Raw genomic sequence first — 136,119 nt, forward strand, 5'->3', positions numbered from 1 at the left:
TCTCACTTTTGCTGCATTCATTCATATTGGGAAAAAATAGAATTTTTTTTGACGCACATAAACTACGCCTTGTAACCAAACACAAAAGGAGGCTTATTTGATTAAATATTCTGTAGACTTTTTGGTATGCTAAAAACCCATTTGTTTATGTTTTCTGCATAAACGTCATATCAAAATTCCAACCTGTATTTTATTAATCCCTTTGGTTAAATGTGGAGTAAAGCCACTTTTGCTATTTTACACCAGAATTCACTTCTATTGGAAAATTAACGTCTTTTGTTTAGTGCCCACATTTTTACACTTAAATTTAGTTTAGCTTCAATTCGGTATTTGCGGATTGGTCTACCGACGACCTGATTTCGATGGTTAAACTCCACTGGTGAAAGTTGAGAATCGTATATTCCCACGACCCGTGAACGCAGCAGCGGACTAGGGTGAGCTCGAGCCCTCCTCGCTGTCTGTATCGATGAAGTTGTTCCAAAGATGGCGGACTTCCTGCCGTCCCGCTCCGTGTTGTCAGTCTGTTTCCCCAACTGTCTGCTCACCAGCGGCGAGGCGGAGCAGCTGCGGATATCTAAAGAGATAGACAAGTGTATTCACCGAGATAAGACCTATGTAAAGAGGTTAGTAAAGATCTTATTGCTCGGGGCGGGCGAGAGCGGCAAGTCCACTTTCCTCAAGCAGATGCGCATCATCCACGGCCAGGACTTCGATCACAAGGCCAAGGAGGACTTCAGAGCCACCATATACAGCAATGTTATCAAAGGTGAGTCTGTACTGAGGCTATACTGTGTGTCATGTGTTGACGTGGGGCTTGTGTTAACCTCTGTATTGGTCTCCTACTGTAGAGAAGTAAAGGGTAGCAACAGAGGGAAGTTGGTAGCCATGCTAACTGCTAGTGATGGGGATTCCGGCTCTTTTTAGTGAGCCAGATCATTTGAGCTCAGCTCACCAAAAGAAGAGCCGGCTCTTTCGGCTCCCAAACGGCTCTTCGTTTTACCACTTCTGCCTTTTATATTTTAGCCAAATTTAGCGCTGTTTTGACCTATGATTAGTAATTGTGCACATATATCACTTAAATCATTAAATATAATTATACTAAACCTTAGAATTTCCAGAATACCATAATTTTACAGGCTGCTTCATTTCTGACTGTCACTCATCTTGTCTGCTATTCGTGCACCGCACCGCAACGCATCGCACCGCACTCCTCTCGCTTTCTCTCCTCTTATTCCTCCTGCTTTGTACCTGTAGGCCGTCAGCGTGCCACTCCCTACTTGATGGATTGATCCTTGTCTTAAATCACTTGATTGGTCGCACGGACGTCATTAAAACAACATTCAGTCACAGTCAGTGCATGGAGTGCCCATGGTGCGGAGAAGATCATTCTATCATTCTGCCTTGAATTAAGTAAAGGAAAAAAAAACGGCTCTCGGACTGGAGCCGGCTCTTATCGGTCACTTAAAAGAGCCGGCTCTTTGAACCGGCTCGTTCTTTACCGACACATCACTACTAGCTGCAGCTGAGCCGACCGGAGGGGCTCTTCTCTGTGCTCGGCAGAGCTAAGTGTGGTTAGCTGGTTTAAGCGACCAAGAAACGCCCATGTTATGTGTGTTGGTCCACACGGTGGGACTGAGGGAGACGGTGTGGTGGGGTCATTGTTTGTGTTTATTCAGAGCTTCCCACATATTCATTTTCTCAATGTTAAATCACACACACAATGGTTTGACATTGTCCTAGTGTCCCCCCCCCATGGCTGCTTTCATCATCACCGAAACACACCACTGCGTCCTCTATGGCGAGATCATAGCACTGATATCATCTGCAAAATGTGGCTGTTTACTGTAAACTTGCCTATCATCAGATAGGAGCATGGGCAGCCCTCTCTAATTGGACTACAACAGGACGGAAGCTTTTCTGAAAGCTGACACATTGATACATGAAACAGTCAGTCTGGTATCCTCCATATGCATCATCTGACAAGTAATCTCTCTCAATATGTAACTGTGTTTGCAGGTTGTTGGCTGTACAGTGCTGCTGCTGAAATGTTAAATGTTAAAGTTTTTGAATGGAGTCTGGTTTCTCTAAACAGTTAAAATCCACCTGAGTTTATGAAAAGTTTGACATTTTGTGATTGTTATGTTTCAGTACAGATGGACAGGTTGGTCAGTAGCTTCAGCTTGTCTTCTAAAAGTTACAGAATCACTTCACTAAACTGTGTAGCCTTGCTACAACTTTCCAGTCTGCATCAACACTTGGCGGTCTGCTGTGTCGTCTGCTAACAGACTTCATTATAATGAGGTTTTGCATTGCTTTGAGGTGTACCCATACAACGCACGTGTTGCATTATGGGACAGTTGACTTTTGGTGTTAAACCAGGTCATTGTGGAGGGGAAACCACAAACAGGCACTTGAGCCGCTGCCTTCAAGTGAGTCAGAGGCCCTCTTCAGACCTGGTATTAAGATGCTTTAAGTACGTCTGTTCACACCTGGCATTAGAATTGGCCACTTGTGATCCGATTTCACTTATATGCAAATAAACATGCCGTAAACACGTGGCTAATAGAGAAGACGTTGTGACGTGATATTACAGGAATGTCAGTAGTACTATCGTGAATTTGGGTACAACAGCGGAGTACAGAGCTTCAGAGAGCGGGGAGGAGAAAGAGTGAGCAGGCGGTCGGGCAGGGCGGGTGTCAGCTCCGCACAAAGCAGCGGAACAAAAACACAGACACATCTCCGACAATTCCCAGTCTGATAGTCTGTAGATTATGTAGCCTATAGATAAGGTGTATTTGAATAAAATACAGATGTACCGACAGAATACAGTAGAGCATATAGGCTGTTTCCATGCTGCGAGGCAGACGAGCGCTCGCCTGTCTATTCACATGAGGAGCGCAGTGAGACCCCCTCAGATCCCAGCGAGACATCAGATGAGTAGATGGTCCTTAATGTGGCCCAGGACACATTTGTGTACACACTGCTAAAAGAATGTGGTCATATGTGGCCCTGACCACCTCTGAATGTGGTCTGAAAGATCCGATGTCAATGCGTCTTGAGTGCGTTCACACCTTTACTTAGAACTGTCCACTTGTGATCCGATCACTGATGACGCATGTTAATACCAGGTCTGAACAGGGCCAGAGTAACCAAAGAATATATAAAGTAAACCTACGTGGTGAATCAGACCACTTAAAGTAGGTTGTCCTAGATCACCTGTGGTGTTTTTGCATATGAATTTGCTCTGCTGGGGAAATCTGGTGATTTCTAATCTGATTGTGTAGCCTGTGCAACATTGTTTTGGCTCGTTTGTTTTTCCGTTAGGCGCTGCCACTCAGTGCGCTCCACCCATGAATTTACAAGCACGACAGACTTTAACCATCTGAGACCCACAATAGACCCGTTTTTATCTTTCTTAGGGGGGTACGGGTGGTCTTTAGGGGGAGATAGATGTAGATGTAACATAGAAGTGGTGTACATCATCTGAAAGCTGGGAACATGAAGATTAATTTGATGCAGCTCAACACTGTGTGTCAAGTTGTTCTAGTCATAAATCAGAAATAAACATGAATTAAGTCATTAATTAATCGTGAAAGTGTATAAGGGTTTAGACCATTATGATGGAAGTATATGATGGTCATTCCTTGCTCTATTATGTCTCATAAGTTGTTGCAGCAATTTTGGGATTTATACCATTTGTTACACAGATTTGGTGCTAAATTTAACCATTTTTACCATGCGAGAATTTATCAAAATACCACATTAAGTCACCAAGACCTTGAGGAGCACCACAAAAAAAGCCATGCCGTGATTTGATATCAAAAACGTTTGACATTTTGAGATGTCTGCGATTTCAGCGATTGGATGGCGAGCACTTTGGTTCTTATTGTCAATCTAGCTAGTACCTGACCATTGCTATCAAAGTTGTCACCCATCTATCACTTCGGTTATTGAAAACTTGCATACACATGTGCTCTGGGTGGCACATGGGTTGGCATCATTCAGCCTTATGGGTTTTTTTCTGAGGGGAACTTGTTGGTGGCAGATTACTTATCATACGGTTGCTCATCTCGTTGATGTTGTAGTAGATGAATGTCTATATTTACATGGCATATTCATATTTAACATGATTCATTTCTAGGCGTGCATTGAGTCAGCTGCAAGTCTGCTGGTGGGAACATATTGAATCATCACCAAGAGTTTGATGCTCACGTGGAAACGGCGTCATCAATCACATGATCACAAAATCACGATCACAAAACTTGAAAATAAGTCAAATATGGTAGTCACTGATCACACAGGGCGATGGCACAGCGAGCCTTGAGCAGTCATGTCCCTTCCAGTCGCACTCTGGAGCCCCGGATTGTATGATGACTGGCAAAACTCTGGTAACTTGTGACCAGGCAAAAATATGAACATTACCAGGCCATTTAAATTATCTTGATTCGTTAAGATCAACAGATCATTGGTTTTATGCCCTGACAACTGTCATTTACATTTTCAAATTTAGAGGCATGGTATCAAGTGTGACATTCCGCACTAAGGCCATATGGCCATTTAAATATTTATTTAACATGCAATGTATAGTAATTTATTTCACCAGTCAATTGGGAACAAACTGTCAAACAACAAAAAAAAGATCTGCTGGATGAGTGGTTCTCAACCAGGGTTGGAAGTTAGAACCAGCCACCAGCCAAATGCTGGTAAAATATGCAAGTGGCTGCTAGATTTGTTTCACTTACCAGCCAAAAAAACATGATAATCTATGGAGTGGCATGTCCTTGACACTTAAAAAGGTTGAAAACCACTGCACTAGATGGCAGGAGGGAACTTTACAACAACAGCTAGAGTTTCTCAGAGTTTACGAGCAACACCTGAATGCACCATGATGTCCCTGTTGGTGCCCACATGCTTTACTGCCAAATGGTACACTGAGCGCTGTTTTCTGTGGTTGCTGCAGCCTCTAAATCTTCAGCAGCCTACAAACTGTAGTTTTTCTCGCAACGACACGTTTCTTGTTTGCATAACTCAAGGGGAAGGCAAAATGACGCCACACCGGTGACTTCAGGGAAGCAGGGGGGTATTCCAGTTCTGTTGTTTTTCTCTGTCATCTTCAGCAGTTGCTATGGTGTCTCAAAGTGCAGATGCAGGCTACCGCTAAGATACACTGTGTTATCTTTAGTGTTGCAAGGTATACCAATATTAGAAAGGTATCGCAATACCCTGCCGGTAAAAATGGTACCCCATTTTATTAGTACCGGTACTTTAAGAGCGTACTGTTAAACACTTTAACAGTGTTTTAAAAAGAGCCATGAGTTGTGTGTGTGTGTTTGTGTGGGTGGGTGGGGCGCTCTGCTTTAGAGGACGTTATTGAGATTGGGACCAGAATGATGGAGTCAACAAATGAAGTTGAAAGGAAGATTAGAGCCGGTCATGAACCGTTCACCAGCTGCACAGTCCCGCTCTGAGCTGGTTTCTGTATCAGCAGAACTCCGTTTAAAAAAACAGGGAAAATAACAACGCAGCTCTAATTACCGATCCAATATACCGATAACATTAGATTCACCATCTTTTCTGAATCTGTCCAAGCATCTCCGGTAATTCGGCAAACAGATAATCCACCAAAGAGCTATGTATTAATGATTTTACCGCGTGTCTCTGGAACGTGAACTGGACGGAGGGGAAAAGCAGTCCGACGGCGAGTGTCTCTTCACAGACACCCCGGTAGCGAGAGAGACACAAACACCACTTGTACACAACACAGCACTCTCTACAGTTACTGCGGTGTCTTTCTGATTTTAACAGCTTTTCGCTCATCAACTTCTCTCAGAATTTATTATCTTTTTGTGGGTTTTTTTTTTTTTGGAAGCTTCTCACTGTCTCTTTACCACTCTCCGCCTGAGCTGTTTTACAAAAAAGGTGATATCGGTTTAAAGTTAACCGTCAAAGAAATCACATAAACTCATGTATAGGGGACATCAGATTACTGCATACTATGTCATTTTTTTAATGAATACATTTTTACATTTTTACAACTCTAGTTGTCTTTGAGCTGCAGGCTACTGGTAAGATACGCTGTCTTTGAAGTGTTGTTGCTTTCTTTTCCTTCGGACGCATGTAAGTAAGAGAAGGCAATGGGCTGTCCCCTAAATTTTCATGATTCAGGTCATCAGTCGAGAGGCATTCATGTAGAACCTCATCTTGCCAGTAAAATCGTTGCACTTTTATTAGTTGTGTCATTGCCAAATGAAAAGAAAGGTATCCTGATCCTGTGATTGGGTCAATCAGAGCTTATCAGAGGTAATTGGCTCTGCACAGTGTGAAGTGAAAAACAGTACGCCAATGACTGTACCAGAGAGAGGAGCTTCTATTTGTACTTCCATGATGTCACAGGGGTTGTGGGGGGGCAGTTACACGTAAACTCCGTTTGAATGAGTGCAAACAGGGAAGTGGAAGGCTGGAAAGGCTTGCTCAGCTTCAGTCAGGGGGAAGTGACTGAGGCTTGACGTGGTTAAACTGAAAAGGAAACTGTCAGTGTCGGTGTCATTTCAGGATAATAGTTAGCCAAATCAGTTGGGGTTCGGGGGACTTTTGTCAACAGGCTGTGACGCATTATTGTTATACTGGTCACACTTGGGTTTTGTGTTGCAGAGTTAAAAAAGGTACAGGCTGTCATTAAATGAAACCCCTTTTTCTGTGGTGAGGTTATCCACCATGATAAGTGGATAAACGGAACTTTGTGTCAGTGACTACTAGGGATGTTAATAATTAACCGTTAACCGACATTAAGCATTTTAACCGATTAACGCTGTCGGTTAAAACGGTTAAAAGAAATGTAACTAGTCAATTAAAAAGCTCAGGAAAAAGTCGTCACTTTAAGGAGAAAAGCTGGTCCACCTTAAGAGCCCACCTTAAGAGAGTCTGAGCCGGTGTTACAGATACAGGAAGTTGTCTCCGGTCTTGAGCGGAGTTGTAGCATTTATTCGTCGACATAACTGTACACACACAGCACTGCTACGTTCACAGTTATAACGTTACTGCTGACTTCATACTCACCGTCAGTCACACACGCTCTTAAAAATACATAATTATTAGATGCGTAGGCCCAGCAGGGAGTCATTTTAGGGCCGGTGGGCCGCCAGGCTTGCAATACACTGGCGGAAATCCTGATGAACCCTGATTTGATGGTGTGTTCTGATCAGGTGAGAAGGGGGGGCTCCATGCGCTGCAGCATGGAGGGAGGCCGTGTGCCATCTGCATGTAGGCTACTAGAGTGCTGCAGTGACACAAAGCCAGCTGAAAATCTGCAAAAGTTTCCCTTCTAACACTTCAACAATTCAGTGAAATTTCTAAGGTAGCAGGCAGACAACTTTGAGTTTATGACTGACAATTATAAAAATTGCATTGATTTCAAATGTTGATGTCAGTGCATTTTCAGCGTTGATGTCATTCATTACGCCGACTAATCACGGCAGGCCTAAATCACAGTTTGTCATCTCAATGGTGCGATAAAATTTGGAGTTGGAGCCATCCTTTGATTCTGGCACCCAACAACACAGCAAGATGACATTTTTGATGTGTAACTTTAGCCTGCTAATCTGAGGTAATTCGTGTTTGCCTTCAGTCTTTCCTTTGTTTTGCCTCCAGCTATCACCGTGACGTAATCATGACTTTGGATGTAAAAGGGTCTATAGGATGATCCAAAAACATATACGGTGGCCTAATGTATCACGACTCGAGCTGCATAAAAATGCATAATAATCAATCACAGGGAGAGTTTAAGCAGGTGGATAATCGGCCAGAGGTCACCAGTCAATCACCGATCAAACTTCTTCAGGCAATTTAGAGTTTGAGGTTCACCTGACCTGCAGTTTTCAGTGTCTGTGTGTGTGAAGTAAGTGTTTAAGGTCTTTAATGAGGCAGAGATGGAGCAGAGTTTTTGGGTCAAGAAGACCGGAGTATTCACTTAAACAGTTCAGCACTCACTGATGTCAAATCAGCACTGTATGAAGAGGATGTGAATTGAGGTGCATAATAGAGCCAACTTCCTATTGTGCCTCCCCTATTGTAACCCACAGTTGTTTCATGTTGTTGGTGTGCAAGTGAAAATGACTGGGTGATGCGCATGTGAAATTTCTGCTGAAGCGAGGAAGTTTGACGTCATTGTTAAAAGGACACGGAGACACGATGTCTCCAGTGCGCCCTGCACAGTCATATCAACTTCAGTGATTTTACACACAAAAACCACATGAAAACTAAAATCGTACATGGTGATATATACACAGTATTAGAAGATGTGATTGAACTACTGACACTCTGTTCTACAATTCTTTTATGCTATTTGATGTTATCTTTGATTTCTACAACTGATAATGTCAACAGCTGCGGAGCGCTCCGAGGAGCGCACAGCCACTTCCCTAAACTTTTTCATCCACAGACCAGAGTCCCAGACTGAGTTCTTTGTCTGTCAGACAGTCTGAAGGGTATCAGCTGATCGATAACGTCATGCACACCAGACTATAGCCTACGGCAGGTTGATTTTTTTCTCAAAAGATTATGACTTTGTTCTCATTAAATTGGGACATTACTCTGGTAATATTACAACATTTCCCTCAAAATATTACAACTTTATTCTCGACTTCTCAGAGAACACGTGCACATCTGGGATTTGTTTTGAATGTACAGAAGGTTTTGAACATGAGCAGAAATCTTGCTGAAACATATGAACTATTAAAGTTCAGAGGTTAATAAATGATTAATGTATGCTACTGACTGTGAATATGGTGACACGTGCACAATTAAAGAGGCTACTTCCCCGAACAAAAGAGGACAGGAGCAAATCGTGTGTTGACAGAGATAACATTAAATGAGAAAAGTTGATCTATAGGAGAATACATTTTGGAAAGTAATACAGAATGCTTGAGCGCCTTGCAGAATTATATTCCATTATATTTTGAATTGTCACCTGCTCTCTTTTGTTTTCCTTTACATAAACAAGGACATTTCCACCATAAATTGGTGCATAATAAATCAGGAAAGGAAGTGGTTGAGGCTCAAAATCCCCCACACATACTGCGTCATCCCCACCTTTTTAAAAAGCAATTCTTCAGTTAAGAATAGGCAGGCATTAATTATATGATATATTCCATATTTCTAATGTCAGGTACTCAGTATTTATAATTCTAAAGCGCTCTACATAGATTTCAGAAATGGATGACAAAAAAATTGAGTGGCCAGTAGAGATGTTGAGTGACCTGCCACAGTGTGGCAGGTGAGGAAAAAACTTAAGGCGTTTTCACATTAGGTACGATTGATCCGTACTATGCCCGAGTACGATTGCCCCCCCTCTTTGGTCAGCTTTCACATTAGTAAAGTTGTTCCGTACCCGAGTACACATCATCATCCATGTGTATTTGTTTAAGTTGAGATCAGCTGTAGGAAGCGGAGCATCGGAAAACACTTCATTCAAACTGGACAGAAACAAAATAAAACTCACCAATATTGTCGTTGTTAGTCTTTCCAACAATCACCAACTCTGGTTTGGCCGAAATAAACTCTTATTTCACCGAGTTTAATGTGAAAATAGGCCGATTCTACACGTTGTCTCCCCCCCCACCCCGTCTCTCTGTCTCTGCTCGCTGAGCACCTGAGTGGCTCTCGTTCTTCGCAGACAGACCATTAAATCAGCTAAATAAAATAACAAACATCACTCCACCCCATCGCCTATTGTCTATATTATAAGGAACCTCTCGCTGGCCTTCCTGCTGTATCATCCACGGCTGTACAGCTCAGAGGATGAGATTGATGCATGCTGTGCGCAGATACAGAAATAGATATGAAACAGTTTTGTATGTATACAGATTTCGAAGGAGACCGGCGGCGTTGAAAAAAGCCTCCCCTTTCAGAACTAGTCGCTAACTGCTAACGTTACTCGCGTTAAATAGCGGTCCACTTCCGTGTTTCAGTACGGTTGGCTTTCACACCTGATGCGAACCGTACGCGAGTACACATGAACCATACTCCAGACCACCTTTTCAAGTGGACCCGGGTACGGATCGACGAACCGTGCCTGAGTACGGTATGGAGCGTTCACACTAATCAATTGAACTGGACTTTGGGGACAAGTGGACTCGGATCCCAGCCCGGGTCCCTAATGTGAAAGCGCCCTTAATTTCAGACCCTAGGTAGGCTGTGATGGAATCTGTAAAGAAATCATCTGACATGTTTCCCTCCTGCTTCAGGTATTCGAGTGTTGGTGGATGCTCGAGAGAAGCTACACATCCCATGGGGCAACATGTCCAACCAGCGCCACGGAGACACCATGATGGCGTTTGACACCCGGTCGGTGATGACCCATGGTCACGGCATGGTGGAGCCCAAAGTTTTCCAGCACTACCTGCCGTCCATCCGGGCCCTGTGGGCCGACCAGGGCATCCAGCACGCCTACGACCGCCGCCGAGAGTTTCAACTGGTGAGTCAGAGTGTTCACATGGCAAGCAACTTGGTTGGTGTATCACTCCGGACCAAATGTCTTTATTGCATTTCTGGTGCAGTGCTTTGATGCTATATACACGTTCAAAGGGTTGAGGGCGGTGGTGGGTCACATCAAATTTGGTTCTGGAGTTGTGTTTTGATTTAGCCGTATCTCTGACCCATGTCTAAAGTTGCCCTTCAACCCCTGCCTCAGTGTTTGCCCTGTGTTGCAAAGTTTTACTCTCACCTCTATTTGCTAGGGCTGGGAGAATCACAGTATAAATTGTCAAAACGATATAAAAATGTCTTATTGTTTTAATTTTTCTGTATCGTTTCTATCGTGATGTTGAAAAACCAGCGTCTGAACTGTGTTACGGCAATATTTACATCACTTGTCTACCGATACTAGAAAGGTATCACGATACCCTACCATTAAAAACTGTATGACACCTCATTTTATTAGTGCTGGTACTTAAGAATGACAGTGTTTTAATACGAGCCGTGAGTTGCGTCGATGTGCGACAGCGGTGCCGTGTGTGTGTGCAGCGCTTTGCTTTGGATTGGATCCTGCGAGAGCAGGCAGTTATAACTTTGCTGCTGGTGGGAGCAAGCGGTCAAAAAATAAACTGTGGTGATAACCAGAAGGATGGAGTCAACAAGTGAAGTTGAAAAGATGATTAGATCAGGTCATGAACCGCTCACCGGCTGCACAGTCTCACTCTGAGCTGGTGTCTCTATCAGCAGAACTACGTGTAAAAAAACAAGGAAATAACAGCGCGGCTCTAATTACCGATCAAGTGTACCAATACTATTAGATATACCATTTTCTCTGAATCTGTCCAAGCATCTCCTGTAATTCAGCAAAAACACATAATCCACCAAAGAGCACGTGTTTAGGTAGGGCTGCACGATTATGGCCAAAATAATAATCACAATTATTTTGATCAATATTGAGATCACGGTTATTTATCAAACTATTTTTAATGCAATTTCAATTCAATTTTAAATAAACAGAGTGCTGCTTTCACTTCCATGCCGTGCTTCCCTCCAACTGTCAAAAACTCTAAATGTTATCATTTTACTTTTTCATTGTCATCTATAGTGGTTATTTGCATAAAAACACACAATTCAAATGATTAGAAAATAAATGATTGTATTTTAGTATTTGCTTTTATTAAAAAACATCTTGGCGTTAGTAGTTCTAATTATATATTATAAGCTGCTAGTGTTAGGAAGTTAAACAGGTCATAATTCCCTCTCTATTATCTATTTTATATTGCAGTGAAAACATCTCCTTCAAACAACTGTAGTTATTCAAGTTTCTTGCCAAAAACTACATTTTACAAAATTACATTTGGACGCATCATGATAGCGTTATTAATTGTTAATTATTAATTACAATATAATAAGTGTCTGATTAAGTTAGTTGTTCCAAATGTTTAAAGGTCGTTCCTCAACGGCTTATTTTGGACTTGCAGTTGTGACAAATTGCAGATTCAATGTCACCTTATCTCACACTGAAGCACTTAAATAATACATGTGTATAGTAACATATGCTGTTTAATGAGTGACGTCAAAATCAGAATTACTTTATTGATCACCGGGGGAATTACGGTTGTTCCATTTTAGAATAAAAATATACATAAACATAGAGAATTTATAAAAAAAAAAAAAATAGAAATAAGAATACATATGAAATGTAAATGTGTGCATTATCAAAAATAAATGTAACTATAAAATTAACTATCAAATAAATCACATAAAGGAGACATCAGATTACTGCATGCCATTTAATTTTTTTAATGCATAAATTTTTACATTTTAACGTACGTAATGTAATCGGTGTGTTTCCGACCACCGTTGTAACACCGACTACCGAGGCAAGCCTACTAGAAAACATGCCATATTGTGATATATATTGTTTACCGAGATATGGAATGTCCTATACCGGGATAGAAGATTTTGGTCATATCGCCCACCCTCCACTATTTGCATGTCCAGTGATTACTTGTGAGTAAATTGAGGAGGCTTGAGTGTACAGACAAGCATTGACAGCAACAGATAAAGGCTCATCCTCACTGTTGATGGAGCAGAGCTGCAGCTGCTGAGCGCACACAGACAAGCTCATGAAGGGCTGCTTCTTTCTCTGCTCTCTGTCCCTCCGCCTCCCCCCCACGCCCTTCCTTCCTCCATCTCTCCCTCACTGCTCTCCACAAGTTTAGACTGGAGTCTTAACAGCGTCTTGCTCACAGGAGAATGATCTTTAACTGTCCCACAGGGAAATTAGCTTGCCAAGCATCTGTTTAGAGCTCGGCTCCTCTAAACATTCATCAAGAGCAGTTAGCTCACTGTGTGTTGGTCTTTTCTAATGTTATCCTGTTAATACAGGTATTATCATTCTGTGATGCATCTTCTTGCCACTTCACCTACTGATTTCCTGTAATGTTTTGCTTTCACACAACCAAAATTTTTTTTTTTTTTGGAAGAACTCCTCCAAAGTGGAGCCAGCAGCAGCGTTACTTTCGCTTTCAGCCATGAGTGTTACTGCTGAACAGCGTTGGGTACCCGGTGACTAACCGGTTAATAAACGGGAAATAACAGAGGTGCTTTTCTTTTACTCCGGCGCTTCATTGACTCAATGAGCTTTGTCACCACATTTCAAAGCGCTATATCCATCCAATTCTTTTTATGTTTTGTGTTGTAAATGTCTTTCCTTTAATTTTATTTCCTGTTGACTTTACCGAAGTTTATTGACGCATTTTAATCAAGTCATAAGGGTGCTCTGATCGAGTGGCCTACGAATGTTATCAGCTGATATCAGTTCCAAATAATTTGAACGTAGGTCTCTATAAAGGCCGATCAGAAGAGCCGATCAGATGATGCATCAGATGACTCCGAATTGAAACGTTTTCAATACTCATTTGCCTGCTTTTGCGCCTGCTCTTTAATGCGCTCTGAGGGTGTCACAGCTGGACACACACATATATACGCTCCGGGCACAGCGCCGTGGAGCTCGCCGCTGTGCGTCCTGTCTGAACAGCTCAATTGGTTAACACGGTAACACGGGTAATTTTCACTATTTGGCAAACGATTTTTAAAGATTAATCAAGAAAATAATTAGAAACTTGGTAGTTGTGGCCCCTGTCTACAGAGGTCTAATGAGGCAGCTATTGTTTATTGTAACATTCCTCACACACTCCCACCTGATTGTGACAGACTGGGTGCTTTCACATGAAATAGTGACGTTGAAGTAACTCACTTCCATGTAAAATGTGACATTGAAGTACATTAAGTCAGAATTCTCTCTCTCTCTCTCTCTCTCTCAGGGCGAGTCAGTCAAGTATTTCCTGGACAATTTGGAAAAGCTCGGACAGTCGGTAAGTCCCACCCACACCACAGAGGCTTCACTAATCACAGATCCCCCAGCAGACCAGGCGGCTGATGGAGCAGACGGGCGTGAGAGCCCTCGGCTAGTTCGTTGAAAAGAGAAGTGAAAGCGCTGTCTTCCTGTCCCCGTTCATGTCTCCGCACTGGCTTGTTCCAGTGTATACTCACTATTCCTCCATGTAGCTGCCTGCTAGCGCGGCTCACTTCCACTGACAGGCTGCCTTAAATACTGTAGGTAATGCTAAGAAAGAGTTGTAAGCAGATCAGTTATTTTTGGCTTTGTAGTTTTTACAAATTCAGGGTCTAGTGGTCCTGGTGTCCTGAATATATAAAATAATTGATCCAAAGGTCTGCTGAATAAGAGACAGGAAATGATACATAACCAACTGCTATTAGTTTCACTGAGCCATTTAGAAACTGATGAAGATGTGCTCATGTCACAGTCCAACAGTTTTACACTAGTCATCTATATGGGGATATATATAGTTAGAAGTGTAGGCAGTACTTTAATGAGTTGGCGGGGGGCGGTGCCTAAAAATTGGTGAAAAACTAAAAGTTTATTTGACATTATAAGGAGCTCATTAAATGACTCACAACTACAAAATGTCAAGGATGCTAAACGTCTACTTATTTCCATTGCGGTCCTTGATGGAAAGTCAATGTGACATCATACATACCAATAAAATATATATGCAAATTATGATCAATAAAATCTCCATGTAAAAGAGCAAAAACAAAATGAGCTGTTTTACATATAGAGATTTTATTGTTGATAATTTAGAAGTTATAACTAGAATGATGGGCTTAAAAAAAAAAGAGGAGAGAAACTAGTGCTACAGTAAATGACAACAACACTTGTAATGCACTGCAGGAAGATTTATATTTAGTTTTTGTAATGATGTTGATATACACAGATACAGGTATTGAAAAGATAACAGCTTTTTATATTGCATACTGTTGTAGTCTAGTTTTTGAAACACTTTCTAAATAAAATGGGAGTTCAGTTCTCTTTTTAAAGAAGAATTTGAAAGAGTAAATGACCGTTGTCAGGGCATAAAACCAATGATCTGTTGCTCTCTACGAATCAAGACTCCATAGTCCAACAATGGTGTGTTTAAATTGAAAATCAAATCTAATAATGACCTTAAAATCAAATAGTGTATTTGGAGGATCGTGACACCCCTAATACCGTTATTATACCCCAAAAAGTCAAATAGTTTTTTTTCATTATAATGTACTAACCCAATAGTCAGTCACCTGTAAGTTCCTTGATTGAGTAACCTGACCAAACTACAATTTCCACTGTCAACAATGAACCTTTAAACTCAATAATGTTTTATTTCCATCTTTTTGAAACAAAGAGCCCTGTGTGTTCACTGCATTATCTTTAAATGATGATCAGTTGGAGCATCTTTTAGGAGAATTATCTGTAAATAAAAACGTCTGAATGATTCTTGCTTAACCCCAAAAAATGTTGAGCAGTCTTCCTCACAAAGCTGCACACAGCCACAACAACCTCTACCAGCTTTCGGTCCAAAAAAAGTAAAAGCTTAAATGCTGTGAGGAAATGAACTACAGGTCTGAAAGCCCCGTGTGCTAACATGTACAGTAGGTCTTCTCTTGGATTGAAACCAAACACTATTCTGATGAACTCGCCATGAGAGATCTGTAATTTGTTTGTAGGTTTTTTCCCCAGACCGTTAAACCATATCCGTTATTTGTTGGTGTGTTTGTGTGTGGGCACGCACGCACGCACACCAGCATGCTCAGCGATGAGTCATCACCTCAGGAATGTTAGGAATTAGGATCTGGTGTAGCCAGCACACACACACACACACACACAGTCAAAACATCATTTGATCCCAAATAGTTAAAGATGCACTTGTTTTATTAGCCAGGGTTTGATTGGCTAAGCTGTGTGATCACCAAGCAGAATTACCAAGTCCTGCCTCCCCACCATTTGTTTATGCACTCTGGTATTTCAGGAATGCAGTGTTGAACAGGGATGTCCCCAAAGCAGCAGCATGAGAAGTGTGTGCACTGTTTTTATGTGGAACACAAAGAGCTCCATTTCTTTCCCTAACTCTCTTATTTTTGCTGATTGAGCTTCTGTGTGTGTGTGTGTGTGTGTGTGGGGGGGGGGGGGGGGGGGGGGGGTCAAAAATGATCTGTCAAAAATAATAATACTCAATGTGCTTGCAGGACTACCTCCCCAGCCAACAGGACATCCTCCTGGCCAGAAAGCCCACTAAGGGCATCCACGAGTACAACTTTGAGATTAAGAACGTGCCCTTCAAGATGGTGGACGTGGGCGGTCAGCGTTCCGAAAGGCGGCGCTGGTTCGAATGCTTTGACTCGGTCACTTCCATCCTCTTTCTCGTCTCCTCCTCTGAATACGACCAGGTGAGTCAGCGAGAAACCACACGAACACTGGGTGTAGGACTCCTGAATGTCGCAGAATTGGCGTAGTGACGTATTCCACTCATAGGGCTCCATAAAATCTGTTTTATTTACTTTTTTCAAGGTTACGTTTATTTTTTCCCAAAATTCCATGTTTTCCGTTTTAATTCTTCTCAATTCTGTGTTTTAGGATTGAAGCACATTTTGTCATCAGGAAAAGTGTTTTATCATGTGCTGGATGAATAAAGTATCAACAATTTATAAGAAAATATTCAAAATTTAACAAATATCAATGAATTAGATTTTTTTTTTATCAATGAAATTGCTTCAATAAAAAAAAGAATTCCACCCTTTTGGAAAATAAAGTGCTGTAAAGTTAGCCGTTTGTGTCGAATTCCTCAGGTTTTTGCATGACAAACAGTTGACCCCTTCCCCAGGTCTCCCCTAAACCCGTGTCTTGCGCTCTCATTGGCTGTAGCTCCTCGACAGGTCACACAATAAGCCTGCCAGGTGATGCATCGGCGAGCCTCTCGGCTCATGTCTTACCGCAACACCAAGCCAACGCCAATTAGCCCCTGATCTAGGGATTCGGTCCGTGGTTTCCACATCGCAGAAATCATAGGACCCTACACTCAAACAGACCAAAATGTAATTCAAGGGCATACCATCCCAGATGTAGAGATATTCAACATCATTTCAACTCTTTCGGATGAGATATGTCACATTACAGTGAGAAGAGGTGCAGGTACCAGATCTTCTTTTCCCTGCTATAAATGATAATTTTCTTAACCATGACCTCAGTGTTCCTCAACATACCAGCATGGGGGTTTCCCAGGTCATTTAACTAGAGTTAATAGGTCATATGGGCCACGGGGCAAAGCAGAGAAAAGTGTGGTTTTAGTTTTACCGAGTAGCTTAGAAATGAATATAATTCTGCATTAATGCATTACATAAAACATCCTTGGTTTCTGCTGAAGATAGAAGTTAGCATTTCCTTTAAAGAAGATAGTAACTGTGGTCACCGTGAACGAATTTGCGGAATTTGAAAGTCCAACAGCTGCAGGATATTGTTATAAACCAAACCGCTGGTGAAAATAATGGCAGATTTAAGGTGGAGTGGGAAAGAGACTTTTTTGCTTCCCGTGTGTGTTACTGGGAGGGGACGGCGACAGGCTTTCAGGATGTCCAGCATCCTTCAGAGATGATTACCAAACATGAAAGCAGCAGGACAACGCAGTAAAACTGGGCTTGCTCGGCAGAGCAAACATAGCTACCCAAATTGACAATTGAGCAGAACAACAGCATGTTGAGGAGAACAACAATGTGCTCAGTGGGATAATCACCTGTGTTACACTTTGTGGAAAATGTAAAATGGTGCATTATGTCACATTGTAAAGTTGTGTTATTTTCAGGTTTTGCATCTGTCCAAAGTAGTTGTTGCCCCACCGTTTTTTCCACTTAAAAACATCCCTGAATTTAAGAATACTATGTTATGACCATTAGTTATAAATATTTCAAACTTAATTTCTGAGACAGACAGACAGGCAGGTTTTTTTCTTGTGTCATACAGTAGCTCATCATGACTAAATCTTGAATAAATTTGTGTTATATAAACGTGAAGAAAGACACTTTTTGACAAAATTGTCCCAGGAACTGAGGAGCCCCCTGCACAAAGGGCCTAAGTTTCCTCTTCACTGCAGGAACTTAAAGGTTTGGTTCACAGTTTTCAAGTCAGTCAGTTGCCCATTAAATAAACCTGCTGATACCAGACACACACACTGTCACAACGACCTTTAACCCAGCACACGTATCTGCATTCTAACACCTCCAGGTGCTGATGGAGGACCGGCAGACCAACCGGCTGAGCGAGTCCCTCAACATCTTCGAGACCATTGTCAACAACCGGGTGTTCAGCAACGTCTCCATCATCCTGTTCCTGAACAAGACGGACCTGCTGGAGGAGAAGGTGAAGCAGGTGTCCATCAAAGACTACTTCCCCGAGTTCTCGGGCGACCCCACGAGCCTGGCGGACGTCCAGCGCTTCCTGGTAGAATGCTTTCGCAAAAAGCGCCGCGAACAGCAGCAGAAGCCGCTGTACCACCACTTCACCACGGCCATCAACACTGAGAACATCCGGCTGGTGTTCCGCGACGTCAAGGACACCATCCTGCACGACAACCTCAAACAGCTGATGCTGCAGTGAAGGGGACTGACCAGGAGGAGGAGGAGGAAGAGGAGGGATGGGTGGAGGCAGATGGAAAGTGGGTGTCAAGGTGCCTTTTTCCTTCCCCGTAATGGGAGCGGGCTGTGTCCCTCTACCCATTCATCCTCCCTCCTTGACTTTTGACCGTCTCCTCACTTTTGAACTTTGACTGTGTATTAAAGCCACCACTACTACCACCATTCCCCCCCCCCCACGCTTGCTCTCTGCCTTACTGAGCTTGTTCACTATGACTCATAACAGCCACCTTTGGCTCAGAGCCCCAACCACCTTCTGACCCTTTAAACCACTGTAAATGACCTCTAACCCCCCCCCACCCCCGTCCACACTCTGCAGTCCATCTCCCCGACATCTTTCATGGTATTTCCTCACTATGTGTTGCTCTAATTCACATCCACACACTCGTTTCTATGCTGCTCTGAAACTGTTGCTATGGAAGGAGAGAGGGGGAGTGGCTTGTTTTAAATCGGAGTTACTGAGCAGCCGTCACCAGCGACTGTTGCCAGGTGTTGCCTTTTCTTTTGTCTCTAGTGTTACATCTGCTCTCCACTGGCGCTTGTGTGGGGATTTCCTCCAAGGGCAGTGAAACTAACACACACACACACAGATAGGAATTTATGTTCCAAAGTCCACTTAATTCTAGTTTTCTAATCATTTTGTTTCTTTTCCTAATATATGAATTTACTGTATGTGTACCGAGGCATTTTTCATTAACTTATATTTTATAGGGGGTTTACACTTTGTGGATTTGCTGATGGACTCTGTTACAGTTAACTGGATACATACAGACCACTTGTAAACATTGATAACACCATGCTGTAAGGGTAGCCAGTGCAGGGGTTAATCTTGACACGTTGTATTTTGTTGTTTGTTTTGTTTATTTCTCAGGGCACATTGTGAACCCCACTTCTCTGTGATTTGAAGTCAACCAGAACTCTCACGCCTTATGTCAAATGACAGATTTCATGGTGTCTTTTTCTCTGTCTGTGTCACCAGAGAGGACTCCTTATGCCTTTAAAAACAGAACTTTGGCCATCTTCAACCAGGACCATATTTTCAGGGTCTGGACAACCCAACCAAATCATGACCCCCATTTCTGCCTTTTATTAACACGTGATCTGTATCTAGATGCGTAATCTGGATTATGACATCTGCATTTTACGTTTGGTATTAATAAGCCTTGTTGCTGCTATCTCAATTGTGCCCACATCATGATTGGATCTCAATATGCAAACTAAGCCTGCACACAGGTATTTAAGGATCAAAGCACCTGGTGCAACTCTAAACCAAATGCAGAGCATCTCGGCGGCCCGGAGCCCCCCTCCCCCTCGCGGCCAGCACTGTTGGTGCTCGGTTGCTCTATGGAGTCTACAGCTTTTAGTTTGTGGGAACAAAAGTCAACACCAGAATGCCTGTAATGGGACAGAAAGGAGGACACGAAGAGTACCCATTACATTTTGGCGGCCGACTGCAGCTGCTCGTCAGCACGCCCACTGTGTCAGTTGTGCAAACAAACAGTAAAAGCGGTGTCCGCGGTGCAGAGAAATCGTGGACATGTTCAGTGTCCGTTTGCATCACGGCTGCATTGCAAAGCTGCACACTGAGGCAAACAAGACGCTTAAATCTCTGCAATCCTGCTGAATCAATCATTGCCAAAAAATGAATGGAGATCCATACATTTTCTAAAACATCAGATGTGCCGGGCGGAATTTTAAGGTAATCAAAAAACTGCACAAGAAAAAACTGTGTCTTTTGGTTTGAAAAATGTGCTTCAGTGTTAACCATTATGCAGCTGTGTAACCATCATGCAGCTGCTCAGCTTTCACATTAGTAAAGTTGTTCCGTACCCGAGTACACTTGCGTCATCATCCACGTGTATTTGTTTATGTTGAGATCAGCTGTTCTAGTGGCGGAGCGTCATAAAACATTGGACAGAAACAAAACAAAGCTCACCAAAACCATCGTAATTAGACCTCCCAACAATCACCAGCTCTGGTTTGGTCGGAAAAAACTCTCGTTTCACAGAGTTTGATGTGAAAAGTCCCTGATGTAAAAGCACCCTAAGGAAAATAATTGAAAATTAAAATTGAAGTAGCCCTAGTAAAAGACTATGTATGTCGTGGTCCAGGTTGAAAATGGCCCAATTTCTCCTGAAGCCCTGTGGGATCTCACATCCAAACCTGTAGATGACTTCTTCCTCCCAGTAGGATTATACATACTAGTGGTGAGGTGGCTCAGTCTTTTCTCCTGTTGTCTCGGATCATTTTTTTTATTTTCTAAAAGGTACCCGTTACAGCTGTCTGTCTCTCTCTCCATGCCACGCGTCCTAAGTTAAAACTAAAGGGATAAAGCCAGCCTGTATGTCACTAATGAACCTGCTGGCTGGTCTCACTGGTGTGTGCTGGTTATGTACAGTTCACATTTTCCTCTTAACTCCTTTCCTCGTGTCTAAAGGAGCAGTATACAGCCGATGTAGCCTCCCACACAGACCTGTATGTGTGACCATGAGTGTTATTTTATTTTATTTGACCTTTTTTTGGGATGGTGTTTATTTAAAACAGCAGCAGGTGTCTGGTGGCCTGGCTTAAGGTGTTTTTAAAGTGAAAGTCCCATCACTCAGCTTCCTCCAGATGTGTTGAGACCATGACCACTAAAGTACTCCATGTGCCCCCCCCCCCACCCCCAGCAGATAACTGGCTCCACTGGTTCATGCTAACACTTTGAGTAATCATCGAGAGGATAAAAAATGTATAACTCAAGTTTCTAAAGTAATGGAAGTCGGCCTTTTTATTGAGCTGTTCCCCGACTTTAAACCAGATTTACAGAAAAGGTTTTATTGTTTTCAGTCTTAACAAAGAGGGCGTCGTGTTTCGGTTGGACTCACAGACATCCTACATACATCAGCATTATTCTGTACCCTGTCTTTGTCTTTATAGATGTGTTGTAATTGCCACTGGCAGCTAATCACTGAGAAGACTGAATAACACCCTGTTTTAGCTTGTTCAAGCCTCAGTTACCACACAACCACTGACACTCCGACCCCCACTCAGATCCTGGCTCCAGCATCCCTCCGTCTTACCCCCTAGTCTACACTGGAAGCATTTCAGCCTCGCTTTTTGGTCTTCTGTCTCAGTTTTTATGAGTACAGCTGTCTAACAGTTTGAGTTTCAGCCTCTAAGAGAACATCAGTGAAAACTAGAAACTATCTGGTGAAACATCAGAAACTTGTGAAAATGTTTTTTTTTTTGCTCAAGTCCCCCTTCAGTATTGACCCAACAACTGCCGGTCCCATGCTCTCGATCACTTTTCAAATTACAACTCTGAACAAGAGTTAGAAATGGTTCTGTAAAGAGACGGTATGTAATACCTGGAGCTCCAATTAAGTGACATATGATTTACTTACTCAGAAACGGTTGATTTAGTGTCCGTTACTCTCGAAGTATTTTAAAGAACATTCCTAATGTGGTTGCAAGTTTGAGCTCCTTAACTACAAATCATTTCTACTTTACGTGTTCGTCTTCCTTCATGTTCCACACATCCATGGTTTCCATCCAAATGAATTGGCTTGAGTGGTGTAATCCATCACACTTGTCATTGTTACATTACATGCAAAACTGACTTGAAAAGTCTGCATTGCATGGCCTCATAACTATAGTGTTACTTCGACAAAAAAACAATAATGCAGACTCACCTTGGTCACCTTAATGGATTACACAATTCATGCGATTTCCAATTATCCGTTTAAAAGGATTATCATATTGTGTGAAAATGAATGGAAGCCAATGGATGAAAAAAAACTTTTCCAAAACACAAACAGCATGTTTTGCAAAATGGTTATATTTGTAGTATATGGGCTAAAACATGCTAATCACGCATGCAGCTACTGAGTCAGCTGTTCTAGTGCTGCAACTAAAGGCCCAAAGCCAGATCACTGGTTCACTGTGCAACTGCTTCCTTCAGCTGGGCGTACACTGTACGATTTTAGCCAGTTTCTGAACCGAATTTTGAGCCGTACGACTCATTTTAGAGTCGGACTAAATTTCAGCTTCGTCGAGCGTCATTTGCTGTGCGGTGTACAGGGAGGACCGAGGACCAATTAGCTCTCGCACAGCCGAAGCAGAGCCACGAGCCGATTCTCCAACGTCAGCGCCTTTTTTTTCTCCTCTTTTCACAGTAATCGGTGCGTAGCTATCAAGATAACAACGTAGGTAACAATAGATATAGCTAGTAAAACGAAGCTAGTTTACCTCCAGTTCTCTCTGCTAAATGGACAAGCCATACTGTCCATGTCTTCCTATCCACCTGAGAGTCCATAACGTTACGCTGCTGCCTCTTTTTTTTTTTTTTTTTTTTCAGCAGAGAGGATGGCACAGATGATCAAGGCAGCGTGTTTCTGCCTTGTCAGCATTGTGACCATGAATGTATTAAGAGAACTGGATACAGCGTTGGAGGCGGGGCCCCGTTCATTCCTATGAAAGTTGCTCAGTGGCTGCATGAAGCCAAAATGGCTCGACTTCTGCCTGGAAAAGTACCTGGATCTTGGGCACATGAAACATGCGCGGTAGCGTCCGCTCGGTCTCATGACTCGGTAACGGGGTTCCAACGTCACGCCGTTGTCACGGCTTGCACTCCAGCCTCGGTCTGGTTCTCATTCACATAAATGGAGGAGGGGAAATAACTCTAGATTCAGCTATTAGTGCGTTTTACAACTTTTAGTACCTAATGATTTAAATAAGGGCTATTAGAGTGTTCATACTGGGAAGTTGATTCACCTAAAAAAAAATATTTTTCGCTGAGTTACAGACGTCTCTTTCCCATTGTAAGTCTATGGGAAAAAGTATTTTTGGGCCCAATGGCATCATGTGACGGACACGGAAGTTGCAGTATCGACGTTTGGCCACTACGAAAGTTGGGATCGACGACCGGCGGCGCTCTTCCTGGGGGCTTTGTACAGACCTCTGCCAGCAAACAAACTCTACCGGCCTCGGAGCTTACAAACAAATCTTTATTGACAACTGTCAACAGCCAGAATGGCTCGCAGGGACCGACCGGCTGTTTTTTTTTCTATTTTATACGTACAGTGTGAACACAAGCTTTGGCTTTACACCGCAAACGATCTACTCGTACAGTAGGAGTAGGAAGTACACAACAACAACATTTCTAAAGTCGTACGGTGTATGCCCAGCTTTAGACTATCTGATATTTGTTCAACATTTAGATTTAGTTTTGAATAAATGATTGCCTTAATGGGTGTGACGAAGGGGGTAGCGGACATCATGAGAGACCAATGAGATCATTTGTGTCCCCCGGGCTGTATCAGTGTAGTCCTTCCCGTCCCCCAGACTCACAAGGAGCCTACTGTCTCTCAACAAGTGTGTTAGCATGAAGCAGCAATGTCACATGGCTAAATTTGGTGTGTGTGTGTGGGTTCCCAACTCTAAAAGGAAGTTGAGCAACACAACCGTCAAGAGCTCAGTGAATTCCTCAAACTGCCGTGCCAGTCATCATCTGTCAGTCTGTCTGCGTCTGGATGAAGCTGTGTGAGTGAGCGAGACACAGACGTGTCCCTGTCTACTGCTGCTGCTGCTCAGACCACAGACAGCCTAAAGCTGTGCGACCAGCGGAAGGCCTGGTCTGGATCCAGACCGCTGTGTCATGTAATGACTTCAGGCCAGCAGAAAGCCTGTTGTTGCACTAACAAACAAGACAACCATGAAGTCATAGCAGAACAGGGCCGTACCCTGACATGGCCTGGCAACTCTCAACAAACGTGGTTTTGAATTATTTTAGCACAGACAGCATTATTGTCGCACAGGAAGCGGGGAGCACGAGCAGATGTCCCCGCGCCGTCCGTCTCGGCTCTTTAATGGAGCCCTCTGTGATGTCACGTTTCACCGTCATTCAAGAACAGGGCTCCACAGTGTCGCAGGCTTTCACGGTCAAGTTGTAGCCTGCAGCGAAGAGACAGAAAATGATAAAGAAGACATCAGTTCTGAGATTTATCCAAATTCTGAAGAGAACTTCTTTGAATTTGGAGATTAAAGTCAGAATTAAAACATTTTATCAGTACTCCAGGGAAAAAACAAAACATTGGATTAAAACAGAAGTAAATTTTAAACTTCTGGAACAGTATGTGTAACCAAATCTAAGCTCATTCTTCAGTGAATGGAGCTAACTCAGGTCTGACGCTAAAGTCCATCCTTTGACAGAGACCACCTGCTGTCATGGGGCCAAAGGGACACCTGAGCCAGCTCCGATCGCTGATGAAGAACCGGGAGATTTGCGTCCTACATGGCAATAAACCGGATTCTGATTCTGAAAGCTAGTTAAGTGTTCAATTGAGTGTAGATTTTCAGAACCTCAGACCCTTAGAGACTTCTTTTTTTATTTTCATGTAGCCCTAATTCTCTGTGATTGACTGTCCACTGCCACTTTTTCATCAGTATATATCGTCAGTATGCTTTAAACAAACAAGCTTGTACAACGTGTCGTTTGGCCACAAGCAGAAGTGTTGTGAAGTTCCCCACCGAGCGGCCGGGTGAAAATCCCGTCTCCGTGGCCCTCCTATAGGCTGCACCATGCTTCCTTCTCCAGCTTCCTTCTCTCGCGTGTCTTTGCTGTCTCAACGCCATGAATTATAGAAATGGGGGGGGGGGGTGAGAATGAAATAAGAGGCCCTGATTACTGTTACACCTCCACACACCTGACTAATTACTATGTAAAGGGGATTCCAGATGCTGTTGGATGATCTGACCGGCACCTGTATGTGTTCTCTGTCCCACTGGACTGTTGTCCAGGCTTGATGGGTGACACTTAGTGTTTTGTATCAGAGTCAGTGCAGTCACATGCTCACCATCTGCCTTCCAACACCCACATGGATTTGTCACCAAGTGCCATCACGCCCCGGGACCTGATGGTGGCGATCATGTTTTTTCTGATCTGGGAACCAGTTTTAATCTGAGAGGCCCTGTTTGATTATTGCTCCCAAAGCAGCCATGATGAACTAGACTTTGCCTTCTAACGTTTTCTGTGTTACTGGTTTTTGTACATCTTCTGTATGTTCTGTGACTCTGACGTTACCGTCACAAATGTCTTTTTTCTGGTCGAAAATTGAAGAGAAAAGACTTTTTTCTTTTGTTGTAAATACCTGTGAGAGGACACCGGTGTCACCTTACATAGTCCAAGCTATGCAACAGCACTGCTCCACAGCCGTGACTCAGTGTTATTGTTAAAAACAATAATCATAACCTGACTGACTGACTGACTGATTTCCCCCCTTAATGCCAGTGTCTTATAGAATATGTAATGTGTAATCACGTCAGGAAAGAAAAAAAATTCTGCAACTGATCTGCCAAATATGCTGATGTTTAGTGCCTCCTTTCTCCGAGCTCTGCCTCTATACTGTCCAATCATGTTAACAAAGGTTTTATACTGTGTTCTAGGTTGTTTTTTAAATAATAATAATGCCACATAAACAGTTTGATGTGCTCAACATCAGATAATTCAGATAAAACATTTCTCCCAGCGTTGCTATTTTCAGATAGACAAGCTTTCAATGTACAGTCTAACTTATGCTGTCTTACCTTCTACTCCTAAATAAATCAAACATAAATAAACTGTTTTTTAAAAAAATGTCAGTCAGTGTCTGGTTTATTGAATTTCTGCTATTTCTTACAAACTTGTTGAACTACTGTTTTGGTATATGATGCTGTTACTCAGCTTTACAGCTGCAATGATCAGTCAGTTGTCAGACTATTTCGAAACTATTTTGAAAAGTAATACTTTAAGTCATTTTTCATTCTTTGGCAAATTTTTGTTTTGGATAAAACAAGATTTTCCATCACGTCACCGATGACTCCTGGGGGGAGTTTCCAATATTTTCTGATATTTTACAGATGTAAGAAATGATACAGTAGGTGCTGCTGCTGCACAGCTGTGGGTTCGGGGCCTGGCACTATGAGGAGGAAGATGAAAAAAGGGAAGAGGAAGATAAATGAGAAGTACAGGACAGTCCACTATTATTAAGCCTTTGACGTATTAGCACTATCTTAGTGTGCCAACTGCTCGGGTGGGTGGAAACTACCTCTTCACACTTTGACTTCACACTATCGCTGACGCAATCGCCAGGGCTGCATCATGTAAAGGCACATTTCAAACTAGAGTCAAAAGTTCAGTCGTCAAGACAAAAGTCTGGGAATATGCGTACTTCATCTAGACAACACAGAGATGTCAGTCAGTTATTTTAATAAAGATTGATTGCTCCATAAGTGACAAACTGATGTTTAAAATGCTTGATACAATTCAAAATCCTGTCAAAAATACATTTTTTTAGGTCAAATTGATGAAATTTACCACGCTACTACCTACTATCTACTGTGACCTCAAAAAATTGCCATTAATTTTCATGTACGTTGGAGTTTTATTTAGCGACACTTTGCAGTAGCTGTGTACAGTAGTGTTTACACTGAAACCTTTTGATGCACTGTGGGCTCAATTTGTGATAATTCGAAAATCTGGCTGGATGGTTTGTGGAGGACAGTCTGAAGATTCAGCGCAGCAAGTCTGCTGTCAATTGAGCAAAAAATGTGAGATGGACAGTGATGGACTTCATAATTCCTGCCAGGTTGAAGCATCTGAACATTTTGGTGGAAGTTCCAAAGTTGTAACATGTACGGCTGATTTGTTATGAATTTGTAAAGTTTTAATCTTTAGACTTTTGCTGCAGCGCCACCATCAGGACTATTGGCCCATGAAGCCAGTTAAGGAAGTTTAGCATACGACTTGACCTATGTTATATTAGAAGAAGAAGAAGATGATGATGATGATGAAAAAAAAGGACCAACAGCATACATGACTGGCCCCTAAAAATAATAGCAGATTAGGTTAACTGGTAATGATGTAGTTGCAGCCCTGATTAGATTAGTGTGTATAGAGCAGAGATAAAGATAAGGGCAGATGTACTAGAATGCTGATCCAGCATCAGCCTGCTCGACTGCAAATGTAGAATGTGCTTAGTGTCCGTTCCTATGATGAAGCAGTTTTGGGTGCAGGTGGAGCGTACAGTACTACACCGTCATGTCTACTGTATACTCAGTGATGCTGCTCTCAGGGCAGGAAGTGTGCACTGGAGGCAGGGCTCATCTTGTATCCAGAGCAAAGCTGCTCTTTGGGGCAGCACTGGTGGTTGACATTAGGTTTTCGTGGTATCCAGATGTGTTGTTGCACATGTAAACAAACCTGGATATGCTAACTGGAGTTCCCCCATGATGGGAACCAGCATACTGTGGCCTGTAAACACCTTATCTCAGTCTCTGATCATTCTCTGCCTCTCCCAGGTGACTCAGCTTATGTTGTAGTTTGTCAGTTAAATAAAAACAAATGATGGTAAATGATGCAATGATGACTAACATGCTGAAATAAAGGGAAAGTCCTGACTTTAGTAACTCTGATTATAAATTGTGTCGTTCTTGTTTTCATCACCGGTGATCAGATGGAGAAACAAAGTCCAGCACAATGGTGAATGCAGCAGAGTTCAGAAACAAAGAAACTGTTGAGATCTATCTTTCTATCTATCTATCTATATATACGTATATATATAAATATATATATATATATACCTACCTACCATCCTACCTATCTACCTACACTCTCACACATACATATCTTCTTCTCACACATACATATATTCTTGTGCGAGTGAAAATATATGTATGTGAAAGGAGAATGCATGTGTGTGTGAGTGCAAGAATGAATTATGTCTTGTACGACCCCTAATACAAAGGTACATTTTCTCTTTACAGTATGTAACAGTTGTGACAGTTGCACTTAAAGTTTAGAGAATGTTAAGATTGTTTCGAAAAATGAGCCAAAGCGATTGAGAAAAGCTGTAATTCATGTTGTCATAATCGAGTATTTCCCGTTTATTGTTGAGCACAAAGAATTACAGTAATAAGAGCTCCACTGGGAGGAGAGATCATCTTGTGCGCGGGTGTATAAATTACAGTTTTTCTTAATCGCTTTGGCTCATTTTTCGAGACAGTCTTCACATTCTCTAAACTTTAAGTGCAACTGTCACAACTGTTTGATTTGACATCACAACTCTACTGCATGTCTGCAAAAGGTAGTAACTCACCCACAACACTTCATTCATGCTTCTAAACCCAGTTATTGTGTCAGTAAATTGGCCAAAGTCATCAAAATGATAACTTGTTTTGTCATAGTGTGGTGTCACATGTTGGTCACAGAGAGAAGGCCCTGTGTGTCAGAGACACAACTGCTGTTCAGCCAGTAGAGAGTGCTGTTTCAATACTTTTAATAGCATTGAATGAACGGCTGGGAGAGCTTCCATTTAGTCAGCAGGTGCAGTTCAGTACACTTAAAGGGTTACTCCAGTCATTTAGTATTGAACATCTTTAAAAGTATGGGAACTTGAGCAAGACATATTTAAAAAATATATATATATGCTGCGATATTCTGACTTTTAATCCCTTGACATAAACTTCAAAACCACTGAATCCTACATTTCCCATAATGCAATGTAATAGTCTCTTTCATCACACCTTCTCTACATGTTAAAGGTCCCATATCGTGCTCATTTTCAGGTTCATACATGTATTTTGGGTTTCTATTAGAACATGCTTACATGCTGTAATGTTCAAAAAAACCTTTATTTTCCTCATACTGTCAGCCTGAATATACCTGTATTTACCCTCTGTCTGAAACACCCCGTTTTAGCTCATTTCAACGGAATTGCAACAGAATTGTGTTGCTAGGCAACAGCTTGGGTCCATGTTTACTTCCTGTCAGCTGATGTTATTTACATACACTGCAACAGGAAATAAACTGGGACACATTTAGAATGTTTATGTTTAAAACCGTGTGATGATGTATATATATTGTATATTTGTGACATCACAAATGGACAGAAATCCTAACGGCTTGTTTCAAACGCACAATTTCTGAGTATGGGCTGTGTATATTTCTCTGTATATTGAGCGTTTTGATAGTTTAGCAGTATTTATATAGCACTTAAACCTGCTTTAAAATATAAAAGACATGAAAATCTCCCTTATTACAATATGGGACCTTTAAATGTCCTCATCTTTCAAACGGTTTCTGTCAAATAGTTGAAGTCTCGAGGCTAACTCCAGATAACCACGATGACATCATCCTGATTAGTGGAGTGTCCCTTTAAAGAACCAGACCTCATTTAGTTTGAGCTCCAGCTTATCCAACCACTGGACCCTGAATGTCAGGGATTTAATCCCAACATTTTTTATTTGTCATTTAGAAATAAACGTGTATGAAATGTTGAGTGTGAAACTTCATCCTGACCTTGGTAATAGATAGAGCAGTGGTTCTCAAACTATGGTACATGTACCACTGGTGGTACGCGTGCTCCCTCTAGTGGTATGCGGAGGAATCTCTGAAATATTTTTTTAAAAATGACATAAAATTTATTTAAAAACATATAATACTATCAAAATACTACTACAAATGAAAATACCCCTAACCATGAGATCATTGAAATGGGATTTAAAATAAGTTTTGGCTTTGCTGTAATATTTCTATTTTGAAACCAAAAAAAAACATATGCACGTGCTACTACCCCGCCACGTAGCAGCTACGCAGTTGGGTAGTAGTGCGTGCAAATCATCCACGATTAGTTACAAGCTAAACTGTGAGGACAAGATAGTAAGCAGTAGGAGGTAGCTAAAATGATGAAGGGTTCAAAAACACTTTGTACAGCGTGGCTGTCGCTGACAAAAGTCAACAATAAGTAATATCATTATTATGAATACATTTGTCTCCTGCGTGAACTGTGCATTGCTGACTAGGGTAGGCCTACGCAGCTGTATTTTAACATCGGTCATAATGGTGGTACTTGGAGAGACAATTATTTTCTGAGGTGGTACGTGATGTAAAAAGTTTGAGAACCACTGTTGTAGTGTATTTCAGATAACTTTATCCAAATCAATACCTCACCTGAATTTAAAGAAATATGTCAGCTGCATGAGAATTAATTTTATCTGCCTAATATCATATCACATATTAGTCTCAAGTGATAGATGAAGAAACTGTTTGAGGCTCCAAACATCACGTCAGCACCACACACCAGTTTAGCTCCGATACATTACATTTCTTTTTCTTTTATACAATGGGTGAGACACTGTCAAAAGGATTTGTTCCCAATTTATTTACAAGCATTGCTGACAAAACTCAAACTTAAACACTATGCCAGATACACAAAAAAAAACCAATCTGAGTTCGGATTTTATTAAAAGAAAAAAACATAATGAAAGCAGTACAGTACTTAGCAGGCAGGGACCCGCCTGGCACTCAATTCAATATAAAACTGAGAAAAAGTTATAATAAAAAAAATGAGCATCATATCATCATTAGTTGAAATGAAGGTTTAACAAAGGTTAAGGACAGGTTTGTGAAGTAAACTTCAAGTCGTTGTAGTGTTGGCCGTTGAGACGATCTGAGGCTGTTGGCAGCAGGAAAAGAAAGATGTGGTTTTAGTGGTACCACAGTTTAGTGGAGTAATTTAGAAATTATTATTACTTCGGATTCATCCATCCATCTGTTATCTGTAAACGCTTATCCTATTCGAGGTTGCGGGCGGGGGGGCGGGCTGGAGCCGATCCCATCTGACATTGGGCGATGGCGGAGTAAACCCTGGACAGGTCTCCAGACTATCACAGAGACAAACAACCATTCACGCTCACATTCACACCTACGGGACATTTAGAGTCAGTGATTAACCTAACCTGCATGTCTTTGGACTGTGGGAGGAAACCTGAGCGCCCGGAGAAAACCCACGCTAACACGACCCTCTTGCTGTGAGTCGACAGTGCTAACCACTGCACCACAGTGCCGCCGCAACTCTGGGCCCAATTCTACAGTTTAAAGGTCAGCGGCTGATAGAATAGTTTTAAAATGATGTTTTAATATCGCTTGGATCACACGGCCGCTATGTAGCCCCACAATCACAATGTCAGGTGACATGAGTGTGGGAAAAACAACAATACGCCCGAAGCCTTTTGGCAACGAAAGTGGATGTTAGGCCACAAATCTGATGCCAAGCGGAGCTGATCTAATCTCTATAAACAAGATTCTGCATTCACACGTAGAATCTGTAATCAACGGCACAAGATTTGGGCATCGGGAGCGTTCTGGTTTCCGTTTTTGTAGTCCGAGTAGTATTGACCAATCACGTTCTAGCAGGCTTTGGTTGAAGGTAGGTAAACAGTCCGTGTGGAGGGCAGAAGAGGCAGGACCCGTCGGCTATCGTCTGACGATGATTTAGCTTTTTAGTGGTTTCAAATTAGCTTGTAAACTGGCAACTTGTGAAATCTGGCCGTACACTCAAACTCCAGTCTCGCATCTCAAGTTACTAATCGGACTGCAAACAATTCGCCAGACTGATAGCTGACGGGTTCCGTGATTGAGAACAGGTTTTCAGGATGTCAAGTAATCCTTCTGAGAGGATTACTGAACATGAAAGCAGCAGGACAACGAGGTAAAACTGGGCTTGCTCGGCAGATTAAACATAGCTACCCAAATTGATATTTGATTTGATCTTGTTTAGATCTTAAAGGTCCCATATCATGCTAATTTTCAGGTTCATACTTGCATTTTGTATTTCTACTAGAACATGTTTACATTCTTTAATGTTCCAAATAATCTCTATTTTCCTCATACTGTCTGCCTGAATATACCTGTATTTACCCTCTGTCTGAAACACTCCGTTTTAGTGCATTTCAACGGAATGGCAACGGAATTGCGTTTCCTGGCAACAGCTTGGGTCCATGTTTACTTCCAGCACTTAAACCTGCTTTCTCATGTAAAAGACATACAAATCTCACTTTTAACCATATGGGACCTTTAAGTTCTGGATGTTTCATTACTTTTATCGTGCTTTTATTGTAAAGCACTTTGTAACTTTGTTTTCGAACGGTGCTAAATAAAGTTATTATTATTATTAAATTGACAGCACATACTGTATAAAGGATATTGAGCAGTTCACCAGCATGTTGAGGGAAACAAGTATGTGCTCAGTAAATAAATCGCCGTGAACTTTAGGTTCTTCTCTTGTAACGTGGATGCTTTTCAGTTTGTCTGCCGTTACTTGTAACAAGGTCATCGTATAGTACATCATGAGAACTTAAATAATAGATATTACAGTCAATGCTTTCACCCGAAGCAGTGCAAAATTAAGGATGTAAAGGTTCCTTAGACTCGTGCAAAATGAATCCAACACAACCTCCAGTATCATAGAATCATAGAATACAGGCTACAGAGACTAAGCTGAAGCTCAAGGATCAGTGAACACTGCTGCAATAATTAGGTTAGTTACCATAGTGGTAGAACTTAAAATATCGATTACATGAATGTGCATAAGGCTGACGGATAAGACACAAAACTGTATGCACAAATTGCTTTTCTTGTCCACCTTTAGCAGTACTGAAATCATTCTTCCATGCATCAAATGTGTACAGGTAGCTTATCCACGGTTCATTTTGCAAGAATTACATTTTAAAGCCGCGGCGTGTTCCGCTGTGTGTGAAGATGTGACTGTGTTCATGTGGTTGTCGAGCTTGCATCCATCATGTGTTGAACGACACGTCGTGCAGGTGTTGAAGCAGGGCTCTGATGAGGACGCACGCCTCGACATCAGCAGGAATCGATGAGCACAACTTCAGCTTCTGACAGATATCAACTCCTGCTCATGACGCGCTTCAGTATCCATGACGACAACACGTCTTTCCTGAGATAAAAGGTACTCAAACTAATGATAGTATATACGGAGGATTGTGAAAGTGAGGTTTTCCCTAAACAGCTGGAACAGGAATGTGTGTAAAGTAGTGAAATAGCTAAGGTGTGACCATGAGCTCCGCATGGATGTGTCTTTGGTATTAGAGGACAGACTTCCTGGGAAGGAGTGAACTTCAAGCTTTTGAGAATGTGAGAGAGATTGACACCTGAGATTTGGAACCAGCAGCATCTGGGATTAGTGTTAGTGACACTGCATCTGGACTGTATTTCTTGTTGGTCCTGGTGACGAGTCAGTGGTTATGAGGTGATGTCATGCTGTGGTAAGGTTCTTATTACAGAGGCGTTGTCCTGATCCGCAGCCTGTCTGACCGGACTGTCCTCCAGGGCCAAGCCCACATCCGAAATGTCTGCCTGGCCGCTATCCTGAGACATTTTCTCCTCTTCCTCTGTGCTCCTGCCTTCCTCTTTGTTTCCGCTCCGTCTTTTGCACATGCCGGACTTGGCCGGGCCGACCAGAGCCAGGCAAACGGCGCTGAGGCCCATGCCCGCCGCACAGGAGTAGAATGCAGCTCCGTAGTTCTGCGTGACATCCACCAACGCACCTGGAAGACAAAACAGCTGTTAGGAAAAAGTCCTACACTGATGAGTGCAATCAGAGAGAAGGTGAACAGTCTCTTGTACCTCCAAGCGGCGGCCCTGCCAGCCCAGCGAAGCTCTGGATGAAGACGTACACTCCCACAGACGACGCCATCTTCTGGATGCCCACCACGTCCTCCTCAGCCAGCAGCGGGATGTGAGTGGACCCGACGGTGCCCATGAAGTAGCCGTAGAGGGCGCAGCAGACCACTAGGCCCCAGAACTCCCACACGATAGTGAAGGCCACCAGCACCAGGCACAGCAGGACCACGCAGACCAGCAGCACCAGGGTCTTCCTGCAGCGGACCTTGTTCAACACCATCCCGATGGACAGGCGGCCGAAGATCTCGGCCACGGCCATCACGGAGAGCATGTAGGAGGCCATGCCGGGCTCCACGCCGCGGCTCTTGCTCAGCTCGATGATGTAGAGCTGCGGGGCGAAGAAGCCCAGCGTGGCGAACAAGCCAAAGAGGGAGTACCAGATGAAGGCGCCGTCTTTAAGCACAGAGAAGTCCAGAAGTTTGGGGCTGGGAGGATTGACTGGGGTGGGAGGTGTGGACAGCGATGGCTCCTTGGGCTCTTTGTCCTGCACCTCCTCCCACTCCATCAGAGCCTTGCTTTCAGCTCCTGCGGTCCTCAGGTCTCCGTTCGATGTGGAGAGGGAGGTGACACCAGAGTCCTCTGAACCCCGGGACGCTCCTGACCTGATGGAAGTCCCGGTTTGTTCGTTCTCCAACTCGTAAACAGTCTGCAGCTGCTTCAAAGAGAGAGGCTGTTTGTCTGATTCAGTGTCCTCCTTCACAGGCTCCGGCTCAATGATGATTGGACGAAGGAGAAGCCCACAGCCAATCACAGACGCCTGAAAGGTGCCGAGGACAACCAGACAGTAGCGCCAGCCAATGTGTTCCTTCAGTGTGGTGAAAGCTGTGGAGAGAGGACAGCATAGGTCATTATTACTATTACATTTAGAGAGAGAGATGTAGTATATGTGTATGTATGTTATAGTGTATTTCAGATAAGACCAGAAAATGAGAGCTGGCAACTTTTTAAAGGAGTAATAAATACATCCATTTGAACTAGTTATGATATCAAAACCAATATCGCATGCTATTTATGGTCTACATCTTTTCAGTAATAGCCATTTAGTGTATTTACATGATATAATTACCTCTCTCTTCCCATGCTGGATTCAACTTGCCTTCACATGTATCCAGTGTTACTGTTTGTAATTTGATCCCATTGATAGCATCAGCCTGACTGTTACCTGTTCACTGTCCTACAGACCATGGATGTATAAAGAGAACTGGATACAGTGTTGGAGGCTGGGCCCCGTTCACTCCTATGAAAGTTGCTCATCGGCGCATGAAGCCTAAATGGCTCGACTTCCGTCTGGAAAAGTACCCGGATCTTGGGCTACATGGAACATGCGCAGTAGCGTCCGCTCGGTCACATGATTCGGTCACGGGGTCCAACCGTCACGACGTCGTCACGGCTTGCGCTCCAGCCTCGGTCTGGGTCTCAGTCACATGAACGGAGGAAGGGAAATAACTCTGGATTCGGCTATTAGTGCTTTTTACAACTTTAAAAACTAAAAAGGGCTAGTAGAGTGTTCGTACGGGGAAGTTGATTCACCTCAAAAAAAAATTATCTGCTGAGTTACAGACGTCTCTTTCCCAATGTAAGTCTATGGGAAAAAGTATTTTTGGGCCCAATGGCATCACGTGACTGACACGGAAGTTGCAGTACCGACGTTTGGCCACTACGAAAGTTGGGATCAACGAGCGGCGCACTTCCTGGGGGCTTGTCTACAGCCCTATCAGAGCTGGATTTAACTGAAGTTACTGCTAATGCTAATGCTAAACCAACATTTCCTACCGCTGATGCTTCACATTTTCAACTGGCAAAACACGGGATGGCTTTTATTGTGAAGCACTCACAGGAAACCAATGTATTTGTAACATAGGTTAGTGCGATCACCACGGTAAGTTAACCACGACCGTTCACCGAAAATGTGTCTACAAAATAGTGTATAAGTTGTAAATACTGCAGGTAGTAAAGCTCCTCAGCAAGGTAAACAACTTACACACTCAATATTTAGTGCCCGAGCACCGGCAACGTCGGGCCAGCGAAGGCCCTATTGACACTGTAGGCATTATTCTTTTTTTTCTTTTTCTTTTTCATGCAAATGAATTGCTCTTTTCGAGGCCTTTGCCACGCTCAAAACGGTGCTAAACTTGGCACATTTATCAGACGCGGTGAAAAATTTTATATTTTAATGGTCTCGGGCTTGGCTATTGCAAATTGGCTCGCTAGCGCCCCCTAGAATGTTGGAAAAATGTAGCCCCTCGCTCCATCTTCACCTACATGTATGATATTTGGTAGACAGATGTAACATGTGGAGATGCACAAAAAAGCCTCTTGGAAGTATGCCCAAAACTCAACAGGAAGTCAGCCATTTTGAATTTAATGTGCGATTTTTGTTTCATAGGTCATGTACTTTCGTGTAACTCCTCCTACAGATTTAATCAGAACAACTTGAAATTTGGTCAGGACCATCTTAAGACCATAAGGATAAAAAGTTATTCAATGGTGAGTTTTCACTGACCGTGGCGTGGCGGCCATTTTGGGCCATTCGCCATGAAACAGGAAGTTTCTCCACTGTACGTAGTCTGATCCGCCCCGAATTTCTCAGGCATGATAAGGGTCCAGTCATGATGTCATTTACATGCAAAAATAGACTCATAGCCCCGCCCCAAGACGTTAGCCCCACCCCCTTCCATAACTCATGAACCGTTTGTCGTAGAGTCTTTTGGGAGGTGTCATATCACTCAGCAGAGGGTTCCTGTTTCATTCGTATGGTTTTCCCCGCCCCTTACGCATTAGCCACACCCCCTTTCATAACTCATTAACCGTTTGTCGTAGAGTCTTGTGGCAGGCGTCATTGCACTCATCAGAGTTCCGGTTTCATCGTGCCTGGCCACGTCGATCGACGTCCCGCCAGTACCCTCGACGCGCAAGGAGGTGCGAGGGCCCGTTCATCGCTGCTCGCAGCTTTAATATTATTATTATTATTATTATTATTATCAAAAATAGCTCCAGTTTATTAAGGTTGTATTTTAGCTAACTGCCCCCTCTGAGACTCGAACACTCACCCGGAGCAAATGCAAATATGGCGAAGGATTCTCCGGAGGAAGCGACGGAGGTGACGAGGGCCCGCCGTCTGGAGAAGTACTGGGCTAGGATGGTGACGGTGGGGAGGAAGGCGAAGGAGTAGCCGAGGCCTGTAAACAATGAAGAGAAGAGAAAAAGGGGAACGTGACAGCCACTGGCCCACATGGGAAGTGTCAGGTCACTCCTTTGTCAAAGGTGGCAGGCTGCGAGAGATGATTGAGCTTTGCTACAGCTGCTGCTGAAAGACAAAAAGCATGTAAAGACAAAGTAAGAGAAGCAGGGGAGAGAGGGGGTGGGGGGGGGAGGGATGTCAGGTTAGCTGTGGTCCATTTCAGATGCACAAACGTGGTAATCTAAAGCATCATCATCCAGTCAATTTATTCCTTCCTCCTCAGCCATTTCCTGCTCCCTAAATCCTGATCTGAAAGAGAATTTAGAGTTTTTTGGGGGGAATATTTGGCTGCTCCAGTTTTTCCTGCTCTGCTCTGTCACTCCTTCCTAGAAACTAAAGCTGCATGGTGTTTAGAAGAGGCTGATCACCTCTCAGTCATTGGACAGCTCTGGAAGAAACAGATTGGTTCAGATTTTGTTGTTGTTGTTGATGATGACGCTGCTTTAGTTCATTCATTACAGTCTGTTACTGTAAACAAGACAAACACATCTGCAAGATCAATACAGTCATTAATAATAATAATAATAATAAATGTTATTTGTATAGGACCTTTCCAAACATAGTTACAAAGTGCTTTACATAAGTTAAAATAGTGCAAACATCAAGATAAAAAACAATACAGAATAAAAACATAAAAACATTGGCCAAAATAAAATGTTGAACATGAGACTTTTGTACAAAAAGACAACAACAATGAAATTTAAAACAAGGGATTGCTATAAAAAGGCCTTCCTGTAAAGGTAGGTTTTGAGGCGTGATTTAAAAGAAGAAACATTACAATGAAAGACACACAAAGACAGATGGAGTTTGATAAGTACCTGAGACAACACCGATGGTGATGTACATCTCATTGATGGAGTTGGTGAAGGCCGAGGTGACGGTTCCCAGGCTGATGAGGAAGCCTCCCATCATCACTACTGGACGGCAGCCGAAGCGGTTGCTCAGCATCGTGGACAGGGGAGCTGGGGTGGGGGAGGGGGGGATGGAAGACATAACAAGCATTTCATTTAATCAGTTCAACTCAGTTAACCTATATATATTAGTTGTTGCACAATAACTTAGTATGGCCTGTTGAACAGATCATTAGTGTTATTGCTGCGCAGACATGACTGTACATGCATATGGGTGATGCACAGTTAGTATAATCATACTTAGGTTGAGGATTATTAGCTCAGCAGTAAATGGATATCACTATGTTAATGAGCAACAAAACAAACCCAGTTACTCTGAGAACTCAGGTTATACAGGTAACTGGGCGACATGTTTACGTGTACTGTAGTAACCTGGATACCGTAAATCCACATACGCATGCAGCAGATCAGTAATCAGTAGCAATTTCTCCCCTTTGCAGACCTTAATTTGGGAGCACGGCTGTCCTGTTAGAACTGAATTATTGATCGAGGATGTGTCTTCATGATTTTATGCAATACAAGTAGGGGTGTTCACAAAATTCATGGTTCGGTTCATATCACGGTTTTGAGGTCACGATTTTCGGTTCGGTTCGGTTCATTTATGTTACTGCAAGGAGGTCATGTTCTGATTTCAACATGCTTTTCATTTATTTGGCAAAAATAAGTGTTTGCCTTAATAAAAGTATGGCTTACATAAAGAACATAAACTCTTCTTCATTGTCAAATCTTAATTGAAAGAATAGGTCTTCTACAGTCATTAGTGCAAACAAAAAATGCAGCTTTGTTATTTTCATATAAATATGATGTGATTATAGACTAAGGCCTTTAACATAAATTGAAGCATAAGCTCAACCAGAACTATACTACCAAAAAAAAAAAAAATAACAGTTTAATATATGTCTCAATTCCCTGATTATCAGCTCTTAATTGAAAGATTAGTTTTTCCACTCAAAAAGTGCAGTATTTGGAGGAATACGGTTGGATTTCTGTGCCACTGTGTTATCTAAAAATAATAAACTATATATAAACTATAAAACACATTACAGGGATTGTGCTGCTGGAATTACTGTGTTGCTTAAGTGTATAGAGCGGCTAAGTAACGTGAGCCTAACTACATGAAAAAAACACACAATTGGCCTCATAACTTATTTCAAATGAACCGAACAATTCATAAACGTCCCGAACCGCGACAAGCGAACCGAATCTTTTACCTGAACCGTTCCCTCCCTAAATACAAGTGTTCAATACAAGGATGTAGAGCCGAAACAAAGATTTATTTCTTAGTTGATCGGCAGATAATTAATCTGCAACTACTTTGGTAAAAGTTATAAAAGTCATTTTTCCAGCAGAAATACTTCTCAAATGATGAATGTTTGCTGTTTCTTAGTTTAATGTTATAGTAAACCAGTCTTGCCTAGGCAGACCTATCTCCACAGCGCTGTGTCAGCGCTAAAGAAAGGTCTGGCTCCACACATTGTCATTCTGCCATAAAGGGGAACAGAAAATGCTCTGGCTAGTCGCTAAGCACAGGATGCAGACACAGTGGCCTTGCGGAAGAGGAAGAGGATGCTGTGGGAGATACGACTTTAACCCACAGTCTACATCCAGTGACTCAAACTCCAACCTATGTTTCTTCTGAGAGCTAATTTGACAACATGAAAGTGGCTGAGAGCTACTCACAGCAGATTGGCAATAGCAGACTTTCAGTCTTACTTTTATGATCCTTTAATAACATTCAGTCACTGCAATCATTGAGTCTATTACAATTCTGCCATAGGTGAAGGGCTTTTTGTTTTTAGTTAGAATGTGCGCCACTAAACGAAGCCTCTGTTGCTGTGTTGGCCTTCGTCAGCTTGGTAAACAGAGACTATCGTCTTCAGCTCTTTACCTTCTCTGTTCGTAGACTGATGTTACATCTTTTACCGACTGACACGCTCGCACCGCAAATGAGACACACACAATTGTCATTCACATTCGTGAAAAATACTCTGAAAAAGTATATATATATTTTTTCCTTTTATTGGCCTGGCTACACATATGAGTGACTGACCAGTGAAGGTAAAGATGAAGACACAGATGGAGATGACCCATGACACTCGGCTGTTGCTCTCTCCAAACTCTTCCATCAGATCCTGGAGGAAGACACCCAGGCTCTTGAGGCTCCCGTAAGTGCAGACCTCCACCAAGAAGAAGGCCACGGCCACAGCCCAGCCCCAGCCGCCGTCGGGCACCTCTGGGTAAACATTTGGACCCAAACAACGCTCGGAATTGGGCACCCTCATGGCTATACAGCAGGCCGCCTGGAGGAAGAAACAGAGATGACATCAGTGAGCTCATTTTGAAGTCCTAACTTCCACCACAAACTTACAGACACAGACTTTTCTTGGTGGAAACAACGACTGGCTGCTGCTCCTGGAGTCGTGACTGAAACTCTGACTGTCACGATTATGACATTTTAGTTGACAATTAATTGTCATACAAAATAATTGAGATTTAATCGTCTTGTTTTCTGTTCATTTTCAGTTCAGGTTGTGTTTGGTTTCGCAACTAGACCTAAATCTGTGTTGTCAATTTCAATTGCTGCTCATCGAAGTGATGCGATTGTTGGCAAAGGAGTGTCAATTCATGTTCAAATAGTTTGCTGAAACAATGTTTTACCACATGACAACTTTACTGCTAATTTATTCTCTGCTTCGATCACCAAAATCTGTCTGCTCCGAGCCACGGGTCACTCTCTCATCCAAACATTTTTATTAGGGCTGTCAAAGTTAATGCGATAATAACGCCATTTTCAAAGGGGTCCCTTGACCTTTGACCTCAAGATATGTGAATGAAAATGGGTTCTATGGGTACCCACGAGTCTCCCCTTTACAGACATGCCCACTTTATGATAATCACATGCAGTTTGGGGCAAGTCATAGTCAAGTCAGCACACTGACACACTGACAGCTGTTGTTGCCTGTTGGGCTGCAGTTTGCCATGTTATGATATGAGCATATTTTTAATGCTAAATGCAGTACCTGTGAGGGTTTCTGGACAATATCTGTCATTGTTTTGTGTTGTTAATTGAGTTCCAATAATATATATATACATAAAGCAGCATAAAGCAGCATATTTGTCCACTCCCATGTTGATAAGAGTATTAAAAACTTGACAAATCTCCCTTTAAAGTACATTTTGAACACAAACATTTTTTTTGATTCATTTGCAATTAATCGCGATTAACTATGGAAAATCATGCGATGAATTGCAATTAAATATTTTAATCGACTAATTACCTACCTAGCAACTACAACTACAGCATAACTTTCCCCAGAACTGTCGAACATACTGCTGCAGCCACGCTAACACCCGGGCAGAACATGCAAACTCCACACAGAACATTTGTAACATTGGCTTTAAAATTCCATTGATTGTGGATTCCAACAATTATGCTAAATCATCATGGTTACTATTTTCTGATTTTTTTATAGACTAAGCAATTTATTTAATTGGCTGAAAAAACAATTGATAGATTAACCTATAATGAAAATAAAAAAAATGGATTTATTATATTTCTCATATATACTATATTGCTTCTGGGGATTGATGTATTGGATTGCATCCTATTTGTTGATATGTAATGTAATTGATATCTAGGATTTTCATTGGTTTGTTCCGGGACCCACACCTGTGTGAAATCAGGTGAGGGTTCTTGGTCACATGCTGATAATGTACAGGCACCTTTATCTTGATAAAATGTGGACATGGAAATGTGATCAATATGTTGCAAGTTGGTCTAAAATCTCAGCGTCAGGCTTAGAAAAATGTTTTTTTAAGGCTGAGAAACGTTTGCAAAAATAGAAGAATCTGGCGATACGAAGATACGTATCATGATACAGGGGTTACGATTCAATATATTGTGATATATTGCGATACTGTAAGCAAGGTGATATATTTTCAATCTAATTTTCGGAAAACTGTCATTGCATAAAGAACACACCACCATATACATAAAATCTGAGTAAAAAAAGTTGACTTTTTCTGCAGTCAGAACAGTGGGATCTGCATTTATCACAGTCCCTGTATCATCCAACATCATAGCACTACTTTGAGAATGAAATAAAGTAATGACTTAGTTCATCTTTTCATGTAAGCTATTAATTTAAAATACAGTGTTTTTGAGAATTGATACAGTATCACAAAACATAATATTGCGATATTACATTTTTTCAATCTGTGAATGCATCTGAATTATGCACTTGTCTGTGATTGAATAAATGTTTTGAGGTTGTTTTTTTAACCTGCCTTGAACTGACTTGATTGACATGTTTTTAGACGCAGTATAGGAGGAAGAGGAGGAGGAGGAAGAGGATGAAGAGGAGGGGGAGGGAGAGGAGGAGGAGGAAGAGGATGAGGAGGAGGAGGGATGATGTCAATGTGCTGCATCCCAGCTGTTCCTCCAGCTCACTGATGGGTTAACACAGATATCAAGAGTATATTTACATAAAGGCCTATAGCCATTTTGTGTGTGCCAATAACATAATAACATCAATAAAGACTGTTGTGTCTCGTTATTGTCAGAGAGCAGACCACTATACCTCCTGTAGTGTCGGTTAGTCAACAGTAACACAGCGGATCAGCTGACTGCTGCCCGTGAACGTTAGACAGCATCATCTCACAGCTGCAGCTGACATGTGAACGCTACTCACCGCTACCGACGCTCAGAGAGGCTGGAGTCTTCTGCTGGTCTCTCTCCTCCTCATTTCACTGCATCTTTAATGTATTAGACTATTTACCTTTCAATCATTTACGTATTTCTTTTAAAATACAAATAAAAAATAAATAAAGACATAAGTAGTAGAGCCGATATTTTGGTCTATTTTGTCACTACCACAGAGAGCCGCATCTGTTGTCTCTCCTCGATGGTTTCCTGCTCTCTTCTCTCTTTATAGCAGCTCTTTACCGGCTCGAGCCGGTATTCAAACGCGGGCGCGCAAATCCCTCTCGGCCTCATGGACGCGCAGCGCGGGGCGGCCCTCGTGAGAGACGACACGAGACGAGGGAATCCGCTCTCTCTCTCTAAACACTCACACATAAACACACACACACACACACACACACGCATGCTGAAACACAGTTTATTTCTTAGACGTTACATAGAACTCACAGATAATTCACCTGCCGTGTGAACGTGAATGATAGTTACAGTGAATGATGTGAACACAAACCTAACATGGACAATATTTGTTCACATGGCAAGTCCACTTTTACGCATTTTATGGTCGGACGTGAATGCAGCTCCAGCACGGTCGCCGGCGGGCGCGCGGAGATGAAGAGTTTAAAGAGGCAGCATCCGGTCCCACCCTGGCGTGTTAGTGTGGAGGTCCATGCGTGAGTGTGTGTGTGTGTGTGTGTGTGTGTGTGTGTGTGTGTATGTATGTGCGTGTGTGTGGGTGTGTATGTATGTGTCAGTGTGTCAGTGTGTGTTGATTTCATTTTATAGGCTACTGGAATACAGATGAATAATGATGTGAAAATGTGGAGGGACTGAATTAAAGGTCCCATATTGTAAAAAGTGAGATTTTCATGTCTTATATATTATAAAGCAGGTTCAAGTTCTATATAAATACTGTGAAAGTATCGAAACGCTCAATATACGGAGAAATACACATTATTATTATTAGTATTCAGAAACTGTGCTTTTGAAACCAGCCGTCAGGATTTCTGTCCATTTGTGATGTCACAAATATACAATATTTAGACCATTACAAGGTTTTAAACATAAACATTCTAAATGTGTCCCAGTTTGTTTCCTGTTGCAGTGTATGTAAATGAAATCAGCTGACAGGAAGTACACATGGACCCAAGCTGTTGCCTAGCAACGCAATTCTGTTGCCATTCCATTGAAATTTACTAAAGCGGAGCGTTTCAGACAGAGCATGAATACAGGTATATTCAAGCAGACAGAATGAGGAAAATAATGTGTTTTTTAAACATTAAAGTATGTAAACATGTTCTAGTAGAAACCCAAAATACAAGTAAGAACCTTAAAATGAGCACGATATAGGACCTTTAAAGTGGCAGTAGGCAGTATATTTTTGGCATCATTGGGCAAAAATTCCATAATAACCTTTCAGCATATTGTAATTCAAGTGTTCTGAGAGAGACTTCTGCTCCTCCTCATGGCTCTGTTTTCAGGCTTTAAAAAATCTAGCCTCTGATGGGAGAATTTGACAGCAGATCTCAGATCAGCTCTTACTGCTTGTTTTTCCCCGGTCTTTGAAATCTTGCAGATGTCATAGGAGCACCGGAGGAGACAGAGGAGCATGATTTTTTTCATGAGCTACAGGAGAGGACAATGAAAAACGGGTGTCTTCAGGGAAAATGAGGAGGGTTGGAAAGTATGCCCCACATCTGCCACAGTACCACATCTGTTTGAAGGGTTGGGTTAAGAGTCACTAGACTTGTTAGGCTATACCTTTTGCCAGACTGACTCAGATGTTTTTGTACTACATGGCTGCCCTGTTAGTCACCACCATTAATTAAGCCAACAACATACTTTCATGGACACAGAAAAGCTCAGCTTAGCAGAAATGATCTTTCCCTGAACAGCCCCTAGAGTACAGATGGGATAAAAGTTCTTAACATCTGAAACCTATCCTAAATCGTATGTAATAGTCTTGTTCTTACATAAATAGAATTTGACCAAACAGATGCAACAATGTCATTATATAAAAATGCCTGACCCTTTAAGAATAAAATACTGGATTTTTATTGAAATAAATTAAATGCAATATTTTTACTTTGCTCATTTTTAAGAATATGGATGAATATCATGATGGATTTAGTCAATATTTACTTATATATACTTGTATAATTTATAAATGACTCACCTGTCTCTGCAGCTGTGACTGATCCTTTAAATGTTCAGAAGTGCTCTGAACTGGAATACTCTCAGTTTGAGACAGGGGTGTGTCTAAGAGGTGGCCAGACAAGTGCCAGCCCAGAAACCTGATTGGACCCCCCAGGTGCCACTTCAAAATCAAGTGTTTTTATTGGTTAAGAACCTTATTAAAGGTTGGCCTTCATCTCCATCAGTCCTGGAGACTGAGTTTCTAGCAAAATACTATCATTTCCAAATGGGTAGCTATCTACAACGGAGTATTAGGGCCAGATTGAGGGAAAAAAATAAATCTGAGATTCCGAGAATAAAGTCATAATATTACGAGAATAAAGTCATAAATTTACGAGAAAAAAAAGTTGTATTATGATAAAAAAGTCATACGTTTAAGAGGAAAAAGTCGTTATATTATGAGAATAAAGTCATAATAATATAAAGTAGTAATTTTACGTGTTATTTTAGAGGGGAAATAGTGTGAAAATGAGGAACGTGGAGCATCTTGTGAAGTTATACTTTAGTTTAGGTTTCACAAATAACCAAATACTTCATATTTTGGCACATCAGCATCACATTATCATCAGTATCAGGACCTTGAAAAGATTGTGCAAGAAGTTGCGTTTATTCCGAAGAAAGAACCACACAGACCTGATGGGGAAACTGCCTCTTTTGCGGAGGAGGAAAAGACTTCTTGTTTTTCTCGTAATATTACGACTTTTTTTCTCGTAAAGTTATGACTTTATTCTCATAATATTATGACTTTATTCTCGAAATCTCCGATTTTTTTTCCCTCAATGTGGCCCTAATACTCTGTCGTAGCTACCTAATGTATTTGGTGGTAAAATCTCAGAACTTTGCCCTTAAAATTCAAAATGTAACAATGTTTAATTAATTACCACTCAACACGGACACGCTGATGTTAAAACAAAATAATCATTTGTCATATCTAGGCAGCCGTTTTATGTGTGATGGTCATTGTAGAGAGAATTGTTGTGCATTGTGCATCTTTTTGCTATTCTTGATGAGGGAAGGATGCCAACTTTCATTGGTTGTTGCTGAAAGACTAAAATGTTTAAAAGAATTATTCCTGGTCTGCAGAAGTGGATTCACCTTTTGTCCTTTGCTATTTTTTTGTCCCTGTTCCTACACTTTTATTTCAGAAGCTGAACTATCAAGACAGTGCATTTTCTATGAAAAAGATGCTGTTTTCCTCTAAGTGAAGGATGTTCTTTCTTGTAGTGGCTCATTGCCACACCCCATCTTTGCCATCCTATTTAAGATGCCGCAGATATGCCACTGGTTTGCTGTGCACTCAGTGATGCAACACTGCTATGATGCAACACAAGTCCAACATAACCAGTGTGTATGATTAAAGAACAGATGTAATTTCAATGAAAGTTAGTTATTCAGTCAGACAGCAAAATTCTAAAGATGATTGAATGTTTGTCCAGACAGTTTCTCCTACATGTTACTATCAACTTCAAAATGAGATTTTGAGTATTTTCTCTAAACTTAGATCCTCTTGGCTCAGCCTTTGCTTTTGAGATTCCAATAAAATGAAAAAATAAAGAACAATATTGTCCTATGAATGTGATTTCACATTCACAAATGTTAGATATTTGTCTCAGTGATCAAATTGAATTGAAATCTGGTTTCTTAAACTTTCCCATCACTCCAGAGACCTGGGCTCTGTTCTTCTACCCTTTACTTTTGACTTAGATTGTTTTCTTGTCTTCTCCTCTTTACCCTGAAATCATTTATCCTCGTCTTCCCTCAACGGTACGTTGTCTCTCTGGGTGTGAGGTTACAGCTGGTTATAACGGTTTTCCTAACTCACGAGTTGCGTAATGTTAGACAACCACAAGGCTGCACTGATAGAGGAAATACACAATGAGGAGACTACAGAGCAACAACCTGCAATATTTGCTGAACACGTGTTTTTTTTTCGGGGTTAATTACACGAGTTCATCAGGATATTTGATGACGCAATAGTTCGTAGTTGAAGGCAGAAATGAAAACATAAAAGTAAGCCATAAAAGTGTTGGGCTGGTGGACTTTAGAGTGGTTGAAATACTGGTGAAAGGATAAGAAGCCTTTAATCTTCACACTACCAACAGATTTGGCCTCATTGTAAAAGTGCTTTGTGCAACGATTAAACACATGAACACATTAATGTATTCTCCATAAGCTGATGAGAGGAAGAATGTTGAAAATACAAACTCGTGGTATCCTGGTGGCTTAAGGGTTTTAAAGTTAAAGTCAAGTTTAATACAAATGTTCCCACGTTCCCTTATTTTCCCATGTTTTTGTGTTAAAGCAACAAATGGGGGCATACATTTTTGAAATAGGTCCAGTATTGAGGGAGAACGCTGTAACTGGCAGCTGCAAAACAAGCTGTGAAGGCATCAATGTAACGTTACATCCACTCAAAGTGCTTCTTTTTACCACTGACTGACAGGCTCCGATTGTTATTGGAAGTGTCTGACAACATTATAGAAAGGACCCTACAGAGAAATAAAACCTTTTTTTTTTTACCTTTCGCTTGATCCGGTGTGTTTGTTATTGTGTCCAGAGGCCTGTACTACGAAGTGAGTTCAACATACCCAGGGTATCTTCTCGTTATCTGGCTTAACTAACCCTAACAAACAAGATCACGCTAAGTGGTCCTACGACGCTGGTTATCAACTCGGTATATCAACTCAGGGTTTCTCAATCTGGCTGTGAGCGCGTTCACATGAACGGGGCGGTGTTTGCAGTATATGACCAATCACAGACATGGACAAGTCCACAGACTTGCAGACAGACAGGCAGAGCGGCACATTTTTACAAAGGAAGAAACTATATTAGACACATACGAAGAAGTTCAACACATAATCCAGACTATCCAGACTGCTATTATCGACCCAGTGGGTCGCTATTCTCTCTCTCTCATGATAAAAAGAAATGTTTAGGCTACTTCATAATATAAATCAACACCTGGAACACTACACTCTGCCACTGCTCCTCGCTGAGAGTCACTCGGCGTTGAGCGTCAGCCCCGTTGGAATAGGAGCAATAGTCTGGAAACAGAAATGTTTTACAGACTCTCTTTTCTTTATTCCATACTGCATAGGAACCCTGATAAGAGAGCTGTTCTTTTTTTTCTTGGTCTCTGTTTGCCCAGTCCTTGATGGAGGTGAGAGGGAACATATATCATGCACAAAGGGTGGGAGGTGGGGGTCCGTTTGTGTGGAGGGTCAGTAGTGGCCCAAGAAGCACATTTTGCACGGCAGCCACCTTAAAAATTAAAGGTCCCATATTGTAAAAAGTGAGATTTACATGTCTTTTATATTATAAAGCAGGTTTAAGTGCTATATAAATACTGTGAAAGTATCAAACACTCCATTGAGAAATACACACAGCCCGTATTCAGAAACGTTGCGTTTGAAACAAGCCGTCAGGATTTCTGTCCATTTGTGATGTCACAAATCTACAATATTTAGACCATTTCACAGTTTTAAATGTAAACATACTAAATGTGTCCCAGTTTTATTTCCTGTTGCAGTGTATGTGAATGACATCAGCTGACAGGAAGTAAACATGGACCCAAGCAGTTTCCTAGCAAAGCAATTCCGTTGCCATTCCGTTGAAATGCGCTAAAACGGAGCGTTTCAGACAGAGCATGAATACAGGTATATTCAGACAGACGGTATGAGAAAAAATAATGTGTTTTTTGAACATTAAAGTATGTAAACATGTTCTAGTAGAAACCCAAAATACAAGCATGAACCTGAAAATGAGCATGATATGGGACCTTTAAAGTCTGCTTTGGTGTTTGAGTGATGAATGGTAGAATACAGGCATTTAACTGTGACGGCATTCTTGTGTGAATGGGTCAAAATGTAGGCAGAACACAAGGTTTGCAATAGAAACGGTACCTATGCAAATATTCTGATTACCGTAACTGGGTGGCTTTTACCTACTCTTACATACTGGTAAATCAATTCTGCTTTTGCTTGAGTAGTTTTTTTTAAATATTTTAAATTTATGTAAACCCGCTCGGAATGTTTGGGTTCAAATGTTATAAAAGCAACAACAGAAGGCCAGTGTGCTGTGCTGTCGTATAATCACAGCCTATAGAATGATCAGAATACTGAATAGATCACTGTGTACTGCAGCTAAACACACTTACGCAACACCGCCTGTGAACAGTGGCTGTAAAATGTTGTGCAATGTTTGACCTGTGACCGACCTCACTCCTATAACCATTAACACCCGTAGCCATCACAATCTGATATATACACTCTTTTAACAAGCATGCATGAAATAAAATAAAATAAAATAAAATAAAATAAAATAAAATAAAATAAAATAAAATAAAATAAAATAAAATAAAATAAAATAAAACAAGCCAAATTCTTTGCTTTGCATAGGTTCATTCTTACTCCACTCTGTGTTTATTTCTTTGTTTCTTTCACTTGTTTTGGTCTTGTGCAATTAGCAAAATACTTTTGCTCTTTTACAAATGATAATAGGCACAAACAAACGTACAGTACATAAACACCTTCTGTATCCAGGAGGCGTACACAGAGAAACATCTAATACATGTCAATACAATACAGAATAAAAATGACAATTATTTATCATGAACGTGAACTAAAATATTATTAATGAGAAAAATAAAAATGTTGCTACAATAACGCAACTTCCTAAAATATTTGTCAAGTAAAAAAAGCTATGAAAATTGTGGTTATATTTCTTGCTCCAGCATGCACCTCATACTTTCATAAAACACTCCTTAAAGACAAAGTCCCTGATTTTTTTTTTTTTTTTTTTTTTTTTAAGTAGCCAACAGCATCTTACAAGTTCAGGAATTTCCTCTCAGCTCACCGTTGTTTTGAAAGTCAACGGTGAGCTGAAAGGAGGTTTAGAGGTGCTATTGGTGCTGTGACCAAATCAGAAGTGCATCTTTAACACAATCATTATGTAGTATGAGGACCAGGTACCATATGATATCTACTTCTTGGTCAGTGTTTTATTTCCCATGTCAACTTGAATGTTAATCAATATTATTTTCTCTCTAATGGAAAAAATAACTTGGCACCCTGAAAGACTTTTTTTTTTTTTTTTTTGCTGATCATCCCACTTGTCTGTCTGTTTGTCCATCTGTCCTTCTACCCATTCACGAGCGCCTGGCCTGGCCACCTCCAGTCCCGTCTCGGCACCAATTAATCTACCAAAACACATGAACACACCCGTTAGTTTGGTCTACAGGATTTGTCAAATGCAGCTCAAGGGAAATTCCGGTACAACACATACAAATCAATCCAAACTTTTCAGGGCTTTTTTTTTTTTTTGTAATATGTGTTTACATCTGCTGACATAGAATCATCCCATGTATGTGAAACAATGAGCAATACATGTTCTGTTATTACTGCAGAGAACTGGGAGGCTGGTTTGGTTCACTGGCAAGTTTCTTTGGTAGCAAATCCAAACACAGTTAGCTACAATTAACAGTAAATGAGCTAATTTCTGTGTCTACCTCAGTTGGACTCAGAGACAAGTTGTTAAAAATATTAATGTACACTTTAAATCAATTTAGAAAGCTTTAGGAGGCATGCGCTACTCTTCCCGATACACTTTCTTTCTTTTTTTTTGCCGGATTCAAGGAGATGTCGTTGAAGGATGAAAAATACCAGAATTTTCCTTTAATGCAGGGTACGCATGTAATATAATTTGGTCCTATAGCTTGGAGCCATAGGACCTGAATGGGGTACTTAAAACATCCATGCTGACACTAAACGGTAAAAGGCCACATCACTGTACACGCTGCACAGCATTCTCCAAATATGATTCACTGTTTCATCATTTATGGCATCATGGCATGTACTTAATCCCTATTTGCTCACATGCTGTATGTAAAATGTTTTGCTGTATATTGATGTATTTATCCATGAAGTTGGCCTGAAAGACATTTTTGTAACCTCCTTTTCTCTGCTGTATGTGTGGGGAGAAACATTTCTATAGACAAGAATCTTCTTTGCACATTAGAGATGATAATTAAAGGTGCAGTGTGTAGGATTTATTGCCGGTCACAGTGGCACGGCTTTACGGGAGAAATGTTATGTAACGCAACATTAATCTATATTGATATAAACGGCATTGTCTCATCCTACACCTCGTTGGAAAATATATCAATATACCATAAAAAGACGATATGCCGCTCAGCCCTCAGACCAACATGTTGATCTGCCATCAGATCAACATAAAGAGGTGAGCATATCTGAAAGGGGCTTTAGGGACTGATTATGAGGAAACCGGACAATAGGAAGTCAGTGATCACTTTGAGGATGACGTGGTTTTTGCATTTTTCGACTATTTCTACCTATGGTATTTGGAATGGTGCCAACTGGACTGAGTTAACAATTTATTGCTAATGTTGATTATGTTAAGACAACTTTGTCCTCGAGTTGAGTTAAGTCCAAAGTTCCTGACTCCTGATATTGTTGGTTTTAGATATTGGATAAAGTCATCTTTTCTGAACTGTGGCAGAGAGTCAGTTAGCTTGCGATCTCTGTCTCTCTGTGTGCATGAATGCTTTGGCATGTCTATAAAGTACACCTGTTGTAGGAGAGCTAGCTACAGCGGACAGTTAGCACTTCTGGATGCTCACAGGAGGAAACTCGTTCTCGTCATCCAGACACACAGGACCGGCAGCGAATTCATGCTCTGGAATGACTTCGCCTTTAATGGCCCCGCCGTCTTCAGAGTAGCCTGGGTAGAAACAGGTGAGGGAGGCAGACAAATCATTAGAGCGGCCCGGCCTTTATACTTGACACAGGCAGACCATGTTCTCCATATAAACTGAGTGAACATTTAATGTGTTCCCATCATATCTGCTCAGTTTCACCAACATTAAGGGCTTAAGTGTGCTAAGTATGCATCAAGCACTTATAGTTTGAAGCATACTAAGGCCACATTTGAACAAGCTGAAGTATATATAGAAGTATATGTGGGGGTGGCTGTGGCTCAGGAGGTAGAGCGGGTCGTCCATCAATAGGAAGATCAGCGGTTTGATCCCCGGTTCCTCCAGTCCACATGTTGAAGTGTCCTTGGAAAAGAGTCATAACCCCAAATTGCTTCCGAAGGCTGTGTCTTGTCTTACGAACATCAATACATAATTTACAGGTACATTTTGAGGTACAAACACTATTACCATTACTGACTACCGTTACCAACATAGACTGTATATAAGAAGTGACTGTGACGTCACCCATTGGTTTGTGGACTATGGTTTTGAAGCCACAAGTTCGGTAATTTGGCCGTCATCATCTTGGTTTTTGACTGTCGCCATCTTGGTTTTGTGAAACGAGAGGGTGGAGCTAAGTACCACTGAACGCTGAATAAGACATTTTTAGGCCGACCAAAATGCTACAATTAACTTTCATGAAGTGGAAACACACTGTTAAAGGGTTAAAGTTCTAAGATGAAAACATGGACAACTCCCAGACCGGACAACACCGTGGTAGCGACCTGTCAATCCCAAGGTAGCCTCGATCCTAAAGCATCCCCTCCCTTATGGTCTATTTGACTCTAAATGGGACCATAACTGACTAAATGAACATCATGCTGCATTGAAGAAGACTTGAAACTAGAGATTGAGACCATAAACTCATGTTTACAATGTTTACTGAGGTAATAAATCAAGTGAGAAGTAGGCTCATTTTCTCATAGACTTCTATACAATCAGACTTCTTTTTTTGCAACCAGAGGAGTCGCCCCCTGCTGGCTGTCAGAAAGAATGCAAGTTTAAGCCACTTCAGCATTGGCTTCACTTTTCAGACCCAGAGGTAATCCACTAGTTACCAAACAAGAACACCAGTCAACATTAGGGGTGTGTTTTACATTGAGATTTGCTGGGAAATCAATTGGATTGCTTCAAGGAACTAACTCTAAGCTAACTCTCACTGTTTCTGTCTTCAAAATACACATTGTCCAGCACAAACATCGCAGTCCTCCTGACTATCACAGTCATAGAACGTTGAATATACGTCTATAACGTCTATAACTTGGTCTTCACTTGTGAAGTCAAACCCTTCTTGTTACACACAGACGGAGTAAATGTGTGTGACTATACTAACCAGTGAGGGTTGCAGTGACGGGACCAGAGGGTGGTAAGGCAGCGGTCGCGGCGTAGGATGGAAAAGCCTGTGCTGGCCCTTTGACCTCTGACCCTTCCGACTCTGTTCCTTCACCCTGGTCAACACCAAAAACCCTGAGAGAGGAAGAGAGAGAGAAGGAAGTAAGAACACAGGAGTAGAAGCAGTAAAGCAACTTTAAATCAGATATTTTGTCAAGACTTTCAGACTCATTTAGCACTGTGAACGACGAAGCAACGTTTTGTGTTTTACAACCTTCCCATATCCTCTTATGACATCACAGTATGCGGCTGCCAACCACAAGTGTACAATGCAGAGGCAAAACACTGAGTTTTATTGGTTTCAGTGGCTCCCACGGGATCTGTACCGTAAATTGCAGCTTTTAGATTCAAGGACTTCAAAACCCACAAGCAACTGGTATTAACCTGCAATCTGTATCTGGATACTTAATCAGGATGATGACTCCGAACACAGGCCTTTGCATTTGCACCTGGTATCAGTAAGTGATGTTGTTATCGGATCTGAATATGAAAATTAGGTAAGTGGAGCTAGCAGACATGGTTTGTGTCCCTGGCTGCTGTGTGCTGTATTCCTGGGCCATTTGTAGCATTTTGCTGGGTTTGCTAGGGATAACAGGAAGTGGTAGAGTTAGGTGACCAGACTTCTTTGATTCAAAATGTGGCCAAGCTGTACAGATGTCATTTACACCCGGTTGAGATTCCATCGACAAGAGATGTGAGTCAGACCGGCTCCTGATGGGGCCTGGCCAATCCAATTGCAATGCATTCTGCATACATTTCCATGTGCATTAACATTCCTTATCCAGATAATAACAATGTACACAACCAGGCCTTCTCTCATTTGCAGCTACGTATATGCTGAATTGACACGGACCCACAGCCTCACACATAAAAAAAACAGCATTTGCAGATCATTGAGCAGCTGTTTGGTTAGCCAGAAAGATTCCTATAGGGACTCTTAGAAATAGGGTTTCCAAAAGGGTTCTTCATGAAAGGGGTTAGGTTCTACCCAGAACCATTTGCTTCTGAAGAAACCTTTTTTGGAAAAAAGGGGTTTTAAAGGGTTCTTTGTAAGGGTTGTGAAGGCCGACTGTTGCGTCACCTTTGTCTTGGCCGACAAGTTGCACTTGAACACACCACAAAGACTACAGCCATACACTGATTTATGAATTCTTGTTAAACCTAATGCTTAACGTCTATCTCCTGTTGTTTCACTCCTGTGAAATCAGTTATAGCCTCACCTGTGTTTGTGGGCTAACACGCACTCGCCTCCATCCAGTGGATCCACGTTGTAAATGAACAGCTGGCCGTCAGCTGTGGCCACCAGTAGCCGCGGAAGCTTCTGCATCCTGTAAACATCAGATTGAGCATCCGTTTAGGCATTCACTTAACGTTCAACCCAAACAGTGAGAGGAACGAGGAACTGATTCATTTACACTTTGTCACCACTAAAAATAGTTTGCAGTCAACCTAATTTCTGTGCCAGCCACATCTTAATCCTCAGATAGTGTTTTTAGGTTCAAAATCTTCCCTCTCAAGGTCGAAAAACACAACTAGTTCTGTCAAGAACACACACATAGAAAGAGCGAGTGTAATGAAAAGGCGCATGCCCTGAAGCTCACATAGCTAGGGTGCAGACGTTCTTCTGGCCGGATGTCACAAGGTGAACGGTGGCAAAGGCCCGGTCCTGGCTCATCATGCCGGATACCTGAGCAGGGAGGTAGCTGCTGGCTGCTGAGAACATCTTCCCCATGTAGGCTGTCCAGGTGGCAGCCTCGTCCCCTCCACTACATACGGGGTAACAATCGCCCTTTAGAATAACTTCATCCTACAACTTGATTTATACTTTTGGTGAGTACAATGTTATCAAAACTGACAGAAGAATACGTTTAAATAGCTTTAAATATAACACCCAATAGGGCACGGGTCTACGGTGCTACATGGTTGAATTAACTTGTTGTGTTAACAGTGTGTGTGTGTGTGTGTGTACCTTGGTCCCAGTTGCTCTAGTTTAAAGATATGCACCGTCTCCGTGTTGCTGGACGCGCAGAGGAACTGGCCATCGGGGCTGAAGGATAAAGAGCTTATATTGACGTACCTGCAGACACACAAAACAACCACAAAAACTTGGAATATTAACTTAACCCTCTGACCTCAGCAGTCTACTCAGCTCTTGAGGACGAAGATCTCAGCCAACACAGGTCATGTGCCATTTCATTAAAGGAGACATACTGTATTATAAAAAAGTGAGATTTTCATGTTTTTTTATTATAAAGCAGGCTTAAGTCCTATACAAATACTGTGAAAGTATCGAAACGCTCAATCCACAGGGAAATACACACAGCCCCTATTCAGAAACTCTGCATTTGAAAGAAGCTGTCAGGATTTCTGTCCATTTGTGATGTCACAAATATACAATATTTAGACCCTTTACGCAGTTTTAAACATAAACATTCTAAATGTGTCCCAGTTTATTCCTGGTTGCAGTGTATGTGGATGTCATCAACTGACAGGAAGTATACATGGACCCAAGCTGTTGCCTAGCAATTCGATCCTGTTGCAATTCCATCGAAATGCGCTAAAACGGAGCGTTTAAGACAGAGGGTAAATACAGGCATGTTCAGGCTGACAGTTTGAGGAAAAAAAAGGTTTTTTTTAACATTACAGCATGTAAACATGTTCTAGTAGAAACACAAAATACAAGTATGAACCTGAAAATGAGCATGATATGGGACCTTTAAATCAGTCATCAGCATGTAATATAGTCTCCAGGCATAAGTGCACTGCACGAATGACTGCATATGTATCTAGCTTATTTAGTGACTTTCTATCTTTAGCTGTTGCTCATACACTGGACAGAGTGCAGATCTTAAAGGATGTGTGTTTGAACTCTGACCTCTTCATGCCCCGGCGGAACTCAAACAGACGCAGGCCCTCAGGGATGGAGAACACTCGGATGACGGTGCCCTGCAAAGACAGACAATCATCAGTAAGGCGTCATCTTTACTACATGTTTTCTAGCAGATGCTTCCTTGACGAGCAAAAAAAAAAAATAGAGATTTCTGTTAGGAACTTGGTTCAGAAACCTGGCAGCTGTTCTTCCCCTTGTGTAATCTTCATTTATAATCTGATATGTAACTAGAGATGATGCTGGGTCATGTGAGGCAAAGTGGGGCAAAGCCGTAGAATTTAATATGATTCTGGATTAATGCATGACATAAAACACTTTAAGGTCAGTGGCTGGATAGAATAGTTTTAAAACATGTCAACATTTTATTAACATCTTAATAAAATGTTATTGTACCGGCGGTCCTAACCTAACCCTAACCCAGAATTTGACAGTCTGCCTCTCGAAGAAACTTGAGATTAAACACCTCGGTGCCCAGTACAAAAATAATGGCAGATTTCAGAGAGCTAGTGGAAAGTGTTCAAAATGGGGGAACATAAATGTGCAAACACATTTCATGGTAATCTGCCTTGTACAAGTGAATATTTAGGTCTGGTGGGGGCCCTGAAAAAAAAATCATGTTAGAATTCACCCTATGGGGACCTTGAGTATCCAAATTCAGCCTTAGCTTTTGAACTCCCATGGATGAAAGAAAAAGGAAAAGGAAAGGTCAGGAAGTCATTACAATAACAATGAGTCATCCTCTGGGGACCCTGAACATCCATAACAAGGACCAAAGTGTTGAATAGACAGAATGTCACTCTATAGGACTAACTCTTCTTTCATCTTTAGAGCTTTAGGTCTTTTTCTTACCCTCTCTGAGGCACTGGCGAGTTTGGTTGCCGAGGCGTTGAAGGTGAGAGCTGCCAGAGGACTGTCGTGAGCCGGGATCATGGTCAGTGTGTTCTGAAAGGACCAAGAGGACGATACAGGAGACAGAAAGAGAGACAGAAAGAGTGTTATTCCACATTGATGTAATGTTCATGTCACTAAGACTAGCTGTTGATGAAGAATTGATGCGACTTGACTAGTATAACTTTGCAATGTTTTTTATAGTTATTACTAATACTAATTTAATTTCCACTGCGGCAGACTGTTTAAAATGTACAAACCCTCTCGTCGGAGACGTGCAATAGATGTCGTGTGTACAGAGTAACGACATAATGAAAATACAACATAGACAATCCATATGACGAAATATAATACATATAACGTGAACATATTATGTGAGAAGGTGGATCCAGGAGGATGTCAAGCAGCTTCCCGGCATCGCCAAACAGATAGAGCCAGAGCAACACGACCTCCTCTCCACGCCAACCAGATAAAGCCAGAGCAACACAACCTCCTCTCCACGCCAGATAGATAGAGCCAGGGCAACACAACCTCCTCCCAACGCCAACCAGATAGAGCCAGAGCAACACAACCTCCTCTCCACACCAGATAGATAGAGCCAGAGTAACACAACCTCCTGTCCACGCCAACCAGATAGAGCCAGAGAAACACGACCTCCTCTCCACGCCTAACAGGTAGAGCCAGAGCAACACAACCACCTCTCCACACCGAATAGATAGATATGTAATTTTCTGCTTTATATGTTGTCTCTGTAAGTCTTATCTTAGCAGTAGCATGACACAATGTTAAAAACTGACAAACGACAAAGAGAAGTGAGATTAGTTTTGTTACCGTTGGCTCAAACTTGCTCTGCTGAATGAAGCAACACAAAGTGGAGGGAGGAGTTTTTTCTGTCTGGCTGAGTTCACATGAACAGCCAGCGTGTTGCACAGATCAGCTGACCTATTTCCAGGTAAGAAGAAACTTGACGCAAAGTTAAAAACATGACATGGTTTCACCTGGCAGTGGAGGAGCAATACGAGCTGGTTGCTGTGAGCAAGCAACACACATACACACGTAGGCAAAATTGTTGGTACCCTTCCGTTAAAGAAAGAAAAACCCACAATGGTCACTGAAATAACTTGAAACTGACAAAAGTAATAATAAATAAAAATTCACTGAAAATTAACTAATGAAAATCAGACATTGCTTTTGAATTATGGTTCAACAGAATCATTTTAAAAAACAAACTAATGAAACTGGCCTGGACAAAAATGATGGTACCCTTAACTTAATATTTTGTTGCACAACCTTTCGAGGCAATCACTGCAATCAAGTGATTTCTGTAACTCTCAATGAGACTTCTGCACCTGTCGACAGGTATTTTGGCCCACTCCTCGTGAGCAAACTGCTCTAGCTGTCTCAGGTTTGAAGGGTGCCTTCTCCAGACAGCATGTTTCAGCTCCTTCCACAGATGTTCAATAGGATTTAGATCAGGGCTCATAGAAGGCCACTTCAGAATAGTCCAATGTTTTGTTCTTAGCCATTCTTGGGTGTTTTTAGCTGTGTTTTGGGTCATTATCCTGTTTGAGGACCCATGACCTGCAACTGAGACCAAGCTTTCTGACACTGGGCAGCACATTTCGCTCCAGAATGCCTTGATAGTCTTGAGATTTCATTGCACCCTGCACAGATTCAAGACACCCTGTGCCAGATGCTACAAAGCAGCCCCATAACATAACTGAGCCTCCTCCATGTTTCACATTAGGTACAGTGTTCTTTTCTTTGGATGCTTCATTTTTGCGTCTGTGAACATAGAGCTGATGTGACTTGCCAAAAAGCTCCAGTTTTGTCTCATCTGTCCAAAGGACATTCTCCCAGAAGCTTTGTGGCTTGTCAATATGCATTTTGGCAAATTCCAGTCTCGCTTTTTTATGATTTGCGTCCTCCTCGGTTGTCTTCCATTAAGTCCACTTTGGCTCAAACAGTGACGGGTGGTGCAATCTGACACTGATGTACCTTGACCTTGGAGATCACCTCTAATCTCTTTGGAAGTTGTTCTGGGCTCTTTGGTTACCATTTGTATTATCCGTCTCTTCGATTTGTCATCAATTTTCCTCTTGCGGCCACGTCCAGGGAGGTTGGCTACAGTCCCATGGACCTTAAACTTCTGAATAATATGAGCAACTGTAGTCACAGGAACATCAGGCTGCTTGGAGATGGTCTTATAGCCTTTACCTTTAACATGAAGGTCTATAATGTTCTTTCTGATCTCCTGAGACAACTCTCTCCTTAGCTTTCTGTGGTCCATGTTCAGTGTGGTACACACCATGATACCAAACAGCACAGTGACTACTTTTCACCCTTTAAATAGGCAGACTGACTGATTACAAGTTTGAAGATACCTGTGATGCTAATTACAGGACACACCTTAGTTTAATATGTCCCTATGGTCACATTATTTTACATCTTTTCTAGGGCTACCATCATTTTTGTCTAGGCCAGTTTCATCAGTTTGTTTTTTAAAATGATTCTGTTGAACCACAATTCAAAAACAATGTCTGATTTTCATTAGTTAATTTTCAGTGAATTTTTATTTATTATTACTTTTGTCAGTTTCAAGTTATTTCAGTGACCATTGCGGGTTTTTCTTTCTTTAACGGAAGGGTACCAACAATTTTGCCTACGTGTGTACTGGAACAAACTTTGAGAAACTTAGAGATAAGTACAACTGATTATTTAAACATAAAGTGCTCTCCCTCCAAAGTGAACTGGGCTTTCTCAGCCTGGATTGTTATGAAAGAGGAACTTTTTCTGGTATCATATCACTAGCTCAGAGATACCACACCTAGTATGTGTTCCCAATAGTGCTCCCAAATTCAAAATGTTCCCCCTCCCAGGCTCACTGATACTGTATACTGTATATTTTAGGACACCCTGTAACCTCAGCATCAATCCTCGGACATCAAACAAAACGGCCCCATTCCCAAGACTAAAAGGAAAAACATCTGGAGGTCTAGGGTGTCGTACAGACAACCAGGGAAGGTGCCATCAGAGAGAACAGTTTCTCAGAACACAGAGAGGAGGAGATGACCTAAAGAAATAACAGTATCACTCATTTTACGTGTAAAATGAAAGAATCAAAACAAAACAAAACAAAACAGGGAAATGGAACAAGTCAGGAGCACCCAGTGTCCCAAATATCAGCATATATTTCACGCTTTTTAAAAAACTTTTTTAAAAACTTTTTTTAACAGCCTTCAAATTATGACTTATACTTATCTCATCCCAATAACGTAATACTGTGTCTCATCCTAAGACATTACTGGCCAATGTCTTCTCTTTTTCACATCGTAACAACGTATGGAAGTTCCTTGTTTTAACAACATACCAACTTATCGTTTTATAACGAAAAAAGTTTGTTTTAATGAGATGAGTTAACTTTTGTTAGTTAAAGGAGATATGTGTGATAGTTGTTATAACAAGGAAAGTTTTTTTTAATCGACATAAAAATGATATATATTGTTTTTCTTGTTTTAACGAGATATGGTAGTATACAGAGGACGCTTCTTGATATAACAGAGTCATACGTTTACTGTATATGAAATACAATTAACAATGCAACTGTAATAAATCAGATAACTGCATTATAAATCGCGGACGAAGACAGATAGTGGCATATTATTTGAGGTATTCTGTGATGAAATGTTTCTTACCAAATTGTTGGCATCGTACACTATGATCTCCCCGATGGTGGCACTGCCGGGGTACGCCAGGTAGGAGTTGGAATGGTTGATAGAAAGAGCACAGAGACCTGCGACAGGAGAGAACCAATCATTGTCAACTTCTATTGAAGAGTGGTTCAGGGCAAAATGTGGGTACGGTCAGTCAGGGAACACAACAAACAATGTAAAGTGGCCGCGCACATCCAAAACCACTGTAGGCAGGTGCTGGACCAACAGAAGACAGCAATGAAAATATAGATAAAGGTCTGCACACTGTAGCGCCCTTAAAGCTGCATTAGGTAGAAATGGAGCAAATGTTATTAAAAAAAGTTACTTTTATAAAACAGTAGTGCATGAGACATGTAATCTGAAAAACAATCATGTGCCTCTGTGTCCTCCGGTGCTCCTAACGGCATCTGCAAGATTTCACAGACCGGAGGAAAACAACCAATCAGAGCCGAGCTGGAGCCTTGCCGTCTCTGAGCAGCTGTCAATCCCTCGCCAACTCTGATCATATGGTCAAACTAGGCAGCGCTGATCAAATATGAATCAATATTCTGTTACTGTAATGTCTATTTCTCTCCTCAAATGTTCTCAGAATCATCTTGTAGTGCACTGTTTAGCTGTAAAATGAGAAAGTTTGTGACCCGTCAGCCATGTTGAGATCTGTTGAGGAAATAACAAGCACCGCCCACCAGCCGGAGCAAACCCAGCTATCACAGCACCACAGAAAGTGTGTGTGTTTGTGTGTGTGAACCACATACTATACTTGCAGTTCCCGTCTCTTGGTATCAACCTCTTACCTGAGGGGTTTGACGGAGTGTTGAGCAGAGTCTTGAGCAGCTTCATGTCTTTGATGTTGTGGATGTAAATGGACTCTTCAAGGCACACCACGAGCCTCTGCAAGACACAGCAGACCTCAGGTCATTACACTGCAATGTACTGCGGTGGGGTCGGCTTCTATCTCCACATCAGTGAAATGGGATGAATCATATGGATACGCTGTCATATTTGAGGGTTGTAGTGGGTGTGAAACTTGGTATAGCTCACCTGTCTGTTGAGCTTGACAGCCAGGATGTTGTTGGGATAGCTGTAGTTGCAGATCTCCGTCCCCTTCTTGAAATGGTAGATGTTCATGCGCTGCGGCATGGCGGTGCTTACTACGACGACCAGACTGCTAGAGAACAGACGCTCCACGATGTACACATCTGGGGTCTCTGCTGGGGGAGAACGGGGAGCAGACAGAGAGGCGGTGATGGGGACGCTGTCTTCATGTTGACTTAGACACACGAGGCAGATGATTAAAGACAAATACAGACATCTGTCCATCTGAGATCTGTCGAGGAAATACCGAGCACTGCCCACCAATCGGAGCACAGCCAATAGGAACGCTCTCTCTCTGAAATGACCTGTGATTGGCCAAAGTCTCCCGTCACAGGATTTTTTAAAGCCTGAAAACAGAGCCACGAGGAGGAGAAGAAGTCTAGTTTTCTCTCAGAACACTTGAATTACAATATGCTGAAAGGTTATTGTGGAATTTTGCCCAATGATGCCAAAATATTTCTGCCTACTGATGCTTTAATTTTAGGTCAGAAGAAACAATTTTCCACACTGTGACACTATACTTTATATAAAAAATATAAAAAATATAAAATTTCAATGTTTTTATAGTGGCACAGACCACAGTTCCTGTGTGACCAGTAAAGCTGCAGAGGTATGCTCAGGCTTCAGTATCTCTGAACATGTCTAAAGGCAAAGTGTACCTGTTCCGAATGGCAACACTCAAAGGCGAGGTGAAAAGCCTGACAAGAAACGTTAACACCAGACACTTGAAACAAGAAGCTCTGACCCAGGAGCCCCCCGGTGGGCCCGTTCACTAATCCATCCATGATGCTTCATTACAGCTTTAAATATTATCATGAAAAATGGCTTCCCCTTGAATTATAGTCTTGGAAAGGTAGAGACGACAGCTCTGAGACAGCTTGTAGACGACTGAAATGTCAACCAGTCCAGGTTAGCCGTTGTCTGATGTTCGTAGCAAATAAATTCAGTACAATATAAGTCAAATCAGCATTATATCTAGAGCCTGACCAATATCAACCGATCAACCGATTTTAGCTTATCACAGTTATATCTTTAAAGGTGTATATGCCGACCAATAAGCAGAAATGCAAAAACATATGATTTGTTTTTTTAACTCTCAAATATAGACATATAATCCAATATTTAATTGCTCTTCTAAGGTTTATTCAACTTCTTCTACTATTTCTTCCGTAAGTTTTTTGGCCTTTAACTAGTCCTGCATACTTTCAGCTACAGAAACCGTTCAACTATCAAAATATTCAGCTCTTTATGGACATTAGTGCTATGACTTGGCTTGTTTCAACTATTCATACTTTTTAAAATATTAAGCTTTTTCCACATTTTTTTTTACAATGTAACTCAATGGAGAAAATCTTCAAATCCTCTTAAACCTACTCCACTTTGAAATGCTACTGCTTCCGCATACATTCAGCTACAGACTTCATTTAAACTTTAAACAGGTTACAAGTCTTTGAACTATTAAGCTATGATTCAGCTTTTTGATAACTTTTACAGTTTTTCATTTATCGCAGTTTACGTTTTATTTCAGCAATGCTTTGCAATAAATTTCAGCTGTCAACATTCCCACGCATTTTCAGCAGGAAATGCATTTTCTAAATTTGTCCTGTGATCCTCTTAAATAAGGAACCATGCCCTGACACAAAGCTCCTCGAGGCAAATTTGTGATTTCTGATATTGGGTGATATAAATAAAAAGCTCTCAGTGATAATCTTCCCAACACGTCTGGTTGATATAAACCAGACTATTTCATACAGCACACCAGACTGGACCCGACACACTGGACACCAAACACACCCGTTCTGGGGGAAACTCTTGGGAGGCTGCTGCCAAAAGCCATGTGTAATTACAGCAAGCTCTGCCTTGTCTGAGCGTCAGCCACTAAAACCCCAAAAGGACCCAGCGAGCGCTGTGATGTGGAGAGGCAGACTTCTTGGAGATAATCACTGCTTCAGTTTACACGCGCACAGAGAATTCCCTCCTCAGCCAGTTATTTCTGTAGTCTGGTTTTGGGTCAACACACACGCATCATAATTATGGTGAGATCATACGCGGATTTAGCAGAAACCTGGTTAAGATGTTGGGCTTCCTCCCACATTAGACTGGTGACTGTGGCTGTGCTTCCATCCAAAATGTCGCGGGGATGTTAAGCACATTTGCAAAAGTTGGAAAAAAAAAAAGTGCTGATCAGTATTTCAGCTCTGAAGATGTGTGACAAACTGACAAGATTATTAAAGGTCCCATATTGTAAAAAAGTGAGATTTTCATTTCTTTTATATTATAAAGCAGGTTTAAGTGCTTTATAAATACTGTTAAACTATCAAAGCGCTCAATATACAGAGAAATACACACAGCCCGTATTCAGAAATTGTGCGTTTGAAACAAGCCGTTACGATTTCTGTCCATTTGTGATGTCACAAATATACAATATTTAGACCATTACACGGTTTTAAACATAAACATTCTAAATGTTTTTTTCCTGTTGCAGTGTATGTGAATAACATCAGCTGAAAGGAAGTAAACATGGACCCAAGCTGTTGCCTAGCAACGCAATTCCGTTGCTATTCCGTCGAAATGCACTAAAACAAGTGTTTCAGACAGCAGGTGAATACAGGTATATTCAGACAGACAGTATGAGGAAAATATTTTTTTTTTTTTCAACTTTACAGTATGTAAACATGTTCTAGTAGAAACACAAAATACAAGTATGAACCTGAAAATGAGCACGATATGGGACCTTTAAGAGAACTCCAGTCAGTCTTCTGTAACACTGGTGCATCATTGCATGTCATGAATAATGACAGATGAGTGAAACAGTTAGGAAAGATGTGTAATATGATGAAGGTTTACTGTTTGGCTGCTGCATTTCACTCATTTTTAATGAGGATCAGCCAAAACACACAACACCTAACTTCTTTTCACTTTCACATGCTGAAACACATATGCATTATTTACCATGGTTACCAAATTATCTTGCATAATTCTGCAGCCGGCGTCAATAGAAAACAGACAACTTTTTTAAAAACCTCTGTACCTTTAGATTACACTATAATATACATGTTGAAGCGGTACTTAGCATTACTATGGAGATGATGTATTTCCTTTGTATTACAAGGTAGCGGTAGCGGAGGGAATAAACACTTGAAAGGTTAACTAAAGGCCTTAAAACCTTAAACTCCCAGTGAAATGTAAATTAGAGCGTCTTTAGCTTCCGTACTGTGACGTATTTCTCAATGAAACAGAATATTTCAGCGGTGTACAGTTACGAAAGGGATTTAAATCAAATCCTCCGCATTTGATTGGACCGCTAAAAAGTGGACGGGCTAAGAATTTAGCGCGATACGGATGGATGTCATGATGTTAGTTTATGTAAGCAGCACACGTCATATTTTGTTTTACGGGCAGAAAAGATGATTGGATTCTGATATAAAAATAAAGAGAAATTGTTTTTTTTGTAATGTGTTGGCATATATTGCTAAATAGGTGCACAATATGACCGGGGAGGTGATCTTATTATCTTCATTTCATCTCAATTTTGATAAAAGCTCAACCAGATTATGAACAATATACAGATTATGCACTGTGTGGATGACCAACGTTTGGCATTCTTTCCCAAACTCAGTGTTCCTTTTAGGGAAACCTGAGGAAAGGTGACGTGGCCTGACGTGTTGTCAACAGCAGACGGGTCAGTCTGGCTACAATAGCTCAGTTTACACAAAGGCAGAATGTGTTTGTCCTGTTTTTATCACAGAAGCCATCATGAATGAAACTCAATGATGCACCAGGGATATAGTATACATGGACCATTCTTGTTGTGTTCATGCTGTCATCATTTAATGGCAAAGCTGACCGATTAGAAGAAAATGTCAACGTAAAAGTACTGGCTTTCGAATGGGCTGTGTTATATAATTGCAAATTTGCAGGAGAAATCCACAGCATGTGTTTAATAACTTTACACTGACTATGATGTAATTCTCAAATAAATGTGGATGGATGTTTGGCCCACACTGATGCAAAGAGCAGAGTCAGAGAAAGCATACTAACCACTCTCATGGATACAGTCCAGTTTGTCCACCATGGTCAGAGAGAACAGTTTGTAGCCGGTCTTTGTTCCCAAAGCCAGTGACCTGCAACACACACACACACACACATCAACCATCAGTACAACTAGAACATATATAAAGCCCTAATTTCTCTCACTATTTCAATTTCAGACATTCTTAGTATGTATGAAAGGAATTAATCTATGTCTAATTTTATTGCACTCCAACTGGACATACACTGGACTTCCCCATCATCACAATGTCTTCCCTCCTGGTCCTTACTATAGAGAGCCCCCTGGTGGTGAAATGTGTCATGCATAAGAAAAGAGCTCTTCTGGGAACAATGGGATCAGCTGAAGTTGTAATCAAACAACCCTCAAATGAAAGTGGTTTGACAAAAAAAAGATTAACTTGGACCACTCACTAGTTTTTTTTCTGGAGCTTTCAACTCCATCTAACAGTCTTCCTCAGCAGATGGAGTTTGCTCAGTTGTCATAGAGACAAAGTAGTTCAGTTGTGTTGAAGTTAAAGTGACCGAAGTATGGGATTTCAGTCATGTGATAACATCTCCAGGAGTATCACTCAGCCATAACCCCAATGACATCATCGGAGTAGGCATAGGCGGTATCAAATATTTTCATACCGTCATTCGTTCCTGACGACCTTTAAATGTCCCGTAGGTGTGAATGTGAGCGTGAATGGTTGTCTGTCTCTATGTGTCAGCCCTGTGATAGTCTGGCGACTTGTCCAGGGTGTATCCCGCCTTCACCCAGTGTGTCAGCCGGGATTGACTCAAGAATAGGATAAGTGGGTACAGATAATGGATGGAAGGATGGATATACCTTCCTGACATTCCACTGGGGTGGAGAGAGAGTGAGCCTGAGCCGGAGTTAAATTTCACTGCAACTTGTCGCAGTTAACTTCACATTCATCTCTTTCTCTCTCTCTGATTACCGCCCAAGTCTACGTCAAGGCTTTAAAGAAGTGGGTATTTAGGAGGCAGGGAGAGTTAAATGAAAGACACTATAGAGTTGCATTATTATATAATATATATATAATGTGGGATTGAGTGTTTTTAGACCTTAACCCCTACGAGGGACTGAGAGTCAGGATATCTCAGGCCCTGTTCAGACCTGGTATTAACATGCGTCCTCAGTGATCGGATCACAAGTGGACAGCTCTAAGTACAGGTGTGAACGCACTCAAGACGCATTGAGGACGCATTGAGATCGGATCTTTCAGACCACATTCAGAGGTGGTCTGGGCCACATATGACCACATTCTTTTAGCAGTGTGTACGCGAATGTGTCCCGGGCCACGTTAAGGACCTCCTACTCAACTGACGTCCCGCTGGGATCCGCAGGATCACTGCGCTCCTCAGGTGGACAGACAGGTAGATGACTTGGTCAAGGTGATTATATGTTCATGTCCTGTCAAACAAGCTCACTTATTTTTCCCATCTCTTGCCTGCTCGTATTTAGCCTTATACAGTTCATGGTGACTCAACCCTTTCGTCCAAACAGAACCTATTTGAGACATAAGTTCATTTTTACACCGGTCATTTTCTTAATGGGCACCTGCACCTTCACTTTCCACCGTGAGATCTGTACATTCCTGTCCTGTACCATCTTGTTTCTGAGCAGGAGGAAACCCGCAGCACATTTTTTTTACTGCCTGTGTAGAACATTATGCATCTTTTTCTCTGATCTCCTCTATAATAAGTAAAGAACTGATTGATATTTGGGAAAAGAATGAGTAATTAGATGCTGAGGACAAAGCGTGAAAAAGACTGCATTCTTCTGCTGTCTGATACTGCCACACGGACTGGGGATGAATATCTCAGCTGAGTGCAAGTCAGCACATATACCCAGACAGATAGAATACATTTGAATACACACACAACCCTTCCTTTCACAAGATCCCACACTCTTATCTTTGGATTACTCAGCACTTTAACAAAATTAACCACTTGACATAGGCAGGCCGGGTGAACTTCCTGTTTAATGTGCAATGAGTGGAGCTTACTAAACATATAGCAACTTTCTGTTAAGAAGGAGGCTTGTGTTGTCGTTTGGATCCTCAAGGAAGACTGGCACTTGCTCACAGTGTAAACTTCTATGCAATATGAGTTACACCCTTGTTGTTGCAGACACTGCCCTTGAGCAAAACATTGAAAACACCCTTCTGATCCAGTAGAGCTGCTATTACAGCCAACAGAGGTTACCGTGGTTACACTGGACATCCCCAACCTAATCCATAAGGGGAGCTCTGAGAGACAGATTCTGTGCAGCAGAGGCCTAAATAATCCTGACCCAGCTTGACCATAATTTAGGTAAAGTAAGCATGCACCGATAATGATACCGGATCAGATATCGGGCTGATGCTGACTCAAATAGCTGGATCGGGTGTCGGTGACGATGCGGCCGATCTATTCAGTTTCTTTTCTATGTTTGCATACAATACACATTATATACTGGATTTTTTAAAGTTTTGACCATTTTGTTGCTGCATTATTTTTTACCAAGTTGCAGGCGTACGATTTATTATTTTAATACAATTCAGTACAATTTTTTATCTATGTTTGTATTTGTTGCATTCAGTTTTACAAAGTTAGGAAAGCAATGTTGAAATTAAACCTGATCCCAGTTACTTCCACACAGTGAGGCATACAGCTTTTCAATTAAACACTGGTATCGGATTGGTACTCGGTATCGGCCAATACCCAAAGCCCAGGTATCTGGATCAACCGGAGGAAGGAAAATAACTCTGGATTCGGATATTAGTGCATTTTACAACTTTTAGGACCTAATGATTTAAATCAGGGTTATATAAGTGTTTGCACTGGGAAGTTAATTAACAAAAAATGATCTGCCGAGTTACAGACGTCTCCTTCCAAATGTACGTCTATGGGAAAAAGTATTTTTGGGCCCAATGGCATCACGTGACGGACACGGAAGTTGTAATTCCAGTTTGGCCGCTTTGCTTGAAAGCCTGCAGCGCTCTTCCTGGGGGCTTGAATTTAGGTGAATGAAAAATATTGAGCCTTGATAACTCCAAGGCCCCCTGATAGTAACGCAGGCTTGGTCAGAATCTGTGCATCTGAGGGGCCGAGAGACAGAGACCGAGACAGACAGACAGACAGACAGACAGACAGATAGATTGATAGATAGATAGATAGATGGATAAATGGATAGATGGATAGTTGAAATTTGTCTTTGGCTTCTCCAAATACAGCAATGTCACATACAATACGCATAAAACCACACACAATTAAAACATACAAATACACAGTATACAATATACACTAGTGCAGTGGGCAGGTAGCAGCAGCTTATATAAATATATAAATACAAGTGTTCCCTGTTGATATCCTGACTGTAATGCTGCATCCTACATTTCCCATAATGCAACTCCATGGACCCCAATTCCTTGTAATCACCCACCCAGCCAGCCAGCCACCCCCAGGTCTTCAGGCTGTCTGTTATTTGTAGTCTCCTAACCCAAGATAACCCTAACGCCATCCCTATGACATCATCCGGGTTATGTCCTCCCTGTCAGCTGTGGAGAAGGTAAACTGTAGCCTGAGGGAAGATGTAAGACAGGAAACCCTAGATCTAAACAGAGATAGATTTATAGATTCCAGGGAGTCGGTGACTCATCCTGCTTTGTTTATGTGTCTGCTTGCTTACGTGGAGTCCTGGTTGAAGGAAGCGCAGCCGAACTGCAGCCCCGGTCCGTCAGGTCCGTCCGGTCCGCCAGGCCCTCCGGCAGCCTCTCCGGTCTCCATCCCGATCCCCAGCGACCTCCTTCCCTCCCTCCGCCCTGGATTGGAGGCCTGGGATCGGCTGCACCTCTTCGCTCGATGTCGGCGGAAGACGGCTCCAATGTGGAAGAAATAATGACCGGGAGTTGTTTTATAGGTGAGCTCCTCGAGGCAGAGCTAGCGCGGTTCTCCGCTATAGATGAGCTGAATGTTCCGTTTCTCTGCTTGTTATTTACCGAGGTCGGTTCTCCAGACCCCGGAGGAAGAGAAGGGAGATTCAGGAGCAAAACAAGAACAGCTGACGGCGTTACGTCACAACTCCGCCTCTTACTGATTGGTCGGTAGTGAAACGGTGTTGTCGCTGGCTTCTATTCTGATTGGTCAGGTGTGCAACAGCGTGTTTTCATTGGCTGCTGCTGAGGAGCGTGCTTTGTTTGGGTCATGTGATGTAGTTATTATCCGGTCCCTCCACCCTCCCACTGACTCCACCCTCCCACTTAGTGATGGAGTTCCTCTCACAGCTGGATGAAGCACCCTTCTTTAAAGGTCCCATTTTATAAAAAAGTGCGATTTTCATGTTTTTGTTATTATAAAGCAGGCTTAAGTGCTATATAAATACTGTGAAAGTATCGAAACGCTCAATCCACAGGGAAATACACACAGCCCGTATTCAGGAACTCTGCATTTGAAACAAGCTGTCAGGATTTCTGTCCATTTGTGATGTCACAAACATACAATATTTAGACCCTTTACGCAGTTGTAAACGTAAACAATCTAAATGTGTCCCAGTTTATTCCTGTTGCAGTGTATGTGAATGTCATCAGCTGACAGGAAGTACACATGGACCCAAACTGTTGCCTAGCAACGCAATTCTGTTGCAATTTCGTTGCGATTCTGTCAAAATGCGCTAAAACGAAGCGTTTCAGACAGAGAGGGCAAATACAGGCATATTCAGGCCGACAATATGAGGAAAATAAAGGGGTTTTTTAACATTACAGCATGTAAACATGTTCTAGTAGAAACACAAAATACAAGTGAGAAACTGAAAATGAGCATGATATGGGACCTTTAAATATTATATACACAGCATATACACAGCACCCCAAATATTTACAGCGCACGCCATTTAAATCAAAATGTTGAATCTAAATCTAAATGTTGAGAAAATGTTGATTCACAAATACATTTTATAATAGTATTCAGACAGCTTCCATAGTGTCCATAAAATATGTTACAAATGTTCTTAAAGCTTCAGTAGTCAGTATATTTTTGGCATCATTGGGCAAAAATTCCATAACCTTTCAGCATATTGTAATTCAAGTGTTCTGAGAGAAAACTAGACTTCTGCACCTCCTCATGGCTCTGTTTTCAGGCTTTAAAAAAATCTAGCCCGTGACGGGAGACTTTGACCAATCACAGGTCAGTTAATTGAGAGAGCGTTCCTATTTGCTGTGCTCTGATAATGTGACCAGAACTTGGCGTTCCTTCACCAGATTTCAAAATAGCAGAATATTGATTCATATTTGATCAGCGCTGCCTAGTTTGACCGCTTGGTTGGAATTCGCGAGTGATTGACAGCCGGCACTCATAGACGGCAGATGGACAGCAGACCTCAGATCAGCTCTGACTGCTTGTTTTCCTCCGGTCTGTGAAATCTTGTAGATGCCGTTAGGAGCACCGGAGGACACAAAGGCACGTGATTTTTTTCAGATTACCTGTTTCATGTACTACTGTCAGGATATAGCGACCTTTTTATAAAAAATACTTTTTTTAATCATATTTGCTCCAATCTCGCCTACTGCTGCTTCGATGTTGTTAGGTGTTCAGAAAAGTAATACATTATGGTCAAAAATGTAAAAATCTATGTCAAAGTCCAAAGAAAAGCAGCAGGATTCAGTGTCTCTCCTTGAGGACTGTTAGTTGAGCTGCACTCTCACTCAGTAAGGGTTGACAGTAAGGAAATGTTCTCACATCGTGTTTATTTACTACATTGAAAACGGTGTTCCTGGCTGTTAAAACAAAAGATTCTAGCAAGATGTATCACAGATTTTCACACGTGGTCCCTGCTCTTTATGAAAAGTGTTTTCTATACAGATAATGACAAGGTGGGCGCATGATGCTCTCGTTCAGATGAGAAGGCCTGACCGATGCCTACTACTTAGTGTTTTTCCCTCTTCTATACCAGCACTGGTTCGACTAGCCAGTGACCTCTACTGGTTTGTGAGGGTATTGATCACCACTCCCTCAATAGGAGCACTGACTGTCATGAATTGCACATCCATAATCACTTTGCCCTTTTAAATTACAGCCCAATGTTGAATAAACATGTTAAATAGCAAAAGCCATCCTGAAATATTCCCAATGCAGATTGTTTTGTATAATCTATCTGAAGGCTAAATGTGAAAGTACTTTATCTTAGTCCCAGAGATAAATGAGAAATGAAATGGGAAGGGAACCCTCCTCATCATCATAGTCATCATAGTTGTGAGTTGTTTCAGGCTTTTGTTAAAAAGTAAATCGATTTGATCAATGATTTCTCTGGTTGTTGTTTTTCCAAATTAAAGTGGAGAAGAAACTAAAGCTGTGCGTTTTTAGGCCTCAATAAAAATCATTTGGACTGTGGTGTCATTAATGTGTAGGAAACTTAAATCAAATATAATCAACAAATATCATGGCACCTGGAAATTATTGACTATTTAACGTTATGGTAACCTAACATCACTGGAAGTCAAGGAAGTCACATAACACATCATAATTTTGGATGTCTGATGGTGTCTTTTATTGAAATCAACACCAAACCAGTCAAAAAATAAAAGAAATTGATCCGGTATAGTGTGAACATAAATATATAGAGGGATGGATCCAGAAGGATGTCAAGTAGCTTCCAGGTATCGCCAAACAGATAGAGCCTGAGTACCACGACCTCCTCTCCACCATGGTGTCGTAGCCGGAGTCGTCCAGAGTCTCTTCGTCCTCGTCATCAGAGGAGAGCGGGTAGACGTCACCGTCTTCAAACTGAAAGACACTCTCATCCTCATCATCAGAAGAAAGAGGAGGGATATACTCACCTTCTTCAACCTCAGGCGCCTCATCCTCAAATGTTTTCAGAATCATTTGAGGCGAGTGTACTGTTTAGCTGTGAGCTCAGATGGCTGGAGCACAACCAATAGGAACGCTCTCTCTCTCTGAAACGACCTGTGATTGGTCAAAGTCTCCCGTCACGGGCTAGATTTTCTAAACCCTGAAAACAGAGCCATGAGGAGGTGCAGAAGTCTAGTTTTCTCTCAGAACACTTGAATTACAATATGCTGGAAGGTTATTATGACATTTTTTGTCCAATGATGCCAAAGATATACTGCCTACTGAAGCTTTAAAGAAATCACCAAGATCGCCTTCTTTCACCTACGCAACATAGATAAAGCATTATACTGTATAACAGTTTTCATAGGCTGAGTAGCCCAGTACTCCTGATGACAAATAACGAGGTCAGTTCAGTGAAGTGCCCCCTTTAAGAGGAAGTGAAATAGCAGCAGTAACAAAAATAAAGTAATAACCTAAAGACCTAAATACATACATGCAATACACTGAATACACAACACGTAAATGTGAAGAACAAGTCATTACACCTCGTTGTCTGGCCTGTAAATATCCTTTTTTATTCATTCAAAACGTTTTTCATTGACAAATATCACAGAGCACATGTGCTCACATCGTTTTCCAGTCGCTCAAAAGCACATCAGCAGCTCCATGGCGGCAGTTTTTGAGTATTTGAAATAAAGGTGTGATGGTCGCTTCGGCCTCCGACACCTCGCGGACTGACAGTCTGTGGCGTCTCAATGCTGCACAATAAGAGTACAAACATGTTAGTGTTAATCTGCACAGTAGTTACCTATATTACAAGTGCTAAATTACCGTAAGCATATGTTTGTCGAAATAATCTTCTCACTTCCATCAAAGAAATCAAATAACTATATTTATGTGATTATTTGCAGACTATCCACCTTCAATTACTGTAAATAACCTCCTATCAAACAACGTTTAAGATGACTACATTAAAATACAATAATCCTGACAGTCAAGTCACTAAATCACAGTTGCACTGTTGTATCGAAGACAGAGTTTGACACATTTACCTTAAATTCCCAGATCACCATGGCTCCATCCAGACCCACACTGCTGTAATTGGTCACTTTGTCTTTCTCCCCAGACATAACACACAGTTGCCTGCAGGACACAACACAACACATGCACACAAGGCTTACAAAAGCTGAACTGTAGAGATTAAGCAAACCGTGATTAAGTAAAGCGTATGGCATATTTAAAAAATAAAAAACAAATGAACAACTTTTCCGGGCTCATCCAAATATGTAATATAAAGTTTGAGGAAGACTTGACATTTGTAGGAGTGGTGTTAACTATTCAGTACTATTTGGCTTTTTAACCGGATGGTTCAGGAGTTATGAACCAAACCCTAAAGTGACCACATGGTGGTGCTATTGGGTCCAGATCCACAAAAAGTTTCCACTTGTTCTTTAGTCCTCAACCTCCTTGGTTTGAGGGGATGATGCTATACTTTAAAGGGAAACAGCAGCGGCCCTTACGTGATGCTGTTCTGGTGACGGGTGCCCAGCTCGTTGTCATCGTCGTCAGTGGCCCTCTTGTCCAGGTTCTGGAAGTGTTGCATGGCTGACATGGTGCCCTTGGAGGTCTGCTTGGGGATGTCCAGCTTCTTCACAAACTCCAGAGCGCCGGGACCCTTATAGGTGAACTGGAAGGGGCAACAGTCATGACCCTGACAGAAAAGAGATTAAGGATATAAGTACAAAGAATCACATTAATATTAATATGATAATATAAATAATATAAAAAAAAGTTAATTATCACAAACTTCAGGTCAACAGTTAATTACAAAACAAAAACTAACATAACTAAACATATTTTTTCTAGGACTAAGTGGGAATACTTGGAGGACATATGAAGCATGTGGGCAGACAGTAGATTGTAATATTGGTAAACTTTTTCCTTTCGATAGATTTTCTCCTAAAAAATGTTATATTTATCATAATGAGGGGGAAAATATTGGATAAAGTTAATATTAGTCCGTCATGACTGTTGTTGCTGATGAATGTGGGTATTCAGCTTTAAAAATGTTCGTTGGACAGAGTGAGGTTTATGTAGTCTAGGTGGCAATGGATATTGCATTAATTGCATTAACAGAGAGGCAAATAAAGAAGCATTTTAAAGGTAAAGAGAACACACCCATAGCCTGTGCTTTGAGGCTAGTGTTGAGATATTTGTTCTTCCCAGTGGGGGAACTCCACTGCAAAAATGTCCATTATTTACATTGTGGTATTACTACTTTTACATAAAGCTGCATTAATAGAGCGGGAAAAGTTCAAAACACAACATTAATATATTATCGCCTCATAAATTTGATAAGGCTTACGCTTTAGCAAACGGTTGCCTATTTATTCATCCAGCAAACACAGAGCGAAATTAATATATCTGTCTCTTTAGCTGCTAAATTGCTCCACTATGTCCAACAGTGAGATTCTGACTCTGTCTGCTCTGCTGTTTGGTGCTGACCAGCAGTGGCGGTTCTAGGAATTTTTTACCTGGGGTGGCATAACCAAACCTGCTGACCAAACACCCCCCATAGAGAGGTGAAAGCCAATGACGTGGCAGAACTTTTAGGGTGGCATCTGGGGTGGCCAATCAGATTGTAGGGGTGACAGGTAGTGTACAGTGGGTTTATCAGAGCTTTTTTCACTGAAAACAGCTGCCTGCTGCTGCTGGAAAACAAGGTTTGTTGGCCAAAACCAAAACAATGTGAAAAGAATGCGAAGGGAAATGCAGATATGTGGTGATATTTCTTTCCAGGCTTCCTCATTATGAGGGACTCATATGTTCATATTGTGCATAGTCATTTGATCCATTGTTAATATAAAAATATTGATTATTGCTGCTTTAAATGAGCTGCATTAAGTACAGTAGTTGATCATCTCTTCCTCTTAAGAACTCATGCTTGGAGTTACTGGAAACACACACACACACACACACACACACACACAGAGAGAGAGAGAGCAGGTGATAATTACCGCAGCAACAAGCTCAGTGGGGCTGACATAGAGCACACTCAGAAGTGGCAGACGGTTGGTGGTCAGCTGGGTTACCCTGGAAGGACAGATGTCAGAAAGGTGGAGTGATAAAATGTCAAAAGACACCCATGACATTGAATTAATTACAGGATCATATATGGACCAAGAGTGTCGGTGCCAGTGAAAAACAAAGACAACAAAACAGAGGTCTGGCTGGAAAACTTCCAAGTTGTTCAGGACTTGGAGCCATGAAGTGCTGCTGGCCTGGTGAGTTTGCTAAAGAAGCTGATTTATGTTGTAAATGCTATCTAGTCTAGAGTTATCTAATCATCTCCATTTTAGCTGAATATTAATACAGATCATATATACTGATGGAATAAGCGGCTCGGTTGATGTACTCACTCCTTCCCCTGGGTGGCATCAGCCACACTGATGCTGCTGTTGTGGGCCACCCAGGCCAGCTGGTCTCCACTGGGGGAGAAGGAGACACTGTGCACCCAGCCTCCACACTCCTTATGGTCCAGCAGCACCTCCCCAAAAGGCATTTTGGCCCCCCAGGCGGTGGGTCCGGGCTTGTCCTCGATGTCCTTGATGTAGGCTGAGAAAATCCTGAGAAGCATAGCATGGAGTTCTGTTAGGGTTTGTCAGCTTTGACTGTATATATACTATAAATTCAATTCAATTTATTTTTAGATAGCATCAAATCATCAACAGAAGTTATTTCAAGACACTTTTCATATAGAGCGGGTCTAGACCGTACTCTATAATTTACCCAACAAAATTATATTACATATCAATTATAACAACTCCAAATAAATGTTGCTCTGTGTCTGATTGATGTGTAAAAAGGCAACTGTTTGTTGTTCACCATTACAACTTTTTAATATAAAAGACAATATGTGTGTGTTTACTGTTGTTGTTGGAGGGGGGAAAAAAATAAATGAATGCAATGTTAAGTGGACAGAACGCGAGGCTCCAGTAAGACGAGAGGAGGTGGACTCTGTGCTCAAACACAGTCAGAGTTGATGGACAATGTTCCCCGGATGATGAATTTTTAATGTGAAGATGTTGATCATATATTATCTGCTCGGAGAATTCACCAGTGTTTTTTGTTGCTGTTTATATTCCCCCAGATGCAAATTCAAAAGATGCACTGCAGGAACTGAATGAGGTTATTACAGTAGCAGTCAACAACCGGATGGTATTTTTTATTGTAGCTGGTGATTTTAATCAAATCCTGCCGACTTACTCCCAGCTGATTAAAAGGGTCAAATCATCAGAAAAAAAGAAAAAGTCAAAGTCTGGACAGACGAAGCTATAGATGTTCTACAGGATTGTTTTCAGTGCACAAACTTTGGACATGTTCAGAGATGCTGCCACCCAAGAGACGCACATCAATCTTGAGGAATATACATTATCAGTGACATCATATATCAGCCAAAAAAGCTGTCTTCCAGTCAGGTGGTAAGGAACCATACAGCATCGCAGAGCAAAACCGAAAGCAAATTGGCTTGGGATGTGCACGGCCCAGGACAGGAGGGCATCTGGTAGTATCCACTGTATGTACATAGACAGTATATACTATAGTATATATTCTTCCTTTAGTGCTACTTTTATATATTTTGTTCTATTTTATTGTTTATATTATATTCTAATTTAAATATTTGGAATATCTGTTCATACATTTTCTGTGTGTTTGTAGCCTGGAGGGGGCTACGGTATTTTATAATGACAATAATAAAATATTCTTGAATCCCTAAATGAGCTTGCGTACTCAAGGCCAGCATTATTCTAGAATTTCTGTTGTCAACAAATCCCAAGAAAAAAACAAAATCAACAATGTGTGTCTCAATAACAGTTGGTTTCCCCAACTGAAGACATAAACCTTTTAAAAAACAGCTCACAAATATATTGTTTCATTTAGAAAGTAGAATTACCGCTGTATGCGTCCACCAACCAATCAAGTTGCAGTTTCGCTTCATAATTTTATCCTGTTAGAAATTTGTGTGAAATTGTCATAATAGGAATAAGATTTCTCGCGTTCACGAGAATGGGACGGACGTGACCTTTGATCACCAAAATCGAATCAGTTCATCTTTGAGTCTAAATGGATGGCTGTGCTAATTTTGAAGAAATACGATCGAGGCGTTGCTGAGATATCATGAGACTGGGATGGACGTGACCTTAACCGTGACCTTAATCAGTTCATCCTTGAGTCCAAGTGGACATTTGTGCCAAATTTGAAGAACTTTCCTCACTGCGTTCCTGAGACATTGCGTTCACGAGAATAGGACGGACAGAAAGACGGACGGACGACCCAAAAACAGAATGCCTCCGGCCATGGCTGTCGCCGGCCTTAAACAGCCGGACACTCTAGTTTTTATGAAACATTAGTTAAACAGGAGGATATAGAGCATTTGTTGGGGACTATTTTCAGTGGCGGATCAATCCACATTTGGTGCTCTAGTGAGTATTTAGGGCAGCAGGACGGTGTGTGTGTGAGATTGAATTTCAATGATTGAATTGAAATGAAATTTGAACTGTTTTACGTGCTTACTGACAATTATCCATTAAGTGTGGTTCTTTAGGAATCTGTAGAACTAAGACTCTTGTCTGCTTCCTTTCCTTTACATCACAGTTTTGGGTAGTTGTGTCACCTGCATTGGAGATCTGCAGACCCAGCTGCCAGTAGGATATTGTTGGGATGCCAGTCCAGACTCAGGACTGTGGAGCGAATGGCCTTCTTGATGTGCTTACTCAGCCACCTGAAAGGGAGGGAGAACGGTTAAAACCTGCAATTGAATGTGCTTGGCAAGTATCATGGCAATGTGTGTATCAGGTAAGAGGTAAGAGACTTATTGTGAGAATAATATGTGGTTGTGTTTTCTGTATTTGGTTGTGTTTTTTGTATTTGGTTGTGTTTTCTGTATTTGGTTGTGTTTTTTGTATCAGCGCGTTGCTGTATTTGGTTGTGTTTTCTGTATTTGGTTGTGTTTTCTGTATTTGGTTGTGTTTTCTGTATCAGCGCGTTGCTGTATTTGGTTGTGTTTTCTGTATTTGGTTGTGTTTTCTGTATTTGGTTGTGTTTTTTGTATTTGGTTGTGTTTTCTCTACTTGCAGCATGTGTCTGTATTTGGTTGTGTTTTCTGTATTTGCAGCATGTTTCTGTATTTGGTTGTGTTTTCTCCACTTACAGCACCTTTCTATAGGTTACTGCTGCATTTTACCGTAGTTGTTTGACTTTCTAATTTCTTGTCTGTTGACTTATTGACAGATATCACCATTCTTAGGCTCTGGCACTATTGAGGTAAATAATCTTGGCCTTCAAAACCGGTTAAAATATCAGTTTAAGTCTATATGTACAAAACAGGAATAGTTTTGATTTGCTCATGTATTGCTCACCAGTCGTTCTCCTTCTCAAAGTAGCAAACAGAGATGAGTCGAGCTCCGCTGCCCAAGGCGAACTTGTTCTCCAGCGGTGACCACTTCACACACGTGGCTGCGCGGTTGATGCGCACCAGGACTAGGGTGGGCTTCCACACGTCATCCTTCAGAGTCCACACGTAGGCGTTGCGGTCAGCGGCACATGTTACAATACGGTTGGACTCTGGGGCCCAGTCAATGCCTGTGGACATCATTATGAAGCTCTATTCAAGTGTCAAAGGATCGATGAACAAGGCAATGCATCCTACTAGGAAATATAGTCCACCTTTGCTTTCAAATCCTATATTTTACTTGAGATTTCAAAAATATTTCCATTAATTCAGACACCATGAAAACAGAAATGCGTGTAATAAATTGTGGATATTAATACCACCAGGTGGAAAAATAGTTATATTTGAACTCAAATGTATCATTACTAAGTGCTTTGAGATGGGACAGTGTTTTATCGTGATTACCCAAACTCTGGGGGAAAGTAGATTTGTACCCAAATCTAAGTTCAGGAACACTTCCAAGTTGTTGCTTTGAACTTCTTCAACGTTTTCCCCATGAAACATGAATGCAGCATTATCTACATCTGACTAATTTTCTTGCCCCTCTAAAAATGATGTGATACCAATAAATGCTCTTCTCTACAAACAGTAGATGGCCAGAAAACAAACAAGTCACATCCCATCCATCCTTCAGTCATTAATGGCTGATATAAGTATCAGAACCTGTGATTCGTCCACTGTGCTCAGTCAGCTCATGGATCTTGACCCAGTCGGCGCCTTTCTTCTTATAGATGATCACCACATTGTTGTTAGGACTCACTGCAATCTCTGTAAAGAAATAGGTGTGCACATTACAAGGCATTGTAACCACTTTATGATAGTAATACAATAACACAGAAGTAATACATATGACATGGTCTTCATTTCAGGAGTATGAATGTACAGTTATCATGGCTATCAGTCTGTTACAGTTTGTGTGATAAAAAGGTGCAGGGTTCATCTTCTGAATACACAGAAACATGCCACAGCAATTTTCGCCATTAGTTATTATGTGTGCAAAGTTATTAGTGAGAAGAGGTCAAAGCATGAATGTGTATTTAGTCAGTTTCATAGTGATCTGTAACCTGACCCTGTCAGATGACATTTGATCCCGCGATATGTTGTGTGCAATTAGAAATATTGGTCTAAGGGTGGCAATGAAGGAAAGGCCAGTGGGTCACCACATTTAGGTTCATCATCTTGGGAATAAAAATCATCAACAGGACAGCACTCTAATTAAATGATCTATTAATATACAAACACATGGTGATATGTACTTTAATGAAACTACTGCTGGTTTTCGTCCTCCTGTTTTTGAGGATTCAGTAGAGTTCAGTGTTTTCATTCGTAATCATTCTAATGACCCGAATGGAAAGGATTCATCCTCTGAGGAACATGAACGTACTCTGCAAATTTGCAGACATAATGCACATTAGATTTTGATATTTACTTTGCACAAGTGGAAAGTTTGTCCTGATAATTCCATTAGAGGAAAGTTTAGGGGTCACCAAAATCCTCAGCATAGGGCCCATGAATATCCATAACAGATTTACACTGGCAGCGTGGCTCTAGAGATGGCAATGTCTGTCAGTTGGTTGGGCCACTTCACACTGAAATATCTCAAAAGCAATTAGATGGATTGTCATGAAATTTGGTTCATTCATGCCCCCCAGAGGATGAATTGTAATGATGTTGGTGATCCTCTGACTTTCCATCTTATAGATCCATCATCAGGTCAAAATGTAATGCTAATTGCCAAGCAAAAAAATGGCACGCTAGCACACTACACTAAGATGGCAAGGATGGGAAATATTATACCTTTAATACCCTGACATTGTCACTGGGAGTGTGTTAGCATGGCATTTAGCTCAAAGCAATCCTGTGCTTAAGAATGGACTCACAGAGCTGCTGGCCTGGCTGTAGACTCTTGTTGAGACCACCAACCGACTAACTGACTGACACTGAAAATGAAATATGTTTTTGTATTGTTTTTGTTTTCACACTGGAGTTCCACAAAAATGTGTTTTTTGGCAAAGAGCAGCAGTGACCCTGAGGCCATTCCTGCTTGAAACGCAGAAAGGTCGGCTGTAAAGTGCATAGAAGAAGTCCACTGCACTGCAGTGTTTAACAATAACTGTAACACCAAGTGCATGAACAGCATCCTTCAACTGAAGTGCAGTCAGATGCATGCAGTAAAGCTCTTTGAGTCCATTTCCTGCATTGATAATCAGATTCCCTGCGGTTCTCCGGGCAACATTAATTCAATTAGAGAAGGGAGAAAATGTATCTATACATTCTGCATCGCCAGTGTGGTCCCAGTCCCACCATGTTTTGAACCCATAAATAATGGAGAAAGAATACAGAATAGTTCACATGAGTGTACATAATGTGTTACTATATGTTTGCTGTTTCACTTACGGGTCCTATCTTTGTTCCAGGTGTGGCAGGAGAGTGGCTCCAGGCCCAAACTGTAGAGCGACATGTCTGAACTGGCTGCTGGAATGTAGCTGCAGTTACGGCTGATCTGTAGGTGTGTTGCTGCAGGTCAGGGAGGAGAACAGGGAGACATTTTTGTAGAGAAACATGATTTTTTTTTACAGACAAAGCACAGCTAGTTTGTTGTATTTGGGTTGAGAAATGATGTGTGCACCAGTGAAGTTTGTGGTATTAGACAATTATACTCCCATTTGATCATCCTGAATCACTCTGACACCAGATTGGTGTTACATACTGTGACGGAATTTAGGTCCTAACAAAGTGGGTACATCTACTCTATGGGCAGTAAGAGTTTACTGTACTGCAACAACTCTCCCTTTACCTGACTGTTAGTGAGTAATAACTGCGAGATAACAGCAGGTTACACCTTTATCAGGTGTGGCGCACACTGTACAAACAGACTTTAACTGTTAACGTCTGTGTTTTTCTCTGCCCTCTAAGGAGAACCTGATCCTGAGCAGAAGAAGCAAACCTTGGATTTGTGAATACAGAGATGTCAGTTTGTTACAGTCGGTTCCTCAAAGTTTGAAAGGTTTTTTGAGCCTAAGCCTTCTGCTGTTGTATTTGCCTTTGTCTGGCCTTATCAAAGAGACAGATCACAATGTCTGGAATGGAATAGTACTTTTCTTACAGGACCAGATGGAAACCATAAACCAGTTTTACAAGTGAAAAAACAGAAACAGAGCATGCTGATTAGATGTGATCAAAAACAAAGAGAGCTAAGGGTCATTACTTACCTTTGCTTTGTAAATGTGATCAGGTTGAAGTTGAATTTGTGGTGGTGGTGGTGGTGGTTAGAGGTGCAGGGCTGTATTCGTGGACTCTGGGCAGTCGACACGAATGAAGCTGTGCAGTCTGACTGGGTGAAGGAAGTGGCTGTGTTATTACTGAAGGGAGTGAAAGAAAGGTGGGTGTGTCTAATAGCTGTTGGACAAGCATCTTGTCTGGAGCAGGTTTGTTGGCTATAGGCTATATATATATATATATACAACCTTTTTGTGTAAGCTTGCAAACAACTTCATGTGTAAGCTTTATATATATAGCTTTATATATATATACATATATATATATACATATGTATATATATATATGTATATATATATATACATATGTATATATATATATGTATATATATCCGCCTGGATACTTTCACAATAAAACTGTCCCACACAGAAAACAGTATATGACTGAGAGACGTGTTTTTCCACTAAAATCTAATTATTAAACAACAAATTGTATACCGATACACATTTCAGAAAATCATGGCTCAAATATGGTCAATATACTGAAACTATTATGTTATTGTGCTATTACAACTTTATGTGTAAGCTTTATATATGTATATATATATATATATATATATATATATATATGTATATATACAACCTTTTTGTGTAAGCTTGCAAACAACTTCATGTGTAAGCTTTATATATATAGCTTTATATATATATGAATATATATATATACATATATATACATATATGTATATATATATATACATATATATATACATATGTATATATGTATATACATATATACATATGTATATATATATACATATATATACATATGTATATACATATATACATATGTATATATATATACATATATATACATATGTATATATATATATACATATGTATATATATATATTTATATATATATAAAGCTATATATATAAAGCTTACACATGAAGTTGTTTGCAAGCTTACACAAAAAGGTTGTATATATATATATATATATATATATATATATATACATATATAAAGCTTACACATAAAGTTGTAATAGCACAATAACATAATAGTTTCAGTATATTGACCATATTTGAGCCATGATTTTCTGAAATGTGTATCGGTATACAATTTGTTGTTTAATAATTAGATTTTAGTGGAAAAGCACGTCTCTCAGTCATATACTGTTTTCTGTGTGGGACAGTTTTATTGTGAAAGTATCCAGGCGGAAGTGGTGTTCCTCTGCTGTCAAGAAGAAGAACAACAGTCAGGACGTCAGTTCATCTTCGGTGAGGATTCTCGTGTAGCTAGTTAACAGTGTGAATAGTTGGTAGTCACACTTAACATGAGTGCGTTAGTTCAAAGCTTGTCACTTGTTATGGTCTGTTAGGGTGAGTTTGTCTCTTTGTTTTGATACGGGACTGTGGCTGCTAACAGTTAGCATGCTAAGCTAAGTTAGGTGGTTGGTATTCAAGATGGCTAACTAGTCCTGAGAGATCCTCAGGTGTAATAACAGGACATGATGATTAGTGTCGCACAGACTGACGTTTCATATACAGACGAGTAGTGAGTAGCTACGTAACGTTACCTTGTTAACTAACGTTAGAAATATGATGGAAGTAACGTTAGCCAACTAGCTAGTTAGCTAACTATCTGACCTACTCAGCAGCCAACGTTACTGTAGTAACTAACGCACCATGTAACGTTACTGTAGTAACTAACGCACCGCTTAACGTTACTGTAGTAACTAACGCATCATGTAACGTTACTGTAGTAACTAACGCACCGTTTAACGTTACTGTAGTAACTAACGCACCATGTAACGTTACTGTAGTAACTAACGCACCGTTTAACGTTACTGTAGTAACTAACGCACCATTTAACGTTACTGTAGTAACTAACGCACCATGTAACGTTACTGTAGTAACTAACGCACCGTTTAACGTTACTGTAGTAACTAACGCACCATGTAACGTTACTGTAGCAACTAACGCACCGTTTAACGTTACTGTAGCAACTAACGCTCCATGTAACGTTTCTGTAGCAACTAACGCTCCATGTAACGTTACTGTAGTAACTAACGCACCGTTTAACGTTACTGTAGTAACTAACGCACCATTTAACGTTACTGTAGTAACTAACGCGCCATGTAACGTTACTGTAGCAACTAACGCACCGTTTAACGTTACTGTAGTAACTAACGCACCATTTAACGTTACTGTAGTAACTAACGCACCGTTTAACGTTACTATAGCAACTAACGCTCCATGTAACGTTTCTGTAGCAACTAACGCTCCATGTAACGTTACTGTAGTAACTAACGCACCGTTTAACGTTACTGTAGTAACTAACGCACCATTTAACGTTACTGTAGTAACTAACGCGCCATGTAACGTTACTGTAGCAACTAACGCACCATTTAACGTTACTGTAGCAACTAACGCTCCATGTAACGTTTCTGTAGCAACTAACGCTCCATGTAACGTTACTGTAGTAACTAACGCACCGTTTAACGTTACTGTAGTAACTAACGCACCATTTAACGTTACTGTAGTAACTAACGCACCATTTAACGTTACTGTAGCAACTAACGCACCATGTAACGTTACTGTTGTAACTAACGCACCATGTAACGTTACTGTAGCAACTAACGCACCATGTAACGTTACTGTTGTAACTAACGCACCATGTAACGTTACTGTTGTAACTAACGCACCATGTAACGTTACTGTTGTAACTAACGCACCATGTAACGTTACTGTAGCAACTAACGCACCATGTAACGTTAGAGCTACTTGCTGTTTGGCTGGTTAGGGAGCTAACTAAGTAATTTCTGTCGTCATTTCAGGGGATAATACTGTAACTAACTTGTTACTACGGCTGAAGTTACTTTGCAGATGAATATCTTGCATGAACAGTGTAAAAAATAAAAGAGTATTCAAAGCCTTGTAGCTTTGTAACTACAATGTTATCACAAGAATGTAAGTAAAAGGTCAACATTCACAATGTGAAGTTACTTAAGTAAAAGTAACGTCACAGAAGTATCGGTATTTAGGTCAGCAGGGCTAGTTGAATATGAAAACTAAAAGAAACTTTTCATAACCTTTATTTAACTAGGAAGTCACATTGCGATTAAAACCTCTTTTACATGTGAGACCTATAGCCAAGACAGAGTCAAATAGCAGCATCCAACACATAGAAAGACAACATTGAATCACGACAGCAACAATAGGTACGACACAATTCAATACATCATTAAATACAGTGCATTAACAGGGCAGCATGTTGGTCATGTGTTTGCTATTTTAATTGAAACAACTGCAGCTTGCAGTGGCCACTTCCTTTATTTTATGTTTAAAATCACTTAAAGAGATAAGGAGCTCAAGTTTAAGCTTGGCCTGCAGATCGTTCATGGACCGTAGTGGAACAGGCTTGTTTTGCCAGCTTCTGTATTGATAGAAGGCACTTTAAACTGAAGCCATTTGTGTGACCTTAGATTATAACTGTATTGGAGATTTATAAACTGCTGGCTTAAGTAAGTTGGAAGTTTGCCATAGATGATCTTATAGACTACTCTAGGGTTGTAACAGTATGAGATTTTCACAGTATGATTCTCAGGAAATATCACAGTTTCACGGTATACAGTATTAGACTATTATTATTATTATTATTAGAAGTAGTAGTAGTAGTAGTTGTAGTAGTATCAGTTACAATGAACCTTAAAGGAATGAGAACAGAAGTATAATAAACAGAAATATAAACCTGATAAAAGAAAACATCATGTATGTAACTATAATATGTTATATAACTAAGCATGTTAGTTTCCATGTTAGCAGCACTATAGCATGTAATTAAATACTAAGAGAAAAATAACATCAGCAGTGAGCTTTTAAAATAATAATTTTCTATCTATTCCTCTCTCCATGGTCGGGAGGTCAGAGTGTCTCTCAGAGTGTTTCTCAGAGTGTCTCTCGGGTTAACATCACTTTCACATGAATCAGCAGGTGGCAGGCAAGACACAGGAACTTGGGTCTTGAGGAGTTGTAGCATTTATTTACAGACAAATAGTCTCTGTACTGTACACACATAGCAGTGCTACGTTCACAGCTATGACGTTACTGCTGACTTCATACTCACACACACACGGTCACAGCTTCCTGATTGTGTGTTTCCTTCTCATCTCCTTCCAGGTTAGGATGTCAAAGATGACATCAAGCGGTACAAGCAGCGAGGAGGAGCGGGGCATCCGAGAGTGTGAGCAGTATGTCCAGAAACACAGCATCCAGCAGCTGCTCAAGGACTGCATCATCCAGCTGTGCACGGCCCAGCCTGACCGGCCCATGGCCTTTCTCAGGGACTACTTCGAAAGACTCGAAAAGGTGGGTGCTGACACGTGTGACAGCAAAGGCTCTCTTTGATATGGGTACTATGAGCAAACCTTTTAATTGACGCAGACTCGCTTGATTTACTGTTAATATCAAATATGAAATATTTTTATGCAGGTCGATCTTGAAATTAAGTTTCTGAGAATTTAAGCTTTTTATACAAGCACAGGCACAGTTTGCGATGGTTCAGGGGGGCTCACTGAACCCCCTAGAAATGCATATTATAGAACTAATAATTTATTGTAATGATGAATAATATCAAGTTTGTTGTGTCTTCATAATGACAGAATAAGAAACCAACAAGATGAGAAGATAGATTTGTGGTCTCTTTATTTACTTATAATAACATCGGACGCTCTGTCCACACACCGTTAAATATTCTGTTACGCCATGTAAATAAACCACGTACCTATCAGCTGTGAGCTCCAGATCAGGCTAGAGACGTAACCAAGATGGGTGAGTAGTGCTCGCTATCTTCTGACGTTTGTGTTTCTTAAACAGAAGACACAGGTTTTATACTGCGATATTTACTGAAAATGATAGCCTACAGCCAACAGTAGCCTAAGTAAAACTAACCTTTAAGGCGATCTCCGACCAGCTACCACCTTATTTAGGTGTTTGTAATGAAATGAGAAGGTATCGTATCAGATAACTCTTCATTTCATCTAAACCAATCAGCTGTTCCTCGTCTGTTGGGGCGCTTTCACCGCGAGCAACAGGAATAAATAGAAACAAGGCGTCTGACAAAAGTTCAGCTCATAATGGCACGATGCGCAGCGCTTTGTAGCTCGCAGCCAGTGAGGACATTCCAATAAAAAACAATGCAATCAAACAGATTTTGTCATTGATACTTAATTGCGTTGCATTCTGTTTGTAGGGTGTAATATGTAAGCTACACACATTCCAATACATTAGACCTCTCTGCGTTGTACACATTATATCCCCTCTAGATTTTTTTTTTTTTAACCCACAAACTTTAAAGTTCAAACTGCGCCTATGTATACAAGCAGTCTAATATTCTTGAGTATCAGAGGTGTTGTTTTGTGTACCTGTTGCCCCGCAGGAGGAGGCCCAGCAGATGGCTTCGCAGCAGAAGTCTTGCTCGCGGTCAGACTCCCGTGAGGAAGAAGTTTCTCCACCCATGAACCCCGTGGTGAGGGGTCGGAGCCGGAGAGGAGCCATCAGTGCTGAGGTGTACACTGAGGAAGACGCTGCCTCCTATGTCAGAAAGGTCAGTGGTGGTAACTTGTTTTCATGTTTTCATTTACACACCTTTGTTGGGTCGATTTTCCGGTTTTGCTCGTCCGGTCCGGTGCACAAGCTTACGCTGGTTTGATTTCATGCAATGGGATGATGAGATGAGATGGGTTTCTGCCAGCCAAGCAGGTGGGTGGCTGGTGTTTGATTTATGTTTACACATGGATTTGGATGACGCCAGAGCTGATCCACACATCTCTACTACTGAGTATTTCAGCCCATTTAAGCTCATTTTGGGGTTTTCTGGCTCTAGAACTCTGCTCGGCCTGGTTTCCAGCCACAGCAGGCAGCTGTTTTCAGTGAAAAAACTCTGATAAACCGACTGTATACTACATGCTCGACACCAAACATACACAGTTAGAGACTAGCTGGTGAACGTAGTGGAGTGGAGAGTTGAGTTAATATTGGATTTGCGTTCATCAGGTGGACACAAACAGAACTCCAAATGAATGCTAAAGTTGGAATGGTGACGCAGCAGCGACACACACTCCTTGACAAGAAACCTCCAGTCCTTCAGTCCTCCAGTCCTCCAGGACCAATTTGCTTTACAGTGCTTAACTAAAACGACACTACTACATATACTTGTAGCCTATTATTTTACGGGCTTCAGGTTGATGATGTCTTATACGGCCCCAGGTCTCATCCCGTACCGCCCCGACTCCCCGTAGGATCGGCAAACTTTCTGTTGCTGCCGTTACACTGGTTAGATCCAGCGCTGCTGCTGGCTACCAGCCCGCTGTTTACCCCCAGCACTGGGGTTTGCGCTGGCTAAATTTTAGTACAGCCACTAACTGAAGGTCCGTCTCCGCAAATTATGACAGCTACAGTAGCTTGGAAAATAGCGATACAGGGATACACTGACTTTTAGTGAATTTACTGTTTATCAGACCACAAATGAGATAAGAATTAGCTATCTGGCGCACCCCGCCTCACTCCCCGCCGCTAGGAGAGTACTTCGCCAGGTGGAGAGCGATGACAGCTCTGGAGACAGACCTTCAGAATCCAAATTGCTTTATTCGCCAAAATGTACACAGGAATGTGACTTGGTGATACAGCGCAGTAAAAAACAATAAAGTAAAAAAGGTTAAGTTAAAAAAGTTAAAGACAGATAAATACAATAATTGTATACACTTAAGATGATAAAATGCTACATTAGGCTACATATACATATAAGTCCTGGCAAATAAACACATATTGTATTGTCCATACGGTGTGTGTGTGTGTGTGTGTGTGTGTGTGTATTGGGGGATGAGGGGAGGTGGGGCATTAGGCAAGGAGGCGTGGTGGGCGGTCGGTGGATGAAGGAGGGAACTAGGATGGGCTGTTGAGGAGAGAGAAGGCCTTAGGGAAAAAAACTATTCAGGTGTCTGGTGGTGCTGGAGCCAAACATGCGGCCGGATGGGAGCTTTCTGAAGAGACAGTGAGCCGGGTGTGATGGGTCAGCCACTATCCCACTGGCTTGTTTTCTGGCTCTGGCATCGTGCAGAACACTCACAGGCACCTGTTCTTGGCCTGTGAGCAGCCTGGCTGTTCACAGCACGATGCGTTCCAGTTCGTGTTTGGTGTGGGCAGAGGATGTGGGGTAGTGATGGAGGAGGGGAGGACACTCTCAATGGTGGCTCTGTTGAGCCGGGTGCAAACTTTCAGGGAGGATGTTCATCTTACGGAGCAGTCGGAGGAAGAACATCCTCCCGTGAGCTCGCAAGATGACATTAGATGAGTGCGTCTCCCATCTTGGGTCGCTGGTGATTGTGGTACCCTGAAACTTAACAGACTCCATCACCTTGACAGCAGTTCACTCAGTTCAGTTCAGCACTTCCGTTAGCGAAAGGGCCTTAGGATGTGTCAGCTTGTGCTGTTGCGTTGGTCTGAATCTGTTAGATAACCCCATTCATTTGAATACAACAGATGGAAATAAAACTTGTAATAAGACTTGTGTAAACATAGCAATATTGACGTCTTTATATTGATTGAAATGTACCTAAAGTATCTAAACAAGCTTTTTCACCTAAGGTCATCCCAAAAGACTACAAGAGCATGGCTTCCCTGTCCAAAGCCATGGAGAAGAACGTGCTGTTTGCCCACTTGGACGACACCGAGAGGAGGTAATATGGCACCAATGAGTGGTAGTTTAACAATCCTATTTAACGCGTTTCCAGCTAATCGACTTGTTTTCTGCCCCTCCAGTGACATTTTTGACGCGATGTTTTCCGTCAACTACATTGCCGGAGAAACAGTCATCCTACAAGGTGAGTTTCACACACACAATTTAATAATATGGAGATGTTTTTCTTGTGTTCATTCATTATTCATGGGACTCTTTCATTACTCCTGTTACAGGTGATGAGGGAGACAACTTCTACGTTGTTGACCAGGGAGAGATGGATGTAAGATATCTTTCTTATGTTTTTGTGTATTTTTTTAAAGCAGTATGTAGAATTGGTTTAATAGACATACCTTAACTTGGTTTTGGTGTTAAAGCTAGGGTTGGTAATGCTCTTCAAAAACATTTTTTTGAAATTCTCTTTACATCCCGACAGCAATCAATAAATCAAATGGTGTGACAAAAAAATAAAAAAATCTGGTATCTGTGGCTGTTGCAGGACTGTAATAAACCCGTTCAATCATTTCATTCAGCCCGAGTGTAATGATTGGACGGGCTAGCTGTCAACCTACCTGCCTGTCTACCTGCGCGTATTCTGCCCGTGCACTCATTGCTCGTCGTCGGAGTGTCAGCTAGTGTTGCTACATATAGCTACTTTTTCATTGGAGAAGAGATGGCAACACTGGGCTGGGTTTTTCAGTTGGATCATTTTTAAAATTTAATTTAGTACTCTTTCTAATTTCTCCACATTACCAACCTTAGCTTTAAATGATTTGTTGTACAAGTCATATATTATGTGATTTTTTTCAGTGTCAGGTTAGGGACACATGAGTGGGGAAATAAAATTAAAGAAGATATTGCTCAGTTAACTGGCATTTGAATGTTTTTTATATTTATCTTGTGTCTTAGCCCTCAGACTAGATAGATAGACTTTATTGATCACAAGGGGAATTTAGGCATCCAGTAGCTAGTATACGACACATAGAAAACACCGATAAACACAGAAATAGAGAGTCAAAACATAAGCATAAAAACACAGCAGTGAAGTGATGGTCTAAACACCAGAAGTACTACAGAGAGCTGTCACTATAATGGAGTATGAGCTAATGGAGGTATTGTAAATGTAAGGTGATTTAAAAAGTAATTAAAAAGTAAAAAAAAAAACTGTGCAAGAATAATGATTACTATGTATATAGACTAGCATCATTTATTTATCATCATATTGTTGCTATAATGGATGGATGTAAAAGCTCTGCTCTCTGTCTCCTTTTAGGTATATGTGAACAATGAACTGGTGACCAGCATCGGTGAGGGAGGCAGTTTTGGGGAGCTGGCTCTGATCTATGGGACCCCTCGTGCAGCTTCAGTCCGGGCCAGGACCAATGTCAGGCTGTGGGGCATCGACAGAGACAGCTATAGGAGAATATTGATGGTAAGCTGCAGCCCCCTAGGAGATGACTAAAGCTGATGAAAATGTTATAGGAAATAATGTGATGTTTAATTATCTTAAGGTTGTTATACAAACTGTCACATGTGTTGTTTTTTTTAGGGAAGCACTTTGAGAAAGCGCAAGATGTACGAGGAGTTCCTCAGCAAGGTGTCCATTTTAGGTGAGAACCTTTTGCTCTTCATCATATTATCGTATATTATCATACTGACTGGACCATCTTGTTTTTAAAAACAAAAGCTGTCATTGACCTGACGACCTGAGTGTTGCTCCTGAACAGAGTCTCTGGATAAGTGGGAGCGTCTGACGGTGGCCGATGCCTTGGAGACTGTGCACTTTGAGGACAGCCAGAAAATTGTGGTGCAGGGACAGCCTGGCGATGAGTTCTTCATCATCCTGGAGGTAAACACACCACCGTCTGCAAACACTAGTCAACCCAACCCGGCTGGTATAAGACCGGAAAACAACATTCTTTGGTGTAGTAACCGTGTTAAACTAAAGATTATTGACAATTTGTCAGGTTATCCCCGCCCCCTACACATTTAGCCACGCCCCCTTTCAGAACCCATGAACCGTTTGTCGCGGACTCTTTTGGCAGGCATCATTGCAATAAGCAGAGTTCCGGTTTCACCGTGACTGGCCATGTCCACCGGCATGTTGCCAGTACCCCCCGACGTGGCGGAAAGTGCGGGGGCCCGTTCATCGCTGCTTGCAGCTTTAATTACTTCTTGTTTCAGGGCTCTGGTTATGCGTTATTGAATTGTCTCTCTCTCTCTATATCCAAACTTTATTTTTTGCCTTGCTTCAACTTGTACTTAACCATATTCAAATAAATCCCCCTTTTAGAATTGCTTATCAACACCTTAGCACAACAGTATCTTTGGAAAAAAATTATCTACTTTTCATATAAGACCTTTGCCTATATCTGTATATTGTTGTGAATCAAATGATAAAATAATGTTGAGGGAGGCGCAACTCAAAACCAATTTCTGTGTGTCACTACACCTCAAGATGGAAGATAAAGGTACTGTTTGTAACTTCTTACACGTATAAATCCGGTCCGTGTCCCATGAGCGCTCGCGTGTGGCTACGCTGTTCCAACACAAACTACACGGAAGCACCAAAACCGCAAAGTTTATATCCAGTGATGCACGTCTTGCAAAACAGTGTCAACTAATCCTGCTTCGGCCTCCCGACTGCAGCCAGAGGACACAAGGGGAGACGATGCTGTACTCTGCTCCTCTGCCTGCCTGCTTGCCTTCACTCACACACCGTGCTCGTTTCTCACTCGCTCCACCTCTCACGTGCACGCGCGCACACTACACACTGCAGAAGACGGGAGGCTGAAGCAGGAAAACACAGTATCAGCATCGATTCATGGAGAGACCTTCGTCGTTCGAGCACAAGCGCGAGCAACAGGACGCTGACTTTCGTTGACTCTTACATAGAGTCCCTTTAAGTGTGGAAAAAGACATTCTGACAAACATTTTTAAAAGCAGAGGAGACTGCTTTTTCAAGTTAAGATACATTCTAGAAAGGGCATCACTGCAGACAGGAGCTGGTGTGTGAAGGGATTTTTTTTTTTTTCACCAGTGTGCAGTTTTTAACGATTTTTAGAATTCTATTATTTTGTGTGAAGAAAAGTGCACATTTGAACCTACAACAAGTGAAGGTTGCTTCCTCAGTCGTGCCTTCCACCATTAACATGATAACAGCTACATTTTCTTGAAACGCATAATCGGTCCACCTGCATCATGAAAATGCTGTTGATTTCTGGGATATGTAGTTACAAGATGTCTTTGTTGTGCCGTCAGGGGACAGCAGCGGTGCTACAGAGGCGTTCAGTGGACGAGGAGTTTGTGGAGGTCGGCAGACTTGGACCCTCCGACTACTTCGGTAAGTCAGACAAAGCACAAGACCCTGACAGACATGGCCTTTTTCAGTGGCACCAAATAGTTGCTCACATTGTCCTGCTGGATGGGCTGCTAGAATTAGAAGCATGGTGTGGATTTTAAAAGCAGGACACCATCATCAGTGTGTGAACCTTGTATGACTGTTTTTTTCTTTCCCCAATGTCCCCCAGGTGAGATCGCCCTGCTGATGAACCGGCCCCGCGCTGCCACCGTTATCGCATGCGGACCCCTCAAGTGTGTCAAACTGGACCGGCCGCGGTTCGAGCGAGTCCTGGGTCCCTGCTCTGACATCCTGAAGAGAAACATTGAGCAGTACAACAGCTTTGTTTCCCTCTCTGTCTGAGCTTGGCCAGCACTCAGACCCTCCCTTTCCTCTTCTGCAGGGTCCACCAACGCACATCTGCTTTATTTCCTCACTTCTACACTCTTTCACACACGTTACCACATCCTCATGACCCCCCCCTGACAAGATGACTTCAATACATCTGCTCCTCCTCTTATTTGTTTTATTTTTTTTGTGTGTGTATGTACTCAGGAGATGCAATTTGTTTTCTTTGAAGGGAAGAGTTTCGAAGGTGTTTGCGTACACTTTGAAAGTGTAGCTGAAATTTGATAATGGTGTATGCACGACCGACTGAGCGTTCACACTGATCACATTAAATAATCTAGACAAAATATAAAGCATTATATAGTCACAATGAAATGCGTAGATGCAATAGCGGATGTAAAAAAGATGAGTCAAATTAAGACAGGATATAAAAGTGTGCACGGAAATAGGGATGGTATAAAGTAATTTGTTCCACAGTTTGATGTGGGGGTAACAAAATATCGTCCCGTTATCAGTTTTCCAGTATTAAGTCAAACAGTGTGAACGCACTGTGAGTTGCTTTGTTTTGCTCTGGAGATCTTCAGTGTTCACAAAGATGCTGGACAGATGGTTTCATGCTGGCTTGAGGAGCTTTATGTTTCTGACGGGGTTTTGCCAAAAGGTTTATCTAAAGGTTTTTGCTGCTGCTGCTCTCTTTTTATTCGTTTATTTGTTAGATGTTTTTAGCTACGCTAGCGGCGGGTTCTAGGGATGGCAGTGTTGGGTCAGCTGGTCCACCGCTTTGGGTTTTGGACTGAAATATATCTCAGCTGATCCTTTCATGTCATCTCGCGATGAACTGTAATAACTTCCACTGACTTTTTCCTAAGCATTCATCAGGTCAACATTTTTAATTTGTGCAAGTACTTTGATCTGTGACCAAATATCTGCAAAACGAACAACATTCCCATCATCCTCCGCTGTAGTGCTAATTAGGGAATGTTAGCATGTTAACATGCTAAACTGAGATGGTACACATCTGCTAAACATCAGCATGTTACCATTGTCAATCTCTGTGTGAGTATGCTGGTGTTACCATTTAACCCAAAGCATCCCGCTGTGCCCAAGTACAGTCTCACAGCTCGCATAGCTGTAGTCTTGTTTTTGTTTTGTTTTTTTAATATTTGTTGTCTTGGTGTACAACATTTCGTAGAGGGCTTTTACCCAGGAAGAGAAATGAGAAAAGAAAAACAAATCCAAATATGCACAATTTATTTCCAGTTAAAACATTTGAACCATTTTGGTCATTGTTTTATGATTTTCCTTTTTCTCCTTATCCATGGCTTGTTTTAAATTGCGCATCTCCATTTCGTCTCTTCTGTCGAACAGTTCAGGTTCTTACGTTTCACTGAACAGTTTTAGATTTGCTTTTTTCAACATGCTTTCTTTTTTGTATTTTTTTTTAAATATTTAATTCATGAATAATATCATTTTCTCTTCATTTACCTTTTTGTTCTTTAAATGTAACTATATTTCTAGGTGAAATTCTCCACATTTAGTTGGCAGTGTTTGTTAAATAATGCAAATACCCAACACACTTCATAATGTCCAGGTATCCCTTTAAACTCTGCTGACATGTGGCATGTGCGTTCTATTTACAGCTCTGTTACAAAATCTATATATTACGAGTAAACGACTATATTTTTTGCAGATTTTTTGATATATAAAAACTATACAATCAAAGAGAAAATGTTTATATGCTGTTAAGTTCACTGTTACGTGTACGTCCGATCCCGTCATTTAAAGGGAGCGCAGGTCAATACTTCCAAAAGCCAAACAAAAAATGGTACCTCTTGGAAGAAAGATCAGACTTTGTCTGCAGTAAATATGGAAGACACGTGGTATCACAACCGAGCTGGTTCCGAATATGATACCGAGGGTTTTTCCATATTTCAAATTCTTTTTTCTTCTTTTACTTAATCATCATAAAGGGACTTTAAAAGTGTTTATTGTTGCAAAAGTGCAGAAACTGTCTGATCAAAGAATAGGTAAAGAAGAGGATGAGGGTTAGATTCAAACTTTGGGTACTTGACAAATTAAGACACACTTCAGTTAGTATCAAAAAGGTATTGAGGTTCAGTACTCAGCCCTATCTAACAGTAAACAGATGTACAGATAGCCCGCTATAGTTAAAGCTGTGAGTCAAAGCATCACTAACAGTCCCTGCCTGATAATCATTGCTGATGCTTGTCACTCTGTTTTGCAGTTTTCTGTTACCTCTTCTCTTATGTACTCTAAATATGTCATAACTGTAGTCCAGCCAGTGGAAACATTTATTTAGATTATTATTTGTATTGATTTTCTGATAAACACAGTGTTAAATGTTTTATCAAAGATGTCTTAAATCAATAGTGTTGCACCCACATGTACAGTAAAGTGTCATTTTGACTTGGTACTTTTTAAATCAGCTATGTCTTATGACTTTACAGTATTTCTGACTCACGCTGGTCAAAAAGAATAAATCTCACTGTGCTCCACTCGGTCAGACCAGAGATCAGTGTTTGTGAGCCTGCAGTGAGACAGCAAAGAGTCTCTCCAGAGGACCATTCTTTTCTTTTTTCTAGAGTTTGTGTGCCTTCCTTTCTTTCTTTCTGTCTTTAGATTGACTGGAGGGATTGTGCTTAAACGTTGGTGTGTTTTTGGATTCCTCTGTAGGACGTTCTTACAGCAGTTAAAGCAATAAAGAGATCAGTGTTTTCATGGAGTTTTTTGTTTTGTTTTTGTTGCCTAATCTGGAGGCCCCTGACCTGTAGAGTGGCTCTGTACCCACATATCTTTATTATTTTAGTCATGTATAAATGGTTCATATCCTTCAATGCACTTGTTTGATCCAACTAAGTACATACTGTATTTCCGTTTCCTTCAATTCCTCTACAGTTTGGGCAAAAATGTACTTTGTACTTCAATCATTCTGTTTTTCTCCATTCAGTTGATGCACTTGCAAGTTGATTTTAAAACACTGGGCTCCCCAAAGGTTGTGTTTTATCCCAGATTCTCTTCTCTGCATACACTAACAACATGTCCTGCAGCAGTGAAGGAATGACTCCTTCAAAGTACGCACACGATATGGCTTTAGTAGCCCATTTGACTGACACCAAAGCGCTGTCTGACTACCATCAGGCAGTGAATAATCTGGTCAGGACTTTCTGGGAAAACTCCCTCAAGCTCAACATCACCAAGACTAAGGAAGGAGCTGTGCTGCGGGAGCAGAGAAATACTGGCCTCACAACAATCACCATTTTGTTCAACCCCTCAGCATCGACGGCCAGGTTCAATCATTCAAATACCTCGGGACAGAGATAGACACCTCCTTGTCCTTCTCCGAGCACACAGACTACAAGAAGGCCCAGCAGCGCCTTCACCTGCTGAGGAAGCTCAGGACTTTTAATGTCAGCAAGGAGATTTTAACCATGGTTTATAGGTCACTGATTGAATCTGCACTCACTTTCAATATCTCATCCTGGTACAATGCTCTCACCACCAAACACAAAACAAAACTCGCCAAAACTTGTCGCCTCCACCTGCAGCTCTCTGCCAGAATCTGCAGGTGGAGTCGACTGCAGGTTGCTGGTGGGGACTGGTAGAGGTGGTGGCTCTGGCTACACCTAAATCCACAATAGCACTGTGTGTCCCAGATATCAACATGTGATATAAATTATATTATTAGATAAATAAAAATATTTAATTATTATTATCAGTAGGCTAAGGAGTCCGTTTTGACTTTTTTCATGCGCATTTTTGTCTTTTTTTTTAATGAATAGATAGATAAATTAATCTGGTAAAGGTTTCCCTATAATTTATTACTAGTATATTAATATAATAATTGATTTCTGTGTCAGTATATTTTGTGTAGGCCTACTATGTGATCCCCAGGGTGGGGGCAGTGTTCATGACCGAGTTTGTTAACAATGCATGATGAGGGCTCTGAAAGCACATGGGAAAGGTTTGCCTTGAGGGCTTTCTGACAGAAATCTTCTTAAGTTTAGGCAACAAACCCACTAGGTTTAATAAAAGGTCATGGTTTGGGTTAAAATAAACCCTTTCTGCTAGAAAGAAAAAAATAAAATAAAAAATATAAATAAATATGTTATTAAATGTAGCAAAAATAATATTACAAATAAATGTAGCCATTAATTAATTGATAACATGTGACATAAACTGATATTTCTGTTTTAATTTGCTTCTTTAATTATTTATCTTTGTATTAATTACCTTATTTATTTACTAGTATCTGTTAAATTTTCCCTTTTATTTATTTATATCTTTATTTTATAAATCAATTTTTACATGTATCTTTATTTTTGCATTCAATTTTTATTAATTTGTTTATTTTGGCATTTATTTAATTGTTTTTGCATACATTTTGTATTAATTTATTTTTGCATTTATTTTTTTATTATTTAATTGTTTTTGCATCATTTTTTTTTATTAATTTAAGTTGTATTTATTTAAGTGTTTTTGCATTCATTTTTGCATTCATTTATTTTTGCATTCATTTATTTTTGCATTTATTTTTTTATTCATTTCATATAAAATATAAGTTATGTTAGCATTATAGTCATGCACCCTGACCCCATGATGACACTCATTGGGTGACAACCCCCTCATGTGCATAATGAGGCAGAAAGGCTTAAAGAAATGTGTAAATAAATGTATATATATATATATATGTTTCTATACTCTTTAGTGTATAGTATACTGTACTACAGTAGTAGACTAGTAGTATACTGTACTGTACACACCTACACCACACCACACCACACCAACACTAACACCTGCTAGTGTTGTTGTTGTTGTGACAGACTCACCGGAACGGAAGTCGTATCTTTACTTTTGTAGTCCGGACGACTTACGAGGGTGCACTGGTTTGGATGCCAGTGACTGCCAGACCAATGTGGATCCTGATCAGACCAATGAGTGGTGTGGGTGTGCTCTCTGCTGTTGTGATCGGACAGGTAGAGTGGCTCCTTTATTACCTTAAACGTCTCGTAGCTGCAGAACTATTCCGTTAGAAACGCGTTGAGACTGAACTGATGACTTGAACAGATGTAATGTCTGCTGCTATAGTCTGAACTTTAAACTGTGGAGGTGTGACGTTCACGTTTTATATTCAGTGTTCAAGCGAGGTTAATCCTCACTTATGAATATGATGATCATGCATTTTCTGCAGATCTGTTGTGCAGTGTAGGATCAGTCTTGATTGAGGATACACATTTATTTATCTTTTACCCCAAGATAAGAGGCCTGTTTCTTTTGGAACTTTGTGCAGCGGACAGGTGGTGCAGGGTGACCCTGTGGGTGGGGGGTCATAAACATACTACTAGTTGATCACAATCAGCTTTATGGGCCAAGCATGTGCAAACAGTTTCATTGCTCTCAATGTAACGTCACTTTCACACAAATAGACATAACAGCAAGGAACAGGGACCAGTATGTGGAAAAAAGGTACAGGCAATAAATATATATATATATATAAAGCACCAATGACCAACAACAAAAGTAAAATAAAAAGTCTATCTACAAGTTCAGTGTTTCTGTAAGATGTAAATCATAGTAATAGTGCAAAGAAATACAGGCTACTGAATGGATATGAACTGGATGATTATGTACAGTAATGTGCAAATAGAATACATCTACAGTATATACAGTGGGCGTGATTTATATTGACATTGCATGATGATACTTTTGATGAAAATTGTGCATTGTAAACTGTAAAAAATCTAGGTTATTATGGGAGCAAGTGGATGTGGATTTGTGGACATGTGGAATTGATGTGGATCAATCAATTTTGTGTACACATCATTTACATCTGGTCCCTGATCTCTGTCGTGCATTTATGTGCACATGCCATGATGGTTATTTGTTAAAAGGGAGCTTCTACATGATGTCATCCCAATGAAGCTCAGCAACGTTTAAAGAGGACATTTTCTGCTTATTTTCAGGTGCATACTTGTATTTTAGGTTTCTACTAGAACATGTTGACATGCTTTAATGTTTCCCTCCTGAAAAGCCCAGTCTTGGTCAGTTGGACCACTGTTGTGATTGGTCAACCGAACCAAACTCTTTACGCTTCGCCCACACTGGGAACATCAGGAGTGCGTGGCTTCGCGTGGCGCGTCGGGTGATCACACCAGCTGCGTTTCAAGTATAAATCAACACTTCCTGCTTTCATTGCGAAATAAAAGCCCTCAAGCGTTTTTTTTCTGTGGACAGAATTCCTTCATTTGTTAACACAAGGCTTTTATTCTGAAATATGTGCAGGTCGTGTTGTAGAACATGCAGTGACTTGGAGATCTCGATGAATGAATAAAGTATGGGGTTTTTATTGTGGATTATTACTATTATTTACACATTACCACACGTTTCTTAACCTTTCTCTGTCTAAAATAAATATAAATGACATTTATAATGAAATTAAATGGCCATTATGAAAGCTTAACTCTATGTAGAAAGACAGGGCTGACAGCAGCAGCTGCAGCAGAAATGTAGCTGGTGTGAACACCCAGTGCGTGGATCACACAGCCGCCACACGACGCAGCGGCGACGCAGCCGCCTCGCCATTTGATTGGTCAAATACTGGTTTTACAAGTACATGCAGTGAAATTAACTGTGTCATAACATAAAAGACAGTAACATAAAGAAGCAATGTATAGTAGCCTAATAAGAAAGAGTTCAACTTCTGCATAAACCCTGTGGTGGTAAAATGACAATAATGATGAAATTATGGACCATCTGAAAAATGTTAAAGTGAGCCAGGGAGTTCATATCGTCAGCTACGATCATCCATTTAAATGCCCTATTTGTTGTTTTGCTCTGCAGTATACTGTACAGTGACAGCCACCACCTGTCTGTTTCTCTTTAGAAAGAGAGGGAGGAGTTGACAACCACTCTATTTAAAACCACACACTGCCAGAGTCAGTGTAATGTGAGCCTCTCTGGCTCTGTCTGTGTGGGACCAGCACGAAAATGCTGCCACATCTGTTAATGCATTTTCGTAAAAAAAACAACATTGTATATACTGAAACAAAAACAATCCTTCTCGATCATCTCTTCTGACCCACTAGTAGGGCTGCACGAATATTAATCGCAATCACAATTTTGGATTCCCACAATTAAATAAACACGATCGACTGCGATATTGACATTTATAAAATGTGTGCTCCGCTCATAGAAAACTCTGCATAGTATATATCCGATTCGCGGCCGCCACATGACGGTTTTACGTCGCCACACAGTGGCACAGTCAGTAATGTCTCACACACACATAAGGAAGAATAAAGGAAAAAATCAGATTTTGCTGCATCGATACTTTAAAAAACAACAACTGTCCATTGTGTATCCAACATAGAATCATTGACTTATTTATAAATGAGGCTGCAGGAAGTGAATTGATTATGCCCAAACTTTGTGCCCCCATTTCCTCCAGGTGTTGGGAAGCAGATTACTGCTCTACTCTTCTATACCATGAATGATCAGCCATGGACCAAATCACTTTTCATCATGATACCGTGCTGTCAGATGTCCACATGCTCCTGCCCAACGCACGCCACCTCATGACGCGCCTCAACTGTTCTGGACAGCCCGGTGCGTAAGATTACCTTTTACACCTTGTGTTGTCTAATAATGCACATGTTTTTAAACAGGTAGGACGACGAAATCACGTGAATGAAGTGGTTGACAGCACACCGTGAGCACTGCTGTTTGTTAGAGACACGGTTCAGTCATGAACCCTTTGCCAGACGTCAAATTCACAAGATGAAAAACCCATCTTAATACCATCTTAATCTAATGAATCTTAATACCAAAGCCAATTGCATCATGTCATTTTCAGCAGTCATATCTTTTCCCAGTTAAACTTTCATCCAACTTAAACTTTTATGCCATAGTTTGGATTAATGAACGATTCAACGATCAAAAGAAAATTAATTGGCAGATATTTTGATAGCTGCCAAATTTGCTTTTTAAGTAGCGACGCGCCAATAGTCTGAAAACAGAGCCATGAGGAGGTGCAGGAGTCTAGTTATCTCTCAGAACACTTGAATTACAATATGCTGAAAGGTTATTATGGAAGTTTTGCCCAAATGTGCCAAAAACATTCTGCCTACTGCAGCTTTAAGAGACTAAATACAACCCCTTTGCCCCTTGCGCCTTACTTTTTGCCCAGATTATGCACCGCTTAACTAGCAAAAATGGAGTTGGACACGCCCTAAATGCACTTTAGACCATGCGCTATAGATTATTTAAAAAGCTTGAACTATTTTGTTTGATTGATTGATTAAAGCTCCTTAGACGAAGAATGATAAAATCAGTGTGTGGTGTGCTGGAATAAATCAAATGTTCAATGCCACTTTTCCACTTAGTGTGTTGACATCTTTTGTCTATATTTCCACTCACTTTCTATTTTTCTTTCGTTGTGTTCATCCATCTAGTCTTCCTCTCTAAATTCAAGATAATGCCAGATGGCGAAAGGCATGACAACGGTGACCCAGGGAAAGGTTTAACGGAGACGGAGGGAGACGGGGAAAAAGACACAGAAGTCACACGAGGAGGAGATGATGGAGAGGAAGAGGAATGCGGGGAAGGGAACGTGGAACCGTTTTTGGATGAGGACGGAGACCTCGACATCGAGCGTCGGTATGGAAAAAATGAACAGTTAAAAAATGTTTGTAACTTTTTTTAGTTTAAAAGGTGTGCGTTTTGTAATTCAGCAGTGCACTGCAGGTAAAAATGTTAATCACAGCTTTGGTTGATATGTTGCTGTTTTCAATAGATGCATTTCATGCTCTCGTTCTGACTCCCCAGACCGAGGAAAACCCCCCAGGAGGGAAGTGGCCGAGACTTGGTCTGTCCCATCATTCTCCAACAGTCCAATGCTGTACTGGAACAAGAAGACGAGGATACCGATGATGGAGTCGACACGTCCTTCGACAACATTATAAAGATTGGTGAGAACCTACATTATTATATTACATAAACCTAATGAAGTGGTTTTGTTGCCCCCCAGCTGGTACTGAACCTTCATACAGATGTGTATTATTCACTCCTTGGTGAGGCAAAACGTGACTCTGACACGCTGTCCTCTGGTGGACAGCCGGGTCTATTACACACTTTGGTGTGATATTGAGTTGTGGAAACAGGAATGACAGCACCAACAGCGGCTCTAACATTATTCATGTTTATTCGTACATTTAACAGCAGTCAACAGCTGCCTGCGGGGAAGGTCTGCTGGCTTCATGTTATCCAGAGCTTATAGCTTCTGTATTTTCACAGCGGAGATCCAGCTTTCCTCTGATATGCTCTCATGATGGTCACTGATAATTTCTCAGTGAACAGTATTTTTGAATATTCTTTTATACGCATCTCCTACTTTCCTAGCACGATTAAGCGTTAGTGCCATTTATTAGTTTTTTTATACAGTAACTAATAAATGGGTGGGGGGGGAGGTGCACAGTTCTGAGTGACTGTAGCTTCCCCGCGTCGTTTTCTCTTTGATTTACCCATTTCATTTAGCATTTTCAACGCTCCCGATTGCCAGTCTGGCCTGTCTCACTTTGAATTCAGACACTCGTATACGATGACGAAGGGTAAATATACACCGATCAGCCATAACATTATGACCACCTGCTTGTTGCGAGGTGGGGCCTCCGTGGATCGGACTTGTTTGTCCAGCGCATCCCACAGATGCTCGATTGGATTGAGATCTGGAGAATTTGAAGGCCGAGTCAACACCTCCAACTCGTTGCCATCCACATGATGTAAAAGAAAACGTGATTCAACAGACCGGGCCACCTTCTTCCATTGCTCCGTGGTCCAGTTCTGATGTTCACATGCCCATTGTAGGCGCTTTTGGCGGTGGACCAGTCAAGGTACACCGCGCTTGCGTGGTGTACCTTGACTGGTCTGCAGGCTACGCAGCCCCATACTCAACAAACTGAGATGCGCTGTGTGTTCTGACACCTTTCTATCGGAACCAGCATTAACTTTTTCAGTAATTTGAGCTCCAGTAGCTCTTCTATTGGATCAGACAACACGGGCCAGCCTTCACTCCCCACGTGCATCAGTGAGCCTCGGGTCTGATCCTGTCGCCGGTTCACCGGTTGTCCTTCCTTGGACCACTTTTGGTAGGTCCTGACCACCGCAGACTGGGAACATCCCACAAGAGCTGCAGTTCTGGAGATGCTCTGACCCAGTCGTCTAGCCAGCACTATTTGGTCCTTGTCAAAGTCGCTCACATTCTTAAGCTGGCCCATTTTTTCTGCTTCCAACACAAAGTTCAAAGTTCAAAATGTTCACTTGCTGTCTAATATATCCCCCCCACTGCCAGGTGCCATTGTAATGAGATAGTCAATGTTATTCACTTCACCTGTCAGTGGTCATAATGTTATGACCGATCGGTGTGTATATAGTGCTCTATATAATAAAAAAGGAGTTTAATGTATGAATCCAATCTATTTACAGAGCACGCTATGGCCACACCCCTGGAGGACGTTGGCAAACAGGTCAGTAGAATTTAATCAACTCTACGTTTTGTCTGTTACTCCCATAAAATAGGGTGTGCCTATGTACAGTAAGACTGGCAACAACATGGGAAGAAAATGATATATTTCGTAGTTTAAATACTCACTATTCTTTCCTGTTATATAAATCCATAGACTGTATATAACGATGGATGACATGACTAAAAAAAAAAATCAAATATATTTTTCCCAAGGATGGTTTCTTATCACGCTGATGGATGTTCAAGTGTTTGGTTTGGTTTTAAACTGGCATCCTCATTTTCAAAAGGTGTCCCTTTGACATCTGGCCTCCAGATCAGTGAATGTAAATGGGTTCTATGGGTACCCACGAGTCTCCCCTTTACAGACATGCCCACTTTATGATAATCACATGCAGTTTGGGGCAAGTCATAGTCAAGTCAGCACACTGACACACTGACAGCTGTTGTTGCCTGTTGGGCTGCAGTTTGCCATGTTATGATTTGAGCATATTGTTTTATGCTAAATGCAGTACCTGTGAGGGTTTCTGGACAATATCTGTCATTGTTTTGTTTTGTTAATTGATTTCCAATAATAAATATATACATACATTTGTATAAAGCAGCATATTTGTCCACTCCCATGTTGATGAGAGTATTAAATACTTGACAAATCTCCCTTTAAGGTACATTTTGAACAGATAAAAAAAATGTGTGATTAATTAACGATTAATTAAATATTTTAATCGACTGACAGCCCTAGTTAATGTTTATCATGTTGCTGATGGAAAAACTTGAATCTTAATGCTGAACTGTGTTTGTGTAAGCGGTGCTTGATATTAAGAAGTCATTAAAGCAACATGTCTTTGTTTTTGCTCTCATCAGGTGTGGCGCGGGGCGTTCTACATGGCCGACTTCATCCTCTCTAAGCCGCTCGTGTTCAGAGGAGCTACAGTCCTGGAGCTGGGGGCGGGAACAGGCTTAACCAGCATCGTCATGGCAACCATAGCCAAAACAGTGTACTGCACAGGTATAATGCACATCAAGCACATATCCTAATTCAAACTCTAAACACTGATCACGACTGTACGTTTTAAGTTTCTTTCAATATCTCAACATGTTATGACACATTTAACAGTTTTGTTCCGATAGATCTAAAAAAAAAAAAAAGATTTTGATTATTAGCCATACTTTCGTATCCATCCAAGGTAGACTTAGTAGGAGCTACGAGATTGTTAAACTATGAAAAGCTTGTAAATTTATATGCTGAGATTATTTTGTCATACATACTCATCTCAAGGTCAAAAACGACCTTCCATGCTTCAGTTCATTCACAGAAAACTGTCGTTTTTTGTCGTCAACAGCTATATTTGTGTAATTTGTTATTCATATTTTAAGACATCTTGCTGTTCAGTGTTTCATTGCTGAAATACCTAATTTCTTTTGTTACAGATGTGGGAGAAGACCTTCTAAACATGTGCGAGAGAAATGTAACATTAAACAGACACATGTTGGAGCCTGCAGGTGAGGTAACATTGTCAGATTCATTTTTTCCCTCATTTCCTTCCCAATTATTTTCAATTCCCGCTAATACCACGGGCACTGTTGATGTACACCATATGAAAATACATCTCATATTTCTGTTAAGAAAATAAAAACCAAACAATAATGAGAGTTATTCAACGCACATCTTGTTCGCTTGTATACTATCTATATGTGATATAGAATATGTTTTAGGAGATCCACTAGAAGAGAAGAGGGAGCGAGCGTCCCTTCAAACTCACAAACATTATTATTTAAGTCTTCAACAGCTGAAATCTTTCTTTTAAATCATGAACCTTAAACCTCCAACTGCTCAAGAGGAGCGTTTTGGAGAGCTCTCCAAAACTCAAATTGTCCTGAAAAAGAGGGCACGGCTTTTTTGAAATGACGGTTTGAAAACATTATGCAAAAGTTGTTGCTACTATGATGGGAGTCATTTATTCCGTTGGATATTTAACTGTTTCATTGACTACCGGTAGATGTTAATTACAAATTATTCAGACTTTAGAGAAACCTTTATGGTAACCCTCTCTACCATGTCTATAATGCATTATAAACATACTTGTAATGCATTATAATCTGCTTTTAGCACTGCGTAATTCTCTCATAAATATTCATAATGCTCTTTAACAATAATCATAACACATTATAAAGCATTTTATTGTGACTTATAAGTTCAGGTATAATAATACGTCATAATTGCTGGTCACTCGGTGACTTTTTTTTCTCCAAGGAATATAGTGTATTATAATTCCCATAGTTGTTATACATTATATTTTGTATGATGCATTATATTTACATTACAATGTGCTTTGAGGGATATATATATATATATATATATATATATATATATATATGCAGTGCTATAAACAGAGTACGTTTATAATGCATTATAGACCCAGGCGTCAGAGAAAGCGCTACCAAATGTATTTATTCTATTTGTTATTTATTTATTTCACGAGGGTGAAAGTATGCATTTCATTGCTTACTAGTGAACTGAGAGTGTATGTTCTGTATTTTATTCATCAGGTGGTGACGTGAGAGTGAGACAGCTGGATTGGCTCCAGCACGACCTTTGTACCGGTAACACACAAGCTAACACATTTGAAAGCATGTAAACATGCTGACATTCCATTAAAGTACATTTCTCCAAACTAGTCGCATTAATTAACTTATTGTTCTTACATTAAGACATATGCGTGAGATATTGTTAATTAATAGTTAATGTTCAGGAAGTATTACACGGATGAATTCGTGCTGTTTTACTGGATGTACAACCATTAAGTGCTACCAATGTTTTCCACTGACAATTTTATTGATTTTTTTTCTGTATCTATCACTAAAGTTTTTTGTATGTTGACATGATTACTTCAACTTCAACAACTTTTTCTACAAATGACCCTGATAATATGATTTTACATTGACAATAGGAGACATATGGAATAACACCAACCCTATCTCTCCTAAAAGCCTAAAGACAAATGAATAGAGCCTGACTATACGTATCATTGATGTAAATGCTGATAATATAAAGACCTAATACTTTAGTTTACTAATACTGATAATACCATTTACTTTCTATGGACTTTCATATTCATGTATTTCATTCTTAAAGTTATAATCCATGAGATTTTCAGTCCCGATCAGTCATTCGATAATGAGTCCAATCTGATATTTACTGTATATATGTACATAGCAGCAGAAGATATGCAATGTTGAGTTAATGTGGCGCATTGAAACAACATGTATAGCCGACTGACTTTTACACCTCACTTTTACTAAAACCAGCCACCACCTGACCATCTGGAAAATGTCTCTCTGTCCATTTGTCTAATCTTTGTAGATGCTGATGTGGAGTTTAAGTGGACAGAGGAGGAAGTTGCAGATATGTACGACAACACTAAGATCATCATCGCTGCTGACGGTAGGCTACTGAGCTGTTGTCATTTTTTAAATAATAACAAAAAAATAGATATTTAGCAATTTCAAATTTGTTCAAAAAAGTTTGTTTTCGATGTGTTCAGGGTTAATTTACCAGCATACACTGTCATATGTTGGAAGCAAAAATAAAAAAAACACCACATTCACAATTAGGGCTGTCGCAATAATAATAATAATAATATTACAATAATATTGTATTGATGTAAGGTTTTGAGTGTGGTAAGTCCTTACAACCAGGATGAAAAAACCAGGCGGGATGGAGGTGTATGACACGGTTGAAAGATGAGCCGATGAGTCAAACAGTATTTCACAGAGCTCTGCTCTTTTTCTACTGGTGATATTCAGCGAGTGACAAAAAGAACATCACAACCTCACCCATGGCAAAGAGGCAGCTGGACAATGAAACAGGTTTCTTTCAGGTCTCGCAGACTTCGGTGACTGACAAGACATTCAACATGCTTGCTCTCACTCCCATGCTCCTTTTTTGCAGCTGGCCTAATTACCAAATGGACCCTTCCAACACCGGAACACACCAAATAAATGAATTTACTGTATTTACAAATAAATCATCACCATACTAATATATACAAAATACACATGACTATACAGTCTAACACAAGTTAACTAGGAAGCATTATAAACCATTAAACAATTCCAACTTAACAAAGAAATCCCACTACCCACACCCCTCTCTCTTCCCTGCCACTTGGTTTGGTCTAACGATGTGATTGATGGCAGCTGGAGACCTCAGAGAGAGAGAGTGATTACTAGTTTACCAAAATAAAAGCACCACATAACACAGGCATAATCACTTCCTGTGTTAGATTGTTTTCTTCCAACTTTACACCGTCACTGAAAGGAGATGCTTTCCAGCTCTCTCACAATTGAGCTGATCAATATTAAAATGCCTGGAAAATGAAACGTCCATAGAAATAGAACAGGAGTAGAACAGACATTGAAGTGTTTGCCGTGGTCATTTGATTATAGGGTCGAAAGAAAATGATGATTGTGGTCAGTTGCTATGTTGACAACACACGTCAGTGGGGCCTAACGTCCACACTAGGCTGGCGTTTTCCTTTCGTCTGTCTCTCGTTGGTGCTCATCATGTCTCAATCCTCAACTCCTCTTTAGCGGCTTAACCAGATCATCCCCAAACTTGGTCAGCGAAATGACCTCTTGGACGTGTACCGTAAACCCAACAGGAAGTCAGACATTTTTAATTTACTGTGCAATTTGAGGGCATTTTTCGCCATTTGCAGCAACTGTACTTTAACTTACTTTTAACGTAGAGTGGGAGGTGCGAGGGCTCTATCATCGCTGCATGCAGCTTTAATCAGATTCGTTTTTGTGTCCCCAGTTTGCTATGATGAAGATCTGACGGATGGCCTTTTCCGAACAGTGTACCGACTCTGCAGCAACTTTCCTCACACCTGCATGATCTTCATCTCCATAGAGAAAAGGTAAGGAGACATCCCATCTACACATCTTTAAGTATGTTCCTGGTAGCTGTGATTTTACAGAAACATCAGTACCGATGCTCTGTTTGGTGAGTGAGTTTTCAACAGCTGCTTGCGGAATGTCAAATTCATTTCATTCAGTTGATGAAAATACCTATTGTCATCATTCAGCAGCAAGAATTTAAAGGCACATAGGTGGCACAGCAGCCGTAACAAAGAGGCAGAGTTATACAAAGAAGTGGTTCGTATGACATGTTCAGTGATGAAATCAATTATCACGGGGATGATGGCGCACATTCTCTGACGGTCTCTCCTCGAAGGCTTTCATAGTGTTGCACTCGTTTCCTGAAAGTGACAGAAATAGTTGTGTAACAAATGAAGATAGACGATAAAATAGAAGCATAAGCCACTCTATTCCTTATTTATGTTATTCATTTCTTTATTGATAACTCACAACACACAAACAAGTCACAAGCTCAAGGAGTAACCGTGTTTCCTGTTATGTCTTACCACAGGATGAACTTCACCCTGAGAGAAATGGATGTTTCCTGCGATGCCTACAACCATTTCAGACGGTGTCTGTCCCAACTCCAGGACCTGGTGGACGGACGGTGTAGCTTCAGAGTGGAACAGCTCCCTTCTAACTTCGCACAGTTTCTGCTGTATGAACGCGTAGAGCAGCTGGTAAGGGAAACACTCGTATTCTATATGGGGACGATATTAATCTTAAAGGCTTTAATCTAAAAACCTGAATCCAGCTTAATTAATAGGAACAAAACGCAGGTGACGCAGACACAGATGTAAGATTGAAGCTGCAGCTGCTGCTGCTCTGCTAATTCTTCCACTATGCAGCCTGCGTATAGAGTGAAAGTAAAACATGCAATATGGCAGTATTAAATGATTCTAATTATTCTGATTTCTTTTTCACACAAAAAACAAGACATTTTATGAAAATATAACAAAATGGAATGGATCAAAAATAATACATACAGCACAGCTAGAATTTGGTTTGCATGTCCCTGCTGCTCTTTTCCCCTCAATCAGCTGCTTTCAGTAGAGCCGTCAGCAAGCTGCTGGCAGAATTCTAGTTAGGTCTTTGAACACAGAATCTAATTTTACTCCCATCTGGAACGATCCTGACTTTCTTATTAACAAGAAACTACTTCATTTCTGCACAAAGACCAAAAAAGCCGCAAACCACATTTGCTATATTTTGAGGCTGTTGCCTCGGCAACAGAACACTCAAACTTCCCGGCACTAGGAGGGATGTTACTTTGTGCTACCACTGTGCATGCGCTTTCTGCTGTTTGTACAATTATTTTGCAGCATTATGGGTCCAACACTATTCTGACTGTACTTGCCCATGTTAGATATAGGCTATTAGCAATTGTCAAGTCCTTGACTAGGACACTGGCCTGAAAATTGATTTTAGGTAACGGCTGCCTACACAGTTTGGATGGATCAGATCCAGAGGATGAATTTCCCTAAGACGGGTTCAGTAAGTTTTTTTTTTATCAATATACATTATTATAAATTAAAGTTTTCATTTTTTTTTTCAGGAGCTTTGGAAGGTGACTGCCACTCCACTTCCATTTGACCGAGCCCGATCTGATTCTGGACCGTTTTCATCTTGAACTGGACTCGCATCCGAGCACTGTGAACTCTGTACCCTCCCCAGAATCTACCATACACAAAGCTCCAGTTAGCAGTTGAAGGTTTGAAATGTAGAGCACAAAAAACCCAAGACAACATCAAACACTGTTCATACATACAGTAAGTACAATTATATAATTGAGCAAATTCAAGATAGAAACAGGCAAATTAACATATAGAGTTCATCGGGGGAGTTTTTAAAAAATGGGTCACTGAAGTGGTGCATGAATGTATAATAATTTATTTTTGAACTTGACTAATGCATTCTTACATGACCAACTGTAGCTGCATGTCTTCCTAGATGTTTGTACAGTATGGCTGATTAGAAACAAGGTCAAATAAAGTTTTGCAGTACATCACTGTTCTTATATTTTGGTATTTTGGCTGCATGCTATATTTAAAGCATTTACAGAATGCTGCATACGTAGGACAAGGAACTCCATCACAACTAGAAGAGTGCAGTCGGTAGAGTGCAGAGCTCTGCCAGGTGTATCTCCCTCTCCCCTTCCCAAGCAAAGAAGAGTTGAATCTCACTCAGGCCCTGTTCAGACCTGACATTAACATGCGTCTTGGGTGACCTGATCACAAGTGGACAGTACAGGTGTGAACGCACTCGAAACGCATTGAGGACGCATTAAGATCCGATCACTCAGACCACATTCTTTTAGCAATGTGTACGCGAATGTGTCCTGGGCCACATTAAGGACCGCCTACTCATCTGACGTCGTTGTGTATAGGCTACAGTAACATATCAAAATATATCTTATCTATATATATATATGCCTATAGGCTATCTATATCAGACAAGGCACAGGAAGTGCATTGCTGCCTGCTGCTGCTGTATTTCTCGTGTCACAGAAACCACTGGGAGTAAATCTTGTGTTTTGGAAGTTATTATTATCATACTGTTGGTGATGTAGCGTTGTATTTGTTCCGGTGCTCTGCACAGATCTGACAGCTCTCATCCCCGAAAATGACCTTATTACCTTCGCCAAGACCAAAGGCCTAGGAAGGAGGTTATTTTTTCGCTGGCGTTGGTTTGTTGGTTTGTCCGTTTGGACGATAACTCCAAAAGTCTGTGATGGATTTTAATTAAATTTTTTGGATGGGTGGGGTGTGGCACAATGAACAATCCATTACATTTTGGTGGCGATCCGGATCATGATCTGGTTTCGAGAATTGTTTTTAACAACTCCGCTCAGCCTGTGCATTAACACCACAGGCCACCACAGGGGGGCAGCGACGTACTTGAATCCTGCCTTGGCGGACGTCTGCGCTCTCCGAGTGCACTTCTAGTATTTTTATGTTAATAAAATGTACCCGAATTTACAAATATGTAGGATATTACTGACACTGTAATATTCCATTGCAACGTCTGTTGCTGTTTATCTGCAGATACAGCAAGCGAGCGGTCACTCGAGACGCATGTTGAGACACAATCTAATGCCAGGTGTGAACTGACGGGTTAGAGCTGTCCACTTGTGATCGGATCACTGAGGACGCTTGTTAATACCAGGTCTGAACGGGGCCTTAGAGAAAGAGCTCTGCTGTCTGTCCAGTAAGTGGTGGAGAAGGTGGTCAGGATTATGCATGATGGATAACAGTTTGTTCAGCGTCCTCCTCTCCACCACAAAGTCAAAAGTGTCTGGTTCGCAGCCGATTATGGAGCCGGCCTTCTTTATCAGTTTATTAAGTCTGTTGGTGTCACCGGCTCCAATGCTGCTCCCCCAGCAGACTAGGGCGAAGTACAGTGCACTTTGCCACAACAGACTGATAGAAGATCTTCAACATCTTGCTGCAATTCGTTGAAGGATCTGAGCTTTCTCAGGAAATAGAGTCTGCTCATCCCCTTCTTATATACGGCCTCAGAATTGGTCTTTCAGTTCAGTCTGTTGTCGATTTGGACGCCCAGGTACTTCCACCACGTCAACGTCCTCTCCCAGAATACGCAAGGGTTGTGAAGCCGCCCTCTTCCTTCTGAAGTGGATCACCATCTCCCTGGTCTTGGCCACGTTCAGAAGCAGATGGTTTCTCCCAGTCCGCTCCACAAAATCATCTATCAGTGCAGTGTACTCTTCCTCCCTTCCATCACTTATACACCCCAACCACTGCAGAGTCATCAGAGAACTTCTGCAGGTGGCACGACCCGGAGTTGTACTGAAAGTCATCTGTGGTGTACAAGGTGAAAAGAAAAGCACCTCGTGTTTTCACTGGAAGATATTACTTCACATTTTGGCATGAAAACCATGTAAACGTGGCTCAATAGAGGAGAAAGTTTCCATCATGCATTACCTTAAATCAACTCTCGTTATCACATATTAGCTCCATCTGTTGCCTTCTCACTGCTACTATGAACACTGCGGGTAAAAATAGCCTCTATTGACCATCTGCACACAGTAGATCAAGAGGTGAGTTGAAATAACAAATAATATAAAAAAAAAAAAAACTTTTTAAAATACAACTTATAATTTCATCTAAAATTAATGTTGTGATTGCCTCGTAAATTCTAGCACTTTGATATCTATTTCTACATGCAAACATACATAGAACATATGTAAACAATGTTAACTTAAAAAAAAAATACAAGTGCACTGTCGCCTCACAGCAAGAGGGTCGCAGGTCCAAACCGGCTTGGGACCCTTCTGTGTGGAGTTTGCATGTTCTCCCCGTGTTAGCGTGGGTTTTCTCCGGGTTCTCAGGTTTCCTCCCACAGTCTAAAGACATGCAGGTTCATTGTTGACTCTAAATGTCCCGTAGGTGTGAATGTGTGCGTGAATGGTTGTCTGTCTCTATGTGTCAGTCCTGTGATAGTCTGGAGACCTGTCCAGGGTGTTCCCCGCCTTCGCCAAATGTCAGCTAGGACCAGCTCCAGCGGGGGGCTGGAGCTGGTCCCCCCCTCCGCGACCCTGAATAGGATAAGCCGTTACTTATTTCTAAATGCATTACAGATTTATTATATATCAGGTCTATTGCAAAAGTATAAAACTCTGTTTTTAAATTCAAAATAGATTCATAAAATATATTGCAAGTATTTTCATTTGGATTTGTTTTGACTCAAGGCAAGGCAAGGCAAGGCAGCTTTATTTGTATAGCACATTTCAACAACAGGGCAATTCAAAGTGCTTTACAGAAACATTCAAGAACATTGCGACAAAATGCAAAAGAACATTAAGAAATAATTAAAACAGTTATAAAAACATAAAAACATTAAAACATTAAAGATTAGAAAATAAAAACAAGCTAAAAATAAAAGCTAGGATAGAAGCTAAAATTGCATAAAACTCAAAAGAGTAAAAGTTATAGTGCAGTGTCAGAATGAAAGGCACCCGCAAACAGGAAAGTTTTAAGCTTTGTTTTAAAAGAAGTGAGAGTTGGAGCGGTCCTGCAGGTTTCTGGGAGCTTGTTCCAGATATTTGGTGCATAAAAACTGAATGCTGCTTCTGCATGTTTAGTTCTGACTCTGGGGACACTAAGCAGACCTGATCCAGATGACCTGAGAGGTCTGGATGGTTCATAACACAGCAGAAGATCAGAGATGTATTTTGGCCCTAAACCATTTAGTGCTTTGTAAACCAGCAGCAGTATTTTGAAATCAATTCTCTGAGAGACAGGCAGCCAGTGTAGAGACTTCAGAACTGGACTGATGTGATCCACTTTCTTGGTCTTAGTGAGGACTCTAGCAGCAACGTTCTGAATCAGCTGCAGCTGTCTGATCGATTTTTTAGGAAGACCGGTAAAGACGCCGTTACAGTAGTCAAGTCGGCTGAAGATAAATGCATGTACTAGTTTTTCCAAATCCTGCTGAGACATCAGTCCTCTAATTCTTCTTATATTCTTCAGGTGATAGAAGGCTGTCTTTGTAATTGTCTTAATATGGCTGTTAAAGCTCAGGTCTGAGTCCATGACTACACCAAGGTTTCTGGCTTGGTCTGAGCTTTTTAACATCACAGATTGTAGGTGAGCACTAACCTTTAATCTTTCTTTTTTGGCTCCAAAAACTACAACCTCAGTTTTGTCTTTGTTCAGCTGAAGAAAATTCTGGCACATCCAATTATTGACTTGTTCAATGCACTCACTCAGTGCTTGTATTGGACTGTAGTCTCCTGGTGATAGAGTTATGTAAATTTGTGTGTCGTCTGCATAGTTATGGTAATTTATTTTGTTGTTCTCAAAAATCTGACCCAGTGGGAGCATGTAGATGTTAAACAAAAGAGGCCCCAAGATGGAGCCTTGGGGAACTCCGCATGTGATTTTGTTCAGCTCAGATTTGCAATTACCTATAGACACAAAGAAGTCCCTGTCTTTTAGGTAGGATTTAAACCAGCTGAGTGCTATGCCAGAAATACCCACCCAGTTTTCCAGTCGGTCTAGTAATATATTATGGTCAACCGTGTCGAATGCAGCACTGAGATCCAGTAAAACTAAAACCGTAGTTCTACCACTGTCTGTGTTCAATCGGATGTCATTGAAGACCTTAACAAGAGCAGTCTCAGTGCTGTGGTTTCGTCGAAAACCTGACTGGAAGACATCAAAAGAGTTGTTTAGTGCCAGAAAGCTATTTAATTTTTGAAAAACTGTTTTTTCAATTATTTTAGACAAGAATGGAAGATTTGATATCGGTCTGTAATTATTTACTATTGATGAGTCCAGATTGTTCTTTTTGAGGAGTGGTTTGATGACAGCAGTTTTCAGGGCCTGTGGGAACACTCCTGAAACAAGAGATGCATTAACAATCTGTAAAAGCTCTGAGACCATACAATCTGATACTTTTTTGAAAAGGCCTGTTGGCAGAATGTCAAGGCAGCATGAGGAGGATTTTAGATGTTGTATGATTTCCTCCAGGTATGTCTGATTTATTGGATAAAACTGTGTCATGGTATTTGCACCAGGTTTAAGTGGACGCAGGGGAAACAAACATCCTGTACCTGCTATGGAGGAAGTGACTGCTTGTCTGATTTTGTGAATTTTTTCTGTAAAAAAGGAAGCAAATTCATTGCAGGCCCTGGAGGATAAAAGTTCAGAGGCTACTGACACAGGAGGGTTTGTTAGCCTGTCGACAGTAGCAAACAGGGCACGTGCATTGTTATTGTTTTTGGTGATGATGTCAGAGAAGAAGGACCGCCTTGCATTTTTCAGTTCTGAATTATAAATGCAAAGTCTCTCTTTATAGATGTCATAATGAACTTGTAGATTTGTTTTCCGCCACTGGCGTTCAGCTTTTCGACACTCTCTTTTTTCATTTCTTACCAACATGGTATTTCTCCATGGAGATTTTTTCTTACCAGAGACAATCTTCACCGTGGTGGGTGCAATGGTATCAATAACATTTGTCATTTTAGAATTGAAATTATCTACAAGCTCATTGACAGAGGTCCAGGGGAGGGTGGGTGTGGAAGAGAAAGCCTGAACAAATTGATCACTGGTATTTTCAGTGATATACCTTTTTGTGATTACCTCTGTCTTATCATTCCTGTGCACAGGAAGAGTACTCTCAAAGAATACACATGAATGATCAGACAGAGCAACATCCATCACTACAACCTTGGAAATGTTCAGGCCCTTTGATATGATTAAGTCCAAAGTGTGTCCCCTATTGTGTGTGGGCTCTGTCACATGCTGACTCATTCCATAGTTATCAAGAACCTGACACAGTTCTTTGGCCCCTCTGTCCTGTTGGTTGTCAACATGGATGTTAAAATCACCAACAATGACTACACAGTCAAAGTCAACACAAATTACAGACAGCAGTTCAGTAAAATCATCAAAAAAGTTTGCACAGTATTTAGGTGGCCTGTAGATATTGAGAAACAAAGCTCGAGAAGAGGAGTTCAGCTGAAGAGCGACATATTCAAAAGAAGCAAAATGTCCATAAGATATCTGTTTGCATTGGAGAGAATCATTAAACAATATGGCAACTCCACCTCCTTTCTTATGCATTCTAGCTTCGCTCATAAAACTAAAGTTGGGAGGAGTTGACTCGATAAGAACAGCTGCACTGTTATTTTGGTCTAACCAAGTTTCAGTTAAAAACATAAAATCAAGCTTGTGCTCAATAATAAAATCATTGATTAAAAAACTTTTTCCTGCCAAAGACCTGACGTTTAACAGGGCTAGCTTTAATGTGCTAGAAGCATTATTATTATTTTTTGGGACATGGTTTGGCTGGCAAGGAATCAATGCTAAATTTGATAAATTAGCACAATCAGTAAAAATCTTCCTGTTTCTTTGCAGATTCACCATTCTTTTTCTACTACTTATTAGAACTGAGATAGAAGAAGCTCTCATCACACAGGGCCCCAGCTTTTCCTGGAAACAGTCACGTGTATCATTAGCCTTGAAGCCTGGACCCAGCACATATCAATCTGTGCTTGCAACATTTTGTAAAGGAACATCCTTATCAGACTGCGGAGACAGAGGCTGATTCCATTGTGGAGGGGATGGAGGTGGTAGGTGTCGTGCTTGTGGAGATAGTGCCAAAGTTGTTCGAGGTCGACCTCGTGGGGGGATCATGGGAGAGAAAATGGGTGTAGGGCGGGGAGTAAGTTTAGTTCCAGCATTGACCAGCTCCTTCATGTGGTCAGTGAACTCCAAGAGGGGGGAGGAGGGAGAAAGGGTGATAAGCGAGGATGAGGACGCCTCCTCTTGTCTCTGCTGTATCCCAGGGCTGGCTTGTGGTGGGGGGTGAAATGATTCTCCTTGAGGTCCCCTGGCACATTGTGTTGTGTCTTCCTCCAGTGGTGATTCCTCTTGTCTCGCGTCCTTGGCAGAGGGAACAGATGAATGACGCAGTAAGTAGAATAGGTTGGAGTTGAACAATTTTACTCCTGACTTGTTTAGGCAGAGTCCATCTGCCTTGAAGAGATGTCTGCGGTCCCAAAAAAAGTTAAAATTGTCAATAAAATGCACTGAGTGGGATTTGCATGCTGTTGAAAGCCATGTGTTCAGTCCCAGCAACCTGCTGAATCTCTCGACTCCTCTTCTGATTGGCGGCAGGGGTCCACTGATAAACACCTGAGCATTCACAGAGCTGACCGTGTTTAGCAGACCAGTAAAGTCCCGTTTCAGCACTTCAGACTGTTGCTTCACAACATCATTCGACCCAATGTGCAATACCACATTTTTCACATTTGGGTGTGCAGTCACAATATCCAGGATTCTTTCTGCCAGATCAGAGACCATATCTTTGGAAAACAGAGTACTTTGATGTCTTTACTCCACATGCTTTTCACATCTTTAACAGCAGCATCACCCACAATCAGAGTTTGAGTTTGAGGCCCAGTTGTTAGCTTTCCCTGTAGCCTTTTACCTTCAGAGTTGCTTTTGGTTCTTACCCTGCTGTGTGAAGAGTTGAGATTATCCAGGACATCAGATCGAGATCCAGGGTCCTGCAACAGTGGAGCAAATCTGTTCTCCAGTTGCAAACTTCTTTGTTGGGGAGGTTTGTTACTCATCCTTCCTTTCACAGTTGTCCACGGTTGGACCTTACTTTGTACAGGGGTTGATGAGGCACTATGCTCGGATGCTAATGCAGGCCAGCCGGTCGCATCATATATCTGAGGGTGCTGGGTTCTGCCTGTAAGTTTTCCTCCCATTTCCCAGGGACATGATTTACGCTTTGGCTTTGCACCAAGAGCGTTCCAGGGAGGACTACTAGTCGATTTATTGCCCCCTTCTTGATTCTTGGTGGTCTTGTTGGTGCTAATTAGCTTTCTATTAGCCTGTTCCAGTTCACTGTTTTGAGTCAGTGGTAGAGTGGTTTCATTCCCACATAGTCCATTCACCTCCGCATTCACTTCGAGCCGGATAATCTTTGTTTCCAGCACTGCTATCTTCTGTAGAAGTTTGTAGTAGTCATCCGTGGAGAAGGGAGGCATCTTGCTGCTGATTAGCTTTAGCCAAGCACCTCGCTCCCGTTCACTATAGTACAGGCTTGTGCTGCTGATAGGCCGCGCTCGCAAAGTAAAACAGTTTTTTAAAATAGTGGTAGCCTTCAGTTTCTTTCATAAATTAAACTCCCAGTGATTTGTAAGTATCCAGGACCCGTTTTCCAAAAATTTAGTAGCGAAAGATAAGCATAGCAATGATAAAAAGAAAGCAAAGCGAAGAGCAACTCAGCGAAGCGTCTGCACAGGAGGAAGAGCAGGAAGTAATCAGAGACTCAGTAAGACAGTAATCAATACGTGTCTGGCTTCAAAGTGACTTGTTGCACCATGTAGGCCGATATGATTTCTGCATTTAAATTAAATCTATGTAAGAAGATCTTCACTTGAGAGCTGGAGGAATCTGAATTCCTTGAAGGCCACAATGTGATTATCCAGCACAGTATTAAAGTCTCCTCTGAAAAATGATAGAAGAATTTGGAAATTACCAGTGAAGTAATCGTCTTTCTAATCTGAAATATAGGGTAAGAATTATTCCCTGTTTGTGAGTTACAGCCATAAACATTAACTATGATGTGGTTGAAGTTTGCAATTTCAAGTACAGGGAGAATATACTGTAGGCGATGGCCGCCCTTGTCACAGTCAGACATTAAATGCAAATACCAACCAAGCGTTCTAACCCATGAGACAGTGGCTATTAATTAGGCATTATCAGTCGCTATAAGCCCCATACATGTGGGTCAATAGGGGCCTACTACACCCACTAGGATTCATCATCTATTCACATGGTAGATCACCGAAAGAACACGACAGCGACCTCTAGCGACCGTAGTAATTATGACAAGAGCAGAAGTGGAAGCCAGGTGCTGTAGTATAGACAGTGTGATACTCCATAAATGGTGGAGGTCAGGGAAGATGGATGGGACAGAAAACAGGGTTTTCACCCAGGAGACTGGAATTTGCATCCCGTGTGAAACTAACAATGTGTAGTTGTCTTTGTGTTTGTTATTTTAACCTAAAACACAGTGTTTTTCCCTAAACCTAAAGAAGTCTTTTTGTTTGTGTTCAAAATGTGACGTTTCATTCAGTTTTATATCTTAGAACGTGCTACTTTTAAGTTTCATTTTCACTTTTACAATATAGTTTTTCTTTTAATATTTTATTTCAAAAGTTCAATACATTTTCATTGCAATTCTGCAAAAATATTTTACAGTATAAAAATAATATTAAAATAAATTATAAATTATACAACAAGTAAACTGTAAGGAAAGGAAAAGATGAAGAAAAAAAAAGAGAATACAAAACAAAAAACATTCGGGGTGTGTTAAACAATTGGAATAAATTTAAAATGTCTAAACAATTTAAGGTAACAGAAATATAGTGTTTTTATTTAAATATAACCACCTATATTTACATATGGGAGTAATAATATGTTCAAGATGATTTCTAATAAAAGTGTTAGTACACTTTCTATCAGATACAGAAACCCCATTAACAGTAAAGGGGATGTTCACTGAAGGATAGTTCATCGAGACATATAGGTATTGATCTGATAACCATATCAAAATCCCGTCGAGAAATTTGAACATTATATTTGTCCGTGAAAACCTTCTAGCTATATAATTCACCATAAAGAGTTGGTTTACAGTATTTATGTTATTTACAAACCAATCAGGCAAGTACAGTGTTTTGTTTCCGTGTGAGATGTAAGTGTTGTTCCACAGGATACAAATTGTGAGGAGAGTAATTGTGTTTAAAAAGAAGAGCCCAACATAGTAAGAGTTGTTGATGAAAGTTAGCTAGTTGACAGGGAGTTTCTTTTACAACGTAGTAGTAGGCGTAGTAGGCCCCTAATGACCCACATCTATGGTGCTTAAAGGTCCCATATCGTGCTCATTTTCAGGTTCATACTTGTATTTTGTGTTTCTACCAGAACATGTTTACATGCTGTAAGGTTAAAAAAAAAACTTTATTTTCCTCATACTGTCTGCATGAATATGCCTGTATTTACCCTCTGTCTGAAACGCTCCGTTTTAGTGCATTTTGATGGAATTGCAACGGAATTGCAACAGAATTGCGTTGCTAGGCAACAGCTAGGGTCCACGTGTACTTCCTGTCAGCTGATGTCATTCACATACACTGCAACCAGGAATAAACTGGGACACATTTAGAATGTTTACGTTTAAAAGTTTGCAAAGGTTCTAAATATTGTATATTCGTGACATCACAAATGGACAGAAATCCTGACAGCTTGTTTCAAATGCAGAGTTTCTGAATATGGGCTGTGTGTACTTCCCTGTGGATTGAGCGTTTCAATACTTTCACAGTATTTATATATCACTTAAACCTGCTTTATAATTAAAAAAACATGAAAATCTCACTTTTTAATAATATGGGACCTTTAAAGTGACTGATAACGCCTATTTAATGGCCTGATAACAGTCAAATCCGGTGCTAAATCGCATCCCCACTGTGATCTCCAGAAATTAGCATTTTGTTAAATTGCGTGAGATTTTTGTGTTAAATCAGAGTCACTATTATGTTTTTGCAATATAGAAATTAAGCTTTACGTTTGATTTCTTAGTCCTCTTTTGTTTAGTGAAATAATTGCATAATAGCATTGTGTTTATATACAAATAAAGCTTTGATGAAAAAAAAAAAAAGAAGCCAGGCCCAGACCCCTCCTCCTATAGAGAGAGAGAGAGAGAGAGACTGAAACTGTGGTCCTGGCTGCTGGAGACCAGAGAGGCACACACTCACTCGGTGCTGCCGTCAGTCAGTCGCTGTGTGTCGGGGAGCTTCGAGCAGATCCTCCTGCTGCTGCTGCTGTCTCTGGATCCTCGGTGAGTGCTCTCACATCACTCTCTAACAGACACACGGTGCATTAACGAGCCACCGAGTCTGCAGCAGACAGAGGCTCCGATCGACCCGCTGTGATGTCGCAATGACACTCAGTCGATCAGTGTTTGTTTGTGCTGCTGAACCGAAAGAAGAAGAATCGGGATGCGCAGCTGATCTCTCTCTCTCTCTCTCTCTCTCTCTGTCTCTCTGTCTCTCTCTGTCTCTCTCTCTCTGTCTCTCTCTCTGTCTCTCTCTCTCTGTCTCTCTGTCTGTCTCTCTCTCTCTGTCCAGTGTCCATGTCAGGAGAGCATGTTGACGATGCATCGGTGTTGACCTAAAATAACAGTCATTTGCTATTACTAATATATAATCCATAACTATGTTAATAAGCCACATTCTCTAGTGTGTGTGTGTGTGTGTGTGTGTGTGTGTGTGTGTGTGTGTGAGCCAGCCAGAACTAGTCGGAACCAGATTTTTCACAAGACCACATTTTGCACAAACAACATTATTTTAAACAAACTTGAAATGCCTGAAAAGCTTGAAATCGTTGGAATGCACACAATGTGGATGTGTTATTGTGAGTTTAGAGGACAGGAGTCTGTCATCATCATTGTTGTAACAGCAGAAGGTGTAGTCCTCCTGGATCCAGATCAGTAACTCCTTCCAGTAGATTTCACCTTCCTCTTATAAAAGAAGTTTAAAGGTGGACGATTCAGCATGGATTGAGTTATAATAACCACGGTAAATAAATGGATTTAAAACTTACTTGATCAGTAAATGACAAAGTAACTAGTAGAGGTGTAATGATCGATACGACACGTATCACTTTCCATGGTTCTGATTCAAGGACGATATTTGGCTCATCTAGTGCGATACGATACGTTACGATATGTTACGTTACGATATGTTACGTTACGATATGATACGATACGATACGATTCAATGATTTGAAATTCAGACAGTAACTTTTTTCTTTTTTTTTTTAAATTCAGTCGGTGTGACTGTGAAATAAATATCTGATACTGGACAGTACAGGTCAGGATTCTTCAAAGTTTTTCTTGTAAGGGAATCAGGGATAAATTAATTATGGATATAAACAAAAAAACACGACAATTAATGGCAAATACATACAGCTTTTATTAGAAAATAATAAAAAGTGCAACATCAGGACCTGCTGCTTCAGTTCTGAAGATACAAGACAGTGCAATATTTAACAAAAATATAATAAACCAACTTCTATTCAAGTTAAATGAACAGTGGTTTAACCTGCTGCTTCTGTCCTCATTTTCAATATAAACGGTAGTGTGGGAGCCATGAACGATTCAGAATGAAGTAATGTTTGTAGTAATGTTAATTAGGGTTATGATGGTTTATATTTTTTGGTATTGGTTTTTGTTAGTGTTGGTAATATTGTCATTTATTATTATTTATTACACGACTGTGTTGAATACTCGATTCTGATTGGTCAATCACAGCGTTCTGTGGTCTGTAATTTCTGTATAACAGACCGTTGCTATGTATAAAGAGGCCGTTGCTATGTATAAAGAGACCGTTGCTATGATGTCGGACTCTGGTGGACCATTTTTGTGTCAAATTATTGATTCTTTTATTATTTTATTCTTCAGTAAGTAGCCATGTAATAAGCGGGATAATATACAGCTAGCGGGTCATTGTTGTTGTCCGTTGCACGTCGGAGTGCAGCGTCGCCCTGTCGGGGATTCTTTCACAACAACGACCGGCTCGCTGTACATTCACAGTGCATCACAGTTCCATAGTGCAAAAATATTAGTAAAAAAATCCCAAGTTAGTAGAACAAAGTACAAAGTATAAAAAATATACCAGATATAAAAATACCAGGAGATGAATGAAACTGTTAAAAATGAATATAATGCAGGGTAATAACTGAGATACAGGACTATTATATAGATATACAGTAGAGACCAGGGGATTAAGAAATGTGAAATATGTAATATAATGTAGGATAAGAACTGAGGTAGAGAGATTTTTTTAAAAATAGACTAAAGTGCAGAATAAAGCTGTACATTGTTTGTAGAACAACGAGTAAAACAAGTCTATAAAGGAGCAGAGTAGAGCTGTTTGTGGTGTGCACATTTATCCCTGGCGTGATCGTGATAGATTTGGGTCACCTGGATGTGGGCGTAGTTAATATAATCAGCTGTTCACCGGAGTGATGGAGGGAAGAGAGGGGTGAGTGGGTCGCCGTATTTTTTGTTGATTTTTGTTTATTCTGCAAACAGCGAGCGATTTATAATAATGACATCACCCTTTTTTTTTCAAAAGCCAAAATGTTTCCACACGTTGAACCTCAAACATGAAAACCTCTCGCTCGTCTGGCTCTTCCTCGCCATCGGCCACGCTTCGTTTTGTCGTCGTCCCTCTGAGATCGACGCTGCTTTCGCATGTCGATGACGTCATACCCAGGGAGAGCGAACCGGAGTAATGTTTAACATCTCTTTAATATTAAAAAGTGCTAAAATATACATCCATATGACGTTTGTCCTGCTTAAAGACAAGGTGTAAATTCTTAGTATCAATACAATTATTTCCATGGCAAATCGATTTTATTTCAATATACGTCTCCCGTGAAGGACAACTTGCCGAGTACCTATCGATGTAGTTGGATCGTAGGAATATAAATCGATACATCGATGTAGTAGATGAACCGTTACACCCCTAGTAACTATTGTTCATTTTGTTCCAGGGCGCTGTGCAGCTAAGTGAAGGACTTCTGGAGGTCTCTGGACCCACGTTGGAAAACAACAATCAGCAAGTACGTAATTTAATCATTTCATTTCATTTAGGCCTACAAGTCAAGATGCTTTTGCAGGTCCAGTATTCTCCAGACCTCCACTGCCTTTACTGGCCAAACATGTTTAGACATACGCAGAATTTGACCCTGGTGTCCAGTGGCTCTCTGTGTATTTACACACAGTTCCAAGAACAGTGTAGATGGAAATATACAGTAGCTACAGACTTACAGCTCCAACAAGGACAACAACGCTAAAGGGAGATTAGCAAACATAAACATATAGGTATTATGAACAGGTAAGTAGGTAGAAAATTAAGATGTATGTAGATTTAAAACAACAAATGGACAACCTCTTTTTTTTCTGTCATGAATTTGTTTATAACAAACTGAAATGTAAGAAAATGCTACATCCGAAATAACAATAAACACACACAAAAATCTGATTTGTTCGCACCCGGGTGCAAAACCTTTGTGAATCAGGATTGTTCTAAAATTGGATGCACTTTTTGTCAGTAGCTTCAGGAAATGCCCAAATAATCCTATTAAACGTCAGCAATCCCTGGTGCCATGAGTAAACAGCATGTACTTGTCAGAGCAAACAAAGGCAATAATAATTACAATATATGTGTATATATTTATAAAAATAAGGGCTGTCAAAGTTAACGCGATAATAACGCGTTAATGCACATTCGTGTTAACGCCACTAATTTCTTTAACGCATTAACGCAACTTGTTATTTTTAGATTGTAGTGGGAAAAGTTTTAAAGCTAGAGTGAAGATACTTGTATCATATGAAACTACAAAAACCTAATGAATCAATCGGTACCAACCAGGTCATACAACTTGTCGTAAAGGAGGCTAAATAACGCTCCAAAGTTTCACTAAATTTTGGTGAGGAAAAACTGTCACTGCCATTTCTTTCTCCTCTTTAAAAAACAGGTCAACACGACACATGTCAGAACAGAATGCTGTCAGAGTAACAGAAAGGGTGCAGCAGCTCAAGGTGAAACATACAGATGGAGAGAGCTGCTCAACCTGTAACGTTACCACCTTCTAAGATCACTAATTAAAGTATTATTACCTCCGCCCAGGCCGGAGGCCTAGGAAGGACGTTATGTTTTCACCGGCGTTGGTTTGTTTGTTGGTTTGTTGGTTTGGAGGATAACTCCAAAAGTCCACAATGGATTTGAAAATTTGAAATTTTTTGGAGGGGTGGGGGGTGGCACAATGAACAATCCATTAGATTTTGGTGGCGATCTGGATCATGATCAGGAACACTTTTAATAACTCCAGTCAGCCTGTGCATTAACACCACAGGCTTTAGGACATGCGCAGTGTAACTGATGACGCGTTCATGACGTGTCACCCTGCCTCTTTCCTTCTGCCTGCTGAGAGAGGGACAGAGAGAGAGCGGGGGGCGGAGGGAGGGGGAGGACACCTGTAGATTCACATTAAACTCTGTGAAATTACAGTTGAGTTCGACCAAAGCACACTTGGTGATTGTTCAGGTGAGTTTATTTTGTTTCTGTCCAGTTTTAATGAAATGTTTTTCGATGCTCCGCTACGTACAGCTTATCTCAACATAAACAAAAATACACGTGGAGGATGGCGCAAGCTAAACGGAGAGGGGGGGGGGGGGGCCATCGTACTCGGGCAGCTTGGTGAAAGTCTGCGCTCTCCGATTGCCATTCTAGTATTCATCTTAAGTTGATTCCTCTCAGATCAGTCTATAGAAACTATTTTCCCCCTCATTCATGCCAACTACATGGATGAATAAAGGAATAGCAAAACACTTTACACAGGCCTACAACATGTGAGTTGATAGGAATTAAACAAGAGTCCTAACTTAACTTAGCTGTCATTCAATGCTTGTGCTTGTGCTTGTGTCGGGTATCATAAAACAGGCAGCAAAATCTGCTCGGTAACGGCGGGGCCACACTGCCTGCGTGACCAGTGTGTGACAGAGCTGTGCGGCGTCCGTCCACACAGACAGCGTTGTTTTAGACAGAAAACATTTTAAGAAGCATGTGCTCATTTGTAAATAATAATATTAATTCACAATTAAAAGCCGGTACTCTATTCTCCACAACACTGTCCAGCAAATATTTCAGAATAAAAGCCTTGTGTTAACAAATAAAGGGATTCTGTCCACAGAAAAACGCTAGACAGCTTTTATTTTGACTTTATTACTCACAGTAACACACTATAATCCACACAGTATCAAAAACTGAATCAGAATGGGTATTATAATTATTATAAGTGGGGCTAATCTGAGGCTAATCTCCTTTTCTGTTGCTCCCTGAAACAACTAGCAGGGCCAGAGCGACCAACATTTTTCTGTTGCATCAACTCACATGTTAGATGATGGGAGCACTAACCCCGTTCCAGCCAGTACCAAGCACCGGCCAGCGGTCAGGTCACAGACTTTCTAATTTTACAGCTAAACAGTACACTAAAAGATGTTTCTGAGAACATTTGAGGAGAGAAATAGGCATTACAGTAACAGAATATTGATTCATATTTGATCAGCGCTGCCTAGTTTGACAGTTTGATCGGAGTTCGCAGGTTTCGTGAGCAGTGACACATATACGCAGCTCACATAATAAGCAGCGGTTGTACCCCAACTACTACTTCAGTCTGTGCTGTGCGTCTGATGTGTGCTATAGGCATTGTTATATGACGCCACGTGACGCTACGAGGTGTAGTCAGTGGAGTTCTTTGCTCTGACTCACTAACAGTTCTTGTTCCGTATCTTTATCTCTGGCAGTGTATGCCACCCAGGTTGTCAGACCAGTTAGATTAAAAAAAATATGAACCTCTCTTTCTCTGTCACAAGCAGGTTCTGAAATTAGCAAATGCGGGTAAATTGTTGGCAGTGGCGGGTAAAATCATCAGGCCACCCGCCACTTTGGCAGGCAGGGAAAACGCTGAGGACGTCCCGTCGTCCCGGGGCCGAACAAAATAGGATCGGGGAGGATGAAAACTAATTTTGGGACGAGAGTTGAAAGAAAAATACCCGTTACATTAGAATGAACGCTGATGAAAATGACTGCATGTTTTGTGCAGTGCACCGTTATTATTAAACCTCGGTGACAACATAAACACACACACACGCACACACACACTGTATACGGCCAATTTACTTACTTACTCCTCTCTTCGTCCCCTTTGAGTAACAAGGCTGCAATGACTGAATTGTGTCCGTACCAACATGCTGCGTCTCTCCTCATGACAGGAGCATCTCCAGCATCTCCTCCAACTTTAGGACACGCAGCTACCAGGGCCGGTCCTAACTTTTTGGGGGCCCTATGTAAAATCTTGTTTTTCGACCAAATGCAATTTTTTTCACAGCAATATAAAATAGATAATAGAAAGGGAATTATGACCTGATTATAAATATTATATTTTCATAATCTTTTGAATTGTGTGTTTTTATGCAAATAACCATTACAGATGGCAATAACAAAGTACAGTACAGTGTAGGCTATAGTACCCTCCCACCCCCCACAAACAGGGCTCCCCCAGAAGCTACGCTGTAATTCGAACACTACCATGTATATAATGTTTTTCATGTAAAATATATCGAACATTGAATGACATCAGATCTAAACTGTTATTCCTTCATTAAGCGCATAGATTTCAAAAGTGGCAGATAAAATGTCTGAGTGGCAGACAAAAAAAAAAAAACGTACCTACCACAGTGGCAGGCAGTGAAAAAAGTTAATTTCAGACCCTGGTGACAAGCTTTGTTATGTCAATCAAACGCCTGTAGACCAAGTAGCCGGGTGGTGGTGGAGTCTACCAGCTCCAGAGTTCAATAACACCACACTGCAGCTGTGGTTACACAACAGTCTTTCTGTCAGTGCAATTTCAGGTCACTACAGGACAGGACAGCTGTTGTCTGCTGTCTGTTTCTCTTTTCTGTTTCACTTCTCCATCATAAATGGAATCCAGTTTATTTCCGATAATACCCTTCATTTTCTCATATTTTTTCCCATTTATACTGAAACCCCAAATTGCTTCTGAAGGCTGAGCAGTCAGTGTGTAAATGAGTATTTAGATTAGATCCTGATGGGCATGCTCCTTATGCGGCAGCCGCTGCCATCAGTGTATGAATGTGTGTGTGAATGGATGAATGCTGACATGTAGCGTAAAGTGCTTTGAGTGGTTGGAAGACTAGAAAGGAGCTATATAAATGCAAGTCCATTTACCATTTACCATATTCTATTACTGTAAGTGGTAAGGAAGTGATGACATTTTGGACCAACATGGATGTAAACTGCAACTTGAATGGTTGGCGGAGGCAAGAGCCAGTGGGGATGAAGATTGTTTAAATATTTAATCTCCATAAACAGATTCTACTTTCACATGTAATCTGTAGGCAAGGGGACAAGACTTTGGCATTGGAAGTGTTCTGGTTTCCGTTTTGTAGTCCGAGTAGTATTGACCAATCATGTTCTAGCAGGCTTTGGTTGAAGGCAAACAGTCCGTGTGGAGGGCAGAAGAGAACGCATTGGCCAAAATGCAATCCGGAAACCCACCGGCTATCGTCTGACGATGATTTCGCTTTTTTATTGTTAAATCTAGCTTGTAAACTGGCAACTCGTGAAACAATCCAGTCGTACGTATGTATTTTTTCATTTACTAAAGTTTTTCCAATATATCCAGTTGTTTCTGACACATCCTTGTAATAGTCTGTGATATAGGTGATACTGTTTAATTGATGAAATGAGTGAGAGCGTCTTCATATTTGGAAAGTTTCTCATTGAAGTCTTCCTCAAGATTTGCTGCAGTTGGAATTAGCTCGAGCCGTCCTGCCTTTATTTGATTAATTGGAATGCCTTGTATGTTTTTTTAAATGGATTGAACAGTTTGAGATCATTAGAGGCATAGGTGTAAGTGTTAAAGTAGCAGAGGACTTTTAGTCAGGACACATCCTGCGGTACCTCACACTTCCTCTTACTCGAGGCCTCGGTGTGAAAGGAATGAATAGATTTCCTACTTTCATTGAGGAGGGGGGGCGGAGGCACCGAGCCAGCCGGCTGACAGATCAGGGAGAGAAGCTGGTCAATCGCTGGCAGCTCGTCTGGTCCATTCTTTGTGTGCTGCGGTGGTCTGCCTGTTGGTAGGAGAGGTGTTTGTATGTGTGTGAGACGCCTGAGGTTTGTGTTTCCAGAATTATTTAGAGGCTTTAACAAGGTCTCATTCTCTAACAGATTTTATCAACGTTTTGATCGGTTATGACCAAAATGTGTAGTATTCTTTTTTTTTCAGTCAACTTTCAATAACCTCGTTGTGATGTACACGATTCCTAGAAATTATTCCAAAACACAGAGGTGTGGGATTTTCGGGTTGTCCGTCCATACCATTCTCGTGAACGCAATATCTCAGGAATACCTGGAATTTCTTGAAATTTGACACAAAAGTTCCACTTGGATTCCAGGATGAACTGGTTAGATTTTGGTGGTCAAAGGTCACTCACTGTTTGAGGTGAAGGCTCATGAACTGCCTTGAATGCAGTGGATGACGCACAGGAACAACAGCTCTAGTGTTAAGTGATTTCATTCCAAATAAGTGTTATAAATACTGTAGCAGCAAGATTTAATGTAGGAGAGAAAATTAGCAATGTCATCAACTGCATGAATTTGCAAATATTCAGATTGTGCGTCTTTGTAATGTACTTGACAAATGTCAATGCCTTTTTTTTTTTTTTATATTTCGAAAATACACAAGTACAATTTTCTTAAGTATCTTCTTACAAATTACATTAAGATTTGAGAAATAAATTACAAAACGCTCAGAAGTAATTGCAATACATATTTAGAGTGCATGTAAGATAAATACTAGAGCTGGGACGATTCACCTATCTCCCGATTCGATACTATCATGATAATTGGGTTGCCGATTTTATGTATTGTGATTTGATATTGCAATTTTTGTTAACCTTTTTAATACTAGACCTTAGGAAAAAGTTGAATCATACTCTTCTAGGGACTTTTACATTGGAAAATATTTAAATTAATACAGTAAGAATGTTTGATTTTCAGCATGTACGTAGTCAGAGATGTCCTGAAGTCAAATATATCAGGATCATTGTCAGGAATTATTTATTACATTTTTTCCAGCAACCCAAAAATCAAAGAATAAAGACATTTCCCTCATAAATTAGTGGCATTTTCTTTTTAATTTATAAGGGACATGTAATGTTTTATACTTCTGGTGAATATAATCCAATCAATTTTATTCCCATATATGTATATACTTATTCCCATATATAATCCAATCCAAATTTATTTATAAAGCACATTTAAAAAAAAAAAACAAAGTTGACAAAAGTGCTGTACAATTATACATAAAAAAACCAAACAAACATAAAAACAACACAATAAAACACTAAGACCAACTTAAAACTAACAAGACATTAAAATAATAAAAGCGTTAAGACCAATAGGAAAGGAAAAAGGGATTAAAATAGTCAACTCTCATGCCAGTGAAGAGAAGCCAGAATAGGGGCGATGTGCTCACGTTTAAATACAGTATAACCCAAAGTGTTTCCATACTTTACCGGATGTGTAGTGTTTACCACGTTGGATTTAACGTGAGAGTGCAGGTCGTATCCACGCAGACCCTTTTTTTCTACTTTTTTGATTTGGTTGAAGGATACAGGATAGATATGATGTCATGTTACTGAGACTACAACAATAAAAGCGGTAACTTCCTTTTACCTCCGAATGGACTCAAATGAAGCAAATATATTGATTCTGGCATTAAAAAATCAAAGAAAAAAATCAAAGAAAAAAAAATTGCGATACATACTGTAGGTGAATTGATTTTTCCCCCCACCCCTAATAAATACTATAATATAGCAAATAGGGAGGGATCGACTGATTATAGGCCTGACCGATTATCAGCCGCAATATTCAGCTATATACAATTATTGGAATCGTTATTTAAAAAAAAAAAAATCACAAAATAAATTAATAAAAAAATGAGCTACCTTGGCTTCTCTGAGCCAGACAGCAGCGTGCTACCCAACAAGAGAGCCTCAGACTCTAAACAACAGCCACATCCTGTTTAATACCACTAACAACAGGCTGTCTGTCCATGACATGCAGGCTACAGCATTAGCTAGTTTACTTTGTGTAACACGGCACTCTGACAGCCTGCCGTCGTCCAGCAAACACAGACAGACACACGCTCCTCTAACTGGCCGTGGGGAAAAGGAGAATTTCTGATATTAAACCTTTTCTTTTCTTCCTTTTAATAATACAAAACTATTACTACCTGCAAAAACTGAAATTTGTGTCCACTTGGGGGCACAACATTGACATATTGAACTTGCTAGGAAATAATCATTTATTTTCACATCCGGCAGTTATGGAACAACATCATCATTCAGAGGCAAATTAACAAAGAAAAGATTGCGGCCGCTGATATCACCATGAATTGTGCATCATTTTCATCCGCTATCTGTCCCGTCTCAAGGTCACATTCACTAAAGACATTGTGCAAATGATATTACAGCACACACACGCCCATAAAGTTTTGCAAGATGTCACCTCTGACCTAAGATACAGTATGTGTGGGTTTGTTGTTTTTACAGCATGTACTGTATGTCCTATGGCTTAGTGTGGTTAATGACTTCTTAGAAGACTATCCGCTTTCTGGTACAGCGAAATAGTGTCTTTGTTGTTACTACGATTGTCGTGACTGTGAAAATTTGACATAGTTGTGCTGTAAAATCCTTCTGCGTAATAAACCATTATGCAGTGTTTTGGTTTTGGATAAGTCCTCAAACTCATGGATTTATTCTTCGTATTTGACTTCCTGTATCCTATCTCTCCATCTCACCGCTTCCAAGAGGCGTCCAGCGATGCAGCCTCTTGTATTTGTTTTACCTAGGGCTGTTTTCGGTCCAAGCTGATAGAATGTTTCAGCAGATCTGGTTGTCGGTTGTTTGAACAGCTTTGAAAACCCACCTTCCCCTAAGGGTGCTCCAATCAGAGTTTTTGGGGCCGATCACCATTTGCTGGAAGCAGTATCGGCCGATCACCGATCGAAGTAATCTATTTGAAGCCTTCTGTTTATCATGTAGCATTATTTATTAATTTAACAACATTATACAGCTGGCACCAGACTAAATGTTTCCAGTAGCGACACTGGTGCTCCCTACTGGAAATTTCAGCACCAAATTTTAAGAGCACTCCCATGCAAATGGTAAACTGACTTGCATTTACAGTATATAGCACCTTTCTAGTCTTACACTACATGTCAGCATTCACACACGCATTCATGGGACATAACGCAACAATTCATATTTTTTTCCATCTTGACCGTATTACTGAAAAAATGCTTTAGTAATATTTACAGAAATAACAATGAAAAGTCACAAAGTGAAGTTGTGCTTTACGAGAAAAAATCATCAAGTGAAATTATGCTTTTTTTTTTTTTAAACAGACACAAAATAGCAATAAGTAATGGTCAAGTCTTATAGGCTGCTCTTATCAAGGCACTTTCATTTTAACTGATCAAACTGTGACGATGTGCTTGAATATTCTGTATATTCTGTAAAGGGCTGTCGGTCTCTCCTCTCTGAGCGGACTGGGGCAATGAGTGCATTCATCTCTCTCTCTCTCTCTCTCTCTCTCTCTCTCTCTCTCACACACACACACACACACACACACACTCACTCTCTCCCTGGCTCTGTCTTTCTTTCTATCTCGGATGTGCGTTGTCCGGAGGCAATACGCTATTATAACCATATAAACCGATGACAGTAATTGGTTTGGAATTGCTTCTGATTGTGCTTTTTAAGCACCAATTTATGCAATTAGCGCCACTGCAAAACCTGCGCCCCGATGTTGGTGTGGACGACACACACACACACACACACACACACGATCCCTCCTGGTGTTTCACATGATATACTCTCAGTACTGCTGTAAAGAAGATCCTTCATTTCACAGGCTTTGCTTTCAACACTGAACCAAACATAACGCCGGCATAACGCTGCCCCAGTTGTGATTTCAGATACTGTAGCATGTCGATGTGACATGTAACACAACAGTCTCGCCGTGAACGGGCTGCGTAAAAGAGCCACAACTCCCAACTCCGGTGAAGCCGTGTCAGCGGCGCGTAGAGAAATTTGTCTTGCGTGTTTTGTGTCATGTGATCGGCTCTTCTGATCGGCCTTTACGGAGACCACCGATCAAACTATTTAGAACAACAATCGGTGGCTGATCGATCGGAGCACCCTCACCTCCCTCCGCACCTTTTCCGACCATTTCCGAAACCGACAATCCGGCGTTCACACCGACTTAATGCAATGATTGGACAAGGTGTGTGGAGGTGAGGAAATATGCAGGATTAGAACTTCTCTCTCTAGCTTCTTTACCCAACTATCTCTGGAGAGACTGTCTGAAAATGTGCCCCGTTATCCTCGCATCAAAACGATTATCGCGTCTCCCCCCTCTCTATGACGGCCGGCTTTTCACTCCACCTTCGAAACAGCTATAATCACAGCGTTGTTGAGATAACTATGTATGAACTTGTTATTTTCTAGCCTAAACCAGCCCTAAGGGTACATATCCACAGGATCCATCTTTTCCACGCTTCCCATTCATTGTCCATGTAAGCAGCCGTGCAATGCATTCTGGTAGCGTGGCGGCGCGATTCGAGAAACGAAGCGTCACGACGGCTGTTCCTCATTTGCATAATGTTGAGGTCTAGTCTACTTTATGCAAATCACGGGTGTCCGACGCGACTCGACGCCTCTCGAAACTCCAGAGAATCTTTCAAAATAAACGTCGTCGATCCAAAATAAAGACAGATTCTGCAGCTGCACGGCTTATTTCTCGTCTCAAATGTTTTCAGAAACACATTTCGGTGAACTATTTTCGTGAAATGAGAGAAGAAAGTTTCCAAACATATTGTTTCCGGTTTGAAAGTCGGGAGCAGCAGCCCACGGATGGAAAGCGTTCGTCCAATCAGGTGCCGAGTATGTTCTGTCTAGTGGGGAAGCGGCGCGTCCCCCTCGCAATAAAAAACGCCCCGGTTGACACGTACCATCAGTCTCAATAGCCACAGGCAAGGCAAACCTTCCCGTCGTCACTATACGTCAGAACTTGAGTGATAAATGTGAGCAAATGTCGGTGGAACTTTGATAATCGATGAGTGTTCTTCAGTATAAATTATTCCTCAGGTCCACCTTGATTTCAGACTCCCCTCAATGATTCCATTCATCCCTTTTGCGTTCAGTATTCCAGCTCATCCCAGTTCAAACTCGCCGTGTCCCTTCAGCCGTCCTCTGTCACTTTAGTATACACACCAAACCCCACCCCCCCCAAGCATATGAAGATGCAGCCTTGTGTAACTCTCACACTCCAAACCAGTTTCATCCAGTTCAAGAAGTGTTGCCAAGAAACCAGCTGGTGCTTATGTGCGTGCATGCACGTGTTTGTTTGTGTGTGTTTGTTTGTGTGTGTGTGTGTATGTGTGTGTGTGCGTGCGTGTGCAGGGTCAGGGTTTCCTTCGCCGAATGAAAGCAGATAGCTGGAATGATCCTGTTCCTGCTGCCTGCGTTGCATAAGCGCTTGAAAGAGGAGAGAGAGAGCAGACAGCCGTGCCTTTCTTTGCCTTCACTCTGCCACATTACATTTACATTTTCTTTTTTTCTTTCACATCAAGAAATAATATTACCATAGTCACTGTTTATAAAACGATCACAAATGAGTAGCCGCTGCCAACCGGCTGTTACACTAACTGCTGGACTTCAGTTGAGCCCATTAGAAAGCCTGAAATGGATCATATAAGATAAGCCTATTGTTATACCACATAATGATACAGTATGAGAACCATTATACATTTACAGTCCTTTGTTTTTTGATTTTCCTAGTTGTCACAGTGGTTGAAATAAACTCATGAGCAGACTGAGCTGGATCACAGTGACACAGACTGAATTTTACAACTTTGACCAGCTTCACACCGGGCATAAAAATGCGTATCCAGCTTGTATCGAGATACGTTTTAACCTGATTACATTTACACCTGCTATTAATATGTATCTCCAGTGTCCACGTTGAGGGTGTTTTCACATATAGTTCTTTTTAAATGAACCAAACTCAGTCCTCTTTAAAGTGGACCAAAAAGGGCACCAACAGAAAATGGACTTTTTGCATTCACATTGTTAGATCTTTTGTCCGAGGACTCAGTTCTGTTTCTGGTCTACTTCAGCTCTGATGGGGCTTCAGTCTTCTCTCTGTTCACACTATAGTTTCTACCTTCATCCAGGGTCTGAAATTAGGAAGTGAAAAAAGTTAATTTCAGACCCTGGTCCCTGACCAACTCCGGAGGTGGTTTGGCCAATTGGATCACAATCTGTCCTCATTGCGTTTTGGGTGCATTTACACCTGTACTCTCATGTGGTAAAGCACTGTCCGATTACAATCCGATCACCAAAAACACATTTTAATGCCAGGTGTAAAGCGGGCATTTGAGTGACACCAAAATCTTGTGTAGTTAGTAAGTGGACTTTTCCCCTTTATACAATAGTATCATTAATCCCCACTCCCTCCCTCTCTCTCTCCCTCCCTCTCTCTCTCTCTCTCTCTCTCTCTCTCTATGTCTCTCTGTCTCTATCTCTCTCTCTTTCTCTCTCCGTAGGTGACTGGTCAAGTTGGACACTGAGG

At 41.0% G+C, this 136,119-nt stretch overlaps 7 protein-coding genes across 13 annotated transcripts in view; 4 read left to right on the forward strand and 3 right to left on the reverse strand.

Moving 5' to 3' along the window:
* Window positions 1–432: 432 nt before the first annotated feature.
* gna13b (guanine nucleotide binding protein (G protein), alpha 13b) lies at window positions 433–22,341 on the forward strand. Its single transcript, XM_037791966.1, has 5 exons — window positions 433–766; window positions 10,242–10,471; window positions 13,800–13,850; window positions 16,063–16,263; window positions 18,092–22,341. The coding sequence occupies exons 1-5, from the start codon at window positions 484–486 to the stop codon at window positions 18,461–18,463; spliced, it is 1,137 nt and encodes a 378-aa protein (XP_037647894.1). The 5' UTR covers window positions 433–483; the 3' UTR covers window positions 18,464–22,341.
* Window positions 22,342–32,912: 10,571 nt separating this feature from the next.
* On the reverse strand, window positions 32,913–47,624 carry slc16a6b (solute carrier family 16 member 6b). Of its 4 annotated transcripts, none has more exons than XM_037791959.1 (6): window positions 47,568–47,624; window positions 40,203–40,452; window positions 38,060–38,203; window positions 37,051–37,179; window positions 33,944–34,822; window positions 32,913–33,864 (listed from the first exon to the last, which is right to left on the reverse strand). In XM_037791959.1, exons 2-6 carry the CDS (start codon window positions 40,432–40,434, stop codon window positions 33,560–33,562), a joined length of 1,689 nt encoding a protein of 562 aa, XP_037647887.1. In that variant the 5' UTR covers window positions 40,435–40,452; window positions 47,568–47,624; the 3' UTR covers window positions 32,913–33,559. The 4 variants fall into 4 exon arrangements, with proteins under 4 accessions (XP_037647887.1, XP_037647888.1, XP_037647885.1 ...); XM_037791960.1 differs by lacking the exon at window positions 47,568–47,624 and adding an exon at window positions 43,302–43,479; XM_037791957.1 differs by lacking the exon at window positions 47,568–47,624 and adding an exon at window positions 43,026–43,217.
* Window positions 47,625–49,445: 1,821 nt separating this feature from the next.
* On the reverse strand, window positions 49,446–69,891 carry wipi1 (WD repeat domain, phosphoinositide interacting 1). Of its 3 annotated transcripts, none has more exons than XM_037791964.1 (13): window positions 69,527–69,891; window positions 65,839–65,921; window positions 61,744–61,910; window positions 61,497–61,593; window positions 60,685–60,782; window positions 56,951–57,043; window positions 56,087–56,157; window positions 55,181–55,288; window positions 54,813–54,977; window positions 54,432–54,539; window positions 53,153–53,286; window positions 51,685–51,785; window positions 49,446–50,244 (listed from the first exon to the last, which is right to left on the reverse strand). In XM_037791964.1, exons 1-13 carry the CDS (start codon window positions 69,622–69,624, stop codon window positions 50,194–50,196), a joined length of 1,374 nt encoding a protein of 457 aa, XP_037647892.1. In that variant the 5' UTR covers window positions 69,625–69,891; the 3' UTR covers window positions 49,446–50,193. The 3 variants fall into 3 exon arrangements, with proteins under 3 accessions (XP_037647892.1, XP_037647891.1, XP_037647893.1); XM_037791963.1 differs by having other exon boundaries at window positions 61,744–61,913; XM_037791965.1 differs by having other exon boundaries at window positions 51,633–51,785; window positions 61,744–61,913.
* A 3,339-nt stretch (window positions 69,892–73,230) lies between these two features.
* On the reverse strand, window positions 73,231–82,543 carry zgc:86896 (uncharacterized protein LOC415190 homolog). Its single transcript, XM_037791967.1, has 10 exons — window positions 82,405–82,543; window positions 81,590–81,709; window positions 79,856–79,960; window positions 79,101–79,323; window positions 78,356–78,463; window positions 76,101–76,307; window positions 75,699–75,774; window positions 74,202–74,392; window positions 73,734–73,824; window positions 73,231–73,439 (listed from the first exon to the last, which is right to left on the reverse strand). Exons 2-10 carry the CDS (start codon window positions 81,651–81,653, stop codon window positions 73,434–73,436), a joined length of 1,071 nt encoding a protein of 356 aa, XP_037647895.1. The 5' UTR covers window positions 81,654–81,709; window positions 82,405–82,543; the 3' UTR covers window positions 73,231–73,433.
* Window positions 82,339–96,578, forward strand: prkar1aa (protein kinase, cAMP-dependent, regulatory, type I, alpha (tissue specific extinguisher 1) a). Of its 2 annotated transcripts, XM_037791961.1 has the most exons (12): window positions 82,339–82,574; window positions 83,606–83,690; window positions 86,592–86,780; window positions 87,850–88,017; window positions 90,057–90,148; window positions 90,231–90,292; window positions 90,384–90,430; window positions 91,421–91,579; window positions 91,697–91,757; window positions 91,875–91,996; window positions 93,409–93,490; window positions 93,678–96,578. In XM_037791961.1, exons 1-12 carry the CDS (start codon window positions 82,354–82,356, stop codon window positions 93,848–93,850), a joined length of 1,461 nt encoding a protein of 486 aa, XP_037647889.1. In that variant the 5' UTR covers window positions 82,339–82,353; the 3' UTR covers window positions 93,851–96,578. The 2 variants fall into 2 exon arrangements, with proteins under 2 accessions (XP_037647889.1, XP_037647890.1); XM_037791962.1 differs by lacking the exon at window positions 82,339–82,574 and having other exon boundaries at window positions 83,675–83,796; window positions 86,597–86,780.
* Window positions 96,579–98,686: 2,108 nt separating this feature from the next.
* mettl22 (methyltransferase like 22) lies at window positions 98,687–111,300 on the forward strand. The gene is made up of 12 exons (XM_037793179.1): window positions 98,687–98,829; window positions 101,301–101,458; window positions 102,304–102,508; window positions 102,677–102,819; window positions 104,333–104,373; window positions 105,234–105,378; window positions 105,801–105,872; window positions 106,920–106,973; window positions 107,734–107,814; window positions 109,189–109,291; window positions 109,804–109,972; window positions 110,848–111,300. The coding sequence occupies exons 2-12, from the start codon at window positions 101,353–101,355 to the stop codon at window positions 110,920–110,922; spliced, it is 1,194 nt and encodes a 397-aa protein (XP_037649107.1). The 5' UTR covers window positions 98,687–98,829; window positions 101,301–101,352; the 3' UTR covers window positions 110,923–111,300.
* Window positions 111,301–121,512: 10,212 nt separating this feature from the next.
* abat (4-aminobutyrate aminotransferase) overlaps window positions 121,513–136,119 on the forward strand; it is a 34,866-nt gene continuing 20,259 nt past the window's right edge. The window contains exons 1-3 of the mRNA XM_037792876.1: window positions 121,513–121,664; window positions 124,385–124,453; window positions 136,094–136,119. The exon at window positions 136,094–136,119 is cut by the window's right edge and continues 121 nt beyond it. The gene's annotated coding sequence lies outside the window, so the exon portion shown is untranslated. The remainder of the gene's footprint in view (window positions 121,665–124,384; window positions 124,454–136,093) is intronic.

Source organism: Sebastes umbrosus, chromosome 14, assembly GCF_015220745.1.
Source record: "Sebastes umbrosus isolate fSebUmb1 chromosome 14, fSebUmb1.pri, whole genome shotgun sequence".
In the NCBI taxonomy this organism is placed as follows: domain Eukaryota; kingdom Metazoa; phylum Chordata; class Actinopteri; order Perciformes; family Sebastidae; genus Sebastes; species Sebastes umbrosus.

Bases quoted from the DNA above. Each gene is read 5' to 3' on its own strand.
- gna13b (XM_037791966.1), top strand. From the start codon at position 484: ATGGCGGACTTCCTGCCGTCCCGCTCCGTGTTGTCAGTCTGTTTCCCC. The intron at 10,472-13,799 runs GTGAGTCAGAGT...TCTCTCTCTCAG, and splicing joins GCCGCCGAGAGTTTCAACTG to GGCGAGTCAGTCAAGTATTT. The intron at 13,851-16,062 runs GTAAGTCCCACC...ATGTGCTTGCAG, and splicing joins TGGAAAAGCTCGGACAGTCG to GACTACCTCCCCAGCCAACA.
- slc16a6b (XM_037791957.1), bottom strand. From the start codon at position 43,148: ATGAGGCCGAGAGGGATTTGCGCGCCCGCGTTTGAATACCGGCTCGAG. The intron at 38,204-40,202 runs GTCAGTCACTCA...CCCCCACCCCAG, and splicing joins CTTCATCTTTACCTTCACTG to CTCCCCTGTCCACGATGCTG. The intron at 33,865-33,943 runs GTACAAGAGACT...TTTGTCTTCCAG, and splicing joins GGCAGGGCCGCCGCTTGGAG to GTGCGTTGGTGGATGTCACG.
- wipi1 (XM_037791963.1), bottom strand. From the start codon at position 69,624: ATGGAGACCGGAGAGGCTGCCGGAGGGCCTGGCGGACCGGACGGACCT. The intron at 61,914-65,838 runs GTTAGTATGCTT...GTTCTCCCCCAG, and splicing joins GGACTGTATCCATGAGAGTG to CAGAGACCCCAGATGTGTAC. The intron at 54,978-55,180 runs GTACACACACAC...CCCCGTATGTAG, and splicing joins CTAGAGCAACTGGGACCAAG to TGGAGGGGACGAGGCTGCCA.
- zgc:86896 (XM_037791967.1), bottom strand. From the start codon at position 81,653: ATGTCGCTCTACAGTTTGGGCCTGGAGCCACTCTCCTGCCACACCTGG. The intron at 79,961-81,589 runs GTAAGTGAAACA...ATTTCTTTACAG, and splicing joins CTGGAACAAAGATAGGACCC to AGATTGCAGTGAGTCCTAAC. The intron at 79,324-79,855 runs GTTCTGATACTT...TGATGTCCACAG, and splicing joins GCACAGTGGACGAATCACAG to GCATTGACTGGGCCCCAGAG.
- prkar1aa (XM_037791961.1), top strand. From the start codon at position 82,354: ATGCTGATTAGATGTGATCAAAAACAAAGAGAGCTAAGGGTCATTACT. The intron at 88,018-90,056 runs GTCAGTGGTGGT...TTTTCACCTAAG, and splicing joins CTGCCTCCTATGTCAGAAAG to GTCATCCCAAAAGACTACAA. The intron at 90,431-91,420 runs GTAAGATATCTT...GTCTCCTTTTAG, and splicing joins TTGACCAGGGAGAGATGGAT to GTATATGTGAACAATGAACT.
- mettl22 (XM_037793179.1), top strand. From the start codon at position 101,353: ATGGACCAAATCACTTTTCATCATGATACCGTGCTGTCAGATGTCCAC. The intron at 104,374-105,233 runs GTCAGTAGAATT...TGCTCTCATCAG, and splicing joins TGGAGGACGTTGGCAAACAG to GTGTGGCGCGGGGCGTTCTA. The intron at 109,292-109,803 runs GTAAGGAGACAT...GTCTTACCACAG, and splicing joins TTCATCTCCATAGAGAAAAG to GATGAACTTCACCCTGAGAG.